Below are 131176 nucleotides of genomic sequence, written 5' to 3' on the forward strand. Positions count from 1 at the left end.
CTTAAATCTTAATCATGAACGAATGCACATTGTCTACATTAAAAAACATGAATGAATGTAGAACTAGTTATTTCAATACGAATATTTCGTCAAATAAATAAAGATAAAACAAGATATGTACACATTGTACAAATTATATCAACACCATGTCAAAAATGCACAATTAATTATTATGTTAAACTCGGGCACACTTGTTTAACATTAATATAATCCTTCGTGCTGTAATAGGCTTAACTACAAAGCTCTTCTTTAATGTACTTTTTGAATTTTCTTTCGTTCATTTCAAGAACACTTCTTGGTAATATATTATAAAACTATACAATTAATCAGAAATGATTTTCCTACTTTAGCCAGCCGATGCTTGGATGTCAATGGATTAAGTAGATAAAATTTATGTAATAATGTTGTTTGTCATACTTAGATACTTTTAGTCAAATAAATTAAACATTATATTTTAAGCTTTGAGCAAACATAGGTACCTACTTAGTGATTTCTTTTTGGTCCCACCTAGCGACAATCGATCGTCTAGACTCTAGACCATACGTACACGCACGCTTATACCACAGGCTTACCAGACACGTACCCTCTCATTACGTCAGTATAACAGTGATAAGCGCTGTCAAAATTGAAGAATATTGTCAAACGTGTCATGCTTGGCATTCATGTTCATTCAATTAATGTCATGTATGTGTGTATTTATTAACCTGATGATTATTATAGTTTTTCGACAATAGAGTATAACAAATATATTATAAAATCTTGATTAATCTGAAATTGAATACTATAAACAAAAAACTTCTAAACCCTACAATAACCTATTATCTTTCAATTTGCGGCAGAGGTAGTGATGTGCTTATAATTATCAACTAAACATTAACATTATGATGGATGGAAATGACTTAACGTCGGACGCATCAAGAAAAGGCATAGTTTCTCAAGCATGGACCCGTATTTCACAGGTACTCTGTAAAATAATTCTTGCCTTTTTCAGGTCTCGTAACCTCGGTTGTAGGGTACTTTTTATTAAGACATCTAATTGGCATGTAACTCGACCAGTGCATTTTCCACTATCACCCTCGAACCACGTAAACCATCGCTGGCATATCTCATCATCAAAGGCCAGTGTGACCATTTTTTTCACTACTAATCCTGCCTAATTCAAACTTTTTTAAAAACTGTGGTATATAACCAAGAACAGTAAAAATACGTACATGTCCTTATTAATCAGTTCATTCTTTTTTCATAATTCATTGATTCAGTCAGATAAAGGTACCTAAAAAGATCAGATAAAGGTCTTATGGATGAGTTATGAATTCAATTTACAAAGAGATTCTTCATACTTCTCCCTATTCCAAAGTTTATAAGGATGTGTGTGTTTCTTACTCTTTCGTGCAAAATTGACTGAACAATGATTATCAACTTTTAGTACAAAGTAGGTATTAAAAATTGAATTCCATGCAATACAAACATAATTATGAGATGTACTGGGTAATCCCCAAAGATCTCAAAGTTTTTTCTAGATTGCCATATTTAACTTGAACATTTTGAACTGAAATATGGAAAATTATTTTTTATTTCAATGCTACCAAGTACAATTGAATGTCGAACAATCATTCATTTAATTATTTCTGTGTCCCTTACGGGGTAGACAGGGCCAGCAGTCTTGAAAGACTGATAGGCCTCATTCAGTTATTTTAGAGGATTTTTCATTTTAATATTCATGTCATGTCATAAAATATTTTTTTTTCTGCTCTGCTAAATTAGTACATCTCTAATCCAAACCTACCCTAACCAATTTTTTTAAATCTATAACTGAATTATGCTCAAAAATTTTTGAGTTTAAAGCATTTGCTGAGAAACAGAGCAGTAAGAAGATTAAAGTATTACATTCTGATAATGGCACAGAAAGTAATATCAATAGGCGGATGGATAATTATCTGACAGCATGGGATACCGCACCAAGTTACGGTTGAGTACACACCTACGGTACAATCTACGAGAAAGCAAGAAGTATGCTTTATGAAGCTGGCTTATGAAAAAGGTTCCGGGCGGAAACTGCCAATTATGCAGTTTACTTTCATAATAGATCTCCAACAATTGCTGTAAAAAATTTGACTCCAGAAGAGAAGTGGTCAGGAAAGAAGTGCAACCTGAGTATGGTGAAGACTTTTAGATGTAGCCTAAATGCACATTCCTGAACAGAAGAGGAAGAAATATGATCCAAAAAACAGAGAGCCTGAGAGATGTAGTATTCTTTGAAAACCAGAAACATAAAGAAGAAAAGGAATCTTCCGAGAACACTAGGGTGTTCATTGACCATTCTTCAAAGGAAGAAGTTGTCTTTCCAAACTCAGTGGTCAATTCAACAGAACCTGGAAATCATGAGACGCTTTTGTCATCACACTTTTTGTGGTTTGGACAGCAACCTACCAGAGACCAATATTAATGAAGATTATGAGTTTGAAGATTGTGAACCAGCTCCAATCCTTGAAATATACCTACCGAGAGTAAACGAAGATACCCACTGAGGATAGACTAATTAAACTTTTCTGATTATATCCTTTATCAAGCTGCTGCAACATCTGATATTGATGATCCAAAGACGATAGAAGAGACATTGTCGAGACCCGATAGTGAGAAATGGAAGGTAGCCATTAAAGAAAAGCTTGATGCGATAACACATGGGTTATTGGGAAACCATCTTTTTTTTCGTAACATCGTTGATTCTAAATTTTTATTTTAAATTTAATTTGCAGGGGTAATAGGAGCAGATATAAAGCACAATTGGTTGCAGGATGGTTTAGCCAAAAATGTGGCATAGACTAGGACGAAACATTTTCGCCTGTAGTGAGACAAAGTTCAGAACGTTACTTGGTGGCTAGCAGTCAAGTATAATCAGAAAGTGATCAAATGGATGTGAAAACGGCATTCCTGAATGAAGATTTAAATAAAATTGTCTTCATGAAACAACCGCACGATTTTGACGAAAAAGGAAAGAACTATGTGTGTTTATTGAAGAAATCCCTTTATGGATTAAAGCAGGGTCTGATAGCATGGAATCTGAAGCTTAGTACGGAACCTTTAAAATGTGATGTTAAACATCATCATATTAGCAGTGTCTGTTGATGATATGCTTCTATTATAATATTTTATAGTGATGCTAAGGAACTTCGACGACGAAGACTTCGATAGCCCTTATGTCTAAATTTGAAATGAAGGATCTCGGGAAGGCAAATTACATTTTAGGAATGCATATTTCATATTCATAGCTGAGGAGACATTTTACTGTGTCTACAGTGAAAGTCAATTTACTGTTGCTATTGCACAAAACCCTGTGCATCATCAACATATTAAACATATTGATGTGCGCCACAACTTTATAAGAGAAGCAGTTGAGGATGGTGTTATTCAGCTTGAGTATGTACTAACACTGCATATGGTAGCTGATGCGTTGACCAACTTTACTACATCCATGATAAAGAGATGAAGTGGATCTATTCTTTTTTATATTGGTGCCGGGAATCCACACGACACAACCATTCATGCCATAGGGTAACTTAAAAGGCTTTCCAATATGGCAAGAACCTGTGACATATAATCACACAGTTACAAATTACAGGCTGTTTTGATATATTCTCAATATAATAATATAATTAATATATTTATTTAAAATTTATGCACGTTAAATGTAGAACAGGTGTACTTAATGCCACTAGGCATTCTCTGCTAGTCGAACCAAACAGATGATTAATCCACAACTTTATCTTTATTAGGTGTACCAAGGGACGTTGGATAAGTGGACACCACATGCAAAAGCTAGATGGGCTGGAAGTATTCTACTTTTGATGGCATTTATGCTGCGAATTTTTACCAAACAAGTATGTATAAAACTAATACTCATCTTATAAACACGCGTTTTTATGCTTTTTTTTATTAAAATCATTATTCATAATAATTTATTTATACATTTTTGTACTTTCCTTTTTTAATCATGGGTAGAATCAAAAACAATACCAAGTTGTTTTTTGGCCAGCTGTGACTTATAATACGTTTTAGTACAACCAGCTGTTTGTTTCTGTAGCGACATATTTACGCCATAAGTCTTAACAGGCAATCACTTGACGCTATCAGCCAATAATAGCGAGCGTAAATCATGGTATCAAAGTTTCCATGGATTGGGTCATTAATACAACCTCCGACTCAATACCGTTAGAACCACGGTTCCCCAGGCATAACACCTGGCCTGGCATAAGATCTTCCCTTTGCGGTTGAGCCCGAATCATTGCTCCCGCTACATTTTGAAGCCTAAGTTTGCAAGAGACAGCATCTCCTTACTATTAGAAGTAGGACATGCTGTTAAAACTACCAAAACCCTCCCAAAAATTTTACATGCAGTAAAACAAAGAGCGAACAACTTACATACAGCTCCTTCGATATGAACCCACGTGTTTGCTATTACTTTTTAGTTAATCTTATAACATCCAGTGAACAGTGATGAAGTAATTCATAGAGACAACGTAGCCTTTTTCTACTCAGCTGGAATCATTATATATGCATAAATTTCGATACCATACACAATCATGAACTTTTTAATTTCAGGGCTGGTATATAGTTACATATGCTCTTGGCATATATCACTTGAACTTATTCATTGCATTCCTAACACCAAAAATTGATCCGGCTATGGATTTTGATGGTGAGTTATGTGATGTCTATTTAATTGTCCTCAGGTGAAGTGGATTTGAAGTGATTCAAAAAATATTTTTGTCAGTATCAATTGAAGCATTCCTACTAATTCCTAGGAATCGCTACTACTAAATAAAATTTACTATTAGATAGCTACTAGTAAATTAAGACGTCAAAGCATCATCATTCGAAAAGGGTTTGCACGGAAAACTGATCTTGCCGTGCTGATTACTCTTATCCTACTAATATTATAAATCTGAAAGTTCTTAAAGATACGTGTGTCTTTCACTCAAAAACCACTACCGGTTTTTCATGAAATTCTGAAGTAATTATGTAGTTTAAATATTGGAATCAATACATATAATAATACAGTAAAAAAATTTTGTCTGTACATTGGGTATATTTAAGAAGGAAAAATTTATAACTATATAAAAATAGTAACCGAGCATGAATCTGAAAAAAAGGTTTGTATGTTTGTTTGTACACGCTAATCTCCGGAACTACTGAACAGGTCCGGAACTACTGAACAGGTCCGGAACTACTGCCTGGCCTACATATCTATACTAATATTATAAAGCTTAAGTGTTTGTTTGTTTGCTAATCTCAGGAACAACTGGTTCGAATTGAAAAATTATTTTTGTGTTTAATAGACCATTTATCGAGCTAGGCTATTTATCATCACGCGGCAACTATAAGGAGCGAAGAAATAATGGAAAATGTGAAACAAAAGGGGAAAATTATTCCTCCTTGAGGGATTCAATGATGCCCAAAATAACTATTCCACGCGGACGAAGTCGCGGGCATAGCTAGTAGGGTATAATTTATTTTAGAATCTGGTACAGCTGATATCGAATCATAACAACTCAGCTATAAAGGAAATATCGAAACTTGAAAATACTGAAAATACATATACTTACTCAATGAGCAGACATTTTTTTTTTATTGTTTTGTTATATGTATTGATAACGTTTAGCGAAATATAAATCTACCATAGATTCAAATAAAACAATTTATATTTGTTTTTAATTTTATTACAAAATCAACTTGTAGTTACTTTCAATTAATTAAAATTCTTCTAAGCAATAATACGTATATTAAATAAATTACAATCAATATGTATACCTATAACAAGACAGTAAAAATCGATGTTAGTAGGTACATTCAATATTTTTTCCAAAAGCTGATAAGGGGCGATTAAAGAAGAGTTTAATTTTTGTCTATGTCCTCTGTACTCCACACGTACATCGCATACATAATTATGCAAAATTTTATGGAGATCAGATGCAGACAAAACATGCAACAGACACTTTTCATATTTATAATATACCACCTGTGCCCGCGAGTTCGTCTCGTACAAAGTAAATTTATTATATTGGTATTTATTGAAATCATTTTCAGGTGATGACGACAATGGACCTGCGTTGCCAACTCGGTCAACTGAAGAGTTTAGACCATTTATAAGACGGCTGCCGGAATTCAAATTCTGGCTCTCTGTGACTAAGAGCACACTAGTTGCTATATGTTGTACCTTTATTGATGCTTTTAATATTCCAGTATTTTGGCCAATTCTAGTTATGTACTTTATTACCCTATTTTGTATAACGATGAAGAGACAAATCAAAGTAAGTAGATTTTTATTTATTTATATACAATTTAAACGAAGATATAGATGGCACAACTATAGCGGCAGTAAAATGCTATTATTATTAACTGTAGTAGCAAGAAATTCTAAATAGAATCTTAGCAACCCCCTAAACCTCGACAAAAATGTTTCTAAAAGTTTGAAGGATTTTTTAATCTTCGATCCTATCGGGCTATGTGAAACAGTTGCAATTGTATTTAAACATAATTAAGAAAAACTAGCTTGCCCGAGCCCCGGGGCTATCTCTCCCGTGGGAATTTCCACGAATATGTTTGACTCAGCTATTTAACTATATCCATACAAAATCGGTCCATCGGTTTAGCCGTGAAAGCGTTGCAAATATACAGACGGACGGAAACAGACCAACTTTTGCATTTATAATAGGTATAACGTAGTAAATTATCAGCATCGCGTTGACACCGTGACATAGGTATGCTGAGCGGGAACCGTAAATGCCATTTGTATTTTTTATGTACAATGTGGTTTCCGGCACCAAAAAGAAAAAACAATAGGAACACTCCATCTTAGTCGCCTTTTACGACATCCATGGGTAGTTCCCATGGATGTCGTAAAAGGCGACTAAGGGATAGGCTTATAAACTTGGAATTCTTCTTTAAAACAATGGGCTAACGACTTGTTGCTATTTGAATCTCAATTCTATCATTAAGCCAAACAGCTGAAAGTGTTAGCTCTATCTACCCCAAGAAAGGATATAGACGTGATTATATGTATTTTTATATCCAAATTTCCATGAGACTAAAGCCTCAAGGCATCGGTATTGTAAAAATTGCTTTAGTGTCTAATAATTTTGATAATAATTGCAAATATTTAAACTAATAAGATTGTTTCTTTTTCAGCATATGATCAAATACCGCTATCTACCCTTTACACACAGCAAACCTAAGTACAAAACTGTTGACTCCTCAGTTACTATAAACTGACGGATATTAGTCGACCTGTGAAGAGAGTAACAAGAAGTTTATAGCTAATTTAACTTAAAAAAACTGTTGTATGATTTTAGAAATACAGTTTTTATTATAATGTTTCCTCATTTTTAATTATTTATTATAAATATCAACAGAAAAAATATGCCAAGCTTGATCGCTCGTTATAACCTTGTTGAAATGTTTTCAATAAATATCAAGAAAATGATATTTAGAACTATTTTTAAAAACTGTGTTAAACTTATAAAATGAAATGACCTATTCGTTATTTCTAATTATTTATAACCTATTGTAATAGTATTATTGTTTTTACCTTGAAACCAAACTTCGCATTTTGCACTTATTTGTAAAGAAATCTTAAATAAAAATTCCAGCCCTGGACACACCATGACTGTTGAATTAATAAATGATTTATCAGCATTTAAATTATAGAGGATTTTATTTATAAAGAGGAAGCAAAATAACTTTTTGGACCAGATTCACCATCAAATGATTATTAAAATTGTCCCTACATTTTAAAGACCTCTTTTAAGATCCTAAAGAAACATAGAGAAAAGATAAGACACATTTTATGAATATTACTCCCACATATTTACCTTTTGCCCATGGCACAGTTCAGTTGTCCCATTTACCGGACAACAGAAAAAAATATTTTCCATTGTGCAGTTGACCGGACTTCCGACGCCATTAACACATACCGTCCCACTACTACCTATATAGTTCCATGGTAAGACGGTTATTCAAAATGGCAGTAAAGTCAAAGCGCGATAAATCATCTGCAATCTAGCCGGCTAGACCTTGAATGCTTGCAACTTCATGCATAATATTGGCAATATCGCCGGGCTACTTGGCTATAGTGCAACAATTGTTGCACTATGTTGAGCTTTATAGTCGGCAACTCGGCGGCTATAAAATTGCGCCAGGAAATTATCGTAAAACTAGCCCGTCTACCGTCTAGGCACCTTTATTTCTTAGCAATTAATATTTTTGAGCTAGACGTCGGTCATCGAAATCGGAATAACGATTTCTATGCCACCGACGGAAGGACATGGCGAAACTATAAGAAAATACATTGAGACACTAGGCCCATTAAGCAGTTGTCTAATAGTAGGCAGCAGAAATACTGCAATATGCAAGATGTTTATAGTATATCTATACTAATATTATAAAGCTGAAGAGTTTGTTTGTTTGTTTGAACGCGCTAATCTCAGGAACTACTGGTCCGAATTGAAAAATTCTTTTTGCGTCGAAAAGATCATTTATCGAGGTTGGCTTTAGGCTAATATAACATCACGCTGCAACTTTTAGGAGCGAAGAAATAATGGAAAATGTGAAAAAAACGGGGAAAACTTCATCCTTGAGGGTTTCAACGATGCCCAAAATAACTATTCTACGCAGACGAAGTCGCGGGCACTGCTAGTGTTTTATATTTTAATAAGTAAAATAATATAGAATTACATCATCCTTCTGGAATTAGTCCTTGTGCGTCTGCCTCACTTCTCTGGAGTTGATGCCTGAAACCCTCCGCAACTTTTGTAGGGGAACCTATATTGGATCATGGTATATTATACAAAGCACGCTGTGATCATGTTTACAGATCCAGCTGCCTGAATGTGCAGGTTTCCTCACGATGTTTTCCATCATCGTAAGAGCATCCCTTAGCAATCAAAACTAATGTTGGTAGGTAACTATACCTACATATTTCAGAAGAGGTCATCACTACATGGCAGTGGAAGCGGAAGGATTTGAACCTATGCCATTCTGGGCATCATGCTTTTTTATTTGGACATCTTAACCGCTCGACCACCGACTCGTACCATAATGGCTACGTACGTACGTACGTTAAACCTGTGTATTAAACCTCCTGTTTAAATATGTTTATTAAATGGTTATTTAAAATCGAGTACTTAAAACATTTATTATGTTAATATAATATTAAATGCAATAACATTACTTCTAATATGTTTTATCGGTGATTATTTGCTAACGCGTAGAACAAAGATGATGCTTTTATTTTTATCACCAGCGACTATTAATAGTTGCGTTTTTCAGGGGGTACCTCAGATGCTGTGTGTATAACTCTAGCTACATTGAAACTATTTTAGTAAACGCACATTTGTAATGTTTAGGGCTTTATAGTTATCCTATTTGTGTATTTCAATATACATGTATCCTATATCGATTCAATGTTAATATCGCACTACTGTTGAGTTGAATATATTAGATGACCTAAATAGATCATTTTGATGTGCCTAATGACCTATATATACGTCGTCGCACAAATGTGCTGTCGACATCTCTTCAATTCACATCATACCTAGTACGTATTCTCATTGTATCACTATCACAATATATTATAATATCACAGAATCAATAATAGTACTCATACTAACATCAATTTATGCGCGAATCTTGTTGTAATCGAATAAAATTATATAATTCGAACCAATCTTATGTACCAACCTACAATTAATGTTTTTAAATCTGGGGTTACTACCGTGCCGTGTGGTTCCTGGCACTAATGTAAAAAGGAATAGGACGACACCATCTCTTTCCCATGGATGTCGTAAAAGGCGGCTAAGTGGTTTTAACTTAAGATTCTTCTTTTAGACGACGGACTAACGACCTGTCTCTATTTGAATCTCAATTCTACCATTAAGCGTAACAGCTGAACGTGGCCTGTCAGTCTTTCAAGACTGCTGGCTCTGTCTACCCCGCAAGGAATATAGACGTGATTACATGAATGAATGTAACTACCTAGGTAGATACTTATCTAAAAAAAATGTATAAGCTTATAATTAATTAGACTTAACATTTTTGTTAGTAATAGGACGTCGGACCTACCTATATTAATCCGATTTACCTATATGGTAGAATGTTTTACGTCTAAAGTATTTGCTGAAAAATATTTAAGAAACCAGATGGTCTTGCTCAATCTTGGCTGAAGAGTACTAACGTAACTACGTAGGTACATATAAAAAAGAAAACAAAATTAAAAAAAGTAAGTAGTTAGTATTCCTTTTCTACTGTAGTAGGTATCTACCTACCTACCTAAATAAGGTAATCACTCACTATAACAAACATAATATGCACATTTTATTGTCAGATAACTAAATAAATCACGCCTTTTCCGGAGGGATAGATTAATTATTGCATTTTATTCGTTGGTCGAAAAAGATCTTATTTACTAAGTACCCACCTATACAACCCATAAAAATCGGAATACCTAATATTATTCCGATTTCTATTCCGCAACTGTGTTAATAAAATTATTCTTTGGTTAAGCTGCTGCAGTAAAAAAATTTAGATAGCTAATGAGGTCAGACGGAAATTGCTCCCTGTAAAAACTGACATCGGTACCTACCCACGTAATTAATAAGATTATGACTATGTTTAAAAATGTATATGCACTTAAATTTGACAATTTTCTATGATCTTGTGAACACAGGAACACCCCTTGTCGGAAGTAAGTACCTACCTACCTAAGCTGTCTATATCCTTGAAAAATACTTAATCGAGTAAATCCCATGGAACATACAAAAGCCATTTATACTTAATCGAAAATAAGTACTATACCTAATCGAATTGAGAATAGATATACTCAAGTCCTTATCCCTGTGGGGTAGACAGAGTCAACGGTCTCGAAATGATTGTAAGTACAGACAGGTAGGTATACAAAAAGGTGAGTAGTTTATTAGACTTTACCTTGGTTGACTTTTATAGACCAATATATTCGGACTATGGTAGTAGATATTATAATTGTCACATAATTGTATTACTTATTTTTAGAGTTTTAGAGAAGTACCTAGTCAATTGCAGGCAGGCGGAAATCGATACATCATTCAGGAATGACACATAATTCATGAATTCTCAAAAAGATTCCCAATCACTCTGTGTTCTACTATGAGTAAGTATCTACCTCAGCAGACAGCAGATTATATGAGAATTGACAGTGCTATTCATAATGTTTTGGGGAATATTCTTATCTTCCCTCTCTCTCTATCTCTAAAGCTAGCCCAAAAGGTACTACACAATTATGTCTTAACAACGTTCGTGAATAGCTTCCCAAAGCCAAAAATCAAAGCACCATGAAGTATTGCCATCTAATAATAAAATTATTCTGGTAGGAATCTTACTAGAATCACAGACTTACAATACGCTTACAAATTCATATCAGTAGACGTATCATATTATGTTACTGCGCAACTACCGCGATTAAGCAACTTCTGAAGAAGTTGCGATCCAACTTGGTACAGTGATTATATTGAGTAAGTATGTACCTCTATCTAGTTCCTCATTGCCGAGACTGACGCAAACCCCTGAAATCAGCTTTTCATGAGGAAGACATTCACAAAGAGAATATAACCACTACGTTTGACATTGCCCCAAAACTTTTCTATCGCAATTTTTTTGTATTTGCTGCGATAGTGGTATCCTATAAAATCATTTTCTTAATGTTAATTGTATTATTATTTTAATGATAACACTGGCAACTGATCCAAGTTTTGTCAGTGTTACTATATAATGATATTTTCAAAAGTAATAAAACGCGCTCGATATCCCTGTTTATTTTATTGACCACTCGCCAGATGTTTGCGCATTGTTTTCCAGTGCGCAGTAGTTTCTCTGTCGTAAAATCGGGATTCTGTTTTAGTATTATATCTATTCTGCCATTTTGAAAATAGTGGCGTGTATGGATTAGACCTAGTGTTTTATATGTGACAAATATGTCCGGGAGCAATGATAAAGTGTCGACGACGCAGCGTATGATCCAAAGTGTCGCTTTCCCTCCAAGCCATAAGCTCACTGTGACGGAAGTATTCGATGAAAAAACTGGAAAGCCTCTTCCAGATGTACTGAAGCAACACTTTATCTTAGAAGGTCGGATCGAGGAAAATGCTGCTTTGCGAATCATCCAAGATGGTGCCACCCTATTACGATCAGAAAAAACGATGATCGAGATTGATTCACCGGTGACCGTGTGCGGAGACGTCCATGGCCAATTTTACGATTTGATGAAATTGTTCGAGGTGGGAGGCTCACCCTCTTGTACTAAGTATTTATTCTTAGGTGATTATGTCGATCGAGGTTATTTCAGTATAGAATGTGTTCTTTACCTCTGGGCTCTCAAGTTGTGTTATCCGAAGACGTTATTCCTATTACGCGGCAACCATGAGTGCCGACATTTGACAGAATACTTTACCTTCAAGCAAGAATGCAAAATCAAGTATTCTGAGAAAGTGTATGATGCATGTATGGATGCTTTTGACTGCTTACCTCTGGCTGCTCTAATGAACCAGCAGTTCCTATGTGTGCATGGTGGTCTTTCCCCTGAAATCAACAGCTTAGATGATATTCGTAAACTAGATAGATTTAAAGAACCACCTGCATTTGGAGCCATGTGTGACCTCCTTTGGTCTGATCCTCTTGAGGATTTCGGTAATGAAAAAAATGCAGAACATTTCTCGCACAACTCTGTTAGAGGTTGTTCTTATTTCTATAGCTATGCAGCATGTTGTGACTTCTTACAAAGAAACAATTTACTGTCAATCATACGAGCCCATGAGGCCCAAGATGCTGGTTACCGGATGTACCGTAAGAGCCAAACAACTGGCTTCCCCAGCCTTATCACTATTTTCTCTGCTCCAAACTACTTGGATGTTTACAATAATAAAGCTGCAGTCTTAAAGTACGAGAATAATGTTATGAATATAAGGCAGTTCAATTGTTCACCACACCCTTATTGGTTGCCGAATTTTATGGATGTCTTTACTTGGTCTCTTCCTTTTGTTGGCGAGAAAGTCACAGAAATGCTTGTTAATGTCCTAAACATTTGCTCGGATGATGAGTTGATGACTGAGGGGGATGATGCATTGGAGGAAGCTAATCTCAGGAAAGAAGTCATTCGTAACAAAATCCGTGCAATTGGGAAAATGGCTCATGTGTTCTCTGTACTTCGTGAGGAGAGCGAATCTGTTCTGCAGCTGAAAGGACTAACCCCCACTGGCGCCTTGCCACTGGGGGCTTTGTCCGGTGGAAAAACATCTCTTAAAAATGCACTTCAAGGCTTCTCCCCGAACCACAAAATCACCTCATTTGCTGAGGCCAAGGGATTGGATGCAATTAATGAGCGTATGCCACCCAGGCGTGATGGTCAACGCACACCAGAAGCTCAGGATTGCAAGAAATGCTCAGATTATGTGAACAGCAATGCGCACTCGTGAAGTGCTAACTGTTACTTCTCTTCGATCCTTACTTTTTGATCCACAAATATAGTGGTAGTGAAATATGTGTGAAGAAGACTCAGCTTTTGGAATGATATTTCACATTCATAATAACAAGGTGGATTTGAAGGGAATTGTCATAATAAATACAAAATATTTTTAAATTTGGATATAACTTTTTTTCAATAGTTAAAGTTAAAATTTCTCTTAAGATATTACCTCTCGATATTTAAAATATGTCAGATTTGCAGGCAACAAATTTATTTAGTCAATTAAATGATAAGGTATGCACATTTATTTATAATGCGCTGCACTGTTTAATTTTTGGTAATGTAATTTTAAATTTTCATATGAAAAGACATGATATTGTAATGTAAATTTATTCAGATTGTCTACTTATACTCTACATTGTTATCTACATTAGTGAAAATTAGACATGTCTATAATTTTCAAAGCATAATTAGCTGTGATATTAAGCGACGATCAATGTATTATTTAATAGCAATCTGCTAGTGAATTACAAGCATGTTCATTGGCTAATCATGCATTGAAATATGTAAAGTAATTGGGGAGGTTCTCGGCTTGGGCGTGTCTTTATATTCTATTAAGTAATAAAATTAATTATGTACTATAGTGTGCAAGCACATGTGTGATGTTGCCATGCGTGTGTGCTGTGTAAATATGCCTTGTGCGTACACACACGTTATTGCAGCTTTAACACTTGAGATTCTCTCTTTAATATCTTTGCTACAAGTTGTACTTAATTGTATTTTATTGTACAAAATATATTAAAATTACTATCTATGAACTATTACTTAAAAATTAATTTATATTTGGGTGTATGCTGGCCCCTCGTTGCCTGCATGCAGCTGAACTTGTATGCTGGAACATCACATAATATTAAAGTTTCTTAGCATAATGTTTCGGTATATAAGATGTAGTGGCTAGTCTAATTGCAGATTTTCTTACAGCTTCTATTCCAAATTTCACTATTATAAAGTAAGGTTTAATGACCTATGCACTGTTGGAAAATCTCTTTTGGTCTGCCAAATATTCATTAATCAATGCAATAAGGTCATATTGTGAATACTAAAAGTGGCTTACATCATTTTCAAAGTCAGTACTAAGTATTTTATCTCAATTCAGTGTGTAGCCCTTCATATGTTCTGTACTTTTAAATAAATTTTGCCTATGTAAAAACTAACAATATATTTAATTTTATTTTGTACTAATCATGGGAAGTGTTGTTTTATCCTTATAAAATATATTAACATTGAGCTCCATTTAGTTTGGTTTCAATATGTTTAACCTTTATTATTTACTAGCGGCCCGCCACTGCTTCGCCTGTGGTACACAACATCGCATAAATAGGTCACACCCGCAAGTTTAGAGCTTAAAAAAAATCATTATCTGTTCAGTGTTTCAGAAAATTAGCCCGTACAAACAAATCACAAACTTTACCGTAGATTCTTCCTAGCTTTAGCCCACGACTCCGCCCGCGTGAAGGTACCCTGTCATTTACGATCCATATATATTATATACATACAGTATATATATATATATATATATAGATCGAAAATGACTAGGTATATATACATATTTATAATATACCTAAATCAATAATAATTTATTTCGGTAAATGGGAACACTTATGAAGTAGCATGATGATGGACCAGCAATTTGACTTAACGTATAACACACACATATCTAAGTATATAAAACGTCTTTATCCCTTACAGGGTAGACGGAGCCAATAGTTACAAGACTCGAAGGCACCTTTAGCTTAATAGAAATTATAAACCTTGATCGACTTTTAAAGGTATAAGGAACAGCGTGATAAGGGAATTTTGTGATGTGAAAGAAGATGTAGTTACAGGAATAGAAAAGGGTATGTTAAGATGGTTTGGTCATGTGGAGAGGATGAATGAAAGCAGGTTGACTAAGCAGATATACAAGGAGAGTGTGGAGGGAAAGGTCGGAGTGGGAAGACCTCGACGAACGTATCTTGATCAAATTAAGGACGTCCTGGTAAATGGTCCGGTCAAGAGTACCCGAAACTGCCGAGCTTGCATGAAGAGAGTTATGAATGTGGATGGATGGAAGTATGCAGAGATCGTGGCAAGTGGAGAGATGTAGTCTCTGCCTAGCCCTCCGGGAAAGAGGCGTGGTTTAATGTATGTAGGTATGTATGTTTCGACTTTTACAATAAGAGTGAAAAAGACCTTTTTCTTTCGCGACCAGACCAGAAACTTGCATTAGTTAACAATTACCTACTATACGCGGGCGAAGCAATGGACAAAAGCAACTTTTTTATATAGAGGAGGTTCAAAAATAATAGTATGACTACGGGGACACGTAAGAAGGTATAATTTTTATTTATAATCATAGTCTAGTTCTAGTATATGCAAAGCTACAGTGGGGTGCTCATATTTCTAAACTATCCAATAGACTTAGCTCTGCCGCTTATGCTGTTAGGAGGATCCGACAATTGACAGATGTAGCTACAGCTAGGCTTGTTTATTTCAGCTATTTTCATAGCTTGTTATCTTATGGTTTACTTTTATGGGGTAGCGCGGCTGATATACAAACTATTTTTATAATTCAGAAAAGGGCCGTTCGCGCAATTTACGGCTTAGGACCAAGAGACTCGTTAAGACAACTCTTTAAGAAAATAAACATACCTACAGTAGCGTCCCAGTATATTTTTGATCTTATAATGTATGTTAGGAAAAATACCTCTTTTTTTCAAAAAGTTAGTGCCACAACTGATAGAAATTTACGTAATAAACATAAATTAGTCATGCCGTTTCATAGGCTTAGCAAAGTCAGTAAATCATTTATGGGGAACTGTATACGATTTTATAATAGGTTGCCGGAGTCTGTTCTTGATATGCCCAACCGAAAATTCAAAGAGTATGTAAAGAAAGTACTTTGTGAGAAGGCTTATTATAGGACTGATGATTACCTTAATGATAAAAACATCTGGCTCGAGCTTGGCACAGGAACCTCGTAATTAATTGTAGTTTAATTTGAACTTAAATCAAAATTTCAGTACATAAATCTTTTTAAAATTGGCAATCCATTAAATATATATATATATATATATATATTTCTTTTTTCATTATTAAATCTCATAAATATATAAATCTGAACAATGTATTCTCCCGTCCACATTCTATTCTAAGTATAATTTAATATTGTGAAGTTGACGTTGTTGGAGAAAATGCTGCAGTGCAGTTTGTTACCGCTTCTTCTGCACTGACGCCTTGGAAGCGGCAGTAAACTTAGTTTTTAAGTAATTTATTTGACGTCAACCAAGTTGTTAAACCATACGACAATTATTAAGCGATATGATAGTATCCTATAATAATGAATAAAAATTTTGAATTTGAATTTGAATTTGAGTAACCAGGAGCAACAGCGATCGCTGTGCTTATTCGTTCGCATTTTACGACATCTATGAGAAAGGGATGTAAGTGCTCCTGGTTTACGTGCCTTTGAAAAAGTACTCACTTTAAGTATAAAAGGGGTTTTGACAACATAATATGGATACAGTTCTGGTACCTACATGAAGTGCCATTGCTATGATAAACTCTTCGCGTAAAGGTCGCACACACCATTTTGTTTAAAAAAAAAAACTAGTTATGCCCGAGACTTCGTAACTACGTTGAAATAGTATTTTTTACCGTAACAATAATATTTTACCGATTTCACAAACTGCACAGGAAAAGAAGCTGACTTCTGACACACAATAGGTGTTTCTTCACTACCAGACAGGAAGCAGGAATATATGGGAAAGAGTTGAAGTTGGGCATATTCTAAATAGTGCCGAAAACCACACGTTCATGCATTAATTATATTCTACACACCGAACGTACAGTATGATTATATTATTTGTATGTACTTAGATAATTACAGAAAACATACTTAAACCTTCCAAGAGCGTCTGGTCTAGTGTCTGTACTTCGCACGAAATGTGAGAATATTTTACCTTCATTCTGAATTTCAACAGCAGCAGTTCTGTTCAGCAGAACTTCTCGCTCCATTATCATCAGATGAAGAAAAATAACTGAATAAATCAGTAGAGGATCGGAAATGTAGGTATGTATTTCATCTTTATAAGTGGCCTTAAATATTAGGTATAATTAAGGCAACTTATATAGATGAAGTACAATGAGCCCGTAAATACCATTAGAAAAACTGCAGAAATGTAATGTGTTATATATGTTTGTTTGATCAAGAGTTTCAATCGCAATGTGGTCACAAAAACTGAAAGGCTACGTTCAGTTGTTCGGCTTTATGTGAATTTGATATTCAAATATGTAGTGATAGGGTTCTAGCCCATCGCCTACAAGAGGATTACACGTTTATAAGCCTATCCCTTAGTCGCCTTTTACGACATGCGTGGGGAAAAATTAAGTGGTTCAATAGTTTCGGGTGTGCCTTGACTTTACCTTAGAGTATCGACCTAATGCTATGACTTAATTAGGTAGGTAGGTATATACTTATAATCCCTTGACTGACGGGTCCAAGGACATGACAGATATTTCATTCCCTTTGCCTTTTACTTAAGAGTAACTATGCAATAGGGACCTATAGTTTTCTTTCCTACTGTTGAAGGAAAATACACAGCTATGAAGGTTTTTGTAAGTCGTGCGTGTAAAACAATGAATATGCCTCGGTCTAGTTACAAACAGGCGCAGAACAGCCTTAAACCTTTCCACAAAGTATCGCGTGAGGATGAAATACAGTCAGTCAGTGTCTAGTCGATTTGGTTAGATAACGTCAGTAGCCGCGTAAGCAGTTTTGGTACATACATAGCTACATACATATAGTCATGCCTATATCCCTTGCAAGGAAGACAGAGCCAACAGTCTTGAAAAGACTTTAAAGGCCACGTTGAGCTGTACGGCTGAACTGACGTCATTGAGATTCGATTAAGCCATCGTCTACAAAAAGAAACCCAAGTATAATAACTTTTATAAATTAGGAGTGCATGAAAAAGTAATTATTCTTCGTCACTATCGATAGTTAAGGCAATGGTATCGATAGCTTAGTTACCGTCAATACTATTGACACCCAATGATACAATCGTTAGTATTGAAGCTCAATATCGAAAGCGATAATCGATAGTTTCGATACTAATGCAATAACTAACGATGCTGTTTAGTTTTGCTTATTGACAGTAACTGTGTTCTTTTGTTTTGTTGTATTCTTGTATTGTTCTTCTATCTCCCCTTCCTCGCCATCTTAGCCTTCCTTCCCTTCTTTAATATACAATACTATCAATAGTAATAAGTATTGTAGTCTATCAATACTATTGCACCAACATGAGTTATCAATACTCTATAGTATTAAAAAAAATATATGCTCGTATTGAGAGCCTCCTTTTTTATTTATTTCTACTTTAATTTTGTTATTAAATAAAACATATTTTTATTTTCTGAGGGAGATAATTTATTGAAGAGGCATTAAAACAAAAAAAAAAGTCAATATTTACTTCGAAGTTTCATTATTTAAATACATTTTTCTGCACACCATTGATATATTTAAATCATGCAATGGTGGAACTGTATTTTCTTGATATTCTCTGGGTGATAGTACACATCCTTTACGGCATTTACTTACATCAGTACAACAACAGACAGTCTCAACATTGCAAGGCAGTTTACTATCTGCACTAGCATACTGTGAAAAGGAATCTTGAATTGTATTTATACTATCTATTTTAGTTGTTAGTATTAAATTAAAACTAGGATAAATAAAAAATGCATACAAGGTTAATGCTACAAGGCACTGTATGGGGACTGCAGTTGACCAATATTTTAGTGGGTAATAATAAATACTAAAATAATGCAAATAATAATCAGGGACAAATGCCCAGATTAAATAAATACCCATCAAAGTCTTACTGAAAACATACATAAAAAATCCATACAAGGACCTTGCTGGAGTTGGTGCAGGCGTATGTTCAGGCATCGTTTTCTAATTGCAGCTAGCTTGTTGAGAACAAATCTATTGTCTTTAATATCAGTAAAACATTCTTTAGAAATGCATTAACAGCAACACATAATTTTTTGAAGTCTTCCCCATAAAATATTCTGAAATTTAAAAAAAAACTTGTATTTATTAGTTGGTCAGGTTACAAGTTGACAAGTCCAGGATGCGCCCAGGACTCCTAGGTAAGTCAGATTTTTAAAAGTTGAGGTGTCCCTTTGCGCATTCTAAACACTACACAGCCACTGAAATAGTAAAATGTTATTAAGGCTTGAAATAGTTACAGAAAATGTAGATTCATTTAAAATACTAACACAATCAATTCCAAACCACTAGCAGTTATCTCCCTATGCACACCACTTCCTTTTAGCTCCTTGTCTACTTTTAATACTTCACTAGCTATTGAAACATGTTCAGGAGAAGAGAATGGTATATTAATACACCTGCAACAAGCAAAGAACAAAAATTGTATACATTAGACTGTATGTTGCAATAATAACGACAAATAAAATAAAAACTTTAACAGATATCGACCAAAAGTTGAAAAAACTATACTGGAATTAGATCACAGAGCTCCAAATCTTGCTCGGTGAATGCAACTTGGAACTCGCAAAGAAAAGAGGAAAAACCGGAAAACAACCTGTGTTCTACGAAAGACGGCTTAACTTATTATAAATGCGAAGTGAGTTTGTTCACAGTTAAACCACTAAAGCGATCTGCTTGAAATTTTACATATATTGTAGAGTACGAAAAATAACGTAGGGTTGAACGGGCGGAGCGGCGGGTGAAAGCAAACAGGTAGGTCATGCATCTCAAAAACTTACAATTGCTTTTCACTTATTTCTACCATTCTATTGAAATAATTTCAAGATAGATATCCAGTTATACAGAGCTTAAATTAAAAATTAAAATTTTTTGAAAGAACAAAATAATAGGGATGATCGATATTAATCCATGTTGAATAAACATCGATGTTTAGCTGGAAAATATCGATGTTTTGACATCGATATTATGACTTCAATATTATCGACACGTCGATGTTTTATGAATAAATATATCAAAAAAAATTGTACTTACAAAAGAATAATATTTTGTCTGGTCAACGTGACACAAATATGCCTATGGAATTACAATTTTATTTAAAAAGTCCGGTAGCTGATTTAAAACAAGACCCATTACCTACTTCTATGGAAAATAGTAGAATCCACCCTTCCAAATTTAATTAAAATAGCTCTTGAGTATTTGTGTTGCACAGTTACATCCAAAGTTTCAGAAACGGTTTTTTCTAAAGCTGGCCAACTCCTATACCAGCAACGTAACCGTTACATACATACATACATAAACTCACGCCTCTTTCCCGGAGGGGTAGGCAGAGACTACCTCTTTCCACTTGCCACGATCCCGATCACGTAACCGATTGAAGGGAAAAACCATTCGAAGTATTTTTTTTTTACAAAGTGTGGACAAAAGATACTGGGATTGTTAATATTTTTGTTTAACTTTTGTTATTACTGTTACAATGAATAATTTTCATAAATATAATAGACGGTTTTATTATATTTATACAAAACATCAATATTTTACGTTTTGATGTTATACATCGATTTTTTTTTGATCCGATGTTAACATCGATGTTTTCTTAATATCGATCATCCCTACAAAAAAATTTAATCAAAGCCACAGATATTGATATCAGAACTTGTTAACGTTACCACATTTAAACTCAATTAACGGTAAATAATGTTAGTTAGAAACGTTATTTTCATTAAGTTATAACTGATTCCGTTATAGGCGTGATATCTTTAATAAAATGTTATAAAATTATGTAACGTTTTTAAATTATTTTATATATCGATACCAATTAACGTTAAAAATAGCAATACCAATTAACTTTATAAATAACGTTATAATTTACGTATCGTTATGTAAATCTGTCTGTTTTATTAAATACAGGTAAGTACTTAAAGTTTGTCTGTTTATCGCAACTGTACGATACGCAACGCGATTGGAAGTGTTCACGGCGAATCCGCTATTAAATCAATAAGTAACGTTATGTGGAATTACCGGTTTACTGTTACTATAAATATAACAGTATAAGGAGCCGATGAAACAGTAAAAATATCGTTATCCAGCATAACGGTACGTAATATATAACGGTAACCTTGTTTGACAGTTAAATTAAATAAATAAATATAATATATATATTTATACGGGACAAATTACACAGATTGAGTTAACCTCGATGCAAGTTCGAGACTTGTTACGAGATACTAACTCAACGATACTAAATTTTACAATAAATACTTATACATAATATAGAAAAACATCCAAGACCCAGGTCAATCAGAAAAAGTTCTTTTCTCATCATGCTTTGGCCGGGATTCGAACCAGAGACCTCCGGTGTCACAGACAAGCGTACCACCGCCGCGCCACAGAGGCCGTCATAAGTAATAACGACACCAATTTTTTATCCGTTATTCAAGACCTGATTAATACTTATAGGAATCAAAGCCATAGATATATACAATACAGATAGGTAGGAAATTCATTGGTTTACCGTTTAGTTCTTTTGTAGGCGCGTACCGCTAGTATCGCATCTGCCACTAGTGATGTGCACTGTGCAAGCCAAGCTAATGTCGACAAGCTAGTGGTGTACCAACTTGATATCGAAAAATAATGCAGCGGTTTTCCTATGTATTGTACTTTTATTTTATGAGAATAAAACAAAAGTTTATTATTTATGTACATAAATCTTTATTTACAAATAGATTTATTTTTAAAATAGGATGGAAGGTATAACCTTAAAACGTCAATATAATTTATGTATCTATAAAAGCTTCCTTTCTCCTTCACGCCCCAGCCCCCGCATTTTTTTTCCGAACCAACTCTTTCTTTCCGAACCAACAATCTTGATAAGACTGGAATGCCAAATTCGGCTATACGGCCTAACTTTAGGTGGCTATTTTAAATACTATCTCTGTTATGGCCTGTGACAAAGGTATTTAGGACATCAATCAGCTACACAAAATAATGTAAAAGATTTTATTAATATTTGAAACACATTTCACTATGTACAAATTATTTTGTAAAAATATTTATTCTTGTCTTAATATTTATTGATTTATTATCATAGGCAACACTTATAAAACATACTTATATAGAAAAACGTAATCATGAAACAAATTATGAAAAAAATAGAAAATTTTATGATAAATTTATGCATAAGTACATCATAATTGACTACATAAAGATAGTTATGTAGTCAATTATGATGCACTAAGTTAAAATGATAATACATACCTAATTCAACATAATCAAAAAATTTGTCGAATGTATTTCATTACAGATTTTATATATTAGACATATGAATAACACATGGCATAATCAAATACTAATGAAATAATTATAATCGATTAGCCTTCTTTCAACCATAGAAAAAAATACCAGAAAAAAGATCATTTTTATAATAGTGATCAGGTTGAAATTAAAGAAAAATTAATTATTATTAGCGAGAATAAAAAAAGGGAGAGAATAATTGATCACATTCCCAAATTAACCTTTAATCCATGTTCGTAGCAAAATAGAGTAGCGAGAAGATATCAATAAAAAGGTTACACGGGTTAGTAGCATACAGCAAAATTCATACGCAATTGAAAACTGTCACCATCTGAGGCAACATGTAGACGATCGATCACTTACTATCGCGTCGCAACTCCCCTTATTTATGCTAAAAGGGTAAATCAAGCATTGTAAATGGCGCATCATTACCGGCTTTAAAGTTCGCACTGTTGAAATAAAAAGTGAAAAAGTTTAAATACATGATGCGAGCTAAACGTTGAAAGGCTGCGGCATATGATTTAGCGGCGAGGCCCCCAGGCGGCCGGCTGCGGCTGCGCGCTCGCGGCGGGCGGCGCGCGCGCGCTGCCGGGCATGGTGGGGAACTCGTGCGTGGAGGCGGTGTCGGGCGCGCGCTGCTCCCAGGGCCCGCCCGTCACCACGAAGCCGGCCGGCGAGGCGGCGGAGGGCTGCGGGGGCGCCGCGCTGTCTCCGCTCAGGTCGCCGAAGTCGCCTAGAGAAGGCGCCGCCGGCCGCTGGTAGCGGTCCGCAACGTCTTGCAGCTGTACAAAATTTACACTATATTATTAAACTTTATCGGGAAGATAACTAATATTGACAGGAATTGCCAGTTTTAAAGAAACGGCTATAATAGTTAAGACGTTAGCGCATTCAGACAAATGAAGTTACCTTATGAGTCAAACAGGAATCGCTTTGTGATAAAACTTGGCCATTTCGTCAGAGAGGTGAGGATGTGACTGAGACTAAAGCCGAGAGGAAATAAGTGAAAGCTTATTGCCAAATGCAATTAAGAACTTTATTCTTTTGCAATTAAGAACTTTCCATGGATTCTTATCTTTTTATAATTCAACAACAACAATTTTGGATAGCTGAAATAAATATACTACATATATCCAAAATCAAAATATTAGATTCATACCACACTTAAACTTCTTGTCCCAAGTGTCTCAAGTCTATATGATATTCTAATGTATATACAACAATGTCAATAACATAAAGCAGTAAGTCAATAACATAAAGGAGTAACTAAACTTACATATTCCTCAGCCAAATTGAGTAAATGATCCTTGGCATCCAAAACATTGTCTTCGTCGCCAATAATGACCACAATGCTGTCTTCGCTGTTCTTAGGGAACCGAATATACACTTTATAATCGTCCATAATACGCTTAATGTTCCTGCCCTTGACACCAATAAGCCGGCGATGTACACGTGGGTCGATTTCCACTTCATCGCGGAACTGGTGGTCCTGTAATTGTTATAAATTATTTTTACCATTTCAAACTCAGAATGGTAAATATGTCTTTAAATTCAGTTACTCAGAAAGAGAAGCAGCTGGAACATACTATGCTTTTCTTCGCCCGCCAACCAGCATGGAAGCAAATCTTTTCAGTTTCCGATATGAACGAAGTACATTTTGGAGAGACGTATTAAAGCTTTGTGATCTCAAAAAAAAAATAAATAGAACATGATGGAAAACTTACTAGTTGGTGGACGATTGCCATAATGGCTTCCTTTGCCTGATGTGCCTTGTCCTCGTAACCTTGAATGGTGATGATATCATCCTCAGGCTCGCCGCGCTTGGGTAGGTTTATTTGTACTCCATAATCGTTGCGAATTTTAATTATCACAGCGCCACCCTCGCCGATGACCAACGGATGGTATTCAGGGTCCACTTTGAATTTCAATTCAAATGACCTGCGTATTGGTATTTGAAAGTTAGACACAATTCATTAAAAAAAATTGTCTCTAATGGTAAATAGTTATGTGGTCGTAAAATATCTTCTTTATTAATTAACAAGTCTTAAACTAGACCATACTCATGATAAAAAAGACAAAACACATGTAAAGGAAGGTAATGCCGTGAAATTATTTACCTGAGAAACCTATCTTTTTTTTCTTTTTCCATTTCAACAATCTTATCTGTTAATGCATGTTTAGCCTTTTCCACATTGGTAGGAGTCCCTGTAACCTAAAAAAACAAAAAATAATATGAAACTTTCTTTTGGAAATTCCTAAAGGAGCAAAGTCTAAATAAACAAAAAATTAAAATTGATTAATATTTACCTTGACAATGTCACTGGTTTCATCACTTGGCGGCAGAAGGATATGAACATCGTACGTTTGCATTAACTCCCTTCTCTTTTGACCGGCGAGCAATCGATGTAGTTCGTTTGGCACTTCCACATCAATTTTTATAGGCACCTTATGTAATAATAATAATTAACATTATGCTGTAATATTAGCAGGAAATAAGGCGCCCAGGGATCTTTACTAGAAGTGAGGATGTTATCAAGACTAAAGCCAGATGTTGAAGATTCCCAGGGAAATAACAAGACTCGGGAGTGACAGAACAATAAATTGTGCAGTGCTGTTGGCTTTTCTAATTTCATCTATCTCATAGCCTCACTCTCTCATCTTTGCATGTTTACAGTTGCCCTGAAGCTGCAACACAAGGGCTTTATGTTGCAGCTTCAGGACCCGTTGGCCGCCTTCTGTCTAACAACATCGTTTTCAATTAGTCTTCTCTGCGACAATCTCACAATCTGTGTCTTAATTTTCGTCATGACTACCAAAAAGCGACGCCAACTAACGATACTCCGAAAAATGACAATGAACAAGATTGTAACTTAATGACAGTCTGTGTACTTAATGTTGATTGGTATTGTTCATGAGTACTGAGCTAGTGATAGAATTGTTAAATAAGAAAACAATTTTAATTACAAAATTAAGTTACCTGTTCCAGTAAGGCTTTCTTAGCAGCTTCACAGTTCTCCGGGCGTCCTGTAATCCTGATAGTATTATTAGGTCCGGGTTCAACTGGCTCGTCTTCATTCCTCAGAAGAGCTTCGGCGCCTTCGGCATAGTCACGATCAGGGAATTTGATCTGCACATCATGCTCGGCACTGATGTCCTTGACTTTGGAACCACGAGCACCCATAACGGTGCGGTGGTGCTTTTGGGGAATCACGCATTCTATCGTCACCTGTAATAATTGTATACAGTAAGTAAGTCACTAACTGATTTAGGATACTATAAAGGACATTTGACAAATTTCACATTATTAACTACCTTGGCTTCCAAGTCTTCAATTATCTCGTTGATGCGGATCTTGGCAGCTTCGATGCATTCTTTAGGTCCCTTTAGCACGACTCTGTCGCTATTCACGCCTTGCCGAGGGAATGAGATCTGTACTCCACCACAGTCATCGGCAATCCTGTGTGGTTAAGATAAACGTAAATTTTGAAGTCCTTTTAAACTTTATTGTAAAATTATAATTCAAAATAATATGTTAGTTACTGTTAATCGTTATACATTTACACATGAATTTGTGTTTCGTTAAACGTCTTTCATTTGTTTTCTTTCTTCTGATTTTTCTGATTGTGTCACTCAGTTTACAAAATGGAAAACTTGAAATATCGCGTTATCTACGAGTACGAGTTCCAACGTGGCACCAGAGCTGTGGAAACGGCTCGCAGGGTTATTGATGTGTATGGCGATTGTGTGACGTTTTCGTCCTGGAAATTTCGACCTGCAAAACAAACCCCTTGGACGGCCACAACCCCTAGTTGATAATGAAGAATTGAGGGCTATTATGGAAGCGTAACCATCTTCCTAGTTAGCTTCAAGTTTCGGTGTTTGTAATAAAACTATTTTAATCCACTTGATGGAAATTGGGAAGATTAGACACTTGAAAGGTGGGTACCTAACGAATTGAGTGAAGCAAACTGGCAAACGAGTGTCGACTGCTGCGTTACAGTACTTAACCGACACAATAATGAAGTGTTTTAACTCAAATAATGATTTGATAATGATCAGGTTATGACCTGTGATGAAAAGTGGATTCTCTAAGATAATCGGAAACGCTCATCGCATTGGCTGGACCCTGGCCGGCCAGCCCAATCCTGCCCCAAGCGAAAATTGACCCAAAAATTTACTTGTACGCGTTCGGTGGACTAGTGCCGGTGTAGTCCATTACAGTTTTCTTAAATCTGGCCAGACATTTACGGCAAACTATGATGGTAAGGCTAGCTGCTAAACAACCGAGGCTAGTAAATCGCTCCACGCCACTGCTGCTTCACAACGCTAGACCACACACTGGGCTACAAAATTAGAGGAGCTCAAAGATTTTATATTACAGGGAATTTTATATTTTAGTAAAGGGATCAGTGAACAGTGAACCACCCATGAGATGGCAAAAGTGCATAGATAATAATGGTTCTTACTTTGATTAAATATAATTATTTAATTATATAATTATTTTTGTAGGCAACCTTCTTGTACGCCATAGCAATGGTTGTCATGGTTTTGTTGGTTAGATAAAGAATGTCAGATATAATTTTTATTGTCAAATATTTTTATATTATGTTGAATAATATAGTAATTTTAAACTGATTATTTATCTCCTCTTTTCTCCTTCTATCTTCTGTAGGAGTGACTAACTTTGTGACTATACTTCCTACAACTAACAACCCCTAAGAAAAAATAATTATATTATTCCTACAATTTTAAAAATTTACAACATTTTGTTCCTCCTCGTATAAAACCTATACCAATTTCATATGTAAGCACCTAATATTATGCTGACAATACCTGCGCAACACTTCGCCACGTCGCGCCACAAAGTGCCGGTGGTGTCGCGCCGCCACCGTCATCTCTCCCTCCGACACGTTGCTGATCTCGGCTACGGCAGCTTCCAATTGCTTTTTAGCTGCTTGTACTTGCTCCTCGCGGCCTAAATACAAACAGTTCAGAATTTTACCAACATAATTTTTAATATTATCTGCACCCAATTTTGTCATTTTAAGGGTTTCGTACCTTTTAGGTACGAAACCCTTAAAGTAACGTAAAGCTAATATTTTCACGAATTATAAATTTCCATTGCTACCGTAACAAGAAAAACAAAAAAAAATTAAGTTATGTCTGCCTCCATACAATAAACGTGTTTTCTTCCTATTTCTTTTGTTCAATATGAGAAACAGTAACAGAGGTAGACTTACAATTTTACAGAATATAAGTTGTATTTTACTTTTCAAAATAATTACATAAAATAAATTAAAAGTGCCGTGTGGCTGGCATAAATATAAAAAGAATAGGATCACTCCATCTCTTTCCCATGGATGTCGTAAAAGCCCACTAAGGGATAGGCTTATAAACTTGGGATTTTTCCTTTAGTCAATGGTGCTAGCCCAACCTGCCACTATTTGAATCTCAATTCTATCATAAAGCCAAACGGCTGATCAGCCTATCAGTCTTTCAAGACTATTGGCTCTGTCTACCGTATCTATAGCCATGACTATATGAATGAATGAAAAAATTATCAAAGGGGAAGCTTCTACACAACAAACACAATTCTTTTTATAGATAATGATACGGAACCGTTAGTGCGCGAGTCCAACTCGCACTTGGCCGGTTTTTTATTTTTAAACATGTTCCAATCGCAAGTAATATTAGACTTTTGCAATAGTTATGTTTGTGCTTTGATAGTTAGAAGTAAAGTTTACCAATAATAAATATAGCTTCCTTATCTTCATCCTTTTCTGTTGGGAATATGATACGCGCACCAGTCTGCTCCCGAATCTTTTTAATATTAACACCATTCTTTCCGATCAGGAACTTGTGGTGTTCAGGTTTGGCACGGACATGGGCAGTGTGGGAAGTGAGCTCCCGCTCGGACGCGTGCGCCAGTAACTGCTGTTTGGCTTTCTCGACATCTTCAACGGGACCTTTTATAATAACCTTATCACTCTCGCTATCGGCGGCCGGAAACTTGATTAGTACGCCGCCACAGTCTTCCATAATAGAATGAATGAGTTTACCGCCGGCTCCGATCAATGAGTTGTAATACTTTGGCGGTATTGTTACTTCCTCAGTCACTATATTAGCCTTCTCGTTGTGTATTTGTTGTATCCTCTTTACGGCCTCCTCGACATTCTCGCGCTTGCCTCGGACAGTTATAACATCGCTGTCATCACCTTCAGCAGGAAGATCGATCTGGGTTTGAGTTTCATCTCGTATCTTTCTCAGATTAACACCACCCTTACCAATGATGAATTTATGGAATTGTTTGAAAATAGGTACTTCTTGCACGTAAGATGATTCAGCAATCTCTTTCAGTAGTTTGTGTAGAAACTTTTCACACTTTTCAATATCCTCTTGAGGTCCTCTTAACTTAATTGGGCTTCTTTTTTGTCCTTGATCAGGAAGAGTAATAAGAACGCGGTCGAATTTTTCTCGGATTTCCTTAATTTTTTCTCCTCTTACGCCAATTAGTGACTTAATGTATCTATGATCAACATAAACCTCTTTTGTTCTTTCGTTTTCTAATTTCATTACCATCTCCCGAAGCTCCCTTTCTGCATCAGCAACACCTTGGTGGCTGCCCTCAATACGAATCACATGATTACCTTCATTTTCAATATTTATAACTACACCAGTCTCATCCTTCAGTCTGTTAACTGCAATAAAACATAACCAAATTTATTATTAGTATATAACAATTTATTAAAAAAATTTAATTTATTAAACAATAAATTAACTTACTGTTAGATCCACTCTTGCCTATGATGTGCTTGAAGAACTTGGGGTCAACAGAGAGTTCGACGTAGGTTAGAGTGTCCAGCAAATTTTTCACAAAGTCATTCAGTTCCACCTGGGCTCTTTCCACTTCTTCTGGGGGGCCATCAATCTTAACCTTATCTTCAGAATGCGTTATATCAACATGGACCTGACAAGAGAAGAAACAGTATATTATTAATTATTCACTGTAAATATAAAATTTTAAGTTAAATATGATTTACCACTGCATTTTAAATATCTTTTTAAAAGATTATTGATACCTTTCCGCGCATACCTTAGAGAAATCCTGTGTGATCTTTTTGATGTTAGATCCATTTTTTCCAATAATATATTTATGTATCCAAGTAGGAGCATCCACGGTGGCAGTTTTCACAGAGTTTGCTTTCTCGCACACCTTAGACAGAGCTGTAAGAAGAAACAAATGTTTCTGTCACAATTTTTATTTTATTTAAATGAGATATAAATAAATAAATAATTATATATGGGACAAATTAAAAAGATTGAGTTAGCCTCGAAGTAAGTTCGAGACTTCGTGTTACGAGATACTAACTTAACGATACTACATTTTATAATAAATACTTATATAGATGAACATCCAACACCCAGGCCAATCAGAAAAAGTTATTTTCTCATCATGCCCTATATGCTTGACAAATTACGATAGACTTCCAAGTTTATATATTATTGTGAATAGTTTTCAATTTAAATAAGACATACTCACCCAAGCCAATTTTATTGTGAGGACCATGGAGAGTGATTGTGCCAGTTGGAGAATCAGGTGGAGGCATTTCAACAGACACACCAGTTTCCTTCAGAATCTCTTGGATGGTCGTACCACGAGCGCCAATCACATACTTGTGCTGAGATTTAGGCACCTCCACCCTTACAGTGGAGCATTTCTTTGCCTAAAACATACCAAATTATTGTATTTTTTTATATAAATATGACGCAGATAAAGACATATCAAGTAATAACTCAATTTATTTTTAGGCATAATCATCATAGAGTAAACTTTGATAAAACTATGTACCATATCTTCATAAATCTGTTCGATTTGCGCCTTAGCAGCGAGCACTCCATTCTTTTCACCGGCAATGACAATTTCGTCGCTCTGCGTGGAAGCTGGCGGGATATGAATGCGTGCACCGGTTTCGTTGCTAAGAGCAGCGGCACGCTCGCCGTAAGGTCCTTGAATGAACGGGTGGTAGATCTTTGGCACAGTGATACGCTCCAGAGCTTTGCGTGACTGAAATTTCAATATAACAATCAGATCAAACTCAACACAAAAAATTATAGTACATATTTATCATCATAAAATATATTAAAAATACCTGTTCTTCTGAGCAAACCCTGATTTCGTGCTCAGCCTTTTCAATGCCCTCCTTGGTACCTGTTATAGTGATTGTTTCACTGTTATCAGCGATGCCTGGAACACTGATTCTAGTAGCAGTCACTTTCTCCAGCTCCTTCAGTTTTTGTCCTTGCTTGCCTAAGATCCAACGGTGGTGTTCCTTAGGAATCGAAATTTGCTTGCTAGCCTAAAAACATAGTTAAATTATATAGGACAAAGTATCCAAGACATAATACCTATAAGGAGAGAATAATTGTATTTAAACTTAAAATTACCTGTTGCTGGAAATGAGTCAAAATTTGACGCCTCGCTTCAAGAACAGCACTGTGCTTCCCTGTGATAAGAAAAGTCAGACTGCCATCCTTGCTGGTTGATATTTCGATATGCGCTCCAGTGTCCTTTGTAATAGCCTGGCATGTTCTCAAAGATTCACCTTCTCCGAATGTGTTGGCATTATCCAATTTCCTTTCCTCATATGGCACATGGAAAACCTTAAATATTATTTTTTATATTATTTCAAAAAACACAATCATATCATATTATTAACATAGGATAAAAAGATTTATAATTGATCAAAATACTTATTTAAAAAAATATTGAGAACATGCCTTGAGTAGACAAAAATGTTATTGTGTGACAGCAATTTTATTCTTACATACATTTTCCATACCTATTTTAATACATAGTAGAATATGCCTGTAACATGTGCTAGCTTGAATCGACTCACGATATTTATCGATGTCTTACGTAATCGTTTACCACATGAGCATATTTTTTGATAATCTTACGTGGTACGCACCTGCGTGTGCAGAGAGGATCCAACACGAAGCTTATTGGTGACCTGCTGAATGCTGCGCTGAACAGGTGGCTGCGAGTGAGGCAAGGCCGGGAACAAGTCATCGTAGGCGTATCCCGGCCCGCTGTTATCGTAGCCCACGTTGTTCATTTCCTCCCCATGCACAGGTATTTCAGAATGAACAGGAAGCATATCTCCAACCATCATGGATTGCTGATGCATCATTTTTCGTCTCCTCCAGCAGTCCTTGTCCGCGCCAAGTCGTTACAGTACTGAATTATTAGAATGGTCTCAATGGTGTGAACAATGTACTTAACCACATTACAAATAATTAAAATTTGTATTTGCATCACATATTTGAACACATGTTACTTCTTTTACAATAAGAATTGAAGGACACAACGTGGATCTGTTTCAGTTGTAATGCCAAATTATTTATAAAATGTTTAAAAATGAATAATATATAATCACGTCTTTATCCCTTGCCGGGTAGACTGAGCCAACAGTCTTGAAAATACTGATAGGCAACTTCAGCTGTTTGGCTTACGGGTAGAATTGCCTGTCGCCTAAAAGAAGAAACGCAAGTTTATAAGCCTATCCCTTAGTCGCCTTTTACAACATCCATGGGAAAAAGATGGAGTGGTCCTATTATTTTTTCTATTGGTACTGGAACAACATTCATATTGACACTCCATATTATATCTTATAGACTATTTGTCCCAAAATTATTTGTTTTGGAATTTTTTATGTTCCAGAGAAATTAAATGTGACATTTCTTAATTTGATAATCATAAGCTTCACTAAATGTATTTTAATTGTATTGGTTAAAGTAAGGAACATTTTAATTAAAAAAGTTTTTATGACTGTCTTTATTGCATACATACAACCTTGTCTTTATAGCTCACAGTAGACAGAGCCAAGTCTCACATAAGCTAAAAGGACATATTTAGCTGTATGGCTTAATGATGGAATTGATTGAGATTCAAATAGTGGCAGGTTACTAACCAATCATCTAAAAGAAGAATCCCATGTTAATAAATACTTCATAATATGTAGAAGAACACACAAACATATCAATGCATAACTACTGGGTAATTTTTTTTTTAAATTTTGTCATATAGGTTTTTTGTAATCTAGGGATGCACTGAGAGGGGAACTCCCAAAATTCTCACAGAGATGAAAATGAGCAGCATTTCTCGTTTCACATTAAACAATAAAAGAGGCATTGAGTAAAAATTTTATTTGTTCATGTCAACAGCAAGAACTAAAGAACTTTTGTGACAACCCACATTAGGCACTTTCATTTATAGACTATATGTATAGAAATAAATAAATCCTTTTTAAATCCAGTTAGTAAAAGGTTTTTCAGTGCAGTTGTTCAATTAGCTGTATCAAATATTACCCAAGTCTCATCTTTCACATATCCATGGTTTCTAAGGCAAAACCATAGAATGTTGTGGCTCAGAAAATAATTATTTGATCTAATTATCTTCATAAGTAAGTTAGATCAAATAACATACTTACATACCTACATTGCTTCAAGTTTGACAATGACATACATTTAAATTATTTTTTAAAATAGTATTGATTTTTAAAGTATCATGAAAACCCTTATGAATATAACAATGATAGTTAAATAACAAATTAATTAAAGAGGAATTCAATTGATCAAGTGATTACAAAAAGATAAAATTATAAAATTGATAGCATTATCTCCATGCTAGCTTAATACTTTTAACAAGTACTTACGTTACATATTGTTGTGAAGAATAAAAATGAAAAATTACATTGTTTGTAAAAATAACATTTCAGTAGGTAAATATGTTATAAAATATAAGAGAATGCATATCTCAATAGCAATAGCTTTTATCATATTAACATACCGGCAAGACAATTATGCAGAGTTTTGAATGTGAACACTAATTGCTACTCTTTAACATAATATGAAAATGTGGTATCGGCATCTCAAATTGTGATAATACGTGTCACCTCCAACACATTTGACGTGGAACTCGTTTTAATAAAATACTGCACTTACCGTATGTACTGTAGCTAATCAACCTGTAAGTTTACGCCGTCGACGCCAGATTCAGTTATTCTTCCTCCTGCGCACAAATTTAAATGAAATTAGACATAAAGCTTCAAGAAAACAAAAAAATCCGAAAACTATTCAAGAGGCACACACATAGTACCGAGCGGCCGCGAGGAGAAAGATGAAAAAACCCATAGACAAGCAAGATAATCGTAATGTCAATCAATTATATAGTGGGTGACAGACACACAATAATCTGATTTAAGGGGGAAGTGCACCAAGATGCCCGTCGTATAACTTTCGAAGCATATGAAGTTACCCCACAATATTTAAAAATTTGTGAGTTACCCAAAATTCACTGTGATTCAAGGTATAGTAGGAGCGATGAATGATTCTGGCTCGACAGCCATAAATGAAAGATCTTCCACTAGGCTTGGCCTGGGGAACCGCGGTTTCAACAATGTTGAATCGGAGGTAGGATTTAGAATATTCGCTGTGATTGGCTGATGTCGTATGACGTTTGATGTCACCACAACGGCATAGAGTTCAGTATCTCTTCTAACCATGACATTGGCAGAATCATTGAAAGAACGGTGGAAGCCATAAAACAGAAAAGAAAGAAAGAAATTTAATGTGCCGTTGATCCTTCAAGTGATGTTTTTAAAGCATTAGTTATTTTATTTAAAAAGTTAAGTAAAGTTCATTTTATTTGTAAACCTATTATTAAAAATACAACTAATATTATTTAATAATAAAAAGTAACTTTTCTAAATAACAGACTTAAAAGATTATTAATTATATAGATTATCAATAATTTATTATTTGTCAAAAAAACTGCGAAATGGTTTTCTGGGAAGATTATTTATATATTTGAACAAGTAATTGCCTAGTTACAACTTCATCACTTAAATTGTTATTTCAAATCATTTAATAATTCGTTTAACAAATAATAATTAAAATGAACTCAATTTAAATAAATAAATAATTAATAAATATATACGGGACAAATTACACAGATTGAGTAAGTTTGTCAAAAACTTTGTGACTTGTGTTACGAGATACTAACTCAACGATACTATATTTTATAATAAATACTTATATAGATAAACATCCAAGACCCAGGCCAATCAGAAAAAGTTCTTTTCCCTTCATGCCCTGGCCGGAATTTGAACCTGGGACCTCCGGTGTCACAGACAGTGCGTACTACCGCTGCGCCACAGAGGCCGTCAAATAAAGCTTAAACTAAAAATAAAAGTAAATTTAATAAGTTTATATATTTGGTATTTAGTACCCAGTTAAGATTCTTAAGTCTCAACTTTGACACACAGCCTTCACTTGCAGGACTCTTCTTTATGTTTTTAAAATTAAATAGTGACACGTACACACACATTGGCTGTATAATTTGAAGATCAATAATTCTGCGTAAAATGTCAATGTTATATTGTCAAGGGATTGTCAAAAATATTTCATGAAATGGACGCGTTTGCTATGTCGATTTGTAGAATTTATTGAAATAATCAATTTCAAGTATTTCGACGCTTTAAATTTGTTATTTCTATGATTTCAGTATAATGGATAAAATACCTAGGACACATGAAGGTAAGGACACGAGATATTTTTAAATGAAACGATAAAAATATGTTACCCGTAGCCATTTCATTTACCTAATTATTGTCATGCTTGATCATTTGGTTATCATCTATTTAATTTTCATGTTTCCAAACATTAACTGATATCATGTGTATTTTCAGCTATCGAAGCTCAAATTAGAGAAATACAATCTAAAAAGAATGAGTTACCAGAAAATGGCTCCAGTAAGGGTGTGCCACGAGAAACCTATTATGACAGTGATATATATGACAATGCTGGACAAGGGGGCAAGTCGAGGTACGATGGCTATGTGACTTCAATTGCTGCTAATGATGAAGTAGAAGATGAAGATGTAGAGAATGTACCTGTATCACAGAAAAGGGGAGGTTATACTGCACCAGCTTCTTTGCTCAATGATATTGCCCAGGTAAAATTAACTCTTTTTAATATTACACAATATAGTATGATTTATTAAATTAGCCAAATTATGTCTATACATGTTTTTAAAAATTGATTTTTAAAAACATATATACATAAATTAACTTTAAGCAAAGCCCTGCGGATTCGACTTGTGGCAATTTTCCTGAAAGAAGTAGTCTATATAATTCCTAAAGGTCTTAATATAATTCTATGTGTTCCAAATTTTATCAAAATTAGTTCAATGGTTTTTGAGTTTATTCATTACAAACATACAAAAATATTTATCTCTAAAGTGTTGTGATGTTCCCGGCACTAAAGTATAGGACTACTCCCACCCATATATTTGACAGCCTCTGTGGCGCAGTGGTAGTATGCTTGTCTGTGACACTGTATGTAGAATCCTGGTCAGGGCATGATGAGAAAAGAACTTTTTCTGATTGGCCTGGGTCTTTGATGATCTGTATAAGTATTTGTTGTAAAATATAGTATTGTTGAGTTAGTTTCTTGTAACACAAGTCTCCAACTTACTTCCCAGCTAACTTAATCTGTGTAATTTGTCCCGTATATATTTATTTATATTCTTAAACTTTACCTGGATATTTCCTCGACTCGATTCAACCTCACTCAAATGTTTTGGTATTATTCATTGGCTCTGCTCGACTTGAGGAATTTCCGTCACACTAGGTGAAAATAAAATTGATGTTTCCAAAAAATATATATTTTTTTGGAAACATCAACTTCATAACATCACTTCCATTGTTCATTTTTATTGTGTTTTTTTAGGATACCTATCAGATATTGAAACTTTGTGGATATATCTTTATGATAATGCTTCGAATATTGAATATTAAAAAAGACGACGAATCCATTGTATTATGTTGACCATGATTAATTTTGAAAAAAAATTAATTCTGATAGAGTGCCATAATTTATTTTGTTTTAGTTTCGATTGAGTTAAATTGATTATCTAAGGCATAACCACGCCGTTTTTTATAACTGGGCCATTAGTGTCGATGAAAAAGAAGCTAAAAATTGTTTTTCCACATGTACAACATGTGACCTACATGTACATGTGGAAAAATAATTTTCTAGAACTAAAACAATATTAATGTAGAACACGCATCATATTTGGTTTTGAGCTTACAAATGAGCATGATACGCCCCAAAACTGCAAACAGTTAGTAAGAAACTTAGTGATATTGTAGTGTTTTCAAAATAGTAACCATTACTTTTCCCCTCAGAGTGATAAAGATTATGATCCATTTGCTGATAAAAGAAGACCAACCATTGCAGACAGAGAAGATGAATACCGCCAGAAACGGCGTAGGATGATTATATCACCTGAACGTATGGACCCATTTGCTGAAGGTAAAATAATTTAAAATCAATTTGCATTCTCTAACTTCTGCAGCCCATTGGAAATAAGTTATCTTGTAGAAGAAAGTCAAAAACAATAATAGTGAAATGAAAAATTTGCTAGAATAACTAAATAATATGTTTATTTAATTACAATCTAGCCATATTTTATAGGAGTAATTTTACTTTAACTTACTTTTATAACATTATTTATCTAAGATTGTGTCCATTGGCACATTTCTTACTGTATCTTATTAATGGGAAGTCGCTTTGTTCATGTGTTCTGTAATCACACTTACTGTTTTGCACATCAAATCTTAATAAAAAACTCTTATGTGTTACTTTACTGTTGATATTCTTATTCTATAACATTGAAGTCACATGCACAAAGTAGTGATAAAAGTAGTAGTATTGTATGTGTAATAAATCAAATTATATTCTTCCAGGGGGCAAAACACCGGATGTTGGGTCTAGAACCTACACAGAAATTATGAAAGAACAGTATTTGCGAGCTGAGGAAACAGAAGTAAGTACTTTATCGTCACCTTAAAATTTCGTGAAAAAATTGCATCAATTATCAAAAAACTGCCTGTGATATCATAAAGATACACAAATCATATTATAAGCGAGTCTAAACGCCCCTTAAAAACTCTACCTAAATGTGATGTCACGCCCGAGTTAATACTCATACTGCCTAATGGCAGCTATCTTAATTATTGCATTAATGGATATGAAGTTTTAATTAAGTTTGTTTCATAATTTTTTATTCACTTAAGGCATGGTTTTTTTAATTTCATCAAAATCGTATATGAATATCGTGTTTTTAATTAATATAAAACATTAAATGGTTTAAAATTGAAACTTAAAATTCATGTAATGTATTCTATTACCTACGTATTAGTATTCTGTCTAGTTATTAACTAATATGTAATAACTAATCTCCCGGCAAACTTCAAACTTTGCGTTGCCAAATAAATTTTTTTTAATTATTTTTCACTAAGGTATATGAAAAATAGATGTTGGCCAATTCTCAGACCTACTCATTATGCTCACAAAATTTCATGAGAATCGGTCAAGCCGTATTGGAGGAGTACGGGAATGAACATTGTGACACGAGAATTTTATATATAAGATATTTTTTAAATAAATAAATAAATATTTCTGTTTTAAGACCTTGTCATCACCCTTGTTATAATTTAACTTCAATTTGACAAAGTATCAGAAAATAAATAGTTATTTTTATCCATATTTTGTATTTGTAGCTGAGGAAAAAGCTTTTGGAACGGGCGCGAGAAGGAACCCTGAAACCAGTGGCACAATCAAATGGTGAAGCCAATAAGGTGGCTCCGGCAAAACGTAAAGGAAGATGGGATCAAAGCTCAGAAGATACTCCTTCTGCTAAGAAACCTGTTTCGGCCACACCCAGCTCCCAAGCTACTCCATCTTGGGATACAGAGGTAAGGATATGCTTTTTCCAACATTTCAAACAGGAACAAAATCCGAGTACACGTAGAGATGAGAGAGAGTGAGAGTAATTATTATCGTTTGATTTGCTAGAGAGGCGCATGGGAAGAGACGCCGGGTGCGGGCGGGCGCGGCGGCGAGACGCCCGGCGCGACGCCGTCGGCGCGCGTGTGGGACGCCACGCCGGGCCACGCCACGCCGGGCCACGCCACGCCGGGCCGCGACACGCCCGCGCAGCACGCCTCCAGGCGCAACCGCTGGGACGAGACGCCCAAGACTGACCGCGGTGAGCTAATGTTGCTAGTGCTGCCCTCTTCTAAAGATTGCTTTAGTATTAGCTCACATTGACACTTTGATTCATCTGGATAACTGCTGCTAGGGGTGAAATGAGAAGGAGAAAATTAGATATTTCAATTCAAATATTGACATCTAAATTCATAACCATTTGTTCATTGCAATTAGTGATGTACTACGAAATTAAGATCGTCCTGTAATAATTTAGGAAATTTCGAAAATCAAGGCAATCACTAAATATCTGTCTGAATGTCCCTGGGCTTCCTGGCATTTTAGCATAAGACCACTCCATAGCTTTCTCATTGATGTCGTGAAATGCGACTACTGGAGAACTTTATAAATTTAGGATTCCTCTTTTAAGTGATAGGTTAGCAACCTGTCACTATTTAAATTCCAAATTCAATTCAATCAGTAAACCATACAGCTAAAAGACATGTTTATATGTATGAATTGTATGCCGCCGTTGTTAAGTGACCCACTTGTGCCATAACACTGACTAGCAAGACTGTTACAGAAACCCCCGGCCACAACAGCGGCTGGGCGGAGACTCCTCGCACCGACCGCGGCGTCGGCGTCGACACGATACAAGAGACGCCGACGCCGGGCACCAAGCGGCGGTCGCGCTGGGACGAGACCCCCGGCGCCACGCCCGCCGCCGCCACGCCCACGCCATCGCACGCCACTCCGTCGCACGCGACGCCATCGCACGCCACGCCATCGCACGCAACGCCAACGCCGCACACGCCCGTCTTCACACCGGGAGGAGTGAGTATTAGTTGTGTTTGAATCTTCTTTGTCGTTACCTTTTTCCACTCTTAGTGGGGTCGGCACAGTATGTAAGGTGTTCAACTAACATGTATTTTTAATTAATACACTAAACACAAGTTATGTATCACTTGGTTCTCTGTGATAGAACAAGAAGATGTAACAGGTTATTTCCATCTTCAGAAAATTCATTACAGCCTGGCAAATTTTTATTATTTTTTGTATGGCAGGGTTGCCATGCCAATTTCGGTTAGACAACCTAGGTGACGATGATATCATAAGTTTGGCTGTTGATTTCAAACTGTATGTCTATTTATTAAGCCAGTCGAACATGGCCTTTCAGTCTTTGCCGCCTGTTGGCTGTGCCTATTTAGTAAAAGATAAAGCATTGATTATTTGTATGTATGTTTATTTATTTACTACTTAGTATTTCGGTTAGAGCGTCGGTGGCCGAATCAGTAAGATGCCCGGTCTAAATGCATGATACGAAGAAATGCACAGGTTCGAATCCCACGTCAGTCTTATACCATGGCTATTTTCGAAGTTATGTGCAATAGAATACTGACCGAGGAAAAAAATCAAAGAAACCTGCATTCAGGTAACTGAATGTGATACTGTGATCGATTCAATACGGGTTAGGTTTACCTGCAAAGGTTGAGGAGGACAGATGAGAGTCTCCAGAGTGATGAGGATGCAACCGAGACTAAAACCATGATATATATATAAATAAATATAGGGTAAACCGTATAGCTATTGCCCACTTAAGGACTTCAAACACTTTGGCTTCAAATAATAAAAAAAGTATTACAAGTTTCAACCATTTATAATTTTTTTCTTATGTCTAAATAAGATCTCCATCAAAGTGTTAACGATTTTTAGTCAAAACTTACATGGCTTAGAAAATAAATAAACAAATTTAAAATTATCCAAAAATGTACAGTTATTGCCCATTGCTTACACTAATTGCCCACACCACAGCACAGTAATTGCCCAGTACCCTTAAATGATAAATTAGACTTTGAACTTTTGTCACTCCTTCTGATGTTCTTCAAAAATGCCTTCCACCAATCATCACCTGGCCTATTTAAAAAAAAACTAATTAGGGCGCGGGTTTTCTTCCAAAAACTTTTGCACGGAGTCTAAAATGTCTATTTCGAGGAAATCCTTTTCTAGCCGATATTTTTATCCAATCCTCCAAACAACTTTCTTCAGACATTAATAGGTATAGGTGACTAGCTGTGCCCGCAACTTCGTCCACGTGGAATAATTATTTTGGGCATTATTGAAGCCCTCAAGAATAAATATAGTAGCGGAGACTGGACCTCGGAACACAGTATTTTTCAGCAATTTGCCTTGTAGACAAATTGTTAGAAGCATCTTGAAGAGCCTCGATAGCTTTCTGTAAATTTTCTTTGCTATATTGCACTTTTGGTGTCTTTGGCATACTGTAAATAAAACAATAACAGCCAATAAGATGTTGTGCATAGCGATTGGCTACCCGCACCCACGAAATAATGTTAACAATATTTGCTACATTGTCAATATTATTGCGTATGTTTGGCAAAAATATTGACAATATTATTGCGCGTATGCAAGCCATTAAGCTAATAAATGTGACGGCAACATTACTGACTTAATCAAAAAATTGCCGATAATGATTGCCCTAGGAATGTGAAAAAAAAATCGATTATGGAAAAAATCGATTAAAAATCGATTTTTTTTAAATAAAAATCGATTTTTATACGCGATTTTTTTTAAATTAATAATCGATTAAAAATCGATTTTTATAATTATGTAATAAATGCACTCGGACATTACGTTTTTGTCTTCTGGCTTGGAGCCCGGAACGCAAATTGCCAAAGAATACTATCATAGCTCCATAATATTACATTAACGCCATCTGTGCATTCTTTCCGTGCTTTTAAAACAGTTTAGATGATTCATTTAATCAATCATTCTCTAGATGGAGTAAGTCGATGAACAGTATTTTACCGACATTCGGTTAATATGTTATTCATTATTCGTTGCTGAAAGTTCCTTTTGTTAAACTTGATTGTTATAAACTTTAATTGGTGTTGATTAATTTGATTATATAAGAACTTACTGTTTCTGTTGTTTATTTTTAATGAATATATCTATTGATATAATGTATATGGCGTTTATTTTGACATTAATTGAAAAATTAGGAAAAAATCTATCAATATAATAAAATCGATTATTTTTTTAAGAAAAATCGATTATTCAGTAATCGATTTTTCATACTTAAAAAATAAATCGATTACATAAAAATCGATTTTTTTTCAGCAATATCACATCCCTAGATTGCCCTGGGCAATAACTATAGAAATTAACCATGGCAATCACTAAAATTATGGTGGGCAATAACTAAAAATATGCCGAAATACGTACAGCGATTGCCCACCGTTAAAAAACCGTTGAATCTAGTCTGATTTCAAATATTCTCATTAAAAACATAACATAACACTTATGATTTCGTCATAACCATACACCAATAATGAAATATGAAATAAAATTAAAAAAAAAATGAACCTCTAAGCAAGTAATTCCTTAAGAAAATTGCTAAAAAGCTTACCTGTTTGAGTTACACGTTCACCCGTCTTGACAAAATATACCATTAATGTTTTTTTTTCTTCAGTGTTAACACTTATCAATTTTAAAATCTACTATAAATTGACCATAGAGTAACCTAGTAAATTATATTCGAAACAAGTGGGAACACAACCTTTGATTCAGATTTTTTTTCTAAAAACGGGCAATCACTGCCTGTGGGCAATCACTCTCTGGTTTACCCTATATATATATATATATATATATGGGACAAATTACACAGATTGAGTTAGCCTCGAAGTAAGTTTGACACTTGTGTTACGAGATACTAACTCAACGATACTATATTTTATAATAAATACTTATATAGATAAACATCCAAGACCCAGGCCAATCAGAAAAAGTTCTTTTCTCATCATGCCCTGGCCGGGATTCGAACCCGGGACCCCCGGTGTCACAGGCAAGCGTACTACCGCTGCGCCACAGAGGCCGTCAAAGAAGAAAATAGTATCTTGTTTCACTGTTGGGGTACTGCTCAGATTCGAACGGCTTAACATCTAAATGAAGTATTATTTTTTAAACTTAAATTTAAAAGCAGAGGGTTTTTTTTTTCAAATGGTATTGATGTTACTTCATGGACGCCATGGGATTATATTTCTTAAAGATGCCACCAAGAAACCCTCGTGTTGTAAACCACTACCTACCAATTACCTTGAATGAATGATGAATGGAATCTAACATAGATTCCATTCATCATTCATTCAACTTGACAGCATGATTTCATGGATCATGAAAATAAATGTTGTAATTATCTTTTCAGTCAACTCCTGTGGGAGTGAAAGCTATGGCAATGGCCACACCCACGCCCGGTCACGTGGCCGCCATGACTCCCGAGCAGCTTCAAGCGTACCGCTGGGAGAAAGAAATAGACGAGCGAAACCGTCCCTACACCGACGAAGAATTGGATGCCATGTTCCCAGCTGGGTACAAGGTTTTGCCCCCACCGGCCGGTATGTATCAATTTGATTTGAATATTTAATTGTTCAAACTTTTTATTTCTCTATTATTCTTCGTAAAATATAGGATTGATTTAATTCAACATAAAAATAAGAGACAATAAAATAGTTTTTTAAGCAATTTTATTACAGAAATATCCTACATTTTACACGATGTTATCATAGAAATGTGGATGAACATCTAGTCATTAATTAACACTTTAGTTTCAGGACACATGTATCAAACAAAGTGATCGCCACGTGGATATCAAACGTCGTAATCGAGTTTCGCGATACATGTGTTGTCTTATTTGAAACCGAACAACTATTAAATTACTCAATTTTTCTTTCAGATGAATGATGACAATAAGGCTTTACGGCGTCATGCCTCGTCTACAGATTAAGCTTTTAATCGGTTGCTGAGTTGTCATTTTAAGTTATAGTTTGGCCGACGAAAGATGTTCGCCCGAATAGTCATTTGAATATATTTACGTAATTGAAATCAAAACCTCTAATCGAGTGATAAATGTTGCGATATAATATCATCGATCGAAAGACTTGGGAGCGATCTCTCGTCGGTCGCACTACCACCGCGTTCCGTGTGCCGTGGCGTGTCTCACGTGTGCCGTTGTTGGGCAGGTTACGTGCCGATCCGCACGCCGGCGCGCAAGCTGACGGCGACGCCGACCCCGCTGGGCGGTACCCCAATCGGCTTTTTCATGCAGACGGAGGAGGCGGGCGGCTCGGCGGCGGCGGCGGCCAGGCTGCTCGACCCCCAGCCCAAGGGCGCGCAGCAGCTGCCGTTCATGAAGCCGGAGGACGCGCAGTACTTCGACAAGCTGCTCATAGATGTGGACGAGGACGCGCTTTCGCCTGAGGAACTTAAGGAGAGGAAGATTATGAAGCTGCTGCTCAAGATTAAGGTCAGTATTGGCACATATAAAACGTCTTTTCCTTATTGACTATGCTCGACCCCCCAGCCTTAAGGCGCACAGCAACTGTTCTTCACGAAGCCAGAGGACGGCGTGAGTGTCAACCGATGGTGACAGCACGCCACAGCTTACTGCGTGCCCTATATTTCGTGAGTTGAGACGTTTAGTTGAATGAATTTTGTGATGTGAAAGAAGATGTAGTTACAGGAATAGAAAAGGGTATGTTAAGATGGTTCGGTCATGTGGAGAGGATGAATGAAAGAAGGTTGACTAAGCAGATAAACAAGGAGAGTGTGGAGGGAAAGGTCGGAGTGGGAAGACCTAGACCAACGTATCTTGATCAAATTAAGGACGTCCTGGTAAAGGGTCAGGTCAAAAGTACCCGAAACCGCTGAGCTTGCATGAAGAGAGTTATGAATTCCCGTATATATTTATATTATATCTTATATCTATAATTCCCGTATATATTTATATTTATAATGTGGATGAAGCGAAGGAAGTATGCAGAGATCGTGGCAAGTGGAAAGAGGTAGTCTCTGCCTACCCCTTCGGGAAAGAGGCGTGATTTTATGTATGTATGAGACATTTAGGTATAAAATAACTTCAACCTTTATTAGGACTAGTTTTACCGTATAGCCGCTGAGGACAGCGAGCTGGTGAGCACTCAAGTAGAACAAAAGCGGACGCGCGCGCGCTTACTTAGGTCCCCGGACGGTAAAGAGGGCGGCGCAGGAGGCCACAGCGGCACGACGTCACACGAGTTGAATACAAATAGATAGACCAAACGCTTTCTTCAGCTGAAATGATATTCTTCATTACAGAATTTTTGCAAGTTACTCTTGTTTTAGTGACGATAAAGATATTTATTATTTACAGAATGGAACCCCGCCAATGTGCAAAGCTGCCTTACGCCAGATCACTGACAAAGCGCGCGAGTTCGGAGCGGGTCCGCTGTTCAACCAGATATTGCCGCTGCTCATGAGCCCTACACTCGAGGACCAAGAACGACATTTGCTGGTTAAAGTCATCGACAGGATCTTGTATAAACTTGACGACTTGGTCCGACCTTATGTGCACAAAGTGAGTATTGATTATTGTGTTGGCGGTATTTTTGATACCATAGTATTGTAATAGATGCGCGCTCTGCACACATGGATCTGTATATGTTCCTTTATATTTTTGACTTATTAAGTTGATCATATCTGTGTATCTAGACCGCAAATATCACTTGATAAAATAATAAACAGAACCAACCATTCGAAATCTATATATTCAAAATATTTCAGATTTTGGTGGTGATCGAACCGCTTCTAATCGACGAAGACTACTACGCTCGCGTCGAAGGCAGGGAGATAATCTCGAACTTGGCGAAGGCGGCCGGGCTGGCCACTATGATCTCAACCATGCGGCCCGATATCGACAATATCGACGAGTACGTGCGCAACACCACCGCTAGAGCGTTCGCTGTTGTGGCTTCGGCTTTAGGTAACTATATGCCATATTTTTTATAGTTAGGTTTGGTTAAGTTTTGATACTTGTTATTACACTAGTTTTATTATGCAATATACATTTACTTAGAATTTAAGTGGTGATGAAGTTGATATACAGACGAAAGCGCAAGATTTGTTTATACGCTTTCGCTTATGTACACATGAGATAACGCTTGTTTGAATTTTCAGGTATTCCATCGCTTCTGCCTTTCTTGAAGGCTGTTTGTCGCTCAAAGAAGTCTTGGCAAGCGCGACACACCGGTATCAAAATCGTGCAACAGATTGCCATTTTGATGGGATGTGCTATATTGCCTCATCTCAAATCACTTGTGGAAATTATTGAGCACGGTAAGTTGCATTGCTTATATATACATACATACATACATAAAATCACGCCTCTTTCCCGGAGGGGTAGGCAGAGACTACCTCTTTCCACTTGCCACGATCTCTGCATACTTCTTTTGCTTCGTCCACATTCATAACTCTCTTCATACAAGCTCGGCGGTTTCGGGTACTTTTGACCTGACCCTTTACCAGGACTTCCTTAATTTGATCAAGATACGTTCGTCTAGGTCTTCCCACTCCGACCTTTCCCTCCACACTCTCCTTGTATATCTGCTTAGTCAACCTGCTTTCATTCATCCTCTCCACATGACCGAACCATCTTAACATACCCTTTTCTATTCCTGTAACTACATCTTCTTTCACATCACAACATTCCCTTATCACGCTGTTCCTTATCCTGTCACTCAATTTCACACCCATCATACTCCTTAACGCTCTCATTTCCACTGCATTTATTCTGCTTTCATGCTTCTTTTGCCATACCCAACTTTCACTCCCATACATTAATGTCGGGACCAACACGCCCCTGTGCACAGCCAGTCGAGCCTTTTTGGATAGTTTCTGACTGCTCATAAAGGCATGCAAAGCTCCATTCACCATGTTCCCCGCGTTCACTCTCCTTTCAATATCACTATCATACTTGCCATCTGATGTAAACTTTGATCCTAGATATACAAACTCTTTCACTTGCTCCACTTTTTCTCCTCCAATCAAAATATTACATGCTGTCATTTCTTTCTCCATTTCAAAAACCAGTGTTTTAGTTTTACTTACGTTCACTTTCATTCCTTTCTCTTTTAAAGCTTCATGCATACAGTTTACCATCTCCTGTAACTCCTCCGCTGATGACGCCAGTATAACCTGATCGTCGGCATAGAGCAGACATTTGACGAGTAACTCATTCATCCTTAATCCACTTTTAGACTCTTTCAAATCTGTCAAACAGCTATCCATAAATAGGTTGAACAGCCACGGTGACGCAACACATCCTTGCCTAACGCCTTTCTCAATCTTAAACCACTCAGTGTGCGCTCCGTTTATCCTGACACAAGCACTCGAATCCTCATATAAGGATTTCAGTGCTCGTATTAAGAGACTGCTCACCCCATGCATAGAAAGTGCTGACCACAATTCATTCCTCTCAACTCTGTCATAGGCCTTTTCCAGATCTACGAATGTGCAATAGACTTTTTGACTCTTGGCCAAAAACTTTTCGGCTATGCACCGCAAGGAAAAGACCTGATCAGTACATCCCATTCCCTTTCGAAATCCCGCTTGAGCATCCCATATTTTGTCATCAGTTTCATTCCTGACTCTATTAATCAATACCTTAGCATACAATTTGCCGACGACGCTAAGCAGGCTTATACCACGATAATTTTTGCAGTCCAGCTGTGACCCTTTTCCTTTGTAAAGTGGCACGATAACAGCCTTACACCAATCTTTTGGTACTCGGCCGCTTCTCCAACACAAATTGAAAAGGCAGTACAACTGACTAGCTACTACGCCTTTTCCTGCTTTAAGCATCTCGACCGACACTCTATCACACCCAGCAGCCTTTCCCGCTTTCATACTCTTAAGTGCTTCCACAATTTCGAACATTTCAATTTCGCCTTCCATCTCATTCTCTTTTTCTTCGCTATAGCAGAAATCTTTCTTATTTCCTTCCTTTTTTTCAAATAAACTTTCAAAATAGTCCTTCCATATCTTTAGTACACATTCTTCTCCTTTCACAACGCTACCATCCTGGCATCTGATCCTAGTCAGCTCTCTGGTTATAGTATTTCCTCGGGCTGACCTTACGGATTTCCAGAATACTTTCAGATTTGACTGAAAGTCTTCTGATAGCCTTTTATCAAAATCCTCTTTATACTCTTCTTTCTTTCTAATCACAGCTTTCTTAACCAAATCTTTCATTTTCTTATATTCCTTACGTGCTTCATTCACATCTTCATCTATAACCTCTTGCATTCTTAAGTTAGCTTTTGCTGCTAACAAATCCAGCCATGCTTTCTTCTTTAATCGCACAAGTTCTTGCACATCTTTACTCATCCACGCATTTTTGTGATTTTTTCCTTTCCTTCTTCTACTTACACCACACACTTCAACAGCTACTTTCACAATTCTTTCTTTAAATTCCTTCCATCCATCTTCAATATCGCTCATTTCCTCTAAATCTTCAAATTCATCCTTCAGTCTATTAATATACTTCTTACCTACATCCATATCTTGCAAATTTTCTACTTTTACTCTTTCCAAAGCGCTGGTTTGCTCCCTTACCCTGTGCCGCCAGCGATTGAAGATACCCCTTATCCGGGATATCACCAGTAAATGGTCCGAGTCAATGCCAGCACCGCGATATGCACGGGTATCCAGCACTTTGTTCTTCAATCTTTCATCTACAATCACAAAGTCTATCATACTTTTTAAAATACCTTCCACTCTTGTGTAGGTGTGGATCTCTTTATGTTGAAACATTGAGTTCGACACAAAAAGATCCCACTCTAGACAAATTTCTAATACACTTCTTCCATTATCATTCACCTTTTCGTCACCAAACGCACCAAGCACCTTTTCATATCCATCACGCTTTACACCCACCCATCCATTAAAATCACCTAACATAATAATCTTCTCATTTGGCTTGGTAACTTTCAATACTTCTCTTACACTATTCCAGAACTCCTCGTTTTCGCTTTTTGCTGATGTTGTACCCCTCGAACCCACATCCCAAGGTGCATAAACACCTAGAACGAAGATCCGAGTGATTCCAACTTTCAGCCTAATCCATAGAAGACGAGGGCTGACACACTCATACTCATTCACGCACTCAGCCATTCGTGCAGAAAGAATTAGAATTATGACGGCCTCTGTGGCGCAGCGGTAGTGCGCTTGTCTGTGACACCGGAGGTCTCGGGTTCGAATCCCGGCCAGGGCATGATGAGGAACGAACTTTCTCTGATTGGCCTGGGTCTTGGATGTTTATCTATATAAGTATTTATTATAAAAATATAGTATCGTTGAGTTAGTATCTTGTAACACAAGTGTCAAACTTACTACGAGGCTAACTCAATCTGTGTAATTCGTCCCGTATATATTTATTTATTTATTATTTATTTATTAGACCGACCCCTTGACAGCCTCGGCTGGTACTGGAAATTCCAGACCAATACGCCGTGTAAGGGCCGTGCTGCGTCGCGTCGCATCCTTTCCGCTTCGTTTCATTCACGCACAACACATCCAAACGTCTTTCATCCATCATCTGGCATACTTCCTCAATCTTATCCTTCATTCCTCCTCTTACATTCATCGTCGCAAAGCGGCTTTCAGCAGACCGCATACCGCTCCCGCCGGGAACGAGACGTGATGGGGTGCGGACACCATCGCCGCCATTTATATGCTTTTTAAGGTTCATAATGCGATTCCCACGAGACGCTAGGGAAAAATTTTGTCCGCCCCAGCAGAGCCCCGCATGCCAGGGTAAGGCTAGCCATTACCTGGGGGTCGCCCAACCCCATGGCGGAAGTGGCACGCTCGAGACTAGGCTCGCCCCTAGCCATGCATCCATCGGCGCGGCAGACCTTAGATTGGCAGGGATTTACATTAAAGAGGAATCCCAAGTCTATCCCTTAGTCGGCTCTTACGACATCCGTGGGAAAGAGATGGAGTGGTCCTATTCTTTTGTAATGGTGCCGGGAACCACACGGCGGCGGCGGCATTGCTTATATATGCATTATTATATATTTGCTTTTCAACCTTAATATGTCAAATACACACATTTTGAAAAGTTTTAATTTCGCCCACGGGCCGGATTTTTTGTGGGCGAAATATGCCTTAATTGAATGTGCCATAACATTCAGTATTATGCAGATTATATTTATATAATATAATTCTTAGCTTTTCAACAAAACAAGTAATGATGAGATGACTTTGTTGCAAATTTTATTTAAATACTGTGTTTATTATAATTCAAGGGGTTTCTAGATAACTTTCATTCATATATATTATTTTTATGAAACCCAGGACTGGTCGACGAGCAGCAAAAAGTGCGCACCATCACGGCTTTAGCGAGCGCAGCCCTGGCCGAGGCCGCCACTCCGTACGGCATCGAATCATTCGACTCCGTGCTCAAGCCCCTCTGGAAAGGTATCCGCACCCACCGAGGAAAAGGTCTGGCTGCGTTCCTCAAGGCCATTGGTTACCTCATACCGCTCATGGACGCCGAATACGCCAATTATTATACTCGGGAAGTGATGCTTATCCTCATCCGTGAGTTTCAGTCGCCCGATGAGGAAATGAAGAAGATTGTGTTGAAGGTTGGTTTGCACTTATTTTATTCTCTTCTTTAATATATTTATTATACGAATCTTAGATGAGCAACTTAGAGATAATATTGGCGCCCCAAATTCTGGGCACTAAATGTGTGTGTGTGTGTGTTCACATATAAATGAGGTATCCCGTCACAGAAGTCAAATGGAAGACCATGTAATTATTTGACCTTCTCTATAGATTGATCATATGTGATTTCTGGGTCTTGCGAAACTCATAAATGCTATAAAAGCCCTTCCCTTGATTTTCTTTTACAATCTGCGTGGGTAGTAAAGCTTTGTCTGTATATATTTATTCATCCATAAATTTAATGTCAAAATGTTTTAGGTAGTAAAACAGTGCTGTGGCACGGACGGTGTGGAGCCGCAGTACATAATGGACGAGATCTTGCCGCACTTCTTCAAACATTTCTGGAATCATCGCATGGCCCTGGACAGGCGGAACTACCGCCAACTCGTTGACACCACTGTGGAAATCGCTAACAAAGTGAGTACATGATATCATATTTTGTATTTTCTAGGTAAAAGAACATTGAATTAATATATTATTTAATCCTAATTTTTGTTACTGCTATAAGGCCATCCCCTCAGAGAACATGAGCGATTTAGATGACTTGATTTGGTAGAGAAGATTGCTGTTTTCCAGAATGATTTAGAATCATGTACCTTGTAACACTTATTTTTCTCATTTTATTTTGGTACTTAAACAAGAGCATTATATATTTTGTTAGTCACAAAGGAGCTTCTTTTGACAGATGTCGAAATAAAAGAATTAAAAATAAAAATATACATACATACATATGTATGTAAAATTAGATCTATATACTTGCCCCCACCTATAGTCTCTTATTTCTGAAGTAAATACAAACAATGCGGACTTACTTTATGGTTACATTTTTCATTAATGTTTTAGGTCGGTGCATCAGAAATAATAAACAGAATTGTTGACGATTTGAAAGACGACAATGAACAGTACAGAAAGATGGTGATGGAATCCATAGAGAAAATTCTTGCCAATTTGGGCGCGGCCGATATCGACTCAAAACTCGAGGAAGCCTTAATCGACGGCATTTTATATGCCTTCCAAGAACAAACCACAGAGGTAAGTTTATTTAAACAAACCTTACCGTATATAATGCATTGTAGAATATTAAATTTCAGCTCTAAGAATTATTTAATTCCTATAAACCTGGGTCATATGATTATATGGTTATGTGGTAGGCAACTAGGTAATTATTTTTAGTAGAATATACATCAAATCCAATAATATCAAATCCTTGTTTGTTGAATATTCAAAGATGTGTCTTTAGTTTAAATTATCTAAAAATAAATATTTATATGTTAATCTCTTCATTCAGGACGTGGTAATGCTAAACGGTTTCGGCACGATAGTGAACCAGCTGGGCAAGCGCGTGAAGCCTTACCTGCCGCAGATCTGCGGTATAATTCTGTGGCGCATGAACAACAAGTCCGCCAAAGTGAGGCAGCAGGCCGCCGACCTTATATCGAGAATCGCTGTCGTCATGAAGACGTGTCAGGAGGTAAGTGCATTTTAATCATACAAATCGAAACAATGCTGTGTGGTTTCCGGCACTTTAAAATAAAAACCATTCCATATCTTTTGCATGGATGTCGTAAAAGGCGAGTACGGGATAGCTTATAAACTAAGGACTCCTCTGGGAAGCCGATAGGCTAGCAACCTGACACTATTTGAATCTGAATTCCATCATTTAGTCAAACAGCTAAATGTGGCCTTTCAGTCTTTTCAAGACTATTGGGTCTGCCTTCCCTGCAAGGGATGTGGACGTGATTATACATATATGTATTTATGTGTGTCAATGTCGAAATAAAACAATAGACCTGTGGATAGTCTAGGAGATCATTAAGAAAGTGTCTCGAAATTTTAACGGAAGAGGTAAATCCATCACTTTCTTGTCAATGTCAGAAAATTCAACATACAGCTGAACGTGGTCATTCAGTTTTGAAAGGACTTTTAGCTTTGTCTAAGTACTATAAACATAAATGATCACGCCTTTATCCCGGTAAGGGATAGTAACTCATATTTTTTATGTTACAGGAAAAATTAATGGGACATCTTGGTGTCGTCCTTTACGAATACTTGGGTGAAGAGTACCCTGAAGTGTTGGGATCTATATTGGGAGCTCTCAAAGCAATCGTCAACGTCATTGGTATGACTAAAATGACACCGCCCATCAAAGATCTTCTCCCGAGACTTACACCAATTTTGAAGAACAGGTACGGCAAAGATTTATTTCGTGCTCTCACATGATATATATTTCGAGATGTATTCATTCACATATAAATATGTATTATCATTTGCATTAATTTAACCCATTAAAATGTGTATAATGGCGATCCATGCCCCAAAAATATTAATTTATTAGTATTTAAAATTGTTTCTTTTTTGAACGAGATTCCACAAAAACATTTGAACCAGCATGTGATTGTTATATTTTTAAAGTACCAAATCGGAAGAGACGCTCTTAGTTTTTCTTAGTTATAAATAATGGCATATCTTTTTTTCAGACACGAAAAAGTACAAGAGAATTGCATAGATTTGGTTGGTCGTATCGCCGATCGTGGGCCCGAGTTTGTGTCTGCTAGGGAATGGATGAGAATATGCTTCGAGTTGTTGGAACTCCTGAAGGCTCACAAAAAAGCAATTAGAAGAGCGACAGTCAATACATTCGGTTACATTGCAAAAGCTATCGGTCCACATGACGTATTAGCAACCCTGCTAAATAACTTGAAAGTACAGGAACGACAGAACAGGTATGTCATTCATATATATGAGAAAACTAGCTTTTGCTTGCGACTTCGTCCGCGTGGTTTCTTTTTGTTTTCAATAAACAGTAGCCTTTGTTCGTCCTTAAGGTTGACTTTTTATTTCTGTACAATATTTTAATCAAAATCGGTTTAGTGGTTTAAGAGTGAAAGCGTAACAGACACACAGCTGTCTGTCTCAGTTACTTTCGAGTTTATAATATTAGTAGGATTATAAAAGGTAGTGTTGTAGAAGAGTAGTACAGACAAAATAATTTTATTTTGATAAATTAATATGTACTGTATTTGAATAGAAAAGGGGAAGCATTTATTGCCTGTAGTGGGAAATTTGAGTTGTAATATTAATTTTCCTTTTTCTTGTTAACAGAGTATGTACTACTGTCGCGATTGCCATTGTGGCGGAGACATGTTCGCCATTCACAGTATTGCCCGCTTTGATGAACGAGTATAGAGTCCCCGAGTTGAACGTGCAAAATGGAGTTCTGAAGTCATTGTCTTTCTTGTTCGAGTATATTGGAGAAATGGGCAAAGACTATATTTATGCTGTTTGCCCATTATTAGAAGACGCTCTTATGGACAGGTATTTATTAAAGTAAAAGATTCAACTATAATGAGATGTTGCCTTTTTTTAATAATTCTTGTCAGGAATTATGTTTGATAGGTACTGTTACATAGGTGGTTTCTGAAAATTCCAGTACACATTGACTTAACTTTAATGACAGGAAAGGCTCTTATGTTATTGTTGTTCTGCTAATTACAGAGATTTGGTGCATCGTCAAACTGCGTGTGCAGCGATAAAACACATGGCACTCGGCGTTTATGGATTTGGGTGCGAGGACGCCCTCATCCATTTGCTGAATCACGTTTGGCCGAACATTTTTGAGACCTCACCTCATCTTGTTCAGGCGTTCATGGACGCTGTGGAAGGAATGCGAGTTGCACTCGGACCTATCAAAATACTTCAATATGCATTACAGGTTGGTAGTACATACATGGCTTTTCATTATTAAGTTTAAATGAAGGGTCACTTTTTATATTAAAGGGTATTTAAACAAGCAGGGCCTTGAAGATAAATAGCGACGGTGTCCTAGCAGTGAGTATTTTGGTAAAGTGGAAAAATTCGTAAAATAGTCTAGACTGGTGTTGGACCGCATCTGTTTTTGGATTAGTTCAGACAAATATCGTATATAATGTTATGTTACTATTTTATTTGCTTGTTTTTAATTTTGCAATGTTGGTTTTAGGGACTCTTTCATCCAGCGAGAAAGGTTCGCGACGTTTATTGGAAAATCTACAACACACTGTACATCGGAGGACAGGACGCTTTGGTCGCCGGATATCCAAGAATACAAAACGATCCCAATAATCATTTCCAGAGATACGAGTTAGACTACATATTGTAACACTAGAATTACTTCACGTTAAGCTTAAAGTAGTTATTAGTTTGATTTGTCTTAAAAGTAAAAATGAATAATTATAGACTTATTTGAATTATAAGACTCTGGAGTGGCATTTTGTAAGAATCTAATGACTATAAATTAACATGCAATATTTTCTTTGCTAATAGTCGGTAATAACAGCAGATCAATATAACGTGAGGTGTGTTCGTGCCTCTAGATGAAGTAATTTTCGTTGAATTTATAATTAATTTTCCAGGCGATAAATAGAATTTGTTTCTATAGTTCGTGTTTTTTCGCACTTGGTAATGTGATTCTTTACATACCCTCGTTAAATTTTCTGTCGGCTGAAAAAAGCACATTTACAACCATGGAACATACCATCCATTATAGTATACATATTTACGATTCCACTGCATAGTTTTTAATCTCCTTTGAGTTTCGTTGAAATAAAAATATTTTGATAAATTTTGTTCCCATTTTTCCCAAGAAGTGAATCTTATCATGTATTTGATTTCTTTTTACATGCATTCATTTCCTATAAATTTTTCATTTGGCTCATTAAAAAAATGGAAATAATCCACAGTGGTTATTCAAGACAATTTTGTGAAATTAAACTACGACTATAAAGATATTGCAAGTTAATGAGGGATATAGTCGAATCTTTTATTTTGTTCTGTGTCGACTACACGAAAAAATGTAAAACACTTGAGAGATTCTTAATAAAGAAAGACCTGAAGGTGTAATAATACTTTGTTTTATTTACTTTACAAGCAAAAGCAGTTGTTTACACACAATTATCAGTAATGACTAGAACAACTGAATTTTATGCTAATTTAATAGAATTTTATAAAGGAATTACTATAAAATAATGTCTTTTAGGTGCCGACGCCAATTAACATATTAAATTAATTCAAATTATATCAAAATTGCATTAAACTTCAATCTTTGGAAATAAAATCTTTATGGTCATTAAAATCCCATTGTATGAGGGATTATGAGCTATAGGAATTCAATTTACGCTTAAATTAATTAAGTAGTATCTACATAAAGCTAAAGAAATGTAAAATGAGTATAAAAATAAAATGGAAGTTAAATATCACGAATATACTCAGCAGCTAATATCACCACTGGGAGATCATACATAGACGACAGACATTGCTCATAAATGGTTAAGGTGGGCTGCCCCTGGCGGTGACGTGCACCACGGGCCCGGAGAGCACGCGTTGCCAGGTCGAGCCGGTCGCGTTCTCCGTCGTCACGCCTAGTCTCCTATACAGCGCGCCTTCAACACTTATGGCCCAAACCTCATTTCCCATTGCAGACACATTTTTGAAGAATAAATCACAATCTGAAAAGAAATTGGTTGTGAAATTCTCTCACATACTAGGGCTTTGAAATTAGTTTTTAACATTTTTTTGCCATAAATAGGCATCATTTTATGTATGTATGTATATTTGTCATGTACATGGCAACAAATCAGGTATTGATTTATTGGTTTACCTGATAAATATTTCCATTGCTTTCCGTTCTTATTATCCTCCGAAATGTCTGATCTTATAACAATAGCACCATTTGATAACAGAACCCAAGCAGCATGTTGATTTAGGGATACTGATTTTGCTCCTACAGATGACTTGTGACTGATGGGGTAGGTATTTTTCGGAGACTCAATTAGCTTCCAATTAGATCCCCCTGGCGATTCTTTAGAAATACCCTCTCGGTAATAGAGCTCGCCTTTTCTTCCCACGGCCCAAACAATTTGATTGCATGTACTTATTGCAATCAACATCTGAGGATTATTTATATTTTCCCAGTGAAGGCCCTAAAATAAACACAAAAAACATTTCCTTATAAACAGTGCCGTGTGGTTCCCGGCACAAATAGAAAAAGAACAGGACCACTCATCTTTTGATGAGTAAGGGATAGGCTATATACAGATTTGAATGAGGCTATATTTTAATCTCAATTCTATCATTAAGCCAAACAGCTGAGCGTGGCCTATCAGTCTTTTCAAGACGATTGACTGTCTACCCCGCAAGGTATATAGCCAAACAGCTGAGCGTGGCCTATCAGCCTTTTCAAGACGATTGACTGTCTACCCCGCAAGGTATATAGACGTGATTATATGTATGTATGCATTATATAGATACATAAATTGCGAATGCCGCTACCAAGTTATCATCTTTTTTGTGTAGTTTTACTAACTAAAAACTATGTATGAAAGTTATTTACACTCTTCACGTTCTTTACAATTCCTAATCACAATATATCTTGGAATTTAAACGACTATCATCAGTGCAACGCAAATCCCTGTATAGTAATGGGTCACGTTTTTAAATTTTAGGTCCAGATCCCTAAAAATACATACCGATGGAGTTGAAGTAGTCACCCCAGTACGATAAATTGCGTCGCCAGCTAGGGTCACACCCCAAACCACAACATCGTCATTGTTGCTCTGAAACATAATATATTTTTATCTATATGTATGTATGTACAGTTTTTTTGGATAAATTAATTTAAACCAGGGCATGATGAGAAACAAACTTTTTTGGGTCCTGAATGTATATGTATTAATTAAAATCCCGCACCTTCGTCCACGTGATTTCTTTTTTCGCGATAAAAAAAATTCTTCCTTAGGATCAACTCTATCTCTGTAGGTACCAAATTTAATTGAAATCGGTTCAGTAGTTTAGGCGTGTAAACGTAAGAGACAAAGTTATTTATCTATTTATAATGTAGGGATAAGGATGAAGATACATTAATCTACCTATATAAAAGTTGCCTTATCATCCACCACCTCCGTTTATGCCCCATTTTACAATAAAAAAAAATAACATAATGTAAGTAGTGTGATGTGGTGAGCTTATAGGAGGTACAATACATACATTTTTCGTTGTCATTGTCGTTAAACTTGTAAAATCATTACGTTACTTACCCATAATGATATATCCAGTAAGGCGGTACTTCCCACTCGGAGCCAAGGTCCCTCTGTGATTACTTGTGCCTTTCTATACCATCTTCGCCGCCGAACACAATCTGTAAAAATCTTTTTTCCATGGTACGGAGCTGGGAAATCCGTAGCATATTGCCATCCATCATTATCTACTCCTCCAGGGGTATTGTAGTCAATCATCCACTCGGATACCTAAATAACGAAAAAGTTTCGTCAAAAATAATGATGTGATGGCGATACCCTATTAACCTGTTCTCACAAAGCCCGCCGGTTAGATCTTGTAAAAAAACAGTTAAGTCAACAGAATAAAGATATACCCAGTGCCAGTGACGATTAATAAGTTTGGTATGTTCCCGAGTCCTCTTTTGTTTGCCAGTAATATCACTCCACATATATCTATCAGTAGGGAGACCAGTTGAAGTGTAACCAGAAATTGGATTCCACCTCTGGTTTTCATATACACAATAAGTTTGGGTGTCTGTCATGGAGTTTATGCCCTCATTTCCATTCAACCCTGAAATTATTTAAAATTTAAAAAAAAAAAAATATACTCAAATATTAAATAATGTTTCTGATATGTAAAGACAGACCAATTTTACCTTTTAACATACCACCACCCCATCCTCCTGTATATAACCAAACACGATGATCATGAGATATTCCCCACACTACACCATTCTGACAAGTTTCCACCTTGCGGAGATACCCACCAATCATACGCCAAACCATTTCATCTGATCCTATAATAACACTTGTTGAAGAGAACTCCATACTATATAGTTTTACTGATCCTTGTATTTCAATTGCAGTAATACTTTCTGGGCTCAATCTGTGCTCATAAGTACAAAATGTACTATCATTCACAATTATTTTAAAAGTTTGTGCACTACACTTTACTATAATCAAAAACTCTTGTCCCCGTGAAAATGGCAATGGATGTCGCTCTTCGACTCCCCAACTACCAGATGTTTTTGTATTGCAAACCACAGCACTTTCATCAAACCTGATATCAAAATGGAGAGGAATTTCGGTAACTTCAGTTTCAATTCTGTGTCTTTGTCTTTTAACTTCTGGACCTTGAAGATTAATGTGAAATCTTTTAATATCATCATTAAGGCAACCAGTTACTTTCAGAGTGCTTCCAGGGGCGAAATTGTTATTCAAATTTATGGTATAACCTGGTAAAATATTTTTACCAAACACTTGAAATTCTTTGGTATAAATACCATTTTTCTCACTGTTAAGTTTTGTTGGCAAAGGATCCCAACTAAGAATATCACCAGAACTTGCTACTGACCACACTGAACTTGCAGATGGTTTCCCTGATAGTCCATTAATTTCTGATATTATACGTACTAAAACACTTAGCCACTCTTCTTGTTCCATTTCAGATATAAACTGTATTTTTATGATATTTTTGCTATTCCTTGGCACTGATAATATAATTCTTGGACATCCAGGTTCTGATAAAGTAAATACAGAGTTGACTTCTCTCAAATTAAGTATAAATTGGATAGTGCCATCAGGCTGAAATACTGACAAAGTTCCAGTATTTTCTGAAGCATGCCAATACAGTGATAAGATGCAGTCTTCTAAATTATTACTCGAACCGACTAGCCTTGCTTCACAGCTGCGTGTCCAGCCCTTTTCTTCAATAGCAATTCCATAGTTAGTTAGATCTATGTTTTGATAATTATTTCGATTTTTCAGAGAATTTAGAATATGAAGCCGCCAAGTGGCACTTAAGTCTGAATTATGTGCATTATGTGAATCTGCAAACCAGTGAGGTACTTGTACTGTATCCACAGAACAAGCTCCGGCGTCAACAAAAGACCAGGTTGTGTCACATGTCCCCCATGCAGTTTGGCTAACTTCTTCATCAAAATACATACCAGAATCTAAATCAAATACACTGCTATCACTGTCTGGTTGAGCTTCCATACCAACAACTGATCCAACACTACGTACTGGACTCCAAGCACGGGGATTTTTCAAAGTTGTCTCATAACTTTTACCTGTTAAGTCTATTTGTTCAATATTAGTATTTCCCTTTGACCGTATCTCTTTTGGAGGTTTAATGGGCAAAGTGTGCTCAATAGGAGCTGAATGGGATTCCTCCCATGAATTTTGCAAATGAATATTAGTCTTAAGTTCTGGAATTGTTTCATTTAACATACTAAGACTGTGATGTTTTGCATTTGAAGATGATGAAATAACACTAGCTGAACTAGATGTACGACTTAGTTGCATATTAGCTTGAACCATTCTCCATCGTTTTCCAGTAAGTTCAGCTGGAGTAATACCACCTCGCCAATATATACATTTGTCAGTTTCCCCAATAGCAAAAACTTGGTCATTTATTCCAACTGACACATGCACCATGTTTCCTGTGATTTCGAGCCATCCTGTACCCATTGCGGCAGTTTCAGAATTACCTGCTGCATTGCCCTCAATACCTTTTCTGAACCATACCCTTGCATCTGAACTAGTGGCCCAAACAACATTATATCCAACAGATATAACAGATAGTTTTGTTTCCACTGGAGATTTTACTTCCAACCAAGCTTCTCCTGTTGGGCAGTCTTTAGTTACTCCTTTTCTAACAATTGCTCTACCAGTCCACAGCAGAGCCCAAACAAGGCCTTGCGGTCCCACTGATATTTGTTTAATATCACAGTTTGGTGGAATGCTTATATTAATCCATTTTAATCCTTCTGGAGACGTTGTACTTACACCTGACCTAAACATTACTCTTCCATGTGCAGTAATTGACCACACAGCTAAAGTGCCAGGAGCTGCATATGGGATCTGATTTCCTCCAATACTTACATCTATAAAAGGTTCTTGAGTGGGATCTTTGTGCAAAGGAGCTATGGCACACCAGGAGTTCATTGCACTAAATTTTCTATAGCGTATCCACTTTCTTCTTCTTACACATGATTTCCACTGCTTCACAGCACCAAATTGAGCAGGAAAATCAACTGCATAGCTCCATCCATCATGATCTAATGGCTGTCCATCTAGTGTGAGTTCAAGTTGCCAATCTCCTTCCCATTGCCAAGCCATGGATGGAAGCCTAATATGATCTATTGACCGGTCTTTGGTGCCATCTTGGGAAGAAAAATGGTATCTGTCAGTTGGTAGCAATCTCCCACTAAAACCTTCCAATGGTAACCACCTTTCATTTTCATAAGACTCTTCTTTCACTCGAATCGGAATTTCTAATCCATGAACATGTAGATATATCTGTCTATCACCACCAACAGCCCACAAATAATGTGGTACAGCAGACAAAGTCTTGAACTCCAAACCAAGATACATAAATTCTCTCCAACAGGATCCGGTGGTCGATAGGGCGTAGACTTTGCCTTCGTTGTTAATAGAAAACAATAATGAACTACTTCCTGACATTCTGGGTAAATTTATACTTTAAACTTAGGTTTAACTTATATACATTGTAATCAACGTTGATGGATATTAGAAGGGGTAATTGTACGAAAGCTTCATCCTATTATTTTAAAATATTAAAATTAAACACTGATTGAATTTTTGAGAATGGAAACTTTCATTAGCTATAATAAATAAACATTATTAGCACTTCGGAAAAAGTTCTCAAGAGGTGAGTGAACATTGATTGTCCAACTCCAAACACTCTGTAATGCCTGGCGCAATTCTACGGAAAAAAAAACGATTGTGTGAAACAAATACGAATTTTTAAGGCAGTTATGTTCAAAAGAATCTTCATTAATTCATATTCTCAGGGGATCCGGTGGCTTTCGAAATTTGTCGGATTATTCTGAGCTGCCATCTTAGAGCCACCATGCTGGCATTTAAAGCATTGATATTTCTCAATTTCTCATTGACCATGACGCTCGTTTGGTTGTTGTTGTACATAGTTTGATTTGAAATATCTGAGCTTATTTTCCAAGCAATTTGCATATTTTTCTAAAATTACTAGTGTCCGACCGAAGGTCTATTTTTGGCCGAAGCCGAAGCCGAAGCCGATTAATCGGCTATCGCCACAACCTTCGGCCGAAGCCGAAGCCGAAGGTTTATATTCTCTCAGCACTCAGTAATTAATTTTGTTCAATATTGTCTACAAGCTACAATTAATGTTAAAATTATTTCAAAACCTCAATATTGAAGGTTTATATATTGACTGTCTCAAATAGAAGTTGATATATCATAGAGATGGTTGGTTTAGAGATAAATAAAAGTAACCAGAGAGCTGACTAGGATCAGATGCCAGGATGGTAGCGTTGTGAAAGGAGAAGAATGTGTGCTAAAGATAACGAAAGACTATTTTGAGAGTTTATTTTAAAAAAATGAAAAAAATAAGAAAGAGTTCTGCTATAGCGAAGAAAAAGAGAATGAGATGGAAGGCGAAATTGAAATGTTCGAAATTGTGGAAGCACTTAAGAGTATGAAAGCGGGTAAGGCTGCTGGGTATGATAGAGTGTCGGTCGAGATGCTAAAAGCAGGAAAAGGCGTCGTAGCTAGACAGTTGCCTTTTCAATTTGTGTTGGAGAAGCGGCCGAGTATCAAAAGATTGGTGTAAGGCGGTTATCGTGCCACTTTATAAAGGAAAAGGGTCACAACTGGACTGCAAAAATTATCGTGGTATAAGCCTGCTTAGCGTTGTCGGCAAATTGTATGCTAAGGTATTGATTAATAGAGTCAGGAATGCAACTGATGACAAAATATGGGATGCTCAAGCGGGATTTCGAAAGGGAATGGGATGTACTGATCAGGTCTTTTCTTTGCGGTGCATAGCCGAAAAGTTTTTGGCCAAGAGTCAAAAAGTCTACTGCACGTTTGTGGATTTGGAAAAGGCCTATGACAGAGTTGAGAGGATTGAATTGTGGTCAGCACTTTCTATGCATGGGGTGAGCAGTCTCTTAATACGAGCACTGAAATCCTTATATGAGGATTCGAGTGCTTGTGTCAGGATAAACGGAGCGCACACTGAGTGGTTTAAGATTGAGAAAGGCGTTAGGCAAGGATGTGTTGCGTCACCGTGGCTGTTCAACCTATTTATGGATATTTGTTTGACAGATTTGAAAGAGTCTGAAAGTGGATTAAGGATGAATGAGTTACTCGTCAAATGTTTGCTCAGCGGAGGAGTTACAGGAGATGGTAAACTGTATGCATGAAGCTTTAAAAGAGAAAGGATTGAAAGTGAACGTAAGTAAAACTAAAACACTGGTTTTTGAAATGGAGAAAGAAATGACAGCATGTAATATTTTGATTGGAGGAGAAAAAGTTGAGCAAGTGAAAGAGTTTGTATATCTAGGATCAAAGTTTACATCATATGGCAAGTGTGATAGTGATATTGAAAGGAGAGTGAACGCGGGGAACATGGTGAATGGAGCTTTGCATGCCTTTATGAGCAGTCAGAAACTATCCAAAAAGGCTCGACTGGCTGTGCACAGGGGCGTGTTGGTCCCGACATTAATATATGGGAGTGAAAGTTGGGTATGGCAAAAGAAGCATGAAAGCAGAATAAATGCAGTGGAAATGAGAGCGTTAAGGAGTATGTTGGGTGTGAAATTGAGTGACCGGATAAGGAACAGCGTGATAAGGGAATGTTGTGATGTGAAAGAAGATGTAGTTTCAGGAATAGAAAAGGGTATGTTGAGATGGTTCGGTCATGTGGAGAGGATGAATGAAAGCAGGTTGACTAAGCCGATATACAAGGAGAGTGTGGAGGGAAAGGTCGGAGTGGGAAGACCTAGACGAACGTATCTTGATCAAATTAAGGACGTCCTGGTTAAGGGTCAGGTCAAAAGTACCCGAAACCACCGAGCTTGTATCAAGAGAGTTATGAATGTGGATGAAGCGAAAGAAGTATGCAGAGATCGTGGCAAGTGGAAAGAGGTAGTCTCTGCCTACCCCTTCGGGAAAGAGGCGTGATTTTATGTATGTATGGATAAAAGTTTGATTTTGTGATTTACCTACTGGTAAAAAATAATGATTTCATTTCTTAATTATGTAATTGAATTACAGTAATTCACAAATTACAATTAGACCAATCAGTCTTTGTTTTACTCGACTAGACCAAAACTAGACTAATAAATAAAATAAACAAACACTAACTTCTTACTAAATAATTAATTGTTGGAGTGTTTTGTTTTGAATGTGATAAACACAAATTCAAAACAAAACAATCGTTTAAATACACGTACGTACTTGTTTTGATGCATGCAATCAGCAATGTGATATTTTGACAGTGACTCCCCGCCGCCTCATGACTTTCGTAACAGTTCGTTCAATCTCGACGGTCGCTCGGACCTTCGGCGAAACCTTCGGCTTCGGTCGGGTTTTGGGCCGAAGCCGAATGCTTCGCCGAAGGTGGATTTTTTGGCCGAAGGTGGCCGAAGCCGAAGCCGAAGCTTCGGTCGGACACTAAAAATTACACATACATGTGGTTATCGTCCATTAGAGCTACTTTAAAAAATTACAACCTGAAATGAATGAAATATAGAAGAAAAACTACGAAATTTGTGAAATAAAAAGTTGTGTGGAGTGGAGTATTTATATTATTACCATGTGACAAAATTTGTTATTCTGAAATTAACTGTAAAATAAGGAAAACAAGTAATGTAATAATAATCTTATTTGCGTATAAACAATAGTGCTGAAAATTTAAGATTGTAAATTTTATCGATAATTTTCATTTCAATGCAAATTTAAAAGATTTCATCAGAATCAATATGGATATTTTAATATGTATTTTATTATGTAGGCCTACCTACCTATAATATCTGGTTTCGCAAAACATCTTAATAATTGTGACTACCGAAAACCTGTAAGTTTACGTTCAGGTCTCATAACTAATTTAAATAAATAAATTTAAAAAAAAACATAAAAGTAATTAATATGTGCAATGCAGAATATGCATGCATGTAAATTTAAATATAGTTTTCTTTTCAGCTGTGAAAGATAATGAAAAGCAAATATCAGAAACAAAAATGTTATTAATGTGCCAATTAAAAAAAACTACTACTGTCTTTTTGGGACTACTGGCTCTGTCTACCCCGTAAGGGATATAGACGTGACTATATGTATGTATGTAAAAAAACTAAACCAATTAAACATATTTGTGACAATAATTTTTTTACAATTTCAAGAACAATGCCAAACACGTTACGTATATTTTTTTGAAATATATAACATTCAATCTCGTCTTTATCCCTTGCGGGGTAGACAGAGCCAACAGTCATCATTAATTTTTTATTTGCCCTTAGTGCCCAGTGGGGAAGAATAGCCCGACCGTATTTATTTGATCGAATGTTTATTCTTTTTACATATGCATGTGTGTGTGAATCTAGTGGAACCACAGTGCACGCTATTTCAACCCGTAAGTTTTAAAACTATGACTGCAGACATGAACGCGATCCATCACATCATACACGGTACATCCCTATCTCCTTTTTTCTTGATATTGGCACAATGCTGCATTGTCAAATTTATTTGCGGCCTTGATGTTGCCAAAACTTTTCGCATTTGTTTCATACTTAAGTATTTTTTTATTCACATGGATCTCTCGACTCTAAAAACGTACCTAGTGATTACATACTCTTTGGTTAGGACCAGATTAAAAAAAATTATAGACTCGTTATATACATCTTGCTATCCTAAAATACTTACAATTTTAATCCAACACTGCAGTCCAACGTCACTTACACTTATTAGAATACTTACGCACCACCACAGTGTCTTTTTGGAATTTGCACTAACGTCTTATGGCGTCTACTTAACTAAATGAAATTAAAAACAACAACTAAATAGTTTGTCAGTCCACTCACTATGCACAACACCTAAATTTAGACTATTTTCCCTAGTTATATATTTTACTTATTTACACTACTCGGCACTATTATTTTCACTGGGTATTACTCCAATTTATTTTTTATTGAGGACTTCTTCTTTCTTGATGTTTCACTTTAAACTGGAACAGTTGCACTACTCTGCCCTCTGTTACCGAATTTACTATCGTAGGTCGGAGTATACCTTCACGAGAACCTCAATATTTGTAACTATTTTTGGTGTCATGCATAGCTTTGCTTATTAGTTGAATTTTCTCTGTTTTACATTCTAAAGTCATAAAGATTTTCATTTTTCACATAAGTTCAGATAACATCTTATAAGACAAAACAGATTTCATTAAACACGAGTTACATTTTCACAACAAATTTAACACAAGTTTGTCTCAACCTCAACCTTGGTTTTTGGCTAAATTATAAATCAATTTTTAAAGATTTCTCGAAATTATGTATAATGAACAATCTCAACAAATTTAACGCTATTCAATAATAAACATTGTGTATTTTCCAAATGCAATAGTTCCATTGCTTTAAATAACAAGCTACGTGAAAAGTGCCATGTATGAAGATTTAATGAAGATCGGTTAAGTGAAAAACGAACAAACACACACACTTTCATATTTAAAATATTAATATGGATTTTGATGAAACCTTTTAATTTTAAGTGCTACATTGAAATGAAAATAATCGATAAAATTTACACACTGGTCAGAAATTTTGTTCTAATGCAAATAAGGTTATTATAATTCTTGTTTGAAAAATTGTAAAATTATTTTTTTATACAATGTAAATGTAGGCTTACAAACTTGGGATTCTTTTTTTAGGCGATGGGCTTGCAACCTATCACTATTTGGATCTCAATTCTATCATTAAGCCAAATAGCTAAACGTGGCCGATCAGTCTTTTCAAGACTGTTGGCTCTGTCTACCCTGCAAGGGATATAGACGTGATTATATGTATGTATTTATGTACAATAATAATTAATTAATTAACAATAAAAAAAAACTTTTCTAAAATTACAGACTAAAAATATATTAGTTTAAATTTTGGCCCCTAGGAAGGGTTCACATCACGCAGGCAGACTACTTACTTATTTATCTTACTAAACATAATCTGGTGGAAATCTGACTGACTGATTTTGACCGTCCACACTACTACAAGTGTTTTTGTACTCTACAAGATGGCGGCTCAGTTTAATCCGAGAAATTTTGAAAGCCTTCGGATGTCCATAGAATAAAATAAGGAAGAGTCTTTTTAACTTATACGCCTTAAAAATTTCTATTCGTTTCATATAATTGATTTTTTTCTGTAGAGTTGTGCCTGGCTGTCTGTTCCAATCTGTCTTTTTCTGACGTTCTAAAATATAGATGAATAAACTAGACAGAAGTAAATAAGCAAGATAAGTTAGAAGAAAAATAATTATCTTTACTCGAAGGCTAGCGGTTTCGAATTCTTCCATAGAAATTTATAACGAGAATAAATCGTTTTTGGATCTTACATTTTTGACATAAATATTTGCCATGCCTATTTATTACGAATGGTAAGTTTTTACCACAGATTTTTTGGCTAAATAAAGTTAGTTATTTGGTGTTCCATCTTATTTATTTATATAAAAGATGTATCAGTTGCATGTACTGAAAAGACCTTTACTTTCAAACTAGACAAACCAAAGGTGTTACTGTATGAATCCTACTACTATTATAAAGGCGAAAGTTTGTATGGATGTATGGATGTTTGTTACTCTTTCACGCAAAAACTACTGAACCGATTGCGCTGAAATTTGGTATGTAGGTAGCTGAAGACCCAGAATAACATATTGGCTACTTTTTATCCCGGAGTTCCCGCGGGATTGAAAGGGTTTCCATGCGGACGAAGTCGCGGGTGGCCTCTAGTATGTATATAGTTAAATTATTTATTTCAGGACTACATTAAAAAAGCAGCAAAATTCAAAAAGGAAATATCCTAGCTTTGAAGTGTCAAATCATCCTTTGAAAAGCAATGTGGTTTTTATGGTAAGAATGTGATTTCTATGAAATTAAAATGTAACAGTATATGTTAAAGTATTGATATGAACATTTATTGAAACTTTCTTTTTTTTCTTATATTTAACACTTAACACATATTGGTCATGACTTGGTTACATAGTGACAATGATGTTGGAACAAGGTACCTATTTTACATTTGTTAGAATGTACTATAACCGTGTCATGTAGTTCTACAGTGCCATGTGGTTCCTGTTAGCCTAGAAATGGACCACTCCATATCTTTCACATGAATGTCGTAAAAGGTGACTAAAGGAATGAACTTGAGATTCTTAGTAGAGTAGGTGATGGGCTTGCAACCTGTCACTATTTGAACCACAATTCCATCATCAAGCCCTCATCATTAAGCTAAATTGTGGCCTTTCACTCTTTTCTCGGTATTGGCTCTGTTTACCCTGCAAGGGATGTGGACATAGTAATATGTTGTATGTATTTATTATGACTCAAAGATATGGAAAGAAGAAAATAAAAGAAAATCATTTGTATACATATAATAACTATTAATTTATTTTAGAAGGAGAATACTAGTACCAGCAAAAATTTAATGGAGAGTCTTACTAAATGGAGTTCAGCATTTGAAGAAGTAGATCCACTGTTAAGGTTTGAGCAAATGAATATTGAAAATGTAAGTTACTTTATTTTAAAATGGATCTCTCCTGGATTCAAATTTGGGTCCTGTCCTCATTTCAAATGAAAATTATTTTTTTACAGGATATAAATTCAAGTGAACAGTTAGACCATGTTATAAATTATTCAAGTTCTTGGAATGTGCGGCGCTCAGGAATTCTGAACAAGTATACAACTGGGGAAAAATTAAGCATTGTTAGTAGTTTTCTACCAGGAGGAGAAAAAAGTATGTAACTCATTATTATATTATTTTATGTTCAAAAATATGTCACAAACTTTTGACGGTATTGAACTAATCATATATTTTTTGTTTTTTTTTTTTATTTTACTTTTAAGTTAGTTCATTTTCAGCACTTATAAGACAGGTATCAAATCTCAATGAAAAAGTAAAACATAGGTTGGAGCAATTGGATGACTTTGATGAAAGCTCTGTGAGAAAAACAATGGGTTTGAGCCAACAGGAGTATGTATCCAAGATTAATATGCTCAATGACGAAATAAAAAAGGTAAATATGATTTCATGCCACTAATAACTGCTTTGTATAAAGCTAAAAATTCTTAAAATTGAAATGATCATGTAGTAATTCCATCAATTTTGTTTTTACAGGCTTGGGATACAGAGCAAAGGGTAAAAGCATTTAAAATTGGTATTCAATGCTCAAAGCTTCTCGCAGATGTTAGTGTGATGCCATTCTATCCAAGTAAATTTGTTTTAATAACTGATATATTGGATACATTTGGAAATTTAGTTTTTGACAGATTGAAGGCAAAAAGTTTTGGGTAATAAAATTGTTATATTATCATTTGTTTAATATGAAAGTTCTGTTATTCTGTTGTAATAACTCACAAACATTCTGTTGTAATAACTCACAAACATTTTAACACTTTTAGACCTAATGGAGGGAAAGTTGAAGACATAGATCCCGCTCTAATTCCAGAGTCGGCTAAAGAAACCTGTCAAAACTGGTTGTATAAAATGGCATCTATCAGAGAACTGCTTCCACGTCTATATATGGAAATGTCTCTTTTGAAATGCTATCTCTTTTTGTCTAAAGATGAAATAAAACCCGTAGTGGCCCGGTTAACAGCCATGATACGAGGAATAGGCAACCCTCTTGTTGCTACCTATTTGAGACTGTACCTTTGCCGTGTGGCGTCTAAATTGATGGAAAAAGATAGTGAACAATTCTTTTATAGCAATTTGAAAGAGTTTCTTGAGGAATACCAACAAGTAAGTATTTGAGAAATAAAAAAAAAAAAAAATTAACCTATTTCGGATGGGGAGCCAGACACTGCAATTTTTAAACGTGCTACAATCCCAATATTTATAATTAATGATTCTTTATCTGCATTTATGAAGCTTTTATGCAAGCGCTTGAGTTTATTGTACTTATGGCCTGAACTTTCACCAGAATTCATTGTGGCGAGTGTAAATGGAACTGTTGGCTCCCTTCGAAAACTTCCCATTTACTATTCTTAACCGGGCGGCGTGCATTCATCCTCAATATGATTAAACCATCTAAGAGTGCCTCTCTATTTCTGTTACGATATTTAATTTAATTTTATATTTGCATTTTTTAGATTTTCCATCCAGCGATAAAGAAAAAATATGAATCACAGTTACTTACACCAGAAAAATATTTAAGTTTGTATGTACCGGCGGTAGATTGGCTTTTGTTCGGCACTTTAAATTCCAATAGGTGTAAGCTTACACTCTTGGAAGATCTACTTCAGCAGTGTGAACAAATCGAGAACAGGTAAGTCCCAGGTATCTTATATACCTATAAAATTATCGTGCCACAATGTTGGTTTCCGTACTCCGCCGAAACGACTTGACCGATTCTCATGAAATTTTGTGAGCATATTGAGTAGGTATGAGAATCGGCCAACATCTATTTTTCGTAGTGATAAGGGTTGTCCACCCTTAACATTTTTAAAACTAGAAATTACTTGTATGGCAAAACAAAGTTTGCCGGGACAGCTAGTAATATATAAAAATCTTTTTATATTATATACATAATTTCTAGTTCGCTTTGAAATAATCACAAGAATCAATTCATTACATTTTTCCATTTTCAGCGAGTTACTTTTAAACTGTCTTATATCAGCTTTCGATTCTCAAAGTGTAAACAAAAAATCTTCCGTCATTTTGGAAATGATTCAAAAGTCGTCAGATAAATTGGGTAAGTTGTAATCCAATAGGCTTAATAACGTAAATTGAAATATAACTTTCATTTTCTTGTTTTTAAGATTATATTTCATGTTTACTTTTAGTTTATTTAAATTAGTTTATTATTTTTAATTTTGAAATGGGCTCAGCTAGTTGTTTGCATTTGAATTGCATTGGCGTGTTATTTAATTTTTGACGCAAAAATAGATTAGATTGATAAAAAAAACACAGTAATAATAACCATTACGGTTTAAGGACATTATTTCCATGACACTTCTGTATCGAAGTCTTACACATTGCAGTTCTGATTAATGACATGCTGGCATCTCTGGGAGAACACTTGTGCGCAGCGGACAACACGCGACACCTGTCTCCGGAGAACCTTACACAAACATGGTGGAAGATCGCATGCAACCTTAATTCGCCACTACACTTCCTTCAAGTTTTAGAGCCGTGGCTTCAGTTTGCTTGCACACATTTATCGGTAATTAACGATATTATTATACTTTTAATTTAATGTTTGTAATTATTGAAATTAAAAAGTTTAAAAAGGTTTCGATTATTATAGAAATCGGATAGATGACTATATAAATGCTATTTTCTACTTAAAACTACCTATAGCAATGATATGTCGTCCCCTTGCATGGCTGTTTTCTGTGCAGCAGATATACAGCTGACAAATAAATAACAGAAATGAGATACCATATGAAAATATTATGTGTCATAACATAACCATCAGTAGCAATTTTACAATTATCAATTTGGTATTTACCGCTTTTGTAGTCTTATATTATACCGAATTCTTTGATTTCGGTTTATTCCAAAGAAATCGTAATAAATATGTAGATAAGTATAAAACTAAAAGATACCCGGTTTTTCTCATTGTTGACATTGTTCCTTGTTCAGACACAACATGTGAACATCATACTGCGCGGCACTATCCGGTATATGATAAAGTGCGGACGACCGGCTGACGAGTTCTCAGGACATTTCCAATTCGTTATCAAGAGAATGTTGAAATCTATTCCTGACGTTGAAGAACTTTTCCTAATGGTGAGTAGTGAGAAATCCAACTAAATATAAATGCGAAAATTGGTGAGGATGTATGGATATACGATTGTTAATCTTTTACGCAAAGATAGATATTGATGAAATTGGGAACACGAGTAGAATATAGCCTGGACTAACATAAAAAGCACTTTTTAACCCAAAATTAGGGAAGAAACCCCGGGGCGCAGCTAGTCCGAATTTTAAATTAAATCTGTAAGACTTATTGTATGTGGTGACAAGGTCGCCTTTTACTAGTATGTTTATGAATGTGAATTGGCTCTGTATTTTTTATGATGCAATAGAAAATACAGAGCCAATAGAAAGAGTAATTGTATTGTATAGTCAACAGTAAAATTCACTGCAAATTCACCATTATTAACGCGTCATAGAGTTCCACGTGGGGGTAACTTGTTGTGCTGTTGACTGTGCAGTTTTTTTCATAGAATTTAGTATAATTTAAGGCAATAGAATTTAATTATTATTTCCACCACAGGATGCCTTCATGCCTCTAGTGGAGTTAGTTCAGACATCGAATGCCCGCACACTGATGGCCAAGACAGTGTTGTCCAATTTTTTCACCAGATACAGTTCCACTCACGTCGAGGACCATATTGTCATATCTAGTTTGATGAGGCTATGCTGCATATTGCACGATTCGATCAAGTTGGTATTTTATTTTCTTAATTTTATTTGATTTATTTATAATTACAATTTAAATATGTTTTTATGCGTCCTCTAAGTGACTAACAAGGAGGTTTTTAATATCTTCATCATCTTCAATTGTTTTGCTTACGAGCACATTTACAAACATACATAGTTACATATATCACGTCTTTATTCCTCACGGCGATGAAGACAGATCCAATAGTAACAAGGTGAAGGCCTGATTTAGTTACAGTTGTTGGTCGTTGTTGGGCATTTATTTTTGAATAAAAATCAGATATATCTTCTAATGTAACTTGTAAGCACACCTAACAAAATGCTACTTAAAAATGTTTTTATTTATTTCCATCCTGTATTAAAAATTAATTCTAATTAACAATAAAAAAATAGACTCAACTCAACTTTCTGTGCCCAACCTGATTATTATTTGTTTATTAGCGCGGTGACAGTGGAGGACGAAATGAAAGTGAATGCGGATCTGATCACCAAGTTTGTGCAAGCCGTGTCGTACCAGGATGATTTGGAACAGCAGTTGAATTTCTACGTGGAGTGTCGCGCCGCATTCATCAAACTCGATGCTGTGCTCGTCACACTAGTGCATGTAAAATAACTATGTTACTAAAATTATTAGTGATACAAACAGAGATCCGAGCAAAAATTACAATACCAAAAAACATCGAGAAAAAATTACAAAAGTTTGCTGGAGTTTTTTCTTGTTTAGCGTATGGAACCGTGTTTATAATACTTAGTTTGTAACTGAGTTTGCCTTTACACCGGATACCTGCAGATCGATAACAAAAACGCCAAAATAATTTTTTTACAAACAAAACTACTCTACTATTATACTCTTTTAATTTTATAAAGATTACAATGACAATTTGTGTTGTCAGGCTGTCAAATCCATACTATTTATGTTCCATCTTTGTCTCTCGTACATCATAGTTCTATCTTGCTGTAATTCTAATCAAATAAGTATATTTCAAGAAGTTTAAAATGTATGATGTCAGTGCGTGAACGCGCTAGCGACGAACGTGGCGGGTTCGCGCTGGCTGCACCGCGCGTGCGCCGCGTACAGCTTCGTGACGGTGCCGTCGCTGCGCTGCGCGTGCGCCCGGCTGCAGCTCTACCTGCTCACCGGGCAGGTCGCGCTGCTCAACAACTGCATCGGACAGGGTAGGTGTACATCGTTTCTTTCACATATATTAATTAGATAGTTAGCTTTATTAAATAATAATATAAATATTGATGAAAGCTGAGATAAAAGCTTTATTCACTACCACATAACTTTTGTTGGTAACACATATAATTAACAGTAATAAGATGACTGTGCAATGTGTACCTATGTATGTACTACGAATAAAGATGAACAGGGAAAAGGTCCTGACTCAGCATTATGTCGCAGGTGTAGACACTGCGACGCTGATGATTCTGCCAGAACCATAGGTAAGCTCAGCGAAGCAACACGAAGAGGACATGAAAGTAAAAGTTTGGCGCGAGTGTCGTATAAATTAAAAACTAAAACAAAAATCGGGAAAAAAAAATCTAAAGTAATTCCCATACAAGTTTAAACATTGATGAAAAATTACATCTCGAAACAGAGAACTGTTCGAGATATAACGATAACGCACACATTATTTGGGCGACACCGAGACGTCAAAAGCTTTTATTTTGTTTGTATCATGAGCTATATTTTTTTATATCTAACTAGCTTTCCGCCCGCGGCTTCGCCCACGTGTAATTCGGTTATATATAGCGTTTTTTAATGATCTCGACAGGGCTTTTTCTTCCACAGGCTGAAATCTTGTTACAACTGGAATTAAATATAGCCTGTGTTACTCAGGGATGATGTAGCTTTCTAATGGTGAATGTTTGAAATCGATTCAGTAGTTTCGGAGTTTATCGATTACATGTGTAAACAAACAAACAAACAAGGATGGGAAATCATCAAATGACCTCTCCCGCTCTGGGTGGAACGGAAGGGAGTGTCAGACTTTTACTGACTAAAACCCACCTCGTTCCTTCAGTTGCCCTTTGCGTTCCGGGGCCACGGTATCTCGTTAGAACTTTCCCGCAGCCCCGGCTCAGTTTATCCCGTTTCCCCCCCTTGGGGGTTGACATTTCAGAAATCCCTTCTTAGTGCTCACTTATGTTACTAAAGGAACCTCTGTTCAAAATCTCAGACTCCTATACCGAGCGGTTTCGGCTGTGCGTTAATAAATCAGTCACCCAATCGCACCCCCTAAATCACGATTGGAGGGTAGTTTGAAAAAACTTATAATGTCAAACATATTTACTTGCCTATGTACGTGTTCATGCCAAGTTTCAAGTTTATAAACCCAAGGAATAAGATTTTTCATAGAAACGTTTTTACCCCTTTTCCCCCCCTTGGGGGTTGAATTTCCAAAAATCCTTTCTTAGTGCTCCCCTACATATCCCAAGGAACCTACATTCCAAATTTCAGCTGTCTACGACCAGTAGTTTCGACTGTGCGTTGTCTGTCAGTCAGTCACTCAGTAACGGAAGAATTTTATATATATGGAAGATTTAATTATAGCATTAATGTATGATGACATAGTATAAAAGGTTCTCCCGTATTTTGTAATTCAACTGATGGAATAGTTATTTTCGAATATTATCATACTTTGAATATATAAAAATAACTACGGTATCGAAATTAAAAAAGGAAATTCCTTTAATGTATTTAATGAGATGTATTTTATCCTATTATTGACTAATTTAAATGTTTGTACTGTGCACTTTGTCAAAAATCCCTATTCTGTGCAATAATTTTACGAAGCTTTCCCTGGCCTCAAGAGCGCCTGTTATTAGCTACTGATTAGCATCAAAATGTATTATGTATGAATAGGTAACATATTTTCTTTAAGTCTTACGAACATGGTCGTACATACAGTAATTTCACTTACCTTTTTTGCCTTTTGCCTAACGGGAGCAATATATTGGACTGCATACCGCAACGATGGCAAAATATTCCACAAGGCCTTTGTAGGTGAAGTCCTTGTGTGAACGGGGGTTGTAATTCATAGGTTTAAGTATAGGGCTGAAATCCTTCGAAACATTACCATCGTACATAATTTAATGGTTGCCCCCAATTCCTAATGGAATAAACGGAAACTTTGAACACATGATATCTTGCCAAATACCCACGTTTAATCTCAATTTCAAGTTAAAAATATCTGTTTTGGTAAAACTAATATTTGCTGCGAATTATCAGGCTGCAGTTCTCTCTTCAACAGTTATTGCTGTCATGTGTAAGCCAATTTGTATTATTTTACATACATACATATAATCACGTCTCTATCCCTTGCGGGGTAGACAGAGCCAACAGTCTTGAAAAGACTGATAGGCCACGTTCAGCTGTTTGGCTTTATGATGGAATTGAGATTCAAATAGTGACAGGTTGCTAGCCCATCGCCTAAAAGAAGAATCCCAATTTACATATTTTACATTTTGGTTCAAGTGGAAATTATTAACTAAGATAATTTCCTTTCTTCCTAGCTGAGGCCAATTTCAAAGCTCTGATTGGATTAATTCCGGACATTCCTGATTACATTTTAGAAGATGGACAGAAAAAGCCGACAAACATTCGGGTGGCAGGCGTCATAAGCGATTTTTTATCAACGTTATTGATATTACCGGTAAGGATCACATTTGATAATAAGATTTGGCCTTGTGCGTTTATATAATTTGCCATCGCTGGTTTGGTTTGATTCGACCCCAAGCTAATAAGGAAGGCAGTAGATTTTTTATCTCTATAACTACCGTCCTCCAGGGCATATGCGACCTACATCTTTGTCGCATAGGCGTACACTGTTACAATTTAGGCTTAAATAAAAAAAAAAATCCTATAGATATAGGACTTCCTAAAATTCGACAGTTCAAAAAGTCTACCAAGTACTACTATTAAGAATGTAATGAGCTGCGTCAGACAAGGGCTCGTTTATTTATATTTGCGTTTTAGCAACAGCCTATGCTGATCAACGGCCGAGACGAATTAAAATTTCACGCCATTCTTTTCGGTTACTACGCACTTCACAATGAATCAGAAACAAAACTTAATTAGGCTGTTAAATGTCGTGAAAATAACTTTGGTTTCGGTTTCTCCATTACAATATCTAATCTATTTGATAATTATTGTTGTTTTAGGATAATTTGGACAGTAACTGCAAGGCATATATTTTATGTGGCCTTATAAAAACTATGGAGAAGATACATTGGAAGAAAACGGAGCCGCTTTACTATACAACCCTTCTGCGTATACTTGATTTACTATGTGAAATGAGCAGAGAAAATTATGTTTATCATATTGATTCCGGTAAGATTCATGGAAGTGTACTACATACTGTCACGGTTTTCCCACCACGGGTTGACAGACCCAATAAATTGACATTCAGATACAGACAGGTTGCCAATGTGCCATCGTAGCTAGCCCATCGCCTGATGGAAAATTACGTTTATATGCTGTGTTATCTTATTTATAAGTATTTTATTTAACACTAGCGACCCTGGCTTCGCACTTTCATCTTGAATCACTCTATCTATTTAAAAAAAACTGCATCAAAATCAGTTGCGTAGTCTTAAACACAGTCGTAGATAGATAGAGCCGATCACTACGTAGTATTACTATAACAACTAATATGTTTTCAGTAATCTCCAACGACATGCTATACGGATCTGATGAAGAATTCTTAGCAGCTGTCGATAAATACGCTACTAATATATGTCAGGAGTTGCTATTGGTGTTGAAAATGTTGGGTGATGCGAAGGAGACGAATAAGCAATACAATTTAGCGTTGGAGGTGTTCTGGCGAGTTGTAAGGCGAGGGGACCTGAGCCGGGCGCCTATGCTCAGCCTCGCCAACAATTTGTGGATGCTCTCACAAAAATTACAGGACTCAAATAATAAGTTGGCGGTGAGATCATCCATACTAATATTAACAAATGTATTTGTTTGTATGTCCTTCACGTCAAGACCACTAAACAGATTCTCCATGAAATTTTGCATACGAAGAAGGACGTAGGAGGGGTACTTTACACGCGGGCGAAAGCAAATTACCTACATTATAATTGACATTATTTCAAATTTCTAACATTTTTAAAAATAATTTTATATGAATCTATAACCATAATTAAGACACATGATTTGAAGTCGTTAAAATATTGAATTTTATGTTTGAAATTTGGCTTATTCTAAAAGGACGTAACGACGCAAATATGTCATTTGTATTGAACTTATAGCTTTATATATTTGTCAACGCTTTCAATCTTTAAAATAAAAGCGTAGTAAAAAGACTTATTGGCATTATTGACACTGACAGCAGGTGTTTTGTATACGAACAAGTTAGTAATTGTTATTTTTTTATTTTCACTTTTTATTATCTGTTTTAACATGTAGGTAGAAAACATGAATGCAAATATCAAAAATTTACGACAGAGGTTGATTGATGTTTACGCTTGCTTATTTATTTTCCTTGGCAGTTTACAGATAAAAGAAATTCAGTTAATGAATTTGAAGCTAGCAGCAGAACTTTTCTTCGTCATAGAGATGACGTCACTGCTCTGATAATGGATTTTATAATTTTCTCAAAAGTCGATAAAAAATTTTTTTTTTTGACGAATCGGTTATTTTTATTTTGGGTCTTGAAAAATATTAAATGTTGTCAATTGAATTGTGTGTCGTCTTCACTTGCACATTGGAAGCTTTAAATTATTTCGTAGTAGCTGTTGCTTGCGTGTAAAAACCTTCTCACTAAGGTGAGGATATTACCAGAAAAATGTCAGGAGAAAGGAAGAGTTTTTGCTCGTTACTTCGTAGAAGAGTTCAAACAAACAAAAAAACTCTCCAGATTTACTTATAATATTAGTATAGATTAAAAAGTAGTTAACTTGTGCTTATGTTATTATATATAATTTTATATTCTTATTGATAAAATTCACCAGTAAAATGTTATTTTGTTTCAGAAATCCATGTGGTCAACGCTAGAAAAAGACCCTTCGACGAAACTATTGCTACAGAATCTCACTCAAAACAAAAGTGCCAAAGCTTGAATATAACTTATATTTAATATTATTTGTATGTGTAAAATTAAGACCATGAATATTAAACATTTAATGAAAGTGCTATATTGGTTTTAATAGGTATTATGTTTTTACTCATGTGACAAGTTATTTATACTGTGCAAAATTAGTTTCTCTTGCATAAAAATCAAGAAGACCGAGATGTACCCACTCAAAAAATGTTATACGCAGCCAACTAAGTCGTAAGTAAGATGAATCAATATTGAAATACCTAAGTTATTTTTTTACATTACTGACTATAAAGCTAAAGAGCTGACGCCACGTGAGAATCTTTATATTCTAGAACAAGGAACGTATTTTAACTGTACTAAAAATATCCTGTCTCTGCCATCGTAGCGTATTTTGATAACGTTTATTACAATCAAATGATTTATGCTTCTTGGATCATGGGAATAGGGTTAGTAATTTCTCAAGCGGTCTTTTGTTTGATACGGGGTTTTGTATGTGTATTCTTATGTTTGAGTGATTTTCTTATTCTAATGTACGAGTAGGTAGATAGCATATGCAGTATCACCCTGTGCTTGTCAATGAAGAATATTTTCGCTCGGGAAGTACCTACCTTATTTTTTCAATTAAGCGTCTTATATTGAAAAGGATACCTGGTTTTCGTTTAGTTAGTACTTACGATCAGTAAATGTGTCTCAATAGCGTAGACTTTTATATTATTTTTTGAGATGACTAGCCTAGATATTGCTTATAATAGTTGGAACTCTTAAATATCAGTCAGATCGAGTTAAGCCTTTCTAAACAGCTGGCTGCAGTGGTAATGGGTCAAGCTGTGCAGTGGGTGACCCACAGCCGCGCGGCCCGGCGCCGGATGGGGTAAGCGGACATTGTCCGCAGACTCCGCCACGCTTGAGTGGCGCGCGCGCTCTGTTGCACCGATCTTTCACCTTCGCAATATAGGCGCCTATAAAACCTTGTCATTGCAATTTTGTGACGTTACTTTCATCCCGACTCAAACGCGAAAGACAACTAGAAACGCTGAATAGTTGCGACGACTAAGGGAATTCATTTGGGTTCATACCCACTTTAAAAATGTCCAAATTCACATGTTTGGTACGATAAAGTGCTATTTTATTTTGCTTTTAAATATCTCAAACACGTGGTAATTGTTTTCTAATTCTGTTTTCATATATTGTTACTGTTGCAGTTAATAGTGTGGGCGATATGTGAGGGGGTATCATCTATCCAGATAGGTGATAAGGATTTTGTCGACTCTTTGGACTTTGCACCTCTGTTTTCATCTGGCGATTCCGGTCTGTACTCTTTTTTATGAATATTTACCAATATATTTTATATTATTTAACAATATAGCATTTCTTTTACACGCACTCATTATGATACTGACATTCGCATTTATAAATACAATACAGATTTTATTGATAAAAATAAATGTAAGCAGTACTTTACCTTTTTTCTGTATTCTTTTTATTACACTGCAAATTAATATTTTCAGGCATTACACCTCTGGCTTCCCAACCCATTGCCGCAGCGATGCTAAAAGTAGATAAGAGTCAATATCCCCAATTATTTGATACCGTTGTCAGTAGTTCTATCGATTCTTTACAAACTCGAGTAGCTCCAGTGGAAAGCGCATTTTCCGCTGAAAATTTTGGGTTCAATCCGATAGCTAGTAAAAGCTTTCATTCACCGCAGAAGTCAGCCAGGCTAGTTGCACATCCAAAACAACAACGCCCACAGCCACATTTAGTTCCTATCGGGCAGCAACTCAGCCCTTTGCGATATGACATTAGAACTGTTCACGATGCTGATTATAAAGTATTCAAACCTGAAGATAATGAACAGGGCGAAGAGATATTGTCAGCTTTAAAAAAGAACCCATCAGTAGCTGCGTACTTCAAACCCTCCATCACTAACGTTGAAGTAGCCCATCCTTTGAATTATCGCAAAGAAGAACTAGCTGAAAATCCCGAAGTAGAACAAAACTACAAGCAAAATGCTTATATTCCAGGACCACCACGTCTTCGACGATACACCAGGGGGAGGCAAAGAGAAAACTTAAAAAAGAGAGGTGATGATGACGATGATCCCTATGGCTATAAAGCAGATTATATCTCAAGGCCGAAGGCCTTCGATAGTGATATCTATAGCAGTGCATACAAAGAATCCAAAGACCCTAAAAAGGATTATGAATATCCGTATGGATACGATTCGGGCTACGATCATAAAGAATATGAGAGAATAAAATCTTTGTCAGAAGCACAAGCTGCTGAAATCAAGAAAAATCCGGAAAATTGTAAGGAGGTTAAAAGGGACGATATGACTTGTATGGTTTGCAAAGACACAAAAACAGGGGGTAACTATGAATCATGTTCATACGTTGCAGAACCTAAAAACAATAAGTATGCCTATTCAAAAGAAAAGAAATTTGATAGTAACGATGAACCAGATGAGCCCGAAAGTAATTCAAGGGAAGAACAACCAAAAAAGCTTTCTAAGTACGAGGAATCAAATGATAGCCCACATAAACATGAAAGTCAATCCGAGCCAAAGCCATACGCAAGCTATAAAGAGGACCCAAAGGATGACGATAGCTCCAAGGAAAATTATAAATCTTACTATGTACACACTACGAAACCAAAGCCCAGCGAAGCATTGCGAGCGGCAGAAAATGATAAATCGGAAGAAAGTGAAGATGCCTTAGTCAAGCCTTATGATTATAAAAAAGCCATTCCTGGTTTCTACAGCAATAATGAACCGAAAAAAGATGTTGAACATGTGTTAGCAGAATTCAAGAAGAAAGATAGATCGTCATGTAAGAAGGTGCAAAAGAATGGAATGACTTGTTTCCAATGTCTTGACAAATCCGGGTTGAAACACGAGGAATGCATGTTTGTTTCCGAGTCGGCGCCCAAGAGTAGTCATCTAGCTTATCAAGAACTTAAAGAATTTACATCTAAGCCTCCATCTCTAGATGCATCGAACGAAGGGGCCGAAAGCCAGACCGTCTCAACTAGCGCACCTCCTGCAAAATCAGCCGCTTATGTTGTCGCAAACTCTGGTTACGGTAAGAAGCTTAAGCGAAAGAAGGCACCTCAGGCTTCGTTGTCCGCTGCAGCTACAAATAAAGTCTCCACTGTTCTAACTCCCACACAGCAGGCGGCGGTGAAACGTACTAAGAGAAGTGTGGAAGACGACGCGGAAACCAGAGCGGAAATCGTTGACGAAACAAACATAGCGCCTCCCGAAGAGTTTGCGGGGGACAATTCTCATGGTGCGTTCTGGGCAGAGACAATGCCCCGTTACAGCGCAGCTTTAGGTGTGACCCTTCCTCAGTTTATGTTATCTCGATCAGAACACGAAGTTTCCTTCGATGAAACCGTTGCCGGTGCGTAAGTTATGACGTGTTTTGTCAATCTAATTGCATTATTAGTAGAGCGTGTCGATTGAAAAACGCTTTGAAACGAAGCCTGAACAGAAGGTAACGGGTAATAGATATTGTTACGTAACAAAATAAGATTTCACAGATAGACGTGCCGCTAAGTAGCATGAAATGTTTCAAAATAGTCAATACAAATGGAACGTAAAATAAGTAACATAGAAAGTTTTCAAGGGATGTTGATTAATTTTAGAATATTTTATTTACATTATGATGTGATATTAAAACAATAAATTATAATTGTTGAACTTTGTTAAGGACTGTCTTTATATATTGTTAACTAGTTTTAGATAAATTGAAATAAAAAAATGTATTCGTTTTAATAGAGTATTTATTTAGACAAGCTTATTCCCGCAGATCCGCCCGCGTTAACCTATAATTCCGTTCCCATGAATTCCAGATAAATGAAGCCTGCGTTTGAATTTGGACCTTTAACTATGACCACGACTATTGTTATATATTTAAATAACTACTTATGCATACCAAATTTTATCAAAATTGGTCCAACGGTTTAGTCGTAAAAAATGTTACAGACAGATAGACAGATTTATGCGTCTTTATAAAATTATTGTAAGTATAGCTTGTTTTTAGTGACTAACTACGATAAAAATTCATGCCACAAAAAGATATTAAGAATCATTGAAGTTTGGTTATTCAGAGGAAGAGTTCCTTGATCCGCCCACATCTACCTATCCTCAACAGATGACGGGGCCAAAAAAGCTGTAGGTGGGCCCAATCACGAAACCCGAAACTGCACCACATCACTACACGATATCTACAACAATATTTTATAAACTCTTATATTTGTAAACATATGTGATTTAGTCCATAGTTCATATGATGATCTCTGATCTATGTTGATACAACCGATAATAGCAGCGCGACTGTCGATAGTTGGCATTCAATATGAGAACACGGTCAGTGTCCTACATGTCAATACAGTTTTTATGCTTCTGTTTTTGCTGGTAATTGTCCAAGACTTCGCGTCACAAGGAGCCGCCTGCGCCGTAACGATAGAAACTCAGGCTTCCAGACTTGCAAAGAAAGTAATTAATTTCAGTCGTATTCAGTCCACGATACAGTTCACTGTACAGCGATTATAAATAAAACTGTATGAAAGTTGCCAATAATAAATAGCTTACAGATATCAGACGGGCGTTGTTTTGTTCCGCGTGCGTTGCGGGTGTTTTAGTGTATTGTGGAAAGTACCCATTTACTAGTATATTTATCAACAAGAGTATCAGGTAGGTAATTTGCGGTATTAAAATAGCATATTTTGCTAGACTTTCAGGTCTCTAATTGTAAAGTCCCCACAATTTTTTCAAAGTAATTCACCTATTTAACAGTAGAAATCCATGAAAGAACAGTAATTTCGTCCAGTTTGCTATCAGGCACTAACATTTTTTTCATGATCCGTAAGATCATCGTTAGGTAGTTAGGTACCACCTTTCTACCTATTGTTGTAGTGACACAAAACGGTTTAGTAATATTTTTTATAAAAATAATTTATTCTTAATATAACAGGTAGGAAAACATAATAGAGATTAATACCAATGATTTTAGAGATCAAATTCAAATGACAAGTAATATTTTGTAAAACAATTGTTTTCTAAACGATTTCTTGTTCGTGTGCCAAGTTAACTATCGGAATAAAAAATACGATTGCGCAGTGATTTTCTATTGAACTCCGTTCCGTAGCGTTGGCTGCAACATCAAATACATAGTTATTTTTATCATTGAAATCTGTTTTAATTATTCAGTCTCGAACTTTCGAGCTTCTACAATAGGTACCTACATCAGATAGATACCTATTCGATCCACATCGTCTACTTAATATAAGGCTTTTTGAGGACCACTCAAAAAGTAGTTGATAATTTCATACTTAAAAATATCTGACTGTAAACAAGGAAATGAATTTTTAAAATATTGTTACTCTAGAATTTTTAAACAAAGTTTTAGCAACGGTACTTACCTACCTATCAAAGATATTATGTGACTGTTTGTAGATATGTATGTAATTCCAATGTATTCAGTATCAAAATCCCTATTATATTATAAATGCGAAAGTATAACTCTGTCTGTAATGATTTCACTTTTAAACCACTGAACCGATTTTGATCAAATTTGGTAGAAATAGAATTCAACATGAGGTTACAAACATAGGTAAAAATTTTGTTAGTGAACTTATGGCGAACGGAGTCCCGGACAAGAGCTAGTTTATTAAAATATATAAAACGTGTTACATTACAAACCACATAGAGATCTTATAGGTAGGTACTTAATTTATGTTATTGGCTTTATATTTACTCCGACACTAGTAACCGTTTTCTCAATCTATATTCATAGACAAACATCAAGAAACAATGAACAAGGAGATAGAGTATGAAGAGGATCAGTATGTAGACGTGAACAAACTGCCGCTGAAGCCGCCGCAGCCGCAGTTGCCGCCGGAGCGCTCGCATCGTCGTCCGTGGCACCCCGTCATGTGGGACGACTCCATTACTGGCGGCTTGGCGCCTGACCAAACACTAACGGCAGAAGTAAGCATACTGACGTCGTTCATCGTTAGGCCTCCTCCTACACTCTTATCGCGGGTTTATTTAGCAACGATATTTGAATACGGATGGCTGACTCTGAAAATTTTAAATTTGGAAACTACGTATTACACTAAGATTTAGGAGAGCGGGCCTGAGCTGTTATATTAAAATGTTGCAATACGGACCAGTAATTGGTGTGTTGGGCGAGTCTTGAGTAAAATTACAATATAAAATTAACTACTTTTTCGCATTCGGAGTTGAGTACATATGTTTTCTTTATACGGGAAAATGATAAACATTGATTAAAGTTAGGGAAAGGGTCTTACTAAGGCAGAACGAGAAAAGATTTCTTGGAAAAAGGTTGGGGCCTGATATTGAGGCTGTTTATAAAAATTTTCCTCAGGGATAAACAAATTCACTTTTAATTAGTTGCGTTTTCGACTACCTTTAATAAAAAAAAAATATAGGTAATTGTACAGTGTAGACACTGTTGCTAATTGAATGGTTTGCCAGTCATTTTAGGTATTGATTTCAGCAGGACAAACAGTCATAGTGTCAAAAATACTCTTAGATAAAAGTGCTTCGAATTGTGTCCGAGACTTTTTGTCAATGAATTTTTAATACATTGACATATGAGGGCGCCATTATCGGGGAGGGCCCATACATGGCGAGGACGAGAATGTATAGGATACATTCGCTTATTCTCGCCTAGACTCGCGTGCTCTCGCTTTCGTGCCGGCATTTGGTGCGCGAGTCAAAGGGCTTCGCCGACTGTACATTCCCGCTTCGTTCTGCTACTACTATTCTTTAGACTATTCGTGTAGTCTTCCACCACCTCCGTTTATTTTAAAATCTCTTTTTGGTGTTTAAATGTCTAAACTTATGATACATCTACAGCTGCCGTGACTTGCAAAGCGTCCATCTCCTCGTAAGTCGACAATGTACAGGATCGACCTCGTGTAGCATTTCTCGTGCGAGAGATTCGCACGAGGCATAGCGAGGGCACTCGCACGAGAATGTACAGCCGCTATCAGACAGGCTTAACGTCAAATTCTATTGTACACAGCAACAGAACCAGCCGACGTCGCACGAGTACCCGCACAAGCAGCGAATCCGCAACCTCCGCCGACTGATCGCCGACGGCAAGGTGAAGCCCACGTCCGAAACGCTCATCTTTTTCCTCTGCAATAAATTCGCAGTCTCGGAAGAACGACAAGAAAAGATTTCCGTTTGATATTTGTAAATATTTCAAATTATTTAATTTGTGAAAATAAAATACACATGTAAATAATTAACAAAATCGTCACTTATATGTACTGAAATAACCGTAGCGGAAAGTTAACGTCGTCGGGGTGATAAATACAAAAAAAATATTTTGTAAAAATCTAGCCTTTTAACTTTAATGTCTCCTTATCATAAGAAATGCAGTTTATTGCAGTACCCTCGAATATTAACATAAATCTTTTATTCAATATTATTATTACACATATTATTCAAGTTCGAATGTACAAAAGCGTCGCGAGCCGCCGCGTCCGCGCGTTTCGCTCTCCGCGACCGCGGGCGAAAAATTCAAGTCATAGTAGGTACATATAGTTTATATTCCTCAATAAAAATTATCTACACACAAGAGTTTAATATAAAACAGAAAGTCGCGTGAGGGCGCGGGTGGGCGGCGGCGCGTCAGTCGGGCGGCGGCGCGCGCGCTACGTGGCGGCGGGCGGCGCGGGCGCGGGCGGCGCGCCGCTCGTCGGCTTCTCCGCCTCGCCCGCCCCCTCCTCGTCTTCCTCCTCCTCTGGATCGAATTTCAGCATGAGCTGCTTAAACTGTAGACAATAACAAAATTAATTAAATGTGGAGGCCAATCATTGAACCTTGCTGAACAACATACACTTATTCCTGTGTCATTTTTAATCACATCTATTTTGTTACATGAGTGCAGTTTTCAGAACTTTTATCACTTAATTCTAATGAGGGCTCTTCCCGCGGATTAACTTACACTTTGTAACAACCAATAGAACAGAAATGCCATCAAAAGCTTTAGAGAAATTAGAAATATGCTGATCCAGCTTTCTTGAATATTTTAATGATGTCCATCGGTTTTATATATTTTTTACTTTGACAGCTTCCATATGAAGAAACTTTTTTATGTACACTTGAAAATTACAAGGGAATTGAAAATGGTAAACACCTATTCAAATTATCTATTCTTCCATACTGAAATAATACAGAAATAAGTTTTTCATTTCTGATTCCAATGATTAAATTAAGAATTGCTTAACGACTATCCTAGGTTATTTTTCTTCCAAAATATTCGGTATTGAAGCCATGAAACTGTTAGTTTTATTCTTTGATTACATACATATAATCACGTCTATATCCATTGCGGGGTATATAGCACGTTTAACTTAATGATATAATTAAGATTCAAATAGTGACAGATTTCTAGCCCATCTCCAAAAAGAAGAACCGCAAGTTAATAAGTCTATCCTTAAGTCGTTTTTTACGACATCCATGGGAAATGGATGGAGTGGTCCTATTATTTTTCTATTTTTGTCGGGAACCACGACATTCATTGATTACAAGCAGCTCAGTAAGTCAATACATTAGGGTAGTTACCTCTAAATAGTCGTCAACGAGCCGCCGGCAGCCGCGGTCGTCCAGCTCGCGCTCGTGCTCGGCCTCCCCGAGCTGCGTGATGGTCGCCTTCGGGGAGAAGATGGGCGCGTGCCGTCGGGACACCGCCTTCTCGTACACCTTCACGCTTTCCGACGGAGAGTATTGGTTAATTTTCCTGTTGGAGGACAATAAATATGTAAGAATATGATGATATAACTGCAGAATAGCTTAATTGTCCATATTAGTTTTTTTACAATGTGTAAAAAAAACACCTATAAACAAAAAAGTCCTTTGGTCCTCTCGGAAAATTTATCCCTGGGAAATCAACTCACTATAATTGTGCCCAATATCATAAAGCATTTTATTCATCAGGCAATATATGTAAAGTAAGGAATTGTAGCGGGAGCGATGATTGGTATCATGCCTGGGGAACAGCAAGCTGCGGCCTCCTAGATGGCGACAGCAACGTTTATGCTTTTCACTAAGGGGGGACGCAACTATACATAGAGGAATAAGTCACAAAAATAAAAAGCAATTAGATTGCTAAAGTGGGGCCAATGCCAGCGACCCTATCAAAATTGTGGGTAGAAGTTCTATGCAGGCATCTTCCAGCCGTACGTAAGCTGCACAAGCCGTTTAGCATGGCTTGTGACCTGCAGTGGACTACCAGTGGCTGATAAATGTAAGTAGTATACATATGCTTCAGTGAAGCCATGCTTAATATGCATAATATGCTTCAGCAAGCAGTCGCGAGCTTGTCGCATGGCATCCCGCAGCAGACTGGCGTCGTATTAGGCATGTGACGGATGTGGCAACTGCTAAGCTAGTATATTTTAGTTATTTTTATAGTTTAATGTCGTATAGACTACTGCTTTGGGGAGCAGCAGCAGACATACAATCTATTTTAATTCTACAAAAAAGGGCAATTCGATCTATCTGCGGTCTGATGCAAAGAGATGCGTTTTTTTTTTTCAAAAACCCAAATATTTTTACATTGCCCTCTCAATACATACATATTCGAAAACATTACATTCTAAGTTTAATTAATGTGAAGTTGACGTTGTTGAAGAAAATGCTGCAGTGCAGTTTGTTACCGCTTCTTCTGCACTGACGCCTTGGAAGCGGCAGTAAACTTAGTTTTTAAGTAATTTATTTGACGTCAACCAATGTTGTTAAACCATACGTTTTGACAATTATTAAGCGATATATAGTATCCTATAGTAATGAATAAAAATTTTGAATTTTTTTGAATTACGTATGTTAGGATAAACGTCTTTAAAAAAAATCGGTGAATATGCTAGTAAATCACTGCGGAACAATTATAAGTTGTTGATCCCAGCGCATCGGCTGGCTAGGAAGGAAGGAAAATCATTTCAGATTAATTGTATAAGATTTAATAATAAATTACCAAAGTGTTCTTGAAATGAATGATAGAATATTCAAAAAGTACATTAAAGATTGATGAGCTTTTCACGAAAGCCTATTAAAGAAAGTATATTACAGCACAGATGATTATATTAATGATAAACATGTGTGGCCCGAGCTTGACATAATGGCCTCTTAAATGATTGTGCATTTTTGTCATGGTGTTGATTAATAATTAACAGTGTGTACATATTTTATTTTATCTTTATTTATTTGACGAAATATTCGTATTGAAATAATTAGTTTTACATTCATTCATGTTTTTTAATGTAGACAATGTGCATTCGGCCAAGATTTTAGATTTAAGAGATCTATATTTGTAAATTGACGTCGGGTGAAAATGCTGCAGAGTAGTTTGTTCCGCCGCTTCTTCTACGCCTGCGCTTTGGAAGCGTTAGTAGTTATAATTAGATTCAAGTGATGTGACGTTGATCATCGACATCTTGAAAAAAAAATGTATTTTATTCCATTCTAGACTCGTGGTCGGTGGCAATCGCGACAGTAACGGTCTCGGTTTTCTCTTCCTAGGACAATTGTTCCTTCTCTTTCGTGGTAAGAGAAATTTTTGGGAAAAGCTTATATCCTGCAATGTACTTATTGCAGCTAAGATTATGATGAGATTAATATACTTACGCGTCGGTGAAACCATAGAGCTGCTTCAGATGCTGCTTCAAAACGAGCAGCAGCAAGCAGCCGCGAGCTTGTCGCATGGCGTCCTGAAGCGGCCTCGTTGTCGGCGGCAATCGTGACAGCAGAGTCTCGGCTTCCTCGTCGTCTTCTTCCTCGTCCATTTGCTCCTTCTCTTCCGTGCTGGTTTTTAATAAACCCTGGAAAATAAAATCAAATCAAATCAAAATATGAAGATATGAATATAACTCAAATTAAGGTACACCCAAAGTAAGTTTTTATGTTTTATATTATTCGATAGTGTGTATCGAATACATTTATTTTTGCATTCCGTTTCACTAATGAAATACGGTGTTTCACTTTTAACAGGGTGAGAATTAAACCAGGGTTTTGATGAAGCAATAGCGCTGTGTCAAAGAGACTGACTATAATTAAGCTAAAGAGTATATTTCACTCTGGTGGTCTTAGCCTGAAAGGAGTATAAACTTACCTCACGAAAAAGCTGCAATAAATTCGATCCAGATGTAGATATTATAATATCAATGTGGTGTATAATAAAAAGTGGTTCATCTTGAACTTGATATGGGAAGTAACTTAAATTATCTGCCAGGTACAACATTTGATCCAAAGGAGCAGTCTGGAAAGAAAACAATAAGTATTTTTATAACATTGCTCATTGAGGGCACATAGTATATAATCAACAATTCTTTATCCTATAATGTGATAATTTGTATTGACTCACATTATTTATGATGCTAAACCACCAATAGTAAAAAATACTTACGGAAACATCGTCGAACTGTTTGAGTAACGACAACACCAATGCTCTCCTTTGCGGCCGCGTGTTCCGTAATAAGGAATACAAGAAGCCGTTGAGAGCTGTTGGTAGGTCGTCTTGGTCTTTTTTCCTGAAAAGGTAAAGGTAGATTTTGCACATGTCGCAAAATAAAATAACGTTTCTTATGAAACCTTTTATATGAAAAGTTGACTATTAAATTATTTGCATATTTGAATAAATATTTATTTTGATTTGAACTTATCTTGCTTGTTTCAATCAGTTTGAAAGAATAACTTAAAATCAATGCAAAATTAATAAGTAGAAATGAAGAAAATACAATTTTCTTACCTAAATCCTCTTATAACACCATCATTCGAGTTTGATTGCAATATCTTCTGTAACTGATATGAGAGCTTTATACCTAATTGCGCTTTCATGTGGATGAAACCTGGATACTTCTTATCAATATCTTGCAAATTTTTATCAGCCGTGTGCGATACCGTCACTTCTGTATCTGTACTCATACATATTAAGTAAGGTACAATCTGTAACAGAGCACATGAATCAAGCGTCAATTTAAAACTTAATTATTTATTTTCATGGTGTCATGTCTAGATGGAGTAAACCACCTGGGTTACTCAATCTAAAATATCATCATCTCAAATAGAATATTAATTATAATATTTTTAATTGGGAGGTTTTAACTTTCGATTACTAAATTAATAAAAAGTAAAAAAAGAGAACTGACCTGTACAGGATGCACTAAGCCCTGCGCCAGCACAAGTTGCACCACTTTCATTGCACTAGACCTCACTACTGTGCTTTGGTGCAGGAACGACCCAAGGATCTGTTTTAAATATAACTGGATGACCGTTGATGCCATACCAGAGGATACGTCGCCCATTTCTTTGAGGTTCTCGAGTTTCGATCGCTTTGACCCTAAAATAAAAAAATAAGAGTTCATATAGTAATGAAATGAAATTTGTCCATAGACTATTCGCGACAAAACACTTCTAGTTTATACAAATTAACGGGACTTACACTCCTTATCCTGTCTGATCATCCTTTGTTCCTCCTCTTGTAAGTACATTTCGATGTTTCTTAGTACATCGGCTTTCATTTCTATAGGCGCTAAGTCTGAGGTTAGTAATTGGTGATAAAATTCTTTCAGCTCTGGTTGCAACATGAACTCGTAATGCCGAACGCAAACTGAACCGAGCGCCTTTAGCGTATGCGTCACAAAGTCCTCGTCTTCCAGACCCACGAAAAACATTAAATTAGAATATACTTGCTCTTTTATATCACTCTGTAAATTTAAAAAAATCAGTCGGTTAAACTAGAAAACATATAGGGTTACTTGTAAAGTAGCAACATTTTATATTGCCGTGACATTTGTAAGGTCTTTTTTTTCCATACGCTTAGACTTAACAATAACACAACTTAAAACAACAAATTTTCAAAATTAATAAAACAATGTTATGTTTGCTATATAGTCTTGGAAGGCTGTTGATGTTTTTTTTTTGACAAATAACCTTGTATATATAACATAACCAAATAGCGGGTTGGCTTATACAAAACATTCGACCGAAAATTTAAGGATATACTGTAGGGAAAGGAAGGTTTTATACTAACCGGCAGCCCGTCTATAACTTTAGTCTCTGTGAAGTCAAAGTATCGAAGCAGCAAGCCCACTATAAACAGCGCCCGCCTAAAATGCGGCCGTGGCAGTGATCGGGTTAAATCTGGGTTTCGCTGCCAACTTTGTTTCCATTGTAGAAGCACACCTGAAATAAAAACACAGAAATAATTATATTTACATATGTATTTCTTACGTAATTTTTTTATAAATCTGCAAGTACTCATTCAGTCAGTCATTCAGTTATCAGAGTCTTGAAATAATATCTTACCGTGATATTTATTAAATACGTCTCTAATTAGCTTATAGTTGTGCGTCAGGTTATTGACTATCGCCGCTAGTAACGCTATACACGAGGCGATGACCAGCTGTCCGCGTTGCAATATCAACTTAACTGCATCTTCTTCAAGCTGCGCAAGAAACACTTCGCTCGGGTGCTCCATTAAAGGCACTACGAGTTCTAAAGTTGATGCTACTGTTGACATTATTTGTTGCTCATATTGATTCTGAAACAAAATCTGAATTGAGTTTCAATCCATATACCAAGCGATAACTTTAGATTACTGTAGTATTATATTTTACGAACTTACCTGACATTTTAAACTCAAGTATGGTTGTAATGTTAAGGCATGGTTAACTAGCAACTGAGGTCTAATTTTTGCAAATAAATGCAATGTGGAAAGGCACGCTAAAATGCGTTGAGATGAGGAAGAACCTAGAAAAGAAAAAAAGTATTAGAGAAAGTATTATTTTTGGCAAATATAAGACTTGAATGCGGTTGCTTTTATTTTACCTTCTGCACTCGACTCTTCTAGCTGAAGCAAATTTTCAATAAGGCAGTCCACAATTTGTTGACATGCTACTAATAATGATTTAGGCGGTTGGTAGATTATTTTAGTAGAATCATCCTTGTCCTCTTTTGGCTTGAATAACTAAAAAAACGAACAACTTTAGCTGTTTGTTTGCATTAGAAAAAAAAATTGATCAACCACAAAGCGCAATAAGCTGTTATACTTACGCTCATTAACAACTGTTGAAACCATTCTAAGCCCATATCTCTGGAAGATATGACAACGTCTGTGATATTGAGGACCTTTCTAGTGAGCGGATCGGCAGTAGCGGCCGTCATATCTAAATTGCCGGGCCGCGATGAGTTAGCACACGGACTAAACCACATGTTCTGAAACACCTCCATCACTAGCTTCCGGATACCCTCCTCGTCATTCACTCGCCTTATCATTTTAACACAGATCTCGGGTATTTTTGGAAACTCTGGACATTCAATACATATATCTTTGAGAATCTTGATCACACGCTTCCGTACAGATACGCCAGTATCCTGAAAGGTATAAAAATTTGAACTGCATGAAGTTATACAAATTTTACCTAAGATCACATCAATATGTATCGCACCACCTGTTTATGCATCTCAGTTCTCGTCCAAGGACTGACTGGTAGAGAGTGCCAAATGGCATTAAATACATTTCTTATAAATTTTAAAGTGTAATAAAGTATATATTTGTGGCTAGTGATAAAGGGATTGAGTTTTATAGACTGTTTTAATGAAGTTGATACTGAAAAGTAAAAGATTGCAAAATGATTACCAGTATCCTGCTGGAAAGCATGCCGTAATATTTGTCGATGAGGTCGGGGCGGCTGAGCACGAACTTGCCGACGAGGTCGACGGCGGCCTCGCGCACGGCCGTGGACTGGTCCAGGAAGCTGCGGTTGACGCCGATCTGCATGTCCGGCCTCGCCAGCACCGCCGGGTCCGCCTCCACGATCATCGCCAGGCACTTCATGGCTTTCGTCCGGATCGCTATCGTGTTCTCGCACAGTATCACCAGTATCTTCCGCAAGTAACGGTCGAAACTCTGCGAGAACGACCGCTTCGACGCTAAGTACTGAGATATCAACTCCGCACCGCTATAGTCGATGTACGATTGCATCACTTGAACCTGCGAGCCGCCCTGATACCTGAACGGTCGAATCTTTTCTAAGAAGAAGGTCTTCCGCCTTTCGATAGTTTTGTACTTTTCTGCCGACATTATTGAGCTCGTTAAGTGTTTTTTGTCTTTAGATTCTTTGACGCCACCGTCACTGTCCTCGTCCGCGTCCGATTCTTCGTCACTGGTTTCGTCTTTGCTGTACTTTTTTTTCGACTTATGTTTACTTTTACTTTTGGTGGGGGACGCTTTCGGTTGCACTACCATATCCCGGTACCACTGTGTAATGTAGAAATGTCGCGCGCAGTTCCAAGCCTGATCTTTCTGACCATTGATCGCCAAATAGTCGAGGAGTACGCGCTGTAGAAATTCCGTTCTCTCTTCGTCCTCATCAAGGCCTGATGTTAAATTCTATAATAAAAATACATCATTATTATTTTATTCAAACCTTTATTTATACGGATAATTTTACCTACTGAAAAACAAGCACAAACATACCTGTGTTTGATTGCCGTCCTTCTCTTCCTCGGCGCGTATATCTCTGACGACGGCGTCCATGGTAGAAAGTTTCGCGCGCGAGTGTACGCTGTCCCGCCTCAGTCGCGCCGCCACCAGTCCCAGGTACTCTAGCGACGCCACTCTCACGGGCATTTCCATAGTTTTGTCCGACATGTATTTTACCTATGACAGAAAATATTGCTATTTGGCAAGAAACTGCTTTTTTTTTTAAACATAAAATTCCTGTTTTCATTTTAGTTTGTAATTTACACCATATAAATGGCTTTTTGAAGAAATATTTAACAATAAAAAAATAAAAATAACATAACAGATCATCTTAATCTACTAGTTCGATTGTGTGCTACAACAATGTTTCACACTATTTTTGAGTAAGTCTTTATTTAGGAAAATACAATTCACATGTTGTGATTTGGTGATTACTTTTAGCAATACCAGTAGGATACGAACTACAAAAACAAAGTCGTCTGTAAAAAAAATATTCACCAGCATCGTTCCCAGTAGACTAAGCAGCAGTTCAGTGGCAGGCCACTCTGGTTTGTTCACTGTTGTCAGCAAATCGTGTACAAAGTTCTCAAACAGGGGCCGAAAATCCACCTCTTCTGATCGACTCCGGCACTTGTTTAAGAATGACGTGAGGAATGTACCGCCGACACTGATTGCAGCTTCGTATTTCGATATTATTAAAAGGTCTTTGTCTATATGCTAAAATAAAAAAGTAAAAAAAAATACTGTAGTACAATACACAGTATCACTATGGTGTTAAAATGTAGAAACAGCGAGAAAATCATCGGAAGACAGCAATTGCTTCATGTAAAAACCTTACTAATCCAATCCAGGTTCGTGGTCTTAACCTAATCACGGGCTCCTCTCCATGGAAGTAAGTATGCAATGCCAGGACGATGATAATTAAAGTGTTATAACATGACGAGACTTTATTAAGATTGACACATTGACAACACAAATTGAACTTACTTTTTTGCTGTCAACCTCTGCTTGTTCTTTATCTTTGTCTTTTTCTTTATCTTGGGTCTTGCATATCGTTTCCGGTAATGTGACGACACATTGGACCAGTTGTAGAACAAGCGCCGTCAACATCTGAATGTGCTGATCTGAACTAAGTTGAAACGATCTTAAGTTATGTTTTGAGCTCGGGATACGCGCTATTGAAGCCAGAATATCTTCTAACAATAACCGCCGGTGTTGCTCGTATTTTGTGAATATCTGCGAATATTAGGAGAAATAAGTAGAGAAGGCTAGGTGGATAGAAAGGTTATCTTAATGACATTTCAAGATGAAATATATTTATTTATCTACTTCAAAGATTCTTTACACAGTACAGGTCGTCTTACGAATTCACACCTAAAGCACAAAAGCAAGCATAATTTAAAATGGAGTCAATTTATGGGACTTATTGTCTCCGCACTCCGTACGCGTGTACGTACAGCGCCGCTACAACGCGACACGTTGAAAGTGGAAAATAATCATGTTACTAACCGTGGTCACAAGCTTCAGCGCCGCCAACTGCAGCTCGCTGACGTTTTCCACGAAGAAGGGCGACACGCCGACCGTGGACGCGTGCAGTACAGTGGTGTCCGTGAGATGGTGGGCGTGAAGTAACTCGGCCAGTAAGGTCACACTCTCGTGCGCGTGCGTGTACAGCTCGCGCACGCCGCGGGTGGAGCCAGTGCCGCTGCGACGCGACACGTTGCCCGCGCCACCGCCGCGACGCTTCCGCCCGTCCACTGCATCGGAGCATAGTTTTAAACCAAAAAACATTACACAAACATAAAATCACATATCCCTTACGAAGTAGACAGGCTTAAAAAAATTGAAAGGTCATTTTCAGCCTTAAGATTTAATGACGGAATTGATAGGTTTCTAGTTCATCGCTTAAAAGAAGAATCCCACATCTATTAGCCTTTCCCTTGATTGACTTTTACAATCTGCCCAGGAAGAAGTTGCTAACACACGTTTACTAGACCAGCATGTAAGTTCCACCCTTCTCGAAAATACAAATGATACACAAGCATGTTGTTCAAAGGGAAATGCATATTTTTGTATACAAACTTGCTACTTAGAGGAACTTACTTACTTCTGGAAGTTATTTTAGCAGCTATAACTGGTTAAAAAAATCATTCAAAGAGATCAGTTCACACAAAAGATGAACAGTTCACTCACCTTTCTTTTTAGACGTAGTTTGTATACTGTACACAGGATCATAAACGCAATAAATCGTGTTATTCAGTTGAAATTTAATGAACATAATGATTCTATCTATGACATCCTCTAGAAAGACGCGCTTGGGCATATTAGCAGAGGTCATTATGTACAAGGCGGTCAGACACGCGTCCGAAGCGCACATCACTCTTTCTAAGGCGGACTCCATCCATATCTGTCGCATCTCTTCACTATCGTCCTGAAATTTAAATATGCATATAATAAAAATGTATACATACTTCTTTTATTTCTTTAAGTCGGTTATCATCATTGGTTTACGCTTGGTTAATGAGGTTTCCCTATTTAAAGCCCTAAATAGTCTATTGATAGTTGAGTACAAGCAATAGTATCGATAGGACTATCAATAGTACAGATAGAGTCGAAAGTATTGATAGCTCAGTTACCGTCAATACTATGGGCACCCAACAATATTATCGACAGTATGCAAATTTTGTTGCTTTGTACCAAACTGAACTCGATATTGTAGACGATATTGAAAAGTTGTCAAATATTCTTTTTTGGTGGTTTCTACTAATTAAAGAAAAAAAATTATTGACTAATTAAAAATACGTACAGGGTCTCCAACAAGTGACATCTTCTCGGCAGCCCTGATATTTTTTTCCAAAATACTTAATAATCGAACTAATCTGTCTGAAGGAATTGCTTCCATCGCACTAAGATTCTTTAATTTAGCTGCTTCTGAACATAACTCTTGGAGTTGATAACGTGGTAATAAAAGTTCTTCAGGAATATCTGTTCCTTCTGGAAATAAAATATACAATTAATAACTTTGCAAATAAAGGTTCAATACCAAATTTGAGTCGTAGAGAAATATGATAAACTTACCCATTTCATCCGTTATCAAAATATCGTCGTCAATCGTTTCAAATACTGTTTCAATTAATTTATTGAACCGTTGGTATGTATTTGATTCCATCAGTTCATCTATTGATAACATTTCTATAACAGGTACCAATCTTCTTTCAATCTTCCGTAACTTGGGCCGAACTAAAAAATAATGATTATCATTATTTGATTTTTTTTAAATTTAATTCAGCAAATGGTCAAGTTCTCATAATTATTGTCCGAAATAATAGCTCTTATGCCTGGTTAACGTATAGGGTATCTGGAACAGCTGATATCGAACCATAACAACTTAGCTAAACTATAGGAAATATCGAAGAAAAGATTTAATAAAAGTTGTTCAGCCTGATGGGCATTTTCTGTTAGCGTATAAATATCGAACATTTGGAACACCTAATACATTTGTTATTAATTTTTTGTTAATCCAAATTATACCCTATGTAATAACAAATTTCGTTGAAATAAATTTTGGTGAATTTGAGTAAATTTAATAACCTTAACCTTCGTATTTCCAATAACACGCAAACGGCGGTTGCGGGCAACAGTTAGTAATGAATAAAAATTTTGAATTTGAAACATTTGAATACATACCAATAGCGGCTTCAGCTTCCTCCCTTTTGCTAGCTTCTTCATGTTTCCGCTTCACTGCCTCCCAATTTTTCTCTCTAGCTATGTCAATTGCTTCCCTCTCTTTGTCTTCATTTGTTGTAGTATTATAATTTTTCGCTTTTAATGGAATATTATCATCAGAATCCGATTCAAGTGTACTATTTTTCCTTGATCGTCCTTCACTTGATGGTTCGTGTTTCTTTAATATTCCCTCCTAAATTGTAATAACGCCATGATCAAAATCAACACACAAAGTTACCTATTACAAACAAAGTAATATTTATTGTACATCTACATTGTTTGTATGAATACATTTGCTGGTAAGCTTGTCAGACAAGGCCAACCAGTCAATAGACAGTCCAAAACAAGAGCTAAATCAAGGAGGTGATGTCCCACCAATGGAAGTAGTGTGATAGGTGGATATTTGCCTACTTCTGACTGTATGCAGAAATAGAGCTGTAGAAGAAATGCATATGTATACTTACAGATAACCGACCAATTTTAACGACGGGGTATCTGTTGTTAGTGACATTGGCGCTTCTGTTGGGTTCCTGTTTGTCGGAGGGCGTGGCGTAGGGCGCGCCCATCGACGGCTGCGGCACGTGCGGCTCCAGCCTCAGAGGCGACGGCGCCACGCTCGCTTGTGCGGGGGATTGGCCTGAGAGAATAACATTCTATATAAGTAAAATTCATAGATACTTTAGCTTTTCCAATTATAAATTGACATATAGGTAAACGTGAACTCTTAAATGAGAATTTTAACCTCCCACGGAAAAACGACGGGTTGTTATAAGTTTCACGCGTCTGTCTTTGTGTGGCAATGGCAAAGTAGTTTCCTAACTGATGATCCGATGTAGCTCTCAACTGAAATTCTTGTTATATCTAATGTTTAATGACAATCTGGCCAGTCGAGTCAGATTTATTTATTGTCCAAGATGAACACAGTTACAACATATCGGATTACAAGTTTTGTAAGTATGAATTGGAGTAGTAGGATACCTTCCTATGTATGTATGGATGCATTTATGTTCAGAGTTTTAGTTCATTAAATGTTACTCCATATTATAAAGAAGTAAGATAAGAAAAATATTATATTTAATATTGATCCAGACAAAAATATTTCTGGTAGCATCAATTCATGAGCGTTATTTATATTTTATTGTTATGAGGAATTTTATGATCTCTCACAATAAATATATTTGTAGAATGACTAACGTTAATTATAAATTCATCAGAGAAAAACTAGGGTATGCCAATTCCCCAACAACAAATTTAAATATATTGTATGAAACTTACCTTGTTCAAAAGCTTTATCTTGAGATTGCATTAAAAGTCTTTGTTGATCAGTTTGATTTCTTGGTGACATAGAGAGGGGATCCTTTTCTTCATTTATATTAGTACCAAAGTTCCTGCTGTCTTGTCCCAAACTATTGAAAAAACCACCATTTTGAGAGTTAGAACCTGAAGTGTTTGATAAAGGGCTTGTGTATACATTAGAGGCATTGGCATTATTCCACAATGGAGACACATTATTCTGGGCGGTGATGTTTACTTGCATTCCTGGTCTAGATTGTGATGGTGGAGAACCAATATTGACATGTGGTGAGGACTGGCATGGAGGTGCCAACAATTGTTGGTTTGGAATGGGTGCAGAATGAATGGCAGTTCCATGGGAAGATGGACTGGAATTAACAGTACTGTGTGGCGAGTAATTATATGAACCAGAAGGGGACATTCCATTATATTTAGAAGAATGCAAGTGATTGTTGCCCCAGTGGTTCCTTTGCTGCTGGTCAAACACATTTGGATTCACATGTAAGATTGCTTTTAATAATTCAGGAGTTGCTTGTTGAGGCCCAGGGCTCACTGCATTTGGTATGCTTTCATCTTTTAGGTCTCTGAAATATAAAATTGATCACTTACTATCTAATATTTCTTCTGTAGATTTTGGTTAAAAATTAAATTTATTAATATTTATTCTTACATATATAAAACACAATAAAAAAACTAACATATGGGTAGTAACAACTGATGATAACTGGAATTATTAATTTCTAAATAATATCAATTTATCTATTGATTGGTACAAACATTTAGGTTATAAATTTGTAAGAATTTTATATGATATTTTACTTACATATGCTGGACTGAAGTTTGCATAAGCGATTGTAATAATAAGGTGACTAAGTTTTCATCTTGTGTTGCCAGCAATATAGCTGCTTCTTCAGCAACTCGAGGATGGAAAAGCTGCGACTTATTGTTCAATGTTGATGGTAAAGGTGTAGGGAGGGGTAACACTGGTAACACTGTAATGAAAAATAATTTATTAATATTATTATGTTAGCTTTATGTGGTGTTGTTATATTGAAAACACATTTTTAAATACCTTTACATATTTCATAGGGCTTGGTGCTGTGAAACTTGCTTGTATGTAAACTCTTTATTGTACAAATTAACATAAAGTTGAAATATGGCATAATCAAAAATAAGCAATATATAATATCACATCTATATCCCTTGCAGGGCAGACAGAGCCAACAGTGTTTTTAGTGTGGTTGTTTGACTTAATGATAGAAGAGATTCAAATAGTGATAGGTTGCTAGACCATCACCTAATAAAAGAATCCCAAGTTTACAAGTCCTTAGTCACCTTTTACAACATCCACAGAAATGAGATAAGAGTGGTTCTATTCTTTTTTCTATTTGTGCCAGGAACCACACATCACAATATACAATTAAATAAATATATCATAAAATATAAGAATTTTCATAAATTCATTGCATTAAGCATGTATCACTTTTTTATACCCTTAAAATATAATAATAAAATTTTTCATCATTGAATTGGTCAGTAAATGTACTGATGCAAAATACAGACCACCTCAGTATATGAACATCACATGGATTAAGTGTTAAAGGCTCTTTCACAATTACAGTTGAAAAAATTAAAACTCAATGGCTTGAGCAGTCTCAAAAAGTCTCATGCCTTGCAATCTTATGATACCTTCAAAACTGCAAGAATGGTGGACCAAAAAGGTTTTAGTTAGAAGGCTGGCACACAGGCCAGGCACCTAGTGTCCCAGTCTACCCACTAAAACCCCTCTGATTCTCTCTCAGTCCCACACTCATTTGGGTGGAAGTCAGCAGTAAAAAATACTCCGTTTGATAACAAAAATAGGGTATAGCAATGGATTTGAGATTTGTAAAATGACAGATGCCTTATGCCATGCACATAAGCCTTTAGCTTGATCGACTTTTACAATCTGCACAGGCAAAGAAGCAGTTGGCACTATTATTTTGTTTTGGTACCAGACCCGCTCTTTCATGTTTACACTAGTACCCTAATGTACCCTGTTTTTCTTCATACTCCACTATATAGGTACATATTTCATGAAGATATGTTCAGTTTTAACTGAAAAGGTTACTTACAAACATACTTTAGAATTTTTAATAGAAGGTAAAGTATGGATCCTGTGTTGGATATACAATCCCTGTTGTTTTAATTTTTTTGTAATCAATATTTCCTAAGGGATAATATTATTTACTGTTTTACACAAAATATACAGAATCTTAAATAAAAAGGTACAAATAGCTTACTAGCAACTCTGCCTGCAGCTTTGTTTTCATTATTAACCTTATGTATATAATAAAATATCCTCCAAACAGTTTACAAAGAAGGCAAGAAAATAAAAACAAGTTTAAAAATAACAAATTACAGTACAGGCAAATCCCAAATAGTAATTTATTTATAAACAAATAGGTTTTAGTGTAATGTCACAGAGTCTATAAATTAACATGTTTAAATGGATTGTTTTTTAATTTGTTACAATTAAATGGTATTACCGAAAGGATTCCGTGAAACTAGGATAAATAAAGAGCATTGAGTAAGTACTTACGGTCTGTCAAACTGGCGACACCTGCTAATGTAGTTACAGGGACACTCGGAATATCCCTCTCATTCATATTGGTGTTCTAAATTCACTTATTTACAATATTTTATTTATCCACGTCCGCTATCACTCTCCTAAAAGAAAAGAAAGTGTTTGCTGTTGTACTGAAACACACACCGTTCGAATGTGTTTGCGTAGTAGTAGTTTCCATTTTCATATAACTTTCCCCATATATCCCACTTGAAACAGCATTAACTTGGTTAAATTATAATATCGTACAATTCACCAATAATTAACTTTATATTTCTAAGGATTGTTGTGAAAATGGGGCAGCCGTCAATTTGATGCTTTGTTGTGCGTTGTGCATCAAAACGAAGGTCAGCGCATCTAACGACACTCCCACTGCTTTAAAGATAAAAATGGTTTGCGCGTACGAAAACTGTATTCTGTATGATTTTATCTTTATATACTCACTGAAACATTATGAAATTTAATAAATTTTATGTAACCAGAACAAATCAAACATAATTCCAACATTTAGCTAGTCAAGGAATTGTAAGTTGGGGTTGCCATATAACTAGTTAAAAAACTTTATCGTAGGTGATAATGGTAGAAAGTCGAAATGGTAGATTAAAGAAAGAAGTAAAAAGCTATAGACAATATCGACTAACGTTTTCGATTTTCGTGTGTCGACTCGACACTCATTGGTTCACCGTTGAGTTGTCGCATCTCTCACTAGTAATGTGCAAGCTAAGCTAAGCTATCGACAAGCTAGTGATGTACCTACTAAATATCGAAAAATTCTGCAAGGGTTATGTATTGTACTTTAAAAAAAAAAATACAAAAATCCATTGTTTTTGTACGTAAATCTTTATTTAAAAATATATTTATTTTCACTAGCTGTGCCTGCGACTTCGTCCGTGTGGAATAGTTATTTTGGGTGAAATTTAAGCCCTCAAGGATAATTTTTCCCGTTCTTTTTCATATTTTCCATTATTTTTTCGCTCCTAATAGTTGCAGCGTGATGTTATATAGCCTTAAACCTTCATTGTTAAATGGTCTATTCAACACAAGAATTTTTCAATTCGAACTATAAAATTCTACTTTGAAATTCAAAAGAATTTTCATTTGATATGGACCTGTCTCTTAGAAGTACATACATACATATGGTCACGTCTATATCCCTTGCAGGGCAGACAGAGCCAACAGTCTTGAAAAGACTGATCGGCCACGTTTAGCTATTTGGCTTAATGATAGAATTGAGATCCAAATAGTGGCAGGTTGCTAGCCCATCGCCTAAAAAAGAATCCCAAGTTTGTAAGCCTATTCCTTAGTCGCCTTTTACGACATCCATGGGATAGAGATGGAGTGGTCCTATTTTTTTTTTGTATTGGTGCCGGGAACCACACCGCACTATATACTTATAAGTAATTGCAAATAAGTAATATGTAAACTGTACAAATATTTGATTCAAATAAGAATTTTCAGAAGATTCTAATCAACATTTTATGACAAAGTACCTAAATGCATTGTAGTATCAAACAGTTGTTGAGACTTAACAATTTACATCTATCAAAATTTTAATTCCGAAAGTCAATTTCATATATTTTGTCACTAAATTGCCTAAAACCACATGGCTTAAGTCAATACTTAAATAACTTAGTTACTATCGGCCATGTGGTTTTAGGCAATTTAGAATAGGTCCACTTCATATATTTCCCAAGGATGTCGTAAGAGGCGATTATGGGAAAGGAACATAAACTTGAGATTCTTCTTGTAGGTGATGAGCTAGCAGCTAGCAACCTATCACTAATTTGAATCTCAACTCCATAATTGAGCCATACAGCCTTTCAGTCATTTGCAGACCGTTGACTCTGTCTACCCTGAAAGGGATATATACTTACCTACGTGATAGTATGTATGTATGTTGGTACCAATAAGACTATAGGCATGCTGTATTTTACTTTTATTTAACTACACTTACAAGAAGAACTCCATTGTATATATCTAATGGAGTTTTGGTTTACGGTAAGCACAATACCTATCACTTTTTTATTGTCCGGTCCATACTAAAAATACCCCAGTCACTACTTGTAGATACAGTTTTGTAACTTAACTCAAACTCAAAAATGAGGATTACACAAAAAAAATTGTCCACTAACCCTGTGTTGTTACTCAAATCAAGTTTATCAGAACATTAATGAACTTTGAATCCGGTGTTGTCGACTTGATAGATAGATAAAACTCTTTATTGCACCATAAGAGAAAACATACAAACAACACAAAGCAGATATAGGTGTTACAAAGGCGGACTTATCGCTAAAGCGATCTCTTCCAGTCAACCTTTGGGTGGAAGGAAACCAAATAGGAGATCGGCGTTGGCGCAGAGCAAGATAAATAAATGTTTGAACATAATAAATACATACAGAATATATATCTATATATAATACATATAAATACATACAAATACGCATAAATACATAATAATAACATATACTTAGGATAGTGTAGAAAGATAATGAGACCTAACGAAGTTTTTGAAACTATTAATAGTCTGGGCTTTCCTGATATCGACAGGGAGAGCATTCCATAGACGGACAGCTTGTACAGTAAAAGAGTGGGAATAAAAATTGGTGTTGGATGTCGGTAGTGTTAGTCGTAGGGTAACCGTGCTACGCAACTGCGGGTGGCTCCTTGGGCATCGCTATAAAAATTGAAGCGCTCCTTTGACTTGGAGTCATCATATTTATTTTGAGATTAAAACATGGCCGAAAATATGACGAAATAAGTGGTCAATAGCGGCGTGCGATACTATATTTGTTTTGTGTCTGTAGCACTGTCTAATAAACATTTTATCTGTTTATCTTAGCGCTATGCACATACATAGGATACACAGTGTCCCGGGCATTGTTTTTGAATCTATGATATCTAAATAGTTCATATTAGTCAGTTGGTACAATTGATGAGGATGATGGCCAACAAAATAAACAAATTATTGACTGCTGTCAATGTCATTATTGTCATTTTATAATCAAAATCAAAACATTCAATTTTATGTCTTGTTTTGTCCAACCTTAAAGTGTCAAACATTTCGAAACAAAGTAGTAGTAGGTAGATATCAACTTACGTTTTATCTACGTACTTAGATAATTTTATTTATTGTTGCCGGTTGTACTTTAACCTTTGTTTTAGCTACCTAACCTACAAGCATTGTATATATCGTATATACCTGCAGGCGGTGTTTTATATCATTCTCTTTGCACGACTGACGTGTTCGGATCTTCAGTGATCATACTGAATTTTTTTTTTCCTTATTTATAGTTTTGTGATCTACAAAATTACCTTAACTGATATCAGAAATGAATCCGTACCATCCAAGTATAAGTGCTATCTCATGGTACATCAAGTACGTTGGGTTACCAATAACTGTAGGGGTCACTATTTACAGTTTATTATGCCACATGAATCAACGAAAACTTAGAGCTGCATTGCGAAACAAGGTAAAGCCTTCTCTTATAAATAAAGTTATTTTCGTAAAGGAAGTTGTTTCCTCTCATTTGTACAGAACAGATCATCTAGCCTCTTATTTAATGTTTTCTTTTATTTCAGGTTGTAGTTATAACAGGTGCAAGTTCTGGTATAGGTGAAGCATTGGCACATACTTTTTATGACCAAGGAAGCAAGGTAGTCCTTGTAGCAAGGCGTGGTAAAGAACTAAACCGTGTGAAAGATGATCTGATGTCAAAAAAATTGGTAAGATGTTATTTTTACTAGTTTTTATCTTGTTACACAATTTCAATTCCCTATTAAACCATCGAGGTTAACAAAGATCTCAATGTTTTACAGTCTATTGACTTTATGTCTATCTTCTTAGGGATGATTTAGTACCTAAAATTCCTAAATAATATTTTATTTATTCCTTGTACATCACTCTTAGTAAAAAATCAGTGCTCCTTTATTTTTTATTCATAATTATCTGATTATCTTTTTAGTTGCATCTTTAATTGTGGTCTTGACATAGAAAAACCTGTTTGCCCTTCAATATGCTCTCTCAAATGGGTCAAGTCTCTTAAGATTGATATGGTGTCCAAAGAGTCTCTAGATTGATAATAACATATGTTCAATATTAACCACATGTCTATTGTTATAATTATTATTTGAAGTTGTGTTGATTGGTACATTACTTAGCTGTGCTTGCTTCATGAATAGATTTAGCCTAGATCTATTCTACTACATTGAAAACTACAAGCTAAAAGGCAGATAAGGATCTGCTTATTATTGTTTAATTAATCTTTGAAAAGAGAGTTATGAATGTGGATGAAGCGAAGGAAGTGTGTAGAGATTGTGGCAAGTGGAAAGAGGTAGTCTCTACCTACCCCTCTAGGAAAGAGGCGTGATTTTTTATGTATGTATGTATCTTTGAAAAGAATACATGTGAAGGTCAGATACCTTACATACATAAAAAATCATATACATACATACATAAAAAATCATATACATACATACATAAAAAATCACGCCTCTTTCCCAGAGGGGTAAGATGAAAAACATTCCATGTGTATTAAATAAGATTTCAATTATGCAATAGTTGGTCCAATACCTACATGATTTCTTTCCCTTATAACAAAAGATCGGAATAGGTAGATTGAATTGGGGTCAATGAACTGAAATGTATATATTAATATGGACATGCCTCCGGGATTGCGGGATTTGTAAATTATTAACATTTTTTGAAAAGTACCCGAAACCGCTGAGCTTGCATGAAGAGAGTTATGAATGTGGATGAAGCGAAGGAAATATGCAGGGATCGTGGCAAGTGGAAAGAGGTACTCTCTGCCTACCCCTCCGGGAAAGAGGCGTGATTTTATGTAAGATTTTTTCCGGAATTTTTACAAGTGGGATGAAGAATATATTAGTGGTAGCTGTTTTCCCCCGACTTTGATCACGTAAATTGTAGTCCTATGTTACCCACGGACAATGTAGTTTACTGTAAGTGTAAGTACTGAAATGGAATCCCGGAAAAGAGGCTTATCCATGTTATGCTTTCTATGGTAATTCACGATGCAAGTACATAAAATCAATCTACCTATTCCGATCTGTGCTTATAACATACACTAGTTCCTTTATTGTTTTGCCGGTTGACTGGAAGAGATCCCTTTATGGGATAAGTCCGCCATTGCTAGTGATTTGTTTATTTTATAATACTTTGTACTATTTTCTTGTTACTGTGTAAATTTCTATGCAATAAAGATATTACAAACAAACATTATTACTACAATCTTTAAAAAAAAGTTGTTTAGCGAAGTATAGATAAATATAGGTATATATTAAAAGTTTATTAAATGATCTAATGCATTTTTGTGATGAAATCTATATCCTTTTTTACATATTTTTATATTAACTGAACAAACAGTATATACCTATCTTAATTTTTATGATTGATAATTACTGTACATTAAAATCTTTCAGTCAGTCCCATGTCAAGAACCTGTAGTGTTAGAATTGGATCTTGCAAATGTGGATCAAATGGCAGCATTTGTAAAAAAAGTACACAATGTGTGTGGACAAATTGACATTTTGATAAACAATGGTGGAATATCCCACCGTGCTTCTATACTCAATACTGACATGAAAGTATTTAAACAAATCATGGAAGTCAACTACTTTGGTACCGTTGCATTAACTAAAGGTAATATATTTTAGTATAGATATTTTCATCATAAACACAAATACAAATCTTTTCTGTTTATAATAATATTATGCACTAAGGCCATGTGGTTCCCGGCACCAATAAAAAAAAGGACCACTCAATCTCATTACCATGGATGTCGTAAAAGGCGAGGCTTCTTCTTTTAGGCAATGGGCTAGCATCCTAACACTTGTGAATCACAGTTCTATAATTAAGCCAAACAGCTGAACGTGGCCTATCAGTCTTTTCAAGACTATTAGACTACCCTGCAAGGGATATACTACACCTCTACCGATTTAATACACATACACATAATTAAAATATTAGTAACAATTGAAAATGTGGTTGCATAAATTTTACTAGTCTTTTCTAACATTCTACTTCTGAAGTATAAATAAAATAAATTTTGTCTTGTTATCAGTGTAAATTTTGTTATTATCACTTAAATTTTGTAAAGCTGTAATATTGTTTAAGAAGTAAGACACTGACCCCCACTGACTTAGAAGCATCAGCTTAGAATGCCATTCAGAATATATTTTGACGAGTTAAGCTCCTTTGTCAAATAAATTGTTATTTCAGCTGCTCTTCCAAACATGATTGAAAGAAAAAGTGGTCATATTGCATTTGTGAGTTCAGTACAAGGATTGATAGCCATACCTGACCGCGCAGCATATGCTGCTTCTAAACATGCTCTTCAGGCATTTGGTGATTCTCTTCGTGCAGAAATGCATCAGCATAATATTGTTGTCAGTGTAATTAGTCCAGGCTACATCAAAACCGCAATATCCATTAATGCCTTAACAGGTTCTGGGAACAATCATGGAGGTAAGATTCAGGCAGAAAAATTTGACGAAGCTGCTATTTTACACTTACTTACTTAGAATTATTTTAATGAGGTTTATTACCATCAAGGGTCATCTATTTACTTAGTACGAGTATATATACATAAGTCTTTGTCTCCCTCCCTCTCTCTCTGTCTTTGAGATAATTAGAAGTATCAAAAAGAGAAAGATGATAAGCCATATGCCTTGACAACATTCGTGAATGAGGGGGCAGGTTAATAATAATAGTGGCTACAATTACATTCATCCTTTAATGTTACAGTTTTATAGCAATTTAATTTATTTTATGTGTCAAAGACTCATTATTATTCCTTTTTTATTTCCAGTAATGGATGCAAGCACAGCAGCTGGTTTCAGTGCAGAATACGCCGCAGAACAATTTTTGGATGCCATTGTTAATAAGAAGAAGGAATTTATACTCAGTCAATTTATGCCTAGGGTTGCAATATTCTTAAGACAAGCAATACCGTCCCTGTATTTTTATTTAATGACTAAGCGCGCTAATAAAACCGAATGGTAATTTGTTAGTTACTATTTTAATTTTATATTCTTTGTGCTACATACAAACATTGATCTAGTGCTAGATCATGCAAGTAAAAAACACTTATGGAGTTTTAACTATATGAATAGATTCATATAAGATGCTACTGGTAAATTAATTTATTACTGATTATTAGGAATTATAATTCATTATTAAATTATTAAAAAGCTATAATATGGATTATGCTTGTATTTATTTTTATCTTGCCATATTTTGAAATTTATCTTTTGATCTTTTGATTAAGAATAAATGTGTTCGACTTTGTGAATACCTACAATAATAGTAGATCGTAAAGTTCGTTGAAAATTTGGTACATTTTGAACATAACTGTTTATTTTTTAAATAAATTTAGGTACCAAAATATAATATGTGATCGAAAAAAAATCCTGTTGTTTAAAATTTGATGTTTAGAAGTAAATGTGGCTGGTTATTTGTATCCAGCTATGTATATCCTTGTAGTCATACTTGTATGACAAACTAGCATGATTTCGAGAAATCAGCGGCTAAAACTACTTTTGGTAGAAGAGGTTGTTCAAAAGAAGTTTTGACTGACACAATAGTTAATTGTGACTGATTTAGTTGGTTAGTTAAAAGAACTATAACCTAGGTATTCACTAAATATTTTCAGTAAAAACCTTTTTAGGTAAAAGTAGTTTTGACCAACCTCTTCAGACAAAAGTAGTTTTAACCAGATAAGTTTTTGACTGCAACCTATACACCATTAGATCATTAGCTTTGTTTGTTTCAAATTAACAAATTACATTAGGTAGAGACATTTGCTCTAAAACTTTATTTTAAAAGTAAAAGGTAGGACAAATGTTATTTAAATATGTAGTTATTGTTTTTTTATTTATTCATATAACAGGCAATAATCTTGCCAATTAATAATAGGAAATGTAATGTTGTTATTCATTATCTGGTAGACAATGGTTTTCTCAAGGAAGTATTTTATAGGAAATTAAAATATTGCAGAATTGTACATATTAGGTACATATTTTTAATTCTTACATATAATCACGTCTTTGTACCTTACGGGATAGACAGAGCTATCATTCTCGTAAACTAAAATGCCAATTTCAGCTTATTATATGACGTTATTACATCATTAAGATGGAATTGATATTCAATAGTGACGGTTGTTGGCCCAGTGCCTAAAAGAATCCTAAGTTTATCCCTTAGTTGCCTTTTACGACACCCATGGGAACCACCCGGTTCCAGGATTTTACCTTTAACTACCCGAAGGTTGGCTGGAAGAGATTGCTTAGCGATAAGTCCGCCTTTGCTCAACATGTTCATAATGTATGTTTCTTCTACATATGTATTTTTTATGGGCAATAAAGATAATTTGTATTGTATTGTATTGTATGGCAAAGAAATGGAGTAGTATTCCAAGTGCCGGGAATCACACAATCTAAAAAGGCGCGTTGAGCTCAGTTTATCTTTACTTCCTCTTTAATTATATCCATCTAGCTTTTCTGTTTTAAAACCAAATATCTTTTTATTAATTAAACATCCTTTCCCTTTATACACATTGTATCTATGATTATTTGTGATTATCTTGAATATTCATGCCTGATTATGGGTTTATATTGAAATAAAGTGTAAATGTTGGATTGCATTATTTGGTTGGGTGTTGAACATGGATTGATTGAACATGTACTGACATCATTTGTTCAAAGCTTCAAATTTGAATTACTATGCAGATGCTGAGCAGGAAAAATAGTAACACCATATGAAATGTTTTTATAAATATTTTATTGCACAGTATGTAACAGTGCTGACATATATCACTGTTTGCATATTTTCAACATAACGATAACAACCTACTTTAGTCCATAACTAAAAAAATATTATTTATAAGGAAATATTCTTTGTACAGGCTTGTTCTTCTAATTCTACACAGTTAATTATATTTTCACATATACAGCTCCCTACAACCTAATTACAGCAGTTTAGTTACAAACAGAAATAACAATGAATTATTTCTTTTACATTACCTACAATCAATCTGAATTTTTACTATCAGCTTACCAAACACAATTATAAGCTACGAGACCTATTTAAATGTATTATATAGTCTCCATAGACAGATGGCTGCAGCAGCTAAAGACACTGTGTTATGTAAAATTATTTTTCTTTTGTTATCTGTGTGTACTAGTACAACAGGTGATGATGTGAGATCACTCAATAATGGTAGCCTTGAGAGTTGATGGCGGTTCTTTTCTTCTTGATATTTACAACAAGGATCCCACTGCCATGATAATGTGTAACAACCAGCGCACAGGACTGACACTATCCCAAAAGGAGCACATGCTAGTGAACTCCAGGCAAGCCCTGTAAGATGATGGGTTTCATTAGATGACTATTCATGAAAACAATAAACCTTTTAAATATATACGGCTTAAAATTCTGTAAGTGTGTGAGTTAAGAGGTTCAGGAGGAGAGATATCACTCCATCCTCAACATTTATTGTTATGTATGTTTGTAATGGTTATTATTTTAATATCTCTCCTCCTAAACCTCTTAACTCACACACTTACAGAATTAAAAGGTTTATTGTTTTCACTTATACATAACAATGTATGAATGTCAATGTTCAAACTGTTAAGGTGCCCAAATAAAAGTGATTGCACAAGTGAAAGCATTATGCTTAAAAAAAGGCTTCTCCTCAGTGAGGTGAAGATGTAATAAGTCTAATGCCAGGAAGAAGAAGATGTATGTTCATGTAACTTTTTGATAAAATTTTAAAGGTGTGAGGTTAGTTGAAATTGCAAGTTTTGTTGGATATCAATGTGTAGTAGATTTATAAATAAAATAAATAGACCTAAAACTATATAGAATTAATCTTGTAAATTATTATTTAAATTTTGTCTTTATCTCACATGAACTAAGAATAACATTGGTGATATGCTCTGATGAGTGAGAGATATTGTTATCTTCTGCTATTACCATAATTTAAATTTTCACAAATATTGCCATTTTTTTGAGTAGTAATTTCAGCTTTTGTGATGCAATATAATGTAGCCAATCGTTTACTTGGCATTTACCTGAAGCAATGCTACAGAGACCACTGTATACAGATACTTTATGTAAGAGGTTTCCAACGTAAATCCAACGAGCCGTTTCTTCACCAAGGGGCTCTGGTTCTATTACAATTACACTCACGCCGGCCTCAAGTGCTCTTTCCAATTCCATTTCAAATTTGATATGAGCATTTTCACTGTCATACACTTCTCTAATGATTGCGACACTTGATGGCTTGAGTTCACTGCAAAACAAAGCAAATTTTAAAAGTAATACAATTCAGTGTTCTTTTTATTAAATTAACAACAGAGCTCGGCTCCAAAATAAAGTAAAATTGATTTAATGAGTGCTTCAAAAATCAGCAGAAAATAAAAATCACAATTCACTATTATTTACAAACCTGTCACTTTCATCACCTGCCATCTTAGCTATAGACAAAAATAGAGGTAGAAGTGATGTAGTGCCGTGAGGAGAATAGGGGGTCTTTGTTTCATAGACTATAAATATATACGCATTTTGCCGTATAGTAAAAACAAAATCAGTAATGTAACGATATCGATATTAGTCATTCCGCAAAAATTGCACCAATACAAAGTCCATTGTCCCAACACTTTCGAATTTTCATATTTTACAACAATTGGCATATCTCAATATTGATCACAGATTTAATAACATTATATTTATATGTCTGTGATATCGGTATATATTTTTTGGCTGAATGTTTGGCAAATTTATTTAAGAATCAAATGTAGAATCTAACAAACTTTTATTAACATATAAATATAAGTTCGCAAAAACCAATGTAATTTAAGCATGTCACACGGGAACTTAAGTTGTGAATATGTCAAAAACTACTCAACCAATTTTGATGCCTCACGAACTTAAAAACCTTACTAATCGATTAAAATTTCATTAAAAACAAGCTCAATGGTTCGAAAGTACCTAAGCTTATCTTAAGTACCTAATTAAGTTGTAGTGTAGTCTTATAAATGTAGTGCGCCAACATTTTGATATACATGGACAGTCCACTTTCGAAATTAAAAACTACCAAAATGTATTTTTTTATTCTGGCAACATAACCAATCAAAACAGCCCTTTTTTGCGTTGCCGAAAAAAGTTAGAGTTCGGTAATTAAATTTTAGTTCCTCAAACTACCGTGGCGGCGCTGCTCTCGTTTTCATACTAAATTATACGATTACGATAACCATTACGATAATCATTATTTTTCGTGTTTAACTTAGTATAGTTAAAACTTTTATAACGAAAAAGAGTATTTTCTAGTGATTACATTAGTGAAACATTTACGTGATAGACGCCGTGACACTTAAGCAGTCTCGGCTATGCTTTACCTACTACTGGACTACTGCTTGAGTCTCAACTTCGGCATCCGGGCCATCCGCCTTACACCCGTTGACAATTATATTGACACGGGTGCACGCAGCTTATTTAAATTTTACTTTATAGGTAGCTTTATATTTCTAAGTCTGTGCTTAAAAGGAAATTAGTAGATAAAGTTAAAACAACACAAAAATTACTTTCTGTGTCGATTAATTCATATCTATAATAATATTACAAATGCGAAAGTAATTCTGTTTGTTACGCTTTAACACCAAAACCACTGAACCTATTTTGATTTGGTATTCTACCTAGAGTTGACCGTGAGGAAGAACATAAGCTACTTTTTATTGAGAAAAAAGGGCTTAAAAGAGGAGTTGAAAGATTTTTAGTGAATAATTACTGCGAATTCTGCTAAACTGCTGTTCAACTTGGGGAGAAAATATTTTTTTATGTATGTATTGATTGGAGCACATAGACAACCTCCGACACATCGTCGGGGCCGCGGTTCCCAAGGCATAACACCTAGCCTAGCGGAAGATCTTCCCTTTGGTGGCAGGCGAGCCAAATTATTGCTCCCGCTACAGAGGCAATAGGTAAGGGATGAATAGCTATGATGAATAAGACTGACCTGACCAAAGAATCAAACTACTAGACTATTAAGTGAAACCTATACGGAGACCTGTAAATTGGACATGGTGGAACAGAGACTGCGACACAGACAGAGGCATGCATGTTTGGTAGGCGAAGGAGGTTACGCAGGGCAGGCCCAAATGTAAAAGCTTGTTGCCGGATTGTCCTGGGTCCGGGGACTCCCTCATTATCACTAGACCCAGGACAATCTGTGGGGTGTCTGCATAGAATTCCTTAATCCTTGACAACGAGCTAGGTAGGTTATATTGTAGGCTGCAAATTAATAAAGGATGATATTTTTGAAATATGTATTTTGTTCAATGAGTTGTCGCCCACTGCTAGCCACTTTAAATCCGCTTGCCCGTTAAGGCAAAGGTGAATGTTGCAAACAGAGTTTCTAACGAAGAAATAACTAAAAATAATTTTAGAAGATTTTACAAATATTGATTGTATTACAAACGAATAGAGTCCAGTTTATAAAAAGCACTATACGGGCGTTTAATTCCTTTGGTTATTGATGAAAAGCTGTATTTGGTGCTAAAGACGAGAGTGGGTGCAAGGCTGACCTTATAGGCTCTACCCACAGGTTGTGTTAAACATTAGTATAATTTCCCGACATCCCACGCTGAGTTGCTTATATCTCCATAAATGATATAACTAATACTAGTATCTTTTTACGAATACCAACCTAAGAAACATAAAGGTGAAGAAAATTAAGGCAGCCAAGCCTAGGAACGAAAAAGGTAACGTAGGTACGTAGATTTAATTATGATGGTTGCACTAGTAAAAATTGCTTAATCTTAAGTCGGCAGTTACGATATCCACGGGAAAATAATAAAATATTTCTATTCTAAAGTGCCGAGATAGCTACATGCTAATAAAGGTACTTACAATAATCGTACCTTTACCTACCTGTACATTACCATAACCTACCTGTACACTGTACACTGTACAGGTAGGTTATGGTAATGAAAGTCTAGATAGATTTCATAAATTTATTCTGTTTTAAGTTTGGAACTGAATGTGTGTTAAAAATTAACGCTACCTATGTACAAAAATAATAGGTAAGTAAGTAGCTACTTACTCTCTTTCTTCATAGCGCCATCTTTTATAACTCTATCCGGTGCTGATATTCACTTCACTATTAGTTCCGTTTTCGTGTAACGGTATTTTTATATTTAGAGCCAATTGGTTTCTTCGTTTACCGGCTTATTTATCTAAAATAAACCTTCTACAACAAGGATGAAAAAAAGAACTGTTGGTTGGAATAAAATTGATCTCATTAAAACACCTGTCTATATACTGTCGAAGTATCGACATAGAAATCATTATGTAGGTGTGCACATGTGACGACGATTGGTCAAATAGAAATCGGTACCCGCAAATAAAGTAAAGCCTCATTACGAGTGTGGTGGGTGAATTCCCTTGCGAATGGCTGACTATGCGTATTAATATCAGATCACTTACCTACCACATAATCACACCATGCATACGAACGTGTACGTTACAATGGTATTCGATGCCAAAAAATACAGTGATTTACCTCCTCTCGCTTACCTCTTATGAACAATGCATCCACAGGCCAATGTTTTCGCCACACATTGCTTTGCACTTTATACCTACGATTTATTATACCCTTTATACCCTTTTAATCTGTGGAACAGGGAGGAAATAAATTGGCGGATGAGAATTTTCGTTCTCTCCTGTACTGCATTTACCACAGGTACATATTTACCTATGGACTAAAGTATGAATAACAAAATGTACAAATAATAATACGCTTACTCTCGTATTTAAAAATCTGATGCGGACATTAGTCATGGTAATTCTAGACATTCAAAATATTTGATTGGCTTATGCCATGGCAACGCTCGCGTACCGCGAGTTTCATCCAGATACGTGAATACTCTAACAAGAAATATTTTAACCTCTCCAACAGACAGCTCACGTAAGTAAAATAATAAACACAATATGTCCCCTGTATAGTAAGTGTTTTATGTGATGCTTATAATAAATGGTGGTTTACCGTACTATGAAGTTCAAGTATGATATGGCGTGGCTCCCATTGTAGACGGAGTCGGTGGAATAGCGCGGGTAATGAACCCGAGCATCCGCGGTACTCACGACACGACCGAGTCTCGGCCCTCGGCCGCGCTGTGCGCCAGCGCCCCTCGTCCCGACACAAAACAACAACATTTGCCTGTTGCTCACGATCGATCCCTTTAGGTTTCTCAAATAAGACAATTCAATTATTACGAAATCTGTACTTTCGACCTAATCAATGAAACTAAGGATTAAATATAATAATAATAAGTCCACACAATTCCTACTAAGTACTTATAATTATTATAGAGATAAAAAAATGTAGGTAGGTATTTTTGCTCATAACGAATAAATTCAAAACAACTGGACCCGTTTTCACTGTATTTTCAAAGAGACAGTGATACCTTGAGGAGTAATGTAGACTAACTTCTTTGAAGAGGTTACTTTTCGCGGAAATAATTAAAAAAAATACACATCAAATTACGGGATAAATGAAACAGATTGAGCTAGTTCCAAAGTAAGTTCGAGACTTGAGTTATGGGATATTTATGTAACGGTACAATAACATATTTAATTAATAGGTACTTAATTGAATACATAGACAAGACCCAGGACCGATCAGTAAAAGTTCTTTTTCATTCATGACATGAGCGGGGATCAATTCCTCGGGACTTATTTAGTTCGACAAACAGGCCGTCATATCTTAATACACACATACCTCAAGTCATAATTAATAATTCAGAATTACTGTGTTACATCTCATTCCGGAGGAGAGATAACATGGTCCCACTTTCTAAGATCTCTGTACTGTTACATGGAGTTATTAGTTTTGCTTCATATAACAGACTTTTCAAATCAATATTGACTACCTATGTGGAGAGTTAAAGCCTAAGTAAACTTTAGGTTCTTACTGTGCCTTGATGAGTCCAGTGTAGAGCGCACTCGCAGACGCATTTCCTGCCAGTGTGTGCGTGCGCAGCCTGCATTTATTGCACTTATCAGTGCTCCACCTCTACACGCAACATGGTAAGGTTAGAGCCCTCCTGAATAATAATTTGTTTTTTATTCCACACTCGAAGTATTAGCCTTGCAAATTGCCAGTGTCCAACGATGGATGGCGCGCGTATACTTAAGTTATGAGGGGCTCAGCTCAGAAAATAAATAGCATGGCTTTAAAATATCAGTTTGATTTGGTTTTCTTGAATTATTTTTCTGCATCTTTTAAATTACCTAATAATCTAAAATATTTTGCAATGCGTTTGTTACTTTCCTATGTTTGAATTTCGGAAAAATTGTTAGGATATTTTTTCTCTTGGTGCATGAGATAAAATAGAGCGCAAGGGATATCTATTTAAATTGTGTAATCTTAGTGACTTTTTGTTTCGTGCTTTGAAATAACGAAGGAGTTAAGTCAAGAATAAACGCACGAACATATGTTTAGTGCTAAAAATGATGAAATAATATTATCAGATGTGCCTATTATGTTGGTCAGAGTGCGAATGTCTTGAAGTGCTTTTGCAGGCCATGACGAATGGTAAGTGCGATCAAATGGACGAGAACACGACTCTTCTTGCCACTATTCGATTTATTCTTCCCGTAGAAAATTGCTAAGAAGCGCGGCCCGTTACCTATGCCGCCGGCTAGTGGTATGCTGGAAGGCCGGAAACGGCCATATCCTGGCCACGGCTTCAGCGTGGCCGTTTGCATTTTAAATGCCGTAATAGGTCCCAAGCGGCTGCATCGTAGCGAATTCGCTTGGCTACTACTTACGGACTTTAGCTTCTTGCATATTAAAGAACCCGTTCTGTTTACAGACATGCACAGTCGGATACTAAAGCCTTTTTAATGTCATTAAGATTTGATTTCGCATTGCGGGTTTCTTAAAGGATAAAAAGCCCTAGGATAGGATTTATTTTGATTTGGTTTTTTTATGACACATAATAAGTACCTATAGGCTGTTCGATGATTAAAAGTATGTACATTTCGATGATTAAAAAAATTTATATGGAATGTGAAGTTTCATATAGTTACTGACTCCTCTAGTAGGTACGAGTAAGTAGGTTGTTCTTATACGACTAGGAAAAAAAATATTATCTTGGGTCGTATATAAATATGGTATGATACCCTCTGCATGCGAGTTCGCTTACAATTGACTGGCTATTTTTAACCTATGAATCGATAAACTTCTTTCTTTCAAGATCATTTCACATACATTAATAAAATATCCAGTTATTTATAAGACATTTAACTAGTACCTACCTTAAATTTATTGCGGGAATTTTATCTTTACAAAAATGTTCATAAACATTTTCGCTCTATCATAAAGAGGGCGACTTAGGGATAGGCTTACCAACTTGGGATTCTTTTTAAGGCGATGGCCTAGCAACCTGTCACTTTGAATCTCAATTCTATCATTAGGCCAAATAGATTAACGTGGCCAATCAGTCGTTTCAAGACTGTTGGCTCTGTCTATCCCGCATGGGATAAAGACGTGACCATATGTATGTATGCATAAAGAGATCTTAAATCAGATGTTTATTTAAGAACTAAAATAAGTAGTTTTTTCAAAACGTCATAGAAAATAGACAAAAGGCGTTGGCGTTTGTCTTCTATTTTAATATTTCTGAATAGAAGATACCAAAGTACATTTAAATAAAGCGCCCAATTTACATAGTTGGGATAGTCTTTCTCTGTTTAACTCTTAAGATAGATTCTAGGCAATGGTACTTATAGCACTGGAATAGTATCCCCACGGCCCCTCGGCCTGAATCCTTTGCGCTACGGTCAGCGAGCACTGTGACCTTTCGCTGAATATCTACCTAACATTACGTAATTTACACTAGCATCATCTATAAGTAATACCGTACTTACGTAGCTTAAATTAGCCCGTACGTAGCTTAAATTAAAATAACTTAAACCCATTGTTAATACTATATTTTGTGATAGCTGTTAAAGATTGCGTCATTTAAAAAAGACTTCTGTTGACTTCCTGTTTATAATAGAGTGCAAAGTTCATTGCCAATTTATTTAGAAACTCTGCAGTTGGACAACAGTAATATGTAAGTTTTTTTATGACAATACGAAATGACAGTAATTTTTATACAGTGCGGTTCATAATTTCAAAATGCTATAAATAGAAATAGAACAAAACGGTTTCTAATGACGGGAAAGATTGTATCGGAACTTGTGCTCTACAGCGTAATCTCGGCTTGATAAGGTTGCTGTTGATTAAAGTATCTGCTCCGTATCTCTGATGAAACTACTCCGCCGGTTTCCTAATAATACTTCATTGTTGTGTGACGGATTTGGTATTTTACTTATTATTTTTTATAGGCGGCAACGCTTTAATGGCAGTAGAGTGGCGGCTTACAAAAGAGTTCTACGGGAACACTCTTGCACCGTCTTGAACTGGAATCTGCCTACTACTAGATAATTTTATTTATTTCATTGTCGAGCGATGAATCCGCATTTTAATTCAAATCTATTTTTACAACGATTACCGGAGGGCATCTCGCAGCAGTCGGGATTGTTTCACAATTGAAGAAATATGAGACCTTTGGTGGTGCTTTATTATTAAGTGATTTTATTAATAGGGATATTTATCTTTCGTTTTATAGCCATTGTAATTTATTTATTATACAAACTTCTTTTTTTTTGTTTTTAATATAATGTGGTAATATTTATAAATTAATGAAATAAGGATTTATTATTATAGTAATAGTAAAAGCACAAATACAAGAATTATAAAAGGGAAGAAGAAAATACAATAAAATGTGTAAATATCATATTTTGATTTTTTCAATGATTTTCAGATGCATGTCTCCATAGTGCCAACAATTTTTTATAAAAAATACACTTTCTTATTAGTCACGTCTATATCTTTTGCGGGGTAGACAGAGCCAGCAGTCTTGAAAGACTTATAGGCCGTGTTTAGCTGTTAGGCTAAAATAAGAATCCCACGTTTGTAAGCCTATATACCTTATTCGCCTTTTACGACATCCATGAGAAAGAGATGGAGTGGACCTTTTTTATATTGGTGCCGGAAACCACACGGCACTTTTTCACTGCAGTATTAATTCAAATGCAAATTGTTATCACTACATAATTGTAAAGTTCCCTAATTTTCTCAGACTGTGTCAGAAAATTTTGGACGGATTTAGGTCCTAAAGCTGATTTTTGGCGAGAAAATTGAAAGAAGTAAACGTTCTCTTGTTAAATTTAAACAAATAAAGGCATTGGAATAGGAATTAAAGTAATGGTTTATTTTGTATGTTTAAGTATTTGACTGAAATTCTAATTCTGCGTAATAAACCAACAATGGCGTATATGTATAAAAAAGTATAGGACCACTCCGTTTCTTTCCCATTGATGTCGTCAAAAGTGACTAAGCGATAGGCTTATAAACTGGGATTCTTCTTTAACGCTATGGGCTAGCAACTTGCTTTTGTTCTTTTGAGCCGTTACACTATGAATATATATCCGTGTTATCAAGGGAGCGATGAAGACAGAAGTGTCTTCTTGTGCGCTTTTACATATATTCTTTAATAGTATTAGTTAAACGTCGCACGTTTATGTCCTAATGCAAGTCTTCCTTTTTATTTCTTTCTTAAAAAGGCGCTCAGCATTTTTGTTTAAACTTTGAATTATTTTGATGTTATTGTTTCCACCTTTGGGAAGGGCCCAAAAAGGGTGTGCGTTTTGACTATGATCCTGGATAGGGTGAGTCAGGTTTGTAGGTACACGGTGTTGTTTCGTGTAAATACTTATCCCATCAGGTTCGTGGTCATAGGCGCTGTGGTTTTGTGTGTCTCTCTAGATACGAACCGGAACTAACCCCAGAAGGATAACAAGCCTAAATTTATCAATGAAATCATAAAAAAAATATTTTTTGTATTCAAAGTAATAATGCAGTTTGTAAGTTACAATCAGTAAAATCAGGGAGCGTTGAACTCTCGTAAAATTCATGTTTGACGTTATAAAATAAACTGGTCTTCGGGGACTCACATAAACACTCTTTTTACAACTGTCTAACTACTAGTTCACATAACATTTTTAACATCTTTAGTAAATTTGTATTACAATGAGCTTTTTATTTTTTACTTCAAAATATTAATTGCCTTAGATAAGTTGTAGACTACCGTGGTTCTTGGCATTATTCCGCAAGAGCATCACATTTTTTCAGATAATCAATTATTGTTTAATTTTTTTTTAGATAAGGTTTAATTGTAATTAATTTTAGTTTATTTTAGCTTATTTATTTTATTGTAAACTTTATGTTAATTTAGTTTAAATAAAAATATCTATTTATTTGACCCTTGTTAGTTGGTAAATATTTAAAAATCCAAGTAGGTATTGTGAAAACTATTTTGTTGTATTACTCGCCCACGATCAGAAGTGATTCAAATGAAGGAAAAGAAAACCAAATCTGTTTAAACTTTATTATCAGTGCAATCCATGTCAAGAGAGCTACTTAGATCTTCCTTATTTTAGAGTCGTAATTTGCAAGGTGGATTATCTTTCTTATTACCAATTTTGCCTAATAATTTTAGAGCTTATTTTGCAAATGTAATTAGGGACACTTTATGATCAAAGATGCTATCAGAAGGGAAGTGAGTTTATTTGGTCATTTCAATATTTATTAAATTTGCATCACACGTTATTGGCGAATGACTACTGAACATTGTGGCAAACAAATGCTGTCCTACTTCTCATATCGAACAAGCGACAGGCCGCTAAATAGCGGTCGAGGTCCGCCGCCCACCTCGAAACTGAACATATTGCAACCGTATGTTGAATCGAATCTTATCTCGATTATTTCTCTACTTCACCTTGTACGCTTCCGTCATCATCATTGGAAGCTGACATCATCATAAACTTATATATCATCGCTACTTTCAGAAATATATGTAACTCGTAATAAATTCTAGATATCTACGCGCTGACATTTTGTGCAGGCACGAGCGTATCTATGGAAAATTATATGAATATTTGATGCGATGTGCTAACTAGAAACGATTTAAGCATATTTTATTTAGTTGACTGGAATGCTGGATCCTTTGATAGCTTTTGCATATGTAGATTCTTTTTCTTAGGTCAATAGGCATCCTAATTATCTTTTGAAAAACAAATACTACTATTATGTTTTACAATTTCAATAACAAAGTTTTGTATTATAATAAATCTATAAAATTATTAGTATAATAAATCTATAAAAATCAGCATAATTATTATTCAGAATTTTGTGAATATGTTGTGAATTCAGAATTCAAAATTATATTATAACGGTAAATTTTTTTGTAAGTATATCATAAATTACATAAATATAATCTTTTAAAATATTAAGTAAAATAAATGTTATAATATCCTACCTAGTACGTTTTAATTAAATGGCCGTATAAGTCTCTATCCTTATTTATAGGCAAGATCGTGACAGTAAAATGTGGTGGCGCTGTCGCGGCGCGGCAGCCGTGATGCCATCGTCTTGTCTGATGTCATAGCTATATTATAAGTTCGCTCACCCATCGTAGAAAGGTTTGTCATATCCTGTTTTTCTATATGTACTTAGGTATAGGCATATTGGCAAATGAAACTAAATAAAGCAAGCCATATAGCTGAATGTAGCCATTCAGTCTTTTCGAGACTGTTGGCTCTGTCTACCCCGTAAAATATAACGACGTGATTATACGTATGAAGGTGTGTATAAAGTCATAAAATTGTCAGAATTTTATAATATCTGCTTTTTAATCAAATTTATTTTTACCTACCTATCTACCAACATTACCTCACCATTCCTAAAATAAATTAAAAACAAATCAACTTTGAGAATACCATGCACACTCTATTGAATGTCCATGAATCTTAATTAAAAAAAGTCCCTATTGAAAGGCACATCCATTAAATTAATAAGACGTGACGTAACAACTTTATTCATAGTTTAAAACGAAATCATCATGATTCATTGAAATTGGAACGACATTGAATAAAATTATTGTTTATTTAAATAAAAAAATTGGTTATTTGATGAAATGACATATGAGTAAAATGATTTTTAATAACGTTGTGTGGTGGTATTTTTATTAAACGTTTCCATTGGTCCCATATCATTGACATAGCAGTATTTCATTTATATAGTAATTGAAATTCTACTATGTCAATGATATTATGCGGCAAAAAAGGAAAATCGGTGTAGGTTTTAAGTTGTAAAAACTATTGAAATGTAAGGCACTAAGTATTTTAAGGCTAAGATGAGACCGCTTTACATACATACATTTAATCACGTTTATATCCCTTGCGGGGTAGACAGAGCCAGCAGTCTGGAAAAGACTGATAGGCCACGTTCAGCTGTTTGGCTTGATGATAGAATTGAGATTTTAATAGTGATTCAGAAATATAATTAAACATGTGACTAGGTATTTTATGCAACGTTAAAAAGCAACAAAAAGTTATACCTACACTACCCTACCGATTATTTAAAATATAATCACGTCTATATCCCTTGCGGGGAAGACAGAGCCAACAGTATCAGTAACTTTAAGTCACGTTTATGATCGTTTCTAATTGCAAATAAAAAATATTAAGTAAGTATATTTATTTAATTTGTACGTATATATGCATGTAGGTATATTTGTCAACTCTTTTATGCTAAAACTACTGAATGGATTTTCATGAAACTTTACAGTAATAATCTTATAAATTAGAATTCGCATATTGAATTCTTATGTCGCGACTATTAATTCAACCAGATGCACCAATATTTAGGTGGTTGTTTTGGAAATTTTATATAAAAATCCCTTTGGCTTTTTGTAATTAATAATATTTAGCAGCTCAACCATATTTAAAAAAATGAGTATTTATGCATTCAATATGAGATATATTTATTCACAAAATAACACGACTGACAACACAAATCATTATGTTACTCGTATATATAGGGGAAGTCCGGGAGAGTTGAACCACTTTTTGTTTAAAGTATCGTAATTTTCTTTAAATAACACTTAGGGATTCAATTATAGTATTAAACATTAGCTTATTTATTTGGGTCTACTTATGCATAATAACTTTTTGGCTTTTATAATACTGAAATATGTTATACATACTTCAATGAAAAATGGGATATGAGTCAACTCTCCCCACGCCAGGGGACACTTGACCCGGGGTATGGGGAGAGTTGAACATGTTATTTTTTAGGGAATAATAAAAAAATAAACAGTTTAATATCAATCAGTCTTCTTAGTTCTTAACATTTGGTTTAAATTAAATACTTATTTTAACCATTTGGTAAGTTTCATTAATCAGATTAAATTAATAATTACTTTCAAACAGCTGGTCTAAAATATAAATTTTAGGTACATTCATGACAAATATAATCGTCAATATCATCTGTAAGTCCTACACATATTTCATGGACATATCTGCGGCATAAACGACATAGACGCATGGTCATCATTTCTTCTGATTCGCAAACAAAACAATACCAACGATCATTAACGTCAGGATTTTCTGCAAAATCACAATCACTGGAACTATCAGCGTACGAAACATTTCCATCTTCACACTCTGTCTCACTATCATCATTCATATTTTTTGTCCTTTTCGGTTTTCCAATTTTGTTTTTCTGAGTTGTTTGTTTTGAACCTTGTCTAGTTTTCAATGTTTTCTTTTCTTTCTTTTTTTCTGGAACTTTCTTTTTTTTGTTATATTTTATTTTAGGATTTTGTTTGGTTTTTATTATTTTCCTTCCTCTTGGGTCTCGTGAAACTTTCTTATTAGTTGTATTGGCATCATTTTCATTTTCTGATTCAGAGTCGCTATTTTCAAGAACTCTTTTCCTAACCTTTCGTTTTTGTATTCCATCATTCTTCATATTGGATTGAGTTGCTTTTTGCTTCCTTTTCGGTTGTTCGCTGTTGTTTAGGGTTTCTGTCAGACATTTACTGTTATTTCCCTTCTCGGGCGTCATTGTCAGTATTTTGGTCTTGCCAGGCTGACGGCCTCTTCGCGCCATCTTTCGCGGAGGTGCTTTCGGAAATGGTCTCACCATTTCTGGAGTAATTAGATTTAAAGATGGTTCATTAGGTAAATATCCATGTGGTGGGGTAGAAGATGATCGTTTACTCGTGAGAAGTGCTGGTAAAGGTGATGTAGCTACTTGGAATCTGTTGGAATCTAATGGTTCTGAACTAGCACGAAATTTGGTGTTCTTAACAGATTTAATTGATTTCATAATGATTATGTTTTCAGCAGTATCTGAAACATGCTGTGGAGACTTCTCATATAATTCTAAAACAGACGGAGATCCCGGTTCAGGAGTCAATAAAACATTATTAGCCAAATTTTTGTTTGATGGTGAAATTGTGCACGGATTGAACGCACATTCTTGATGCTGTTCTAAGCCAGAAGAACCAGGACCAAAATCGCCAATATTCTGATCATTCTCAGAGTCTTGAAGAGAATCAGTTGGGTTTATTGTGTTATTCTGTTCAAGAAGGGATGATTCCTGGACTTGGGCGGAGAACACAAGCTGACTCTCTAAAGAGACTGGTGCACTGGTTGATGGTTGTTCTTGAGAGAGTTCTCTATCCGTAACGGCAGAACACAAAAAATTGTCGTCTGTGAAAATGTCAGGATTAAATGGATGGATACCTGCTTTTTGAAATCCACTTAATATGTTATTTATTTATTATGTCTATTCTATTCTATTCTATTCTATTCTGTTACTTTGACTGAATGCTTGAGACATAATTGTTTTAATGAATCCAGGAATATTGTATATCGTAATAGTTTTGCCTGGATTTGATAACATCCAATTATTCATGGCCGCGTTATATCGGGATTTAAATGAGGAATAAACTGCAATATCAAGTGGCTGTAATTTATTACTGCAGTGTGGTGGAAGAGTTAACAACGTGATACCATTACTTTTCGCAAAATTAATAGCATCAATGCCTACATGGCTCTCATGATTATCTAGTATCAAGAGTACGCGATTGTTCTCCGAGGCATGAGAGTATTTTGCAAAATGTTCAAGGAATTTCACAAAACTATTCGTGGTCATCCAACCACTTGGATAAGCATCTCCAGATGATCCTTCCGGTCCTTCCGATACAAAATATTCTTGATATCTAACCCTCGGAAATATAAAAAAGGGAGGTATCACGTTCCCAATCGCATTAACAGCGAAACAAAGTGTTACGGTGGTTCCTCTATCTGCTGACGTGACTTGTCCCACTTGTTTTGACTTCATACTAGCTATTACTTTTGGACATGTTTGAACAGTCGTACAACCAGTTTCGTCGCAGTTGTATATGTTTTGAGCTTCAAAATTATACTTTTCGCGCACCGTCTTTAAATTTGTAAAGAAGTCGACGAGAAACGAGATAAGCTGGTCGCTTCTGGTGTTCGTAAGCTAACTTCTGGATTTCTAGAAAGAAAACCACGAAACCAGTCTTTTCCAGCGGCGTGGTTTCTTGACCAGCTATCAGGATATTTTTTTGAATTTACTGCGGCGAAATCAAAAGCTAATTGCATCGCTTGCTTTCTAGTCAGACCGTAATGCATTTTACTGCATGATAGTAAATATGCAACAAGGAGTTTTTCTTCAGAAACAGTAAATATTTGTGATTCTTTATACTGACTATTTTTGTCTTTAAATTTGTTGAGTTTTCCTTCATTTAATTTATATCGTCTTATTGTACTTCTATCGATTCCATACTTAATAGACGTTTTTCGTATGGATGCACCCTCTTTTAACTCACGTAAAGCGTTTTCTAACTCAGTGGCGGTATATTTTTTTCTTTTGCGCGTGTTTTCAGAGGACTTGTACTTAAACGGCATTTTTCATCCAATTAACCTGTAAAAAAAGTTTTATTTATCGTAATAAAACAAGCAAAACCCAAACCAAACTCCAAAATCTGTCATATACACTATAGAGGGAGAGTTGATCCACTGAGCATGTCTCCCGACCTCACCATGGTGCAACTCTCCCGCATATACTACGTTGACATAACATTTTATTCATAGAAAAACCATTCAATCTTAGCGAAAAAACACTAAGCGTGCGTCAAACTATAATAATCAGGCAACATAATAGTAACAATACACAATACATACCTCTATGAACGCGTCCGTAATCTCCAAGCGACAAAAATGAAAAAAAAATACTCCGTAATAATAAAAACACCTTTCCGAACCTGACAGCCAAAAAAGATGCCATTTAAAAAAATGGCGGCGTGGTTGTTAATGGTCTCACGCGTGCTACCAATGACCGACTTGACGTTTCGTTAGCGCGAAATTTAAAAAGAGTTTTTAAAGGCGGTTCAACTCTCCCACCTGGGCAAGTGTCCCGGACTCCCCCTACATATAAACAGTCGATTGTGAAAGCTTTGCCAATTCTTGTCTCTTCGATGATTTTGTCTTTTATTCAGTGTCTGAGAATTAGAGTGCGCATTGATCAGACTATATACACCCAACTCAAGAAAATGGAGTGATTGAAACGAATTAATGTTCCACTTTTTTAAAATATCTATTTTACTATGACTTAGTTGTATCTCTTTTTAAGTAAAAATACTATTGTTTGGAGTTTAGACGATGGAAAACTATGCCAATGCTGTGGAGAACCCGCTCTCCAAATCCAGTTTAAAAATTAATTTAAAACAACTATGTAGTAATATTTAAACAATCAATTTAAAGTCCTTGATTTGCAGTTATTAAATTGCATATAGAGGAGTACTTACACAATTATAGTGATTAAATATATTCGTGTCAAATGCGCCGACCTTATAAGGGCTCAACTTTAACCAGAACTTTATGTAATGTACTCGTATGATATCATCACAACAGTTATTGATGTCTTGCTGCAATATCTGTCTACTGGAATCTGCTTCATAGAAACTAATAATATCCTGTTTTACAAGACGCTAATTATACCGAGCAATAACGAGCAAAATGTATGCAGACACTAAGTTTGGATAAAATATTACTTAGATTCTTCCCTCACTATGGTCAATACATATCTGAAATAGAAATTGTTTTGAAATAAAAAAATTAATACATTTACAATTGGTAAAAAAATAAAAATAAAAAAATAAGCGTATGTAAGCTAACAACTACCACAGCATCACTTCCAAAGCTCTTTCGGAGATTCTTCTTGGAAAATAGGATTACACATGTAAGCCGAGTGTTAATAATTTTTTATCAACTTTGAAATATACATTTTTCTGGGCGATCGCAGAAAACAAACGAGAACGGTTCGGAATTTAAGAACCGAATATAATATTGACAAGACGCCGAATGTTATAGGAGAGTAGATGTATAAGAAATTCCTGCAAGATTGTCACCCTACAAGCTTGGGTGACCGCCACCGTCACGCCGAGACTCGCTGCGCCGGAGCCACTACGACAAGGAATTTAGAACTAAATAGAGATTTTAAAACAGAAGTTCATTAAGTGCATTGTAAAATTATGTAAAAGTCACGTTATACATAGCATACAAAATAAAAGCATCTTTCGAATCATTGAAGAGTTTGTGTCAAACAACATAAAAGCAGTGTAGCGTACTTACAATTGGCATGTTGTGAGACGAAGAGCTTAAAATCTAAAGTTATATTAACATAATATACTTAGTTCTTATATAACTCTGACTACAGGCGTATCGTATATTGCACATTAGTGCAATATTGAACAAGCTAAAGAAAATCTAAATTCCTTGCCACTTAACATTAATCTTTTGTAATGTAACGAACTCCGTTTTGTTTCAAGTTCATTGTACAAGACTAATTACGAGCGGCAGATTGCACCGGCCGTTGCACTGCGACTTATGCATTATGCAGTCCTGGGCTATTCATATCTGTGAACTGCGCTCGGCGCGGACCCTCTCTGGAATGCATATTTGAAATCCTTTACTGTCCCGCAACGACCGTTTTTACCACTTTAAATGTCGTGATTCTTTACATGTCATTTTGTCGCTGTTATATACTGAAATAGCACTCAGAAATGTAGATGACTCTCCAACATTAATTTGTTTTCGTAACATTCGTAATATCTCGAAAAATAAAATTGCATGCTGCATTTGCATTGAATTAAAATACTTTGTGAAGATCATTATAATATTTTTACAGCAAATTTTGCCTTTTGTGCTTGCAGGTCTGTTTGGATAATATAAGATACTGGGTCGCTAGTGTCTTCTATTTTCCATAGGTAGACACCGAACACCGAATTGAGGTGAAAGAATTTATGATTGGTTCAGTGTTTCTTTATTAATAAATTCTCTAGTATAAATTCAGCCTAAAAAGTTGTCTAATGGTTAGAATACGTGTCTAAAAAGTGTAAAATGCGTGATTTGCAGGTTAAAGTCCTACCGCGGCCGTGCACCAATGACTTAATCAACATTAGTTTGATGAGGGAAACATTGTAGGTAAACAAACCTGCCCATTTAAGGCCATGTGTAACCATAATCCAAAATAGTCTAATTGCTCTTTCGTCCGATATTCTGAGCAAGATAGACGTGTTATCCGTTAATTACTAAAATAATAAATTGTGTTTACACGAATTACGCATCTAATATCATTCAAATTAGTGCAATAATCCCATATAAGTACAAATTGCACATACGACGCATAAACTTAAAAGCTGCTTCATCCGCGGCGGGTCGAAGTCCACGGCACGTTAAAGCGAGCGCGGTTACCGCAACCCCACCCCCGCAAGAAAAAGACCTGCTATTTTTATCTCACCTCGTGCGCGGACGCGGACGGCCGAGTACTTCCGAAGTTTTACGACTGACGCTGTGACGCATGAGCTACGACCCAGTACTACGAGTCTACGACAAGGACGCCTTTATGTACTGCTACGAGGACGCTTAGCTACGCGTTGCCCGTTTGTTCTAATAAATTGCGAGTGTTTATCAAGTAAACAAGTGATCTGTTAAGTGATTTAAACCTACAAGCACATACTTCGGGTGGTCTTCTATAAAGGATTTACTTATTTTGGAGCCTCCTTATTACTTGTAAGTAATAGAAATAGAATTTATAACTTAGCCTTTGTGTTTTGGTCTTATAAGAAACAATTAAACAGGTGATATACTCGACTAACATGGCATTAGACCAATCACTCTCAGACTCCGAAATAAACCGTGTACAGGATCAAACTACAACACCAAATTTTGTTAATGCCAGGCAAAAGAGAAAATGGAAAGACGACCGGAGTGAAGGCTATACAGAAATGAAAGAGATGATTATGAAATTGACGGAAAACCAAGAGAAGGAGTTTAAACGAAATGCTGCTATTTTAAAAGAGATTCAACAATCAAACCGTAATATTGAAAACTCGGTGTCATTTTTATCGGCGCAAAATGAGGAGCTCAAGCAGAAATTAGAAAAACTAGAAGCTCAAAAAATAGAAGATAAAAAACTAATAACTATTTTAGAAAATAAAATCGAAGACATGCAAAGGGATAATCGTAAGTCAAATTTGGAGTTAAAGAATGTCCCAAAAAAGAACAACGAGTCAAAGGAGGACCTCATTGACATGGTTTTAACTCTGTCAAAAAACATTGGAGGAGAAATTAATAAGAGAGACATCAAGGATATTTATCGCATCCGGGGGAGAAAGGAAGAAACAAGGAATACACCTATAATCGTGGAGACGACATCTACAATTATAAAAAACGATACATTAAAACTCTGTAAAGCTTTTAACGTGAAGCATAAAACAAAATTATGCGCAAAGCATATAGGCCACCGAACGGCAGAAGATACACCAATATTTATTTCTGAACACCTTACCCCCCGTGCCTCCCGCCTTCACTTTCTGGCTCGTGACCTTGTGAAGGCAGGGTCTTTCAAGTTTTGCTGGACGGCGTATGGAAAAATTTATCTAAGGAAAGATGAACAATCGCAAATTGTCTTGATAAACAGTGAATCTCAAATTCAAAAATTAAAAGACCAAATATGACTAGGTTTTGCTATGTGTATAACATTTATCTTACATCATATTACGTTTATTTTAAATAATTATTTTCCTTTACAATCTGCTTACAATATGCTTTCTTTATTATTCACATTACCTATATGCTTTAGAAAAATGTTTATTAAATTTTATAATTTGTATGTTACGTATATCACATTATATAACCTAAACAATAATAAGCTTTCTATGTACACTTATATAATACTTTATCTTAAACCAGTTATAAATATATATTTATTGCTATTATATATTATTTGTTTGCTACGTAATATCTACGAGCCGTCTTTTGCGATAATGGGCTTATTTACTAAAATTACCGATGTAAATTTAAATTACTATAATGTTAATTACAACTATGTTTTGTATATATTATTAGAAAAAGAACAATTACGATTTAAAAGATGCAGACCTCGTACTAATGATTATGGGTGAACAAATTCTAAGCATAAATAATATAGACGAACTGACTATCGCAAGCTCAATCACTTGCGATTGTTGCGAGCTAAGAAGGTACCATAATGTAAACAAATCGGACCTCACTATAATCTCGCAGAATATTCGCAGTATCTACGGTAACTTAGATGACCTAGTGATAAATCTTTCATGCCTTGAATTTGAAGCCGATATTTTGATTTTGACAGAATGTCGCTTAGAGCATAATAAACCTATTCCAATAATAAATAATTATAATTCATTCGCTTCAACTCGCTATTATAATCAAAACGATGGGATAGTTGTTTACATAAAGGAATTCTTAAAATATAATATAAAAGAAATAAAACTAATTGATGCAACTTGTGTACAAATAGATATATTCAATAATTCAATTTTAGGTATCTATCGCTCCCCCTCAAACCGTTATGCGGAACGGTTCATTAATTCCTTATCACAATATTTAACATCAATCAAATCTTGTCAAAACATAGTTATCACAGGTGATATTAATATCAATATAATTCAATTGGAAAAAGAATACGACTATGAATTGAAAAATAGAACATCTTATTTGGATATGTTATCAACGCATGGTATTCTCG

General features: G+C 35.8%; 12 protein-coding genes across 16 annotated transcripts; 7 read left to right on the plus strand and 5 right to left on the minus strand.

The window, feature by feature from the left end:
• The first annotated feature begins 636 nt into the window (after positions 1 to 636).
• On the plus strand, positions 637 to 7373 carry LOC106131906 (protein RER1). Its single transcript, XM_013331181.2, has 5 exons — positions 637 to 959; positions 3774 to 3878; positions 4600 to 4696; positions 6085 to 6308; positions 7186 to 7373. The coding sequence occupies exons 1-5, from the start codon at positions 882 to 884 to the stop codon at positions 7267 to 7269; spliced, it is 588 nt and encodes a 195-aa protein (XP_013186635.1). The 5' UTR covers positions 637 to 881; the 3' UTR covers positions 7270 to 7373.
• Positions 7374 to 11777: 4404 nt separating this feature from the next.
• On the plus strand, positions 11778 to 14779 carry LOC106131920 (serine/threonine-protein phosphatase 2B catalytic subunit 3). The gene has a single exon (XM_013331199.2). The coding sequence runs from the start codon at positions 12000 to 12002 to the stop codon at positions 13494 to 13496; it is 1497 nt and encodes a 498-aa protein (XP_013186653.1). The 5' UTR covers positions 11778 to 11999; the 3' UTR covers positions 13497 to 14779.
• A 4137-nt stretch (positions 14780 to 18916) lies between these two features.
• Positions 18917 to 20474, minus strand: LOC106131823 (phosphatidylinositol N-acetylglucosaminyltransferase subunit P). The gene is made up of 3 exons (XM_013331034.2): positions 20318 to 20474; positions 19808 to 19936; positions 18917 to 19597 (listed from the first exon to the last, which is right to left on the minus strand). Exon 3 carries the CDS (start codon positions 19473 to 19475, stop codon positions 18993 to 18995), a length of 483 nt encoding a protein of 160 aa, XP_013186488.2. The 5' UTR covers positions 19476 to 19597; positions 19808 to 19936; positions 20318 to 20474; the 3' UTR covers positions 18917 to 18992.
• Positions 20475 to 22745: 2271 nt separating this feature from the next.
• Positions 22746 to 34199, minus strand: LOC106131864 (vigilin). 2 transcript variants are annotated; one of them, XM_060954733.1, is made up of 18 exons: positions 34176 to 34199; positions 33834 to 33900; positions 31799 to 32067; positions 31275 to 31490; positions 30980 to 31186; positions 30679 to 30894; positions 30370 to 30553; positions 29923 to 30053; positions 29613 to 29796; positions 28574 to 29527; positions 27663 to 27804; positions 26142 to 26286; positions 25807 to 26055; positions 25137 to 25274; positions 24947 to 25041; positions 24554 to 24767; positions 24106 to 24318; positions 22746 to 23611 (listed from the first exon to the last, which is right to left on the minus strand). In XM_060954733.1, the coding sequence occupies exons 3-18, from the start codon at positions 32018 to 32020 to the stop codon at positions 23351 to 23353; spliced, it is 3771 nt and encodes a 1256-aa protein (XP_060810716.1). In that variant the 5' UTR covers positions 32021 to 32067; positions 33834 to 33900; positions 34176 to 34199; the 3' UTR covers positions 22746 to 23350. The 2 variants fall into 2 exon arrangements, with proteins under 2 accessions (XP_060810716.1, XP_060810715.1); XM_060954732.1 differs by lacking the exon at positions 34176 to 34199 and adding an exon at positions 33988 to 34063.
• A 1082-nt stretch (positions 34200 to 35281) lies between these two features.
• Positions 35282 to 55325, plus strand: LOC106131855 (splicing factor 3B subunit 1). The gene is made up of 21 exons (XM_013331087.2): positions 35282 to 35426; positions 35579 to 35844; positions 37079 to 37205; positions 37640 to 37719; positions 38456 to 38650; positions 38751 to 38943; positions 39466 to 39716; positions 43105 to 43294; positions 43919 to 44202; positions 45088 to 45291; positions 45498 to 45696; positions 45891 to 46049; positions 50070 to 50362; positions 50703 to 50861; positions 51288 to 51476; positions 51733 to 51915; positions 52452 to 52630; positions 52922 to 53167; positions 53547 to 53759; positions 53940 to 54156; positions 54424 to 55325. The coding sequence occupies exons 1-21, from the start codon at positions 35399 to 35401 to the stop codon at positions 54580 to 54582; spliced, it is 4014 nt and encodes a 1337-aa protein (XP_013186541.2). The 5' UTR covers positions 35282 to 35398; the 3' UTR covers positions 54583 to 55325.
• On the minus strand, positions 55043 to 61203 carry LOC106131856 (tectonin beta-propeller repeat-containing protein). Its single transcript, XM_060954738.1, has 6 exons — positions 58132 to 61203; positions 57850 to 58046; positions 57515 to 57724; positions 56948 to 57034; positions 56080 to 56401; positions 55043 to 55927 (listed from the first exon to the last, which is right to left on the minus strand). The coding sequence occupies exons 1-6, from the start codon at positions 60941 to 60943 to the stop codon at positions 55749 to 55751; spliced, it is 3807 nt and encodes a 1268-aa protein (XP_060810721.1). The 5' UTR covers positions 60944 to 61203; the 3' UTR covers positions 55043 to 55748.
• Positions 61204 to 66676: 5473 nt separating this feature from the next.
• On the plus strand, positions 66677 to 79265 carry LOC106131890 (VPS35 endosomal protein-sorting factor-like). 3 transcript variants are annotated; one of them, XR_001228528.2, is made up of 19 exons: positions 66677 to 66898; positions 67280 to 67370; positions 67915 to 68025; positions 68112 to 68253; positions 68379 to 68533; positions 68635 to 68807; positions 68919 to 69258; positions 69609 to 69784; positions 70107 to 70210; positions 70500 to 70681; positions 71104 to 71250; positions 71741 to 71910; positions 72349 to 72511; positions 72918 to 73083; positions 75427 to 75566; positions 76075 to 76243; positions 76576 to 76841; positions 77890 to 78188; positions 79160 to 79265. XR_001228528.2 is itself a non-coding variant. In XM_013331155.2 (18 exons), the coding sequence occupies exons 1-18, from the start codon at positions 66879 to 66881 to the stop codon at positions 77974 to 77976; spliced, it is 2802 nt and encodes a 933-aa protein (XP_013186609.2). In that variant the 5' UTR covers positions 66677 to 66878; the 3' UTR covers positions 77977 to 79138. The 3 variants fall into 3 exon arrangements, 1 of the variants encoding a protein (XP_013186609.2); XR_009656909.1 differs by having other exon boundaries at positions 77890 to 78192; positions 79160 to 79255; XM_013331155.2 differs by lacking the exon at positions 79160 to 79265 and having other exon boundaries at positions 77890 to 79138.
• On the plus strand, positions 78773 to 81830 carry LOC106131891 (uncharacterized). Its single transcript, XM_013331156.2, has 3 exons — positions 78773 to 78828; positions 79138 to 79265; positions 79466 to 81830. The coding sequence occupies exons 1-3, from the start codon at positions 78773 to 78775 to the stop codon at positions 81364 to 81366; spliced, it is 2085 nt and encodes a 694-aa protein (XP_013186610.2). The 3' UTR covers positions 81367 to 81830.
• A 474-nt stretch (positions 81831 to 82304) lies between these two features.
• Positions 82305 to 85500, plus strand: LOC106131874 (uncharacterized). 2 transcript variants are annotated; one of them, XM_013331119.2, is made up of 3 exons: positions 82305 to 82455; positions 83756 to 83949; positions 85013 to 85500. In XM_013331119.2, exons 2-3 carry the CDS (start codon positions 83773 to 83775, stop codon positions 85178 to 85180), a joined length of 345 nt encoding a protein of 114 aa, XP_013186573.1. In that variant the 5' UTR covers positions 82305 to 82455; positions 83756 to 83772; the 3' UTR covers positions 85181 to 85500. The 2 variants fall into 2 exon arrangements, with proteins under 2 accessions (XP_013186573.1, XP_013186572.1); XM_013331118.2 differs by lacking the exon at positions 82305 to 82455 and adding an exon at positions 82464 to 82653.
• On the minus strand, positions 85257 to 101640 carry LOC106131873 (nipped-B-like protein). Its single transcript, XM_060944530.1, has 26 exons — positions 101079 to 101640; positions 99321 to 99489; positions 98480 to 99081; positions 97669 to 97841; positions 97166 to 97397; positions 96557 to 96718; positions 96285 to 96472; positions 95672 to 95909; positions 94988 to 95235; positions 94466 to 94714; positions 93977 to 94195; positions 93473 to 93655; positions 92633 to 93385; positions 92047 to 92367; positions 91822 to 91960; positions 91619 to 91743; positions 91300 to 91534; positions 91025 to 91176; positions 90434 to 90698; positions 90141 to 90331; positions 89741 to 89937; positions 89399 to 89522; positions 89105 to 89251; positions 88621 to 88814; positions 86563 to 86737; positions 85257 to 85769 (listed from the first exon to the last, which is right to left on the minus strand). Exons 1-26 carry the CDS (start codon positions 101143 to 101145, stop codon positions 85650 to 85652), a joined length of 5868 nt encoding a protein of 1955 aa, XP_060800513.1. The 5' UTR covers positions 101146 to 101640; the 3' UTR covers positions 85257 to 85649.
• A 2525-nt stretch (positions 101641 to 104165) lies between these two features.
• Positions 104166 to 109123, plus strand: LOC106131892 (dehydrogenase/reductase SDR family protein 7-like). The gene is made up of 5 exons (XM_013331159.2): positions 104166 to 104572; positions 104682 to 104825; positions 106542 to 106761; positions 107341 to 107586; positions 107930 to 109123. Exons 1-5 carry the CDS (start codon positions 104432 to 104434, stop codon positions 108121 to 108123), a joined length of 945 nt encoding a protein of 314 aa, XP_013186613.2. The 5' UTR covers positions 104166 to 104431; the 3' UTR covers positions 108124 to 109123.
• A 759-nt stretch (positions 109124 to 109882) lies between these two features.
• On the minus strand, positions 109883 to 111676 carry LOC106131893 (transmembrane protein 11 homolog, mitochondrial). Its single transcript, XM_013331160.2, has 3 exons — positions 111569 to 111676; positions 111192 to 111412; positions 109883 to 110478 (listed from the first exon to the last, which is right to left on the minus strand). The coding sequence occupies exons 1-3, from the start codon at positions 111589 to 111591 to the stop codon at positions 110201 to 110203; spliced, it is 522 nt and encodes a 173-aa protein (XP_013186614.2). The 5' UTR covers positions 111592 to 111676; the 3' UTR covers positions 109883 to 110200.
• Between the last annotated feature and the right edge of the window lie 19500 nt (positions 111677 to 131176).

The sequence above is a fragment of the Amyelois transitella genome, chromosome 5 (assembly GCF_032362555.1).
Source record: "Amyelois transitella isolate CPQ chromosome 5, ilAmyTran1.1, whole genome shotgun sequence".
In the NCBI taxonomy this organism is placed as follows: Eukaryota; Metazoa; Arthropoda; class Insecta; order Lepidoptera; family Pyralidae; genus Amyelois; species Amyelois transitella.

Coding starts and splice junctions, on each gene's coding strand:
- LOC106131906 (XM_013331181.2), top strand. CDS start 882: ATGATGGATGGAAATGACTTAACGTCGGACGCATCAAGAAAAGGCATA. Junction 960..3,773: donor CATGGACCCGTATTTCACAG/GTACTCTGTAAA, acceptor TATCTTTATTAG/GTGTACCAAGGGACGTTGGA. Junction 6,309..7,185: donor CGATGAAGAGACAAATCAAA/GTAAGTAGATTT, acceptor TTTCTTTTTCAG/CATATGATCAAATACCGCTA.
- LOC106131920 (XM_013331199.2), top strand. CDS start 12,000: ATGTCCGGGAGCAATGATAAAGTGTCGACGACGCAGCGTATGATCCAA.
- LOC106131823 (XM_013331034.2), bottom strand. CDS start 19,475: ATGCCTGAACATACGCCTGCACCAACTCCAGCAAGGTCCTTGTATGGA.
- LOC106131864 (XM_060954733.1), bottom strand. CDS start 32,020: ATGATGCATCAGCAATCCATGATGGTTGGAGATATGCTTCCTGTTCAT. Junction 30,054..30,369: donor TCACAATAAAATTGGCTTGG/GTGAGTATGTCT, acceptor TTCTTCTTACAG/CTCTGTCTAAGGTGTGCGAG. Junction 24,768..24,946: donor AAAAAAGATAGGTTTCTCAG/GTAAATAATTTC, acceptor ACCAATACGCAG/GTCATTTGAATTGAAATTCA.
- LOC106131855 (XM_013331087.2), top strand. CDS start 35,399: ATGGATAAAATACCTAGGACACATGAAG. Junction 37,206..37,639: donor TATGGACCCATTTGCTGAAG/GTAAAATAATTT, acceptor ATATTCTTCCAG/GGGGCAAAACACCGGATGTT. Junction 53,760..53,939: donor GAAGACGCTCTTATGGACAG/GTATTTATTAAA, acceptor TGCTAATTACAG/AGATTTGGTGCATCGTCAAA.
- LOC106131856 (XM_060954738.1), bottom strand. CDS start 60,943: ATGTCAGGAAGTAGTTCATTATTGTTTTCTATTAACAACGAAGGCAAA. Junction 57,725..57,849: donor TTAATCGTCACTGGCACTGG/GTATATCTTTAT, acceptor TTCGTTATTTAG/GTATCCGAGTGGATGATTGA. Junction 57,035..57,514: donor TACTGGATATATCATTATGG/GTAAGTAACGTA, acceptor ATTATGTTTCAG/AGCAACAATGACGATGTTGT.
- LOC106131890 (XM_013331155.2), top strand. CDS start 66,879: ATGCCTATTTATTACGAATG. Junction 66,899..67,279: donor ATGCCTATTTATTACGAATG/GTAAGTTTTTAC, acceptor TATTTATTTCAG/GACTACATTAAAAAAGCAGC. Junction 76,842..77,889: donor ACTCAAATAATAAGTTGGCG/GTGAGATCATCC, acceptor ATTTTGTTTCAG/AAATCCATGTGGTCAACGCT.
- LOC106131891 (XM_013331156.2), top strand. CDS start 78,773: ATGGGTCAAGCTGTGCAGTGGGTGACCCACAGCCGCGCGGCCCGGCGC. Junction 78,829..79,137: donor GCGGCCCGGCGCCGGATGGG/GTAAGCGGACAT, acceptor CTAATTCTGTTT/TCATATATTGTTACTGTTGC. Junction 79,266..79,465: donor GTTTTCATCTGGCGATTCCG/GTCTGTACTCTT, acceptor TAATATTTTCAG/GCATTACACCTCTGGCTTCC.
- LOC106131874 (XM_013331119.2), top strand. CDS start 83,773: ATGAACAAGGAGATAGAGTATGAAGAGGATCAGTATGTAGACGTGAAC. Junction 83,950..85,012: donor ACCAAACACTAACGGCAGAA/GTAAGCATACTG, acceptor TATTGTACACAG/CAACAGAACCAGCCGACGTC.
- LOC106131873 (XM_060944530.1), bottom strand. CDS start 101,145: ATGAATGAGAGGGATATTCCGAGTGTCCCTGTAACTACATTAGCAGGT. Junction 94,196..94,465: donor CAGAGGTTGACAGCAAAAAA/GTAAGTTCAATT, acceptor TTTTTATTTTAG/CATATAGACAAAGACCTTTT. Junction 93,656..93,976: donor GTCTACTGGGAACGATGCTG/GTGAATATTTTT, acceptor TTTCTGTCATAG/GTAAAATACATGTCGGACAA.
- LOC106131892 (XM_013331159.2), top strand. CDS start 104,432: ATGAATCCGTACCATCCAAGTATAAGTGCTATCTCATGGTACATCAAG. Junction 104,573..104,681: donor GAGCTGCATTGCGAAACAAG/GTAAAGCCTTCT, acceptor CTTTTATTTCAG/GTTGTAGTTATAACAGGTGC. Junction 106,762..107,340: donor TACCGTTGCATTAACTAAAG/GTAATATATTTT, acceptor TTGTTATTTCAG/CTGCTCTTCCAAACATGATT.
- LOC106131893 (XM_013331160.2), bottom strand. CDS start 111,591: ATGGCAGGTGATGAAAGTGACAG. Junction 111,413..111,568: donor GCAGGTGATGAAAGTGACAG/GTTTGTAAATAA, acceptor TTTGTTTTGCAG/TGAACTCAAGCCATCAAGTG. Junction 110,479..111,191: donor TCTCTGTAGCATTGCTTCAG/GTAAATGCCAAG, acceptor ATCATCTTACAG/GGCTTGCCTGGAGTTCACTA.